The 141,526-nt window shown below is 36.3% G+C and overlaps 4 protein-coding genes and 2 non-coding genes across 6 annotated transcripts; 3 read left to right on the top strand and 3 right to left on the bottom strand.

The window, feature by feature from the left end:
* The first annotated feature begins 3,740 nt into the window (after positions 1 to 3,740).
* Positions 3,741 to 17,364, top strand: LOC129272990 (uncharacterized). Its single transcript, XM_064107887.1, has 10 exons — positions 3,741 to 3,846; positions 6,420 to 6,703; positions 8,353 to 8,584; positions 9,293 to 9,423; positions 10,009 to 10,319; positions 12,588 to 12,701; positions 14,464 to 14,779; positions 15,473 to 15,701; positions 16,094 to 16,245; positions 16,740 to 17,364. Exons 1-10 carry the CDS (start codon positions 3,786 to 3,788, stop codon positions 17,043 to 17,045), a joined length of 2,136 nt encoding a protein of 711 aa, XP_063963957.1. The 5' UTR covers positions 3,741 to 3,785; the 3' UTR covers positions 17,046 to 17,364.
* A 5,464-nt stretch (positions 17,365 to 22,828) lies between these two features.
* Positions 22,829 to 22,916, bottom strand: TRNAY-GUA (transfer RNA tyrosine (anticodon GUA)). Its single transcript is given in 2 exon segments — positions 22,829 to 22,864; positions 22,880 to 22,916. It is a non-coding gene; the product is annotated as a tRNA-Tyr (tRNA).
* Positions 22,917 to 24,160: 1,244 nt separating this feature from the next.
* TRNAY-GUA (transfer RNA tyrosine (anticodon GUA)) lies at positions 24,161 to 24,249 on the bottom strand. The gene is given in 2 exon segments: positions 24,161 to 24,196; positions 24,213 to 24,249. It is a non-coding gene; the product is annotated as a tRNA-Tyr (tRNA).
* A 3,326-nt stretch (positions 24,250 to 27,575) lies between these two features.
* On the top strand, positions 27,576 to 34,522 carry LOC129273616 (homeobox protein unc-4 homolog). The gene is made up of 4 exons (XM_054910680.2): positions 27,576 to 28,796; positions 29,714 to 29,900; positions 30,454 to 30,590; positions 31,542 to 34,522. The coding sequence occupies exons 1-4, from the start codon at positions 28,077 to 28,079 to the stop codon at positions 32,310 to 32,312; spliced, it is 1,815 nt and encodes a 604-aa protein (XP_054766655.2). The 5' UTR covers positions 27,576 to 28,076; the 3' UTR covers positions 32,313 to 34,522.
* A 9,829-nt stretch (positions 34,523 to 44,351) lies between these two features.
* On the top strand, positions 44,352 to 56,749 carry LOC129272989 (transmembrane protein 127-like). The gene is made up of 5 exons (XM_054910059.2): positions 44,352 to 44,544; positions 47,492 to 47,762; positions 48,962 to 49,132; positions 49,875 to 55,857; positions 55,966 to 56,749. The coding sequence occupies exons 2-4, from the start codon at positions 47,492 to 47,494 to the stop codon at positions 50,186 to 50,188; spliced, it is 756 nt and encodes a 251-aa protein (XP_054766034.1). The 5' UTR covers positions 44,352 to 44,544; the 3' UTR covers positions 50,189 to 55,857; positions 55,966 to 56,749.
* Positions 56,750 to 60,296: 3,547 nt separating this feature from the next.
* On the bottom strand, positions 60,297 to 111,428 carry LOC129272485 (LIM domain-binding protein 2-like). Its single transcript, XM_064107886.1, has 11 exons — positions 111,391 to 111,428; positions 110,793 to 110,868; positions 97,798 to 97,900; positions 92,278 to 92,450; positions 88,375 to 88,497; positions 85,191 to 85,268; positions 84,175 to 84,298; positions 76,564 to 76,718; positions 69,042 to 69,137; positions 67,554 to 67,583; positions 60,297 to 61,467 (listed from the first exon to the last, which is right to left on the bottom strand). Exons 1-11 carry the CDS (start codon positions 111,426 to 111,428, stop codon positions 61,174 to 61,176), a joined length of 1,290 nt encoding a protein of 429 aa, XP_063963956.1. The 3' UTR covers positions 60,297 to 61,173.
* Positions 111,429 to 141,526: the final 30,098 nt, after the last annotated feature.

The following is a 141,526-nucleotide window of genomic DNA, read 5'->3' as shown; positions in this document are numbered from 1 at the left end:
CCCCCCACTATTTGTGGTATAAAAAAAAAAGAATGGCATAGGTGTTGACAATTTCTTGTTTGGTATCATCATCTGATAAAGCTTATCCTTCTCAGCATAAGAAACACCTCCTGATGCTTTTCCCATCAGGCTAGATCTAGGTTCACGGTACGAAAGGAGTAACAACCAACAAAAAATAACATGAAGGAGAGGAACGATTCCTTCAGGGGCATAAAATTATTCTACCAGTTTGATGGGAGGCCATTGTTCGATTGGTCTATACTAGCAAAATAATGGTCTAATTCTCACTTGGTCTAATATAAATTTGGTCTAATTGCCGTTTGGTCCATCCGCCACTTAGTCTCTCATATTTCCTTAGGCCCGCATTCTGAACTCAGGTTTAAATAAAACCCTGGTTTGAAGTTGTAGTTTAACTATATGGAGAGCCAATTGGGGCACAACTCCCTATAACGAAACACATCAATTTTAATGACTCATTTGACATTCAAATTGTTCATAATTTTCTGGGAATGATAACTGAAGTATCTTTCTTCATTATGAAAGCAAAATAGTAACCATAAGAGACCTACAATATAAACGTAATTTTTTAATGTTTGGCTCCCCATAATTTAGCACAGAGTTAGACCGTGGTCTAAGTTAAACCCGACTTCAAATTACGGGCACTATAGGATCTAACTGAAAATCGGTCTATTACCAAAGTGGTCCAATTTCTGCCTCGCCTAATTATTATTTTGGCGAAAATTCAGTTCATAAGCAGAACATCTTATCACATAGACTAAGTGGCTTTAGCCCGGGCTTTGGACCAATTAGTGTATATTAAATGGAATGGGTAATGTCTAAATGGATTGTTGCAAAAATGAATGAAGAGATAGATAGCCATTAGATGGTTAGTAGACGAATATGATGTAGATAAACTAGGAGTATACCATGTTGGGTGGCACCAACCTGAAAGTATAAGGGAAGTATTTAGAGTGATTACCAAATGGTAGGTGGTACAAGACTTTCCCCTAGAATGTTGCCTGAGAGAATGTAATGAATTCGACCAAGGGATTAAATCTAATTGCTAATATTTCTCTCAGTGGGTATAGACGTGACACGTAAGTGTCAAGACCATTATAAAGGCAAGTGTACGCTCGAACGGAATGAGAAGTATATGAGCATACTAACATTCGTAAATATTACTAATTCACATCATCTAGTGGCGCCAACTAGATTTATTTTATTTAGTGATAGCGCCCTCGTGGCTTCTGGCGGGCAGGTCTCACGAGCGTAAAACGTTTCCCATAGACTCGTGTGTTAAAGCGGCACTTTTCAAAAAAAAATCTTTAAAAAAATAAGCATATGGGCCGCCAACTAATTGCCCTCTTAGGATGTGTATATTTTATTGTTACTCATTGTTTTCCTATATGTGAACAACCAAATAGGGGAAAGGCGCTCGTCTCCTCTTAATGGTGCTACCCCGTTCTTCCCCCAACATGAAAGTCACCGGTTAATGGCAAATTCGTCTAATGCCAACTCTTCCACTCACCACGTGGTCTATCCTTCATGTATAATGCCATTTCGTCCATCAACATTTCGTCTAACAACTATTTGGTCCAATAACCATTTGGTCCAATAATCACTTCATCTAATCACCGGTTCGTCTATGACCATTTTGTCTTATTTCGCCCAATTAACACTTAGCCAAATTAGACCAATGGTATATGGATTAAATGGCTATTGGACTAACTGTTTATTAGACGAAATGGTGGGTGGACGAAATGGTAACTAGACCCTGTGGATAGTGTAAGAACTGATGGTAGACCAAATTATACTAAACGAGTTGGTAATTGGACGAGTTTGCATTAGACTAATCATTGAAAATACACCAAATCATCTAAACCACCAAAACTACCAGCCAACATCACTACCATTAGGCCTACCATCACACCAACTTTATCACCATCATCGCCATCAACCGTCATCATCGCCATCATCATACCCAGCACCGTCACCATCGTCGTCATTAACATCATTATTATCATCATCATCCTATTCATCATCACCATCATCATCATCATCAACATCACCATCATCATCATCATCATCAACACCATCATCATCATCATCATCACTACCACCATCGTCATCATCATCATCATCACCACTATCATCATCATCATCACCATCATCATCATCATCATCATCATCACCACCACCACCACAATCACCATCATCATCATCACCATCATCATCATCCATCATCATCATCATTTCTAAGAAAAAAAAAACAGATAGCCATAGCAGTTCCAAAATGCATTCCTGTTCTCGGAATGAGGACACGACATTTGCTCGGGCGACAATTGCTCCGGGTTTTTATTTCGTCTAAGATATAGGGTTAGGGTTGCAATAGGGTTTTATTTTGGTTCCATGGCATTTGATCCGACGACAGTTATTTCGATGGAAAATCTAAAACATAAGTAAACCCTTATCATTATCTTTGCATGACTGTGAACCCCAAAAATCTATTACATTCCTCATTCTAACCCTATGTCCTCTAAGATATTAAAGGGATGGTCCAGGCTGGAAAGATTTAAATCTCAATAAATAGATTAAACTTCACAGAGATCAAAATCGGATAACAAATAACAAAGTTATTGAATTTCAAAGATTTGCATTATTCCGGTGAAACAGTATTAGGCACGTCTTTATGAATATTCATTAGGTGGGCTGATGATACTTGTTCTTTTGTATTTTATTATATGAAATTAGGTTTATTCAAAAAAAAATTACCAAGAACTAAAACAATTGGATTGACATCTGATTATGTGCATTTTAATTTAGTTATTTATTGCCGCAACTTATTTCATCATAATGAAGACACATCATTTACACATGCATGACAAAATTGTGATTTCATGTAATGACATAAGAAAAAAGGAAAGTGGGGATGTGACATCAGTCCATCTAATGAATATTCATGACGATGTGTATATAACTGTTTTCACAAAATATTGATCAACTTAAAAATTCAATAACTTTGTTAATTGTTATCTGAATTTGATGAAATTGTCAGCATTTTGCTCTGTGGATTTTACTCTATTTATTTAGATATAAATATTATCAGCCCGGACCATCCCTTTAAGACAAGTCAAATATCGCTGGAGCATAATCGTGTCACCTTTATTTTAGGTATATGTTTGGGAAATCTATAGGGTTGAGGTTGGTCTTCAGTTAGAGTGTGGAATTTACAGTTGAGAAATTTTCGCCGGAGCAAATGTCATGGAACCAGTTGCAATTTAGATCCTTTTAAACCATTTGACCTGAGTGGATTTATCACATCAGTCAATAACTCGTCAGGATTTCGATTACCAATCTTTCTGTGATGTTGTTATGGTTACACCATTTGGGCACCACTGGGAGAGAGGGCGCTCTCATTGTTATTCTTTGTTTTTTCAAGTGATTGCCACAAGCTTTGGAGAAAACTAACAGGAATGTGGACTTTGCAATTTTTTCCGATCGTTTTGTGGATAAATTATCCTCACGCATTTATGATTTGATAATTTTCCCCCAATCATGCCAATAAGAAAATGCTCAAGACAGCGATATGTTATCTTTACCTACTACACTTTGCTCTGTTTAGTCTATCAAGTGGTCTCCTCGAAGATAAATTGTTTGCGATAAACGTGCTGATCCTACACTTCAAGAAGGACTATAATCTTTAATAAACAGCAATTAGGTGATTAGAAAACTAGGATGTCAAAAGATAGTTTGCATAATAAGTCAAAAATCAAGTCAAACGCACAATGAAGGTCTCCACATCAATACCTGTTTTCGTCGCTTTCCTGTGCTCTGTGTTCGGAACAGGTAACATTATTTTGAAATTATTTTGAATGACATGTTAGAAAATATCATGTCCTATCAATTTTGATGCGTCGTGGTGAAATGGGGCTGACTGTTATTTTGTAGCCAGAGGGACGTTTGTTCGAATCTCATCGTGGTATGGCGTCCTTTTACAAGGCGTCAACATCGGTGACGCCAAGACGTGCTGACCAGACAAATTTTATATTCGGATAGGCGAGATATGTTAAGGCTAATATTGCAAAGATCATTATGTAAAAGAAAACTGACCTTAGATTCATGTTGAATTTGGAATTGTTCATATAGATAAGTTCTATGTTTAATACTTGCCAACACCGATAAATGAAAAGGGGTTAGACTAACAGGATCGGAGCAACGTCTGGCAGCAAAATGGTTAAAACCGGGAAAGGCTGTATAATAATGAGATTTAGACCTAAAACGGGATATTCTATTCCCTTTTTGCAATCACTATCACTATACGAATTTGGGGGCTTCCCAAATTTGTCACGACCAAGAAAAAAAAAGAGAAAAGGAAAGCAAATGAAAGAGATGATAAGGGTAAAATATAATATCATTTTACGAATGTTATGTCAAAATCTATCACAAAATTGATTTTTTTTAATAAAAATGTCGATTTCTTTTGCTTGCTCACAATTTTTTAGAAATTAGGCCCAATACGCCATGTCTGGCCCCCTCAAACAATTTTTTTGGGGCTCATTACGCTACTGATCACGATTGTGACCAAAGCTACTTGTATTTTGTGCAAATTCTTACCTGAATATTATTCAAACAGGGAAAAAATGTTCATATTTGTTTATATTGTTCATATTCGAACCAAAAACCTTGCAATTGTATGCGCAAGGATTATTAGTTACTCGGGCCTTTGTCAATTATGTTAGATAGCTTTTCGATAAACCAACAATGTATCTATTTCAGAAATTCATTATTTTGACATTCCAGATTTTTTTTTCTTGCAATTTAGTTGCTCCCATCCATTCATCGTTTTAAAAGTGCAATGAATATGTACAGCAACTATACTTCTTTTTAGCACGATGCATGTTTTGCCTTTGTATTCATTAGCGAGTTTTCGCTAGTAAAATGAAAGACGGGGACAGATTCTACAAGAGAAAAAATTCAACTATCTAGAATGAAATGTACATCTTACAGGTCTTGATAGCATGATAAGGTAGCTTTCGTAACGTCATGCCGTCCATTTTTTTTAATATTGTACGGATTCTTTAAAAAAACGATAGTTTCTATGGAAGTGACAAGTAAAATCGGTATGCAGTCAAAACGCGGTAGAGTTGGCAATCTTCGTTATTCTCTATTCATGTCAAAGGTATGGTGCTAAATAACCACTTGAAATTATTATTATTGTATCATCTTCTTCATCAATTTCAATTTATTTGGGGATAGGCAATTTTTACAACAGCCTCCTTTTAAAAGTGTGGGACAAATTTACCTTTTCTAGGTTATTAATTATTTCAGGTCATGAGATTTTGATAGGGTAAGATCTGTGCCCAATACGAAATAGAGGAAGTGACTCGATTTTTTTCTGTCATACATGCAGGCTTAAACTAGATCACCCTACCATAAATAAATTTGAAAAAAGAAGTCCAAGTATTTTACGAACTTTGCCATTTATATATAAATATAGCTGATATCTTTTTTTGTAAATACACTCTGAGTATGTTTACTTTATTATCAGACACCAAGTAGTATTTGTGTCTTGTGATAATTAGCGTCGTTTATCGACGGTAATTGTCCTCATTGTGTTTGATATTGTTGACATTAATCAATGTTAATCTGAAAGTAGTAGTAGTAGTAGTAGTAGTAGTAGCAGCAGCAGCAGTAGTAGCGTAACGAACTTTATAGTATTGGCAACACCTTATGTCATTTGAGGGTTTAAGAGAAAGAACAGTAAAATATAGGTGTATATAGATTGAAAGTAAGATTGATAGATAGATAAATAGATAGATAGATGGATAGATAGATAGATAGATAGAACGAAAGAAATAAGAAAGATAGATAGATAGATAGGTAGGTAGATATATACATACATAGGTTGATAGTTAGATATTGATAGAGACAATATTGAAACAATTGCTCTGCTATAAAGCTAGATTCGTTTATTACTGTATGTACATTAATTATGTTCACGGTCGAGCACATCAATGTAATCTGTGTCGTTATGCGACGATCGTTGGATCTGACATATTCACTCATGTCCGATCAAGATATTTTCCAGCCCGGTCGGTTGGGTAATCGGGGTCAATCTACTTTGATCGGCGTCAGTTTTGGCTTCATTAATTGTCATCGTTCTGGTTACCAGCTAAAATATTTAAATTGAACCGGTCCAAAGTATCGAGTAGAGAACAAGTATGCTATCGATTATCCCAATCACGGTATAACCCCGATCACCTTGCCGAGATATAGCCAAAGATCGAAATCTTTTGATCAGCCATGATCGTGCCGAAATATCTGCAATTTATAGAATTTTTGTCAACGATTAAGAATTTGTATTGAAACAAATTCGAATTCTGATTTATCAAAATTTTTCATCATTTAAACCCAAACAGGCAAGGCGGAGACAATATGCTACGAAGGCGTTGGCTGTTTTGATGATGCTGGGTGCCATGGCAACACTTTCCCGCCAGAATCCCCAAACTTCATCAATACGCGCTTCTATCTGTACACACGTCGAAACTGGAACACTGCCCAGGAGCTGATTCTGAACGACACCGACACCCTTCGGGCGTCTAACTTTGACCCGAAACTGCCGACCAAGTTTTCTATCCATGGCTGGAACTCAAATGGGTTCACTGGCGGAGAGAGGGATCGCAAAGATGCGTTCCTTGAAAATGTAAGAAAGGACGGGTATATATAATTTTTCGTATGTGAGAGCGTGCGAGGAAGAGTTTGCGTGCGTCGGTGTGAGAGTGGGCGTGTGTGTGTTCACGCGCTAGGGTGTGTTTTAACTTGACCACCACTAGCGCGACATTTATGATAAATTTTATGATAATCATAATCTTCATAATCGACTTCACCATAAACCCCGTGCACCATCTTTGCTTCACCACTACAACCAAAATAAGGGTAGTATTACATGAGTATTTGTGTTTGTTATCTGTTTTCTTAATTTTGATTGACTGAGAAGCACTATGGTTACTATGGTTACTGTCGAATGAAGTAGACTCCATATATTTGACACGATAGATCATGAAGTCCTCAAGAGATTGCATGTAGACTTTAGGGTTGATGCCACTGCCTTATCATGGCTCTGGTCGTATCTTCCCTGCAGACGGCAAATGGTGAACATCAATGGGACATTGTTAGAGGAGGCTCTCTTGAAGTACGGTGTTCCGCAAGATTCCGTCCTCGGGCCGATACTCTTCACTCTGTACACTGCATCTCTTGGGGATATTGCTCGTCATCATTTCATTTCTATGCGGATGATACGCAATGACCTTCGACCCAAAAGTGAGATATGATGATGATGATATTGATGCTATTTCCAGCCTTACTACCTGCCTGGCAGAAATCCGGCAATGGATGATAATGAATTTTGTAAAGATGAATGATGACAAGACTGAATATTTAGTATTTTCTTTACCACATATGCGAAACAAGATTGTCCCACAACTTCAGATTGGCAGTTTGTCTGTCCCTCCTTCATAGAATGCTCGTAATCTGGGTGTCTTCTTCGACCATGCAGTGTATGAAGATGGAGAAGCATAATTTCCAAGGTATGCCAAGCGACCTACAACCAGCTACGAAATATATCGGCTGTAAGATCGCTACTGCAGCAGAAAGCCTAATTCATTCCTTAATCGCCTCTAGGATTGACATCTGTAACAGTCTGCTGGCTGTTCCTCCTACTATGCTGAACGGACTCCAGGTCGTGCAGAATGCTGCTGCTGCTGCTCGCCTGCTTACTGGTACAAAGAAATATGACCATATCCCCCCTGTTCTCACGGAGTTGCACTGGCTACCAATAAAGTACAGGATCGAATTCAAAATCCTTCTCCTGATTTTGAAGTCTGTCCATGGTTTAGTTCCAGGTTATATGACTTTCCTAATAGAACAACGCCGTCTACGTCCTGGCTTGCACCCATCTGGTGCTGGTGTCACTCTTCATGTACCCATCACACTCCTTAAGGGATATGGAGACCGTGCCTTTTCAACTATTGCTCTACGCCTCTGGAACTCCCTCTCTTCTTCAATCTGTGAAATGAACAACATTGAACTCTTCAAATCGTCTCTCAAAACTCACTTATTTCAGCAGATGTGTTGTAATTAGCTTAATTGGATGAGCCTGCGCCTATGAATGTTTTAACAGAAATATGGCGCAATATAAATACTGTGGATTATCATCATCACCGTCTTCATTACTTTGTTATGATGATGGTGACAGGTCCTTTTATGAAGTGCCCCCCACCCCCCCCCCCCCCCCCCCGCGGTGATCACAGTTATAACTACAACTAATATACAATATTATTTATTTTCACTCAGGCCAACGTCAATGTCATCACCGTTGACTGGCGGAAGGGAGCAAGTGGGATCCTTTACCCCAAACAGCACCAGAACACTCGGGTAGTGGGGCGGGTGATTGCCCAGTTTGCTCGTTTCTTGAACCTCGAGACAGGGATGTTCTACAAGGATGTCCATTTGGTGGGCCATAGCCTTGGAGCCCACACCGCTGGCTATGCTGGTGCATATCAGCCAGGTTTTGGCAGAATAACAGGTTAGACATGTTTTAAGGAAAGTCATTTAGGTGTTTCTTTATAAGCTCTGCCATGTCTACGTAAGATTTCGCATGACTTTACACGCGGCTGGAACATGTTGTTATGTGCCTAGTCAGCTACATAGCCGTATATCTTTTAGCATACAAGGGATATTAGACGTGGAGAATTCGGTCGTTACTTACAAACAGCACTTTGAAACAGCACCCGGTCCTTAAATATGATAAAGGCATCACGACAAATATTGTTGAATCCCACCTGTAAAGAGATAAAGGTGAACAGACTATACCAGCTTCCCTTGATGGCAGGAAATACAATCGGCCATATGGTTTTCAGTTATGACAGGGGGATCCGAGTAGACAGCTCACGTAATTCAACAATGTACGCCTGTGTAAATTTGTTGGTGACAAAGTAGTAAAATTGTAAGGTTCGACAGTACAACATTTTTTATAAAAGAAAAACAAAATAAGTAAGGTTTTCGTATTATTTGCTTAAACACGCATTAAGATTTATAAGTCATTCTGGAAGAAATTCCATTACATTTTGTTTAATCGTTAATGGGGGTACACACGAATTCGTTGCATTTAAAGCTGAGGGTAGGTTTTAATGGAAGTCATATTTACCTTATTTGCCACATGATGACAGGGGATGGGTAACAATGAGTAACCGTTTCTTTCTCTGTCTTTCAATCACAATTCCTTTTTGTCAAGGTTCTGATCCGGCAGGACCATGGTTTCGTGAGGACGAGCCGGAATGTCGTCTTGATCGAAGCGACGCCCTCTTCGTTGATGTTATTCATGGCGACGGCAATGACAACATCGGTCTCGGGACATCACTTCCGGTGAGCAAACCTTCGTACCGCGACGCAGAACGGATTAAAAAACAGTAAATGTATTGAAAAAGCCCGTCAATTGACAAAGAACAACTGGGAGGTCTTTGTCGAAAATTGGTTCACCGGAACAGCAGTTTCGTCCTAAGCTTCCGAGCGAACCAAAAATTGCAGACATGTCATTTGTCTAGATTCCAGGCCGAAACTGGTGTTTTGATTCACCAAATTTTCAACAAAGTCTTCTTGATTGCTCTTTGTCATGACGGGCATTCGACAAAACATGTTTTATGTTCTCGAATCCGTTCTGCATCGCTGTGCTAAAACCTTAGGTGGAAAGTTGAACAGGCAATAGGATATACATGACAAAAGGTTATACGACCTAAAATTCAAATGGCTTGCATTTCATACCTGGGTGAATGCCTTTCCGCACACATTTTGATCAAGAGCAGAGCAATCTATGAAATACGTGAATTAATAAAAATTTTGATGGATATCAAATCTTCCAAATGAGTATATTATTGTAGCCGCAGGTTTCCCAAAGTGTTCATAAATGGAGCCAAATTGATTTTTTTTTTCAATTTAATGTAAAAAATGCAGATGGGCCATCAAGATTTCTACCCCAACGGTGGCCGTCACCAACCTGCCTGTGATTACGGTAGCGACATTGCTGGGTGCAGCCACGCCTACTCATCCCGCTACTTTGCCGAAAGCCTCCGATCGACCACCTGCACGTTCAAGGCATACCCGTGCAGAAGCTGGGCGGAGTATATGGCTGGAAGATGCAGGAGTTGCGGAATTCAAAATCAAGGTTGCTCGGAAATGGGTTACCATGCGATAGACCACCGGGAGCTAGAAGGACTTTTCTTTCTTGATACTAACCCTGAATCCCCTTACTGTATCCCCGACCCATGGGACTAATGACTAGCATGGTGCTTAGACTCGCTTGAAAGGTATCGAACTTTAGACTATGCATGGAATATACCAGTTCTAGTAGGATCAAGGAACATACTGGTCAAATAGAAATATGTACAGTTATGTTATATGAAACACACTTTTGTAAATAAAATGTCAAAGACTTTATACAATTTAAACCATATATAGGCCTATATGATACCGGTATTGTAAAGTAGGGGCTGCATCTCTCTAAACCAACTAATACCTTAATAAACTTTCTACAATATTTGCGACATGAACAAAATGTAAATGGATTGCAATGAATTTAGATTGTATACATTATACATCTAGGAAATAAACAGACAGTATTATACAATTATCGTTTAGAAAAAAAAACATTGTTTGTATTTTACTGTACATGACTGTGTATGAAAATGAAAGCAGAGCAATTGAGAATTTTTGATCATGTTACAAGTGCGAGAATTTTTATATATATATTTCAAGTATGAATTTCATTACAAAGCCTTCATCATTAATTGTTATTATCTTGTAGAAAAGTCCATTGGAAGAAGAACAGAGATAATATACATGAAGATAATGATTATAATTGAGAAGATGATGAAGACGATAATGATAAAGATGATGATGGTGATGATGATGATGATGATGGTGATTATGATGATGATGATGGTGATTATGATGATGATGATGGTGATGACGACGACGATGATGATGATGATGATGATGGTGGTGGTGGTGTTGGTGTTGTTGTTGGTGGTGGAGTTGATGACGATAATGATGATGGTGGTGGTGGTGGTGGTGGTAATAATAATTGATGATGGTGGTGTTGGTGATTGATGGTGGTGGTCAGGATGATGATAACGATGGTGCTGGTAGTGGTGGTGACCCCGACGAAGCAAATATAATTGGTGAGGTCGAAAATCTGTTTATCTGACAGTCAACTGGTCAATCGGATCGGGTTCGCCCTAGTCACTAAAATGTCTATACATGTATGGTCTAGTGGTTACGACACCATCGTTCTAAGCTGGGGTCGGGTTCGACTCCCGGCAGACACATTTTGTTCGGCCTTGCCAAATTTTCAAAACGGTGGATTGCTCTGGGGGCAGTGGCGTACCTAGGATTTTCCACAGGGGGGGGGGGGCAAAACCGTCCGCCAAAAAATTTGACAAAAAAAAAAAAGGTCTTCAATCACAAATGAAGGATTTCGTACCAGAAAAAAATTTGACAAGCAAAAAAAAAAAAAAAAAAAAAGAGCTTCAAGCTCGTCAGGGGGGCAATAAAGGTCTTCAAGCACGTCAGGGGGGCAAAAAAGGTCTTTCAAGCTCGTCAGAGGGGGCAGGGATACGTCCTTTGCATGGGTTGTGGTTCGTCGGGGGGGGCAGACTTCCCCCTCTGCCCCCCCCCCCCCCGTAGGTACGCTAGTGTCTGGGGGACTTTAATTTGAGCTACGCCTACCATTCTTCTCTCTCTCTCTCTTAGACACCCTCGAACACCCCGAAGCACCTTGTACATGTATTCTGTGGAACAAGTGCTTCCTACATCCAATCAATTCATGTAACAGAGGATGTATGTATGAACACTTTTAGATGAAAATCTACACTGCAAAGATTTCAAGGAATGTACACAACATCACTTTGTTATGTCATTTCCATCCGAGTTGGCTGAAAGGAGGTATTATCATTCCTACTCCCTAAAACATAATAGTTGTTCATATTTCATATTTGCAGACAAATTGTGACTCTTAGTACATGCATCAATACAGTAGAAAAAATGCGTACTTTTATATAAGAGTATGTATTTTTTCAATTGTATTGATGCGACCATGTGCGTCATTAAAGAAGAAAAAATCAAATTCAAGTTATCAAAAGCCAGAAAACCCACTCAAAATCGTAGTTTGCTCGTGCAAATTAAAATTTGGTAGCACCACGTACTTTCATTGTACTTACTCAGCCGTCCATGAATTATGAACGTTGAGATGGAATTCAAATGAAATAGGGCAAGCATATCGTTTCTCATGAGGCAAAATTATGATCATAATGGCAAAAAATTACACTGAATTATAGGGTTCTCTTTTTTCTAGGACGCTCTGTAGAGTGCAGTATACGACTCACTGTGTATCAAATAATGCTACAAGCATGCAAGCAACAGTCCAATCCTTATCTCATCAATACACCTGTGTCTATCGAATAATTCACATACCATCATTGGTCCTTGAAATGGCTGTTTAAATTTTATCTTATTTCATTTTAATCCATTTACAGAATACACATTTGGGATACTAGCATATACACATCTTTATCATTCAAGTTGATATCTGGTTATGGAGTCCCTCTTTGCCACCGCCCTGTTCTTGCTTACTACTGCGTCAGTACAAGGTAAGTAACTTAAACTTTCAATATACTCTTTATTGTTGCACTGTCAGATATGGCTGGTTGTCATACATTATCTGCCTGGTTTTGCCATTTCTACTAGACCTTAAAAGGCAAGTTCACTTCAACAAAAGGTTGATTTGAATAAAAAAGAGACAAATCCAGCTAGCATAACACAGAAAATTTCATCAAAATCGGATGTATTTTGGCATTTATGGCATTTTAGATTTCGCTTAATTAAAAAAATAGTTATATGCACATCCTGGTCGGTATGCAAATGAGGGAACTGATGATGTCATCCACTCACTATTTCTTTTGTATTTCACTATATGAAATATGAAATATTCTAAATTTCTCCTCATTGCCCTAGCTGTAAAACAAAGTTTTATTTCTTCCTTAAATGTGGAAGTACCATTGTTTTAACATCTAGTTCAGTCAAATTGGACCTTATTGTCAAATCTGTACAAAAAAAGAATTATTGTACAATTCAAGCAATCAAAAACAAAGAAATAGTGAGTGGGGGACATCATCGACTCTTTCATTTGCATGTTGCTGAGTTGTGCAGATAACTGTTTTGTATAATAAGCATAATTTCAATATGTCAATAACTTTCTTATTTTACATCCGACTTTGATGACATTTTCAGCATTATGCTCATTTTATTTTTCTCTATTGATTCAAATCAACTTTTTTCTAGGGTGGACTTGACCTTTAATATGTCCGTCTTCAATATTGGAAACGATCACATGTACATGATTGATTAACTGTCAGTTTTGAAATAGGGTGCTTCGAAATTTTCTATCTAATATGAGGCATCGTATTAAAACTGTCTTTCTAATACGGAAAGCAAAGTTTACAAAATGATCGTGTTAATCATCATAAATATACAAAATAATCAAATGCTTCCGTAATAACAACACTTTACATTTAAAGCCAAAACATTACTTAAAAACAATTTTCTCGTGAGCTATTTCATGATTAAAACATATTTTCATCGTTTTTATCATGACATGCGTAAAATACGTATTACTAAACGAAGAAGACGGCTTTAATTTCCAGTTGTTGTTGGTCCTAGATATGAGCATATTGGCAACAGCTAAACGACTAAGAAGTATTATTTCCAAATTCCGATGCAGTAATATTAAGGTATCAATAGTACGGATGACCGCAAAGACAATGTATAGCTGCTAGAACAATTTTCACTTTACTGTGTGGATGCAGTCACCCAAGCATTTTCTTTTTAAAAAATAACCAATGCACAAAATACACAGGCAGAGAAATAGCAAAAAATTTCACAAAAAAAAATCAAATTGCTTCTTAGGCCAGTGGTAAATATCAATCAATTGGTTCCATAACATTTTCTCCAGCGACAATTGCTCCGCTCTAAATTTCGCACACTAATCGAATGAATAACTTCAACCAAGCATGGGTTTAACAATATATACTACCGTAAACCTAACATGAACCCTGTGTGTGTGTACAGTATAGCAAGACCTTATGAATTACTTAATGAGTAAAAGAGTTTTTACTAGTATAGATCAATTTCACTAAAGATAAAGTTTTTACTCTTTGATGTTCCAACTAGTTGTCAACCTCACAAACGGAACCTGCTACAAACTATATAACCACTCGTTTCCCTTTTAATAACGTAATAGCTTTTGTCGGTATGGACTATGGCAAGAAGATGGACGAAGATAATTCATTTTTAGTTTGAAGTTACGCTTTCCAGTAGCGTTCATTTCGAATTCACGAGAAAATTCTTCTGTAGAATTAATAAAATGTCCTCTCCCTTGAACGCAGTCAACTCCGAAGAAGTATGCTTTGAAGACGTCGGATGCTTCACCAGCGATGGCTGCCATGAATTCGGCTTCCCGCCTCGTTCGCCGGAACTAATCAACACTCGATTTTTCCTCTATACGAGGAAAAATAAGTTGGAGCCTCAGGAGATTAAACGAGGTGACATTGCAGGTCTGCGGGCATCAAACTTCGATGCGAGAAGAAAGACGAAGATATCTGTGCATGGGTACACCGCGAACGCCTTCAGGGTTCTCGAACAGGATCAGAAGGATGCACTTCTTGAAATAGTGAGTAATTCTTTACTTCGGTTTTTAGCTGAATATGACCACTCTCTGTGTCTCTTTTGTCTTTTGTTTGCAATGGCTGCATCAAATCAGGCGTCCACAAGGGCTATGCAGGACGACGGTGCAGAATGCACAATTTGTATTCCGCGTCCCTTCCGCAACTTGTCCGGACATCCGTTAAGGAGTCCACACTGTCAATGACTGTGTCTTGGTTATTCCTAAAAACCTGGCGTTCGGGAAGGCCATTTTTCCGTGTCCAAATTTTTGGTATCGAATAAAATTTCGACGCGGAAATCGACTCCCTGTCTGAAAATGAAATACGTAAAAGAAAATCTGCGGACAATCCGCCGACATTCCTTGGAAAGTGTTGTGAGTTGCCGCCTCTAATCCGGATAGCGCCGAAATGACACAATTTGCTTCCGCAACCCTTCCATGCCTTCCAAGTCATGTCCGTATTTTAGTGGACGTCTGCCTTTAAGCACCTATTGCCAATGACGGTATGTGCGATTTTAAGATATTTCCTAAAAAACTGTTCCCCTATCGGACGGGAAGAGAAAGGTACAACGGACGTACGGTCATGCACATCGCATCTTTTCAAAAGCTATTAACCTCTCTCTCACTTCATTCTCCCTCTGATTGTGTCTTCATCCCTGTCTTCTTCATATACAGTATCTTTGCTTTTCTCCTCTGACTTAGTATGATTTGAATGTGATCCTAGTCGACTGGAGTGACGGAGCTCAGGGTTCTTACCGAGAGTGCCATCAGAACACCCGGGTTGTCGGCCGAGAGATCGGACTACTGGCCCGTTTTCTTAACCTCGAGACTGGCATGTATTACAACGATCTTCACCTAATAGGCATGAGTCTTGGTGCCCATGTCATGGGTTATGCCGGTGAATTTCTACGAGGAATTGCACGCATCACAGGTAAATAGTGATAAATAGAGAACCGCGAGCGATTTTTCTATACAAGAAAAAAGGATGTGAGAAAAAACAGAACAGTGGAAGACAAACGAAAAAAAAGTAAATAAAGAAAAACATTTACGTGATTTAAACAGAGTTTTGCCTTGTTATGTTAAATATTGTCGAAATGGAACTATTGAGGAATGTCATGTTAAATTCCGGTTCCCAAGCAGCCCTTTTCGCAGAGGGCCATCTACTTGTTGAGCCCCTAATCTCATAGCACCTTTAGTTCTTAGGGGGTATTGTTAAAGAATTTTAATGCCTTAAAAAAAATAGCAAATTTCCTTAATTCGGACGTAACTGAGGCACTCTTTCTATCCGATATTTTAAAGACTAAATTTATGTTTATGAAACAGGCTTAGATCCGGCAGGTCCTTATTTCCGTGACGAACGTTTCGATGTCCGTAACAACGGGCCCGAATGCCGCCTTGATCCCACTGACGCCTTATTTGTTGACGTCATACATACCGATGCGAATGACGGGACAGGTCTCGGTCAGATGATGCAAGTAATAATCCTCTTTTCTGCTAGTCTTGTTCAAAATATCAGGTTCTCACGCCCTTTCTAAATTAAGAAAAAATATCAATTTTCAAATTCGTATTCATTCATATCAGGCAGGAAAATGTAACACAAGATTATCACATAATTACTTTCGACAGTAAGGATACAAGTGTCAAATAGTGTCGACAGAATATATATATATATATATGTATTTTTAAGGACTAATAAAGAAGGTCTCAGGGATGACGATGACATAGTCGCATATAGCGTGTTTCTTCAGCCAAACCTAAATTTATCTTAGACGAAGCCACTTTGATCTTAATTGTCAACCTGAAAGAAGGATTCTCATTAAATCTGGTGATGAACCTTTTCTACCTTACTAGCAATTAATTTTTTCAAAAATTTCAACTTCAAAATCAGACGATCGTGAAAACAATCTTGACTTTTCATGATCGATGTAAACAAAAGCAAAATACACAATCTATCATCTTTTATTTCCAGCTCGGGCATCAAGATTTCTACCCTAACGGTGGGCGTCGTCAACCGGGGTGCAGGGACGTCGATTTCTGGTCGGGTTGCAGTCACCTCCGCGCTCTCAACTTATTTGCAGACACCGTGCGGTCACTCTCCTGCGAGTTTACCGCGGTACCATGCGATAGTTGGGCGCGGTATCAAGCCGGCACCTGCCGCGGCGAATGCGGACCGGGTGGTTGCGCTATCATGGGTTACCGCGCCGACCTGAATACCGCGGTTACTGGAAAGTTTTATCTGGAGACCAACAAAGAGACACCGTATTGCATTGCTTAAATTAAGGGTGGAGAATCGTTTTTGGCAAGTTTGGAGACACATCAACGTACTTACATGAACTGTCAGCAATGAAAAGTGCAGTTTTGTTGATGATTAAAATATTAGCATAAGTTTTGGAGAGAAAAATCCAATTCGACAATATGAGTACAATCTAACCTATATCCCTGTTGGCAAGATACTTTTAACAGATATATATTGAGAGTGTGGTACGAGGCCTACTGTTCAAAAATTGAAGTAATCTGATAATCCCCTACCTTTGACATATGCTTATTTCATTTTATTAAATGCATTTTCATTAAGGGCTTTGTATCATTAGCCCGTATTCTGAAGTCAGGTTTAACTTAGACCACGGGCTAACTCTGTACTAAAATAATGGGAAGCCAAGAAATGAAAAAATAAGTTTATATTTTATATTTCTTATGTTTATTATTTTGTTTCCTTTTGCTTTCATAAAGTAGAAAATACTTCAGTTATCATTCCCAGACAATTATGAACGATTTGGGTGTCATGTGAGTTAATAAATTGAATGTTTACTGTTAAGGATTCGTGCCCCAATTGGCTCTCCATACTTAAACCACAACTTTTAATCAGGGTTTAATTTAAACCCGTCTTCAGAATACGGGCCATGGTATCGGGGGAGGGGGAAAAGGGTACGTGCCTCGGGTGTCACTTTCCGGTGACGTAAAAGGCAATAAGAAAAAATATATTTTAAATTTCCAATTCAAACTGTTTTGTGTCAATTTTCAAAAGTTATAGGCCCTATAATAACAATAAAATTTGCAAGTGAAATTTACAGAGAAATATAAATTGAGGTAGGTACAATATATAATATTTTCCATAAGTAAAACAAAATATTTTTATAAAAGTAAATTATCATAAAATTAAGGGAAGAGAAAGAGGGGTTTAAGAACATTCTTGACGTAAATAAGCAACCAGTGACAAAATGTTGGACAGGTTAAATTTCAGCCGTAGCTGGAGAGTGCCCATTGGCCCCGGGCGCAGTTTATCCTATGTGAAATAATCAATGAGCCGTCATGGTCATTGAAATTCATTTTTTATGTTATTATGAAATAGTATATCATCGTTTAAAATAGTTGAAGATCAAGACATATCAATATAACAATAAAATGTGGATTTATGTATCATGATCGGTTTCTCTTTGCTTCATGTCTATTCAACACCTGGCGATTATGGCGTGCAAGTGCTATCGTGTACAAATTGGTTTGTTTTGGCCACGCTCTGGTCAAAAAGATGTTTGGATGGTGACGTAAAAGGTCAATACCCGGCCAGACATACATAGTTATCATATCGGCTTGATACATTTGGTTTTTTGTTGTTGTTACATTGGATCGAATTGGGGTCGCACACACCCACACTCACACTCTTTTCAAATACGACCCCCCCCCCCCCCTGGGAAGTTTGATTTTTTTTTTTTTGTTGTTGAGCAAGAACTGAATTTTGGCCTAAGACGAATATCAACTGTGTCAACGACCACGCCACCCCCCCCCCCTCCCCACTGGTCCATCAATTCAATTCAATTCAATCTTTATTTCGCAAAATATGATAAAAATACAAAGAAACATCAAATAATGTGATTAGATGATAAAATAAATTGCGTGGCTTTCCATGAAGGTTATAAGAAACCTGTAAGGCTGGATCGCCAAAACATAGTAAAACGACAACAATATTGAAAAAAAAAACAGAATGTCATATCATTATAGTAAATACAAGCAGAGCATATAATCACAAAATGAGAAATATACAAGGAGTAGAGATTTGGTGTCCATAAAAAGGGAGAAGAGAGAGAGATCAAAAAAAAAAAAAGACAAAGGGGTGGGGCACGAGAGAAGGAGTGTGTTTGCGAGTTGATGGTGTTCGTGTTTGCGTGTGTGTGAGAGACACACAGACAAACAGACAGAGAGCATTGGATAGAGAGAGAGAGAGAAGGGGGGAGACAGAAAGACAATTATCATAATCTCTCCTTCATTTTCATTGCACACCACTAGTGTAATGAGCCAAAAATGTTGAGGGAGCCATACATTTCGGCATTAGGGAAGAAATCAATACAAATTTTTTAACTTTTTGGTAGATTTTGATATGATATTTGGAGAATAATGACACATTTCATCCCCTTTCCTTTTCTTTTATTCCCCCTTTTTCTTTGTAGTAATTTTCTCGGGGGCCCCCTAAGGCCCACCTCCATCTGTACGGCAGTGTTGCACGCGGCGAGTAATGTTTTAACACCGGATGTGACGTGATATATAACGGTGCATGAACTAACCTTAAACTATGCAAAGAAACGTCCTATCAACACATCATAAAGCGCGATAAACACATAAAAAGGCATTTATCAGTGTTTCTCCCCAGCATCAACATCACATCCCTGTATACAAAACAAACAAGTATAAATAGGAAGATTTTAGGAAATCCTTAGTATATTTAAAACAAAAATAATCCCCCATGCGAAGGTGAGAAAAAGAAGGTGATCCTGAACAAAAAAAGACAGCAAATGCTCCCAAAATGCCCCCCCCCCCCTTCCCACCTTCGTTGGAACCCTTCCCTCAATATGTCGAGCATGTCCAAATTCCTCATGAGAGAGACTGAAATCTCAGTCTTCTGTTCAATGTACATATCAGCGGGAAGACGATTTTTTTTTCTTCAAATAAAGATTGAATAGTCTTTGAGATTAATTTAACTGGACTTGGGACACAGTCTTTATTGGTAGAGCGGAGTCTTGCAAGGTTTTTTTAGTTTGTAAATAAGAATTTATAATCTTCATGACTAATTTATGATGGATGAGTTTATGAAATATCGAACAACGAAGAATGATTTATTGGCTTCAGTCAAATTATTTAATAAGGTTTGACGTTTTTTGGCAATAGTGTTTTATTATGTGCACCAGTGTTGTAGTGCCTTGATGCTCGGCCTTGGCCTTAAGGCGCCTTAAGGCCTACTTTTTCAAAGCCTTGGCCTTGAGAGGGCCTTGGCCTTGGCCTTGAGGATTTTGAGCCTTGAAATTTCAAGGCATTTTCAAGGCATTTTCAAGGCTTTTTCAAGGCATTTTGTTTTTTGTACTTTCATTTGTTTTTAAATAATTAAGTAATTATAAATGTTACTATGTTATTAGTAATTGTTCTGTATATTCAATGGCACTACTTCCAGTCAGCAGTAGTAAGTGTACTAGCAGTGCCATAAATTGTGATTATCACCATCATCAAGAATTATCATCATATTCATGTATGTGACAAAGAAAACAGTAATGATGAAAAATAGCATTATTTATTGGTAACGTGTTGTAATCATGACTAATGATGATAATGATGGTAATAATCATTATGATAAAGATTACAGTGATTTGATGACAGGAATAATTCTGACAGATCTGACAGCTAATTTTGACAACGATTTTTCATAAAGAATAATAACAAGGACTTTCATTGTATTATTTCCTTTGGCCAAGAAGAATGTTTTAAGTATTAATGATATTCTGAAAAGATTTGGTAAACTTGAACACAATCTTCAATTTTATCATATCCAAATGGGTTATGTCAATGGCATGATGAACCAAAAGTTTTGAGGGGCCAAGCATGGCATATATATAGAGCAAAATTTCTGCCAAAAAAAGTTGAAAGCAATTGAAGTGAGCGAGCAAAATTTTTCACCCTCTTACTATAAGAAAAGCTAATTTTTGTGATAGATTGTGACAATATATGTTAAGAAAATAATATCACATTTACTCCTTCAATCCATATTTTATTGTTCGAAATAGACACCAGAAATGAAATACTCCTAAAATTTGTTTTGCCCAATTGATCGTGGGCCTGGCAGCCGCTGTGCAGCGCCAGATCGACGAGGCTCTATCCCTTTAATTATTGAACGCCAAACAGGGTAGCAGCAACTCCCATCTTTAAACGTCTTTTGGTCTGACGCGGCCGGGGTTTGAACCCCCGACCTCCCGGTTGTGAGACGGACGCTCTACCAACTGAGCCAACACACCAGTTACCTTTCCTTTTTTCCTTTTCTAAGTTTATTCTTGGTGGTGGAACTTCTCTCTCTTTTTTGAGGGGGGAGAGGGGGTTCTGATATTTGTAAAGAGGTGAGAAAGAGGGAATATAACTTTATTTTGTTAGTATTCTTTATTCCGGTTTTTGAGGTAAAATAAGTGTAGAAGATACAAGAAATGAAAATTGAAATTTAAAAGGGTTGTGAGCAGGAAAAAGACATGAAAATGGACACGAATCCTAAAAGTGAGTCATTTTCAGGTCAGCATTTGAAAATTTCAACTTGTGCTCTCTTGCCCCCCCCCCCCGAAAAAATCCTTGTAGGAAAAAATGCCCCTTTTCCAAAATCGAAAATGCTCTTTTTTTCCAAATGAAATGTGCCCTTTTAAAATAAAATACCTCTTTTTTTTTATAGTAAATTAGGTTCGAAAATCGCAAAATTTTGGATCGCGCTTGCATCATTTATTGTTTAGTACAGTATTAATCCTGTTCATGGTTACAAAAATGTTTAGAATTTTCAGGTAAGAATATCACAAATATTTGGTTCGCGTTCTGCACTTGCATCAATTATTGTTAGGTACATGTAAGGTACTCAATATGTTCCTGTTTACAAAAAATTTTTTAGAATGTCCAATTTTCAGGTTGGAATATCACAAATTTTTGAGCTCGCGCTCTGCGCTCGCATGATTTGATCGGTGAGTTATGTATCATATTTATGAGTCACTAAACATGCTAAATGCAGTCCTTAACAGCTTACTTTGCAGACCTGTCAGTATATTAAAAATTTCAGCTCGCGCTTAATTCTTTATAGTTAGATGCACATCTTTTTCATGAGTACAAAAACAGCCCGGAATATTTAATTCTTATGTCACAATGTCAAAAAGTTTTTGCTTATGATTCGCGCTGGCAACATCTCGCAATGATGTCCTTTTAAAAGTGATTAGCCCTGTAATTGACCAAACATCAAGTTTTTCAACTTCAAATTGATTTTTTTTTTAACCACTAAATCAAAATATCTGTCTTATCAATGAGAAATCACTAAAAAGGCTTTGGTCAACTTAATTTCCACAAAATACACAACTACTTCACGTAGTTGATAATCTCATTTTGAAAACATCTGTTTGCACCAAATGCCAATTTTGACATATAAGTACCCTTTTTGGTTTAGACCCCCCCCCCCCAAATAAAATACGTTCTTCCGCCCCTGTCCCAGGGAGTGGAGAAAGACATACGTTGAGAACGGGCACGCCAGGATCAGATGACCGTGGTAATAATAATTATTGCAATGTAAATCACATAAAAAATAATAAATTATAATAATAATTTAATAATAACATAATAATAATAATTATATGTACAAAGGTAACTATATTATTATTTTAAAATAATGTCTAAATCTACCATGAAATTATTTTTGTTTTTCATGTACAAAAGTCAAAATTTTTGCTCGCTCAGTTCGCTCGCTCTCACCTATTTAAGTTTGAAATGCCTTGGCCTTGAGGTTTTCAGGCCTTGGCCTTGGCCTTGGGTTTCCATGCCTTGGCCTCAGCCTTGGGTATTGAAGCCTTGGCCTTGGGTATTAAAGCCTTGGCCTTGGCCTTGGAGGTTTATGCCTTGACTACAACACTGATGTGCACATGTCCTTTTAAAATGATTTTGGATACCCTTTTCTTTACATATTTTATATTAATATTCTGCAGAATAACAGCAATCCACCAAATCAATTTAATCGTTCAATCAATTTAAAAAATGTTTTCAAATTTCCACCAAAAAAGGGAAACATCCGTCGAGCCGGATTCGAACCAGCGACCTAAGGATGCCAGTGCTTTCCCCCTACAGTCCTCCGCTCTACCAACTGAGCTATCGACGGTGTCACGATCACCTCCATTAAAGCAAGGTAAATAATATGAATCTTTCACAGCCACACCAACATAATCTACTCTAGACCGATCATAGCTATCGAATGACATATCACTCCTGTAGTCGGTTTGGAGTAGGCTTCGTTGGTGTAACGTTGTGGAGCGTTGTGGCCCAGTGGATTAGTCTTTGGACTTTGAAACAGAGGGTCGTGGGTTCGAATCCCAGCCATGGCGTAATTTCCTTCAGCAAGAAACTGATCCACAGTGTGCTGCACTCAACCCAGGTGAGGTAAATGGGGTACCGGTAGGAAGTAATTCCTTAAAAAGCTGTGTGCGCTATGAACGCCTAGCTTAGCCGGGTAATATATACTGTTGGGCAACATACGGTCCACACAACAATTGGTTAAAACTTTATCCAATTCTGGGTAGTTTTACACCAATACTGTGTAGTTTTCACCCAAAGCACACATTATTGGTGTAAAACTACCCAGAATTGGATAAAGTTTTAACCAATTGTTGTGTGGACCGTATGTTGCCCAACATTTTTAAGAGTGTAGGAGCGCCTTGAGCACCTAACAAGGTGGATATGTGCGCAATATAAATACCCTATATTATTTATTATTATTAACTGTAGCACGAGAACTTATTGAGACAATTGCCATGATTGCGAGAATACGTCACAAGACTATATGCCTCTTTCATAAAAAGGAAATATCCTGTTCCATGCAATTTCCATTGCGAACGTCTCTTTAAAAAAAATATATATATCTTATTTTCCATAATTAGCCAGTGTCCCTACATAAAACATATCAATCATTTATGAGAGATGGCAACTTACAAATGAATATGAAGGCATTAAATAAGTAGGGAAGAAAGATTTTGAACAATATTTTTTTTTTAAAGTTGCATATTGAGTGAGACAGACGGAAAACAATAAACGTATCATAAAAATGTGAGATCGGGGGGGGGGGTATTTCCAGGTGTACAAGAGTATGAGAAGAGAGGGGGTCAGTCAGTTACTCTGCCTTGCACATTTCGATTTTTATAATGCTACTGTTTGGGGCGGGGTTCTCATACATCGATCTTTCATCCAGTTCCAGTCCCATTCTCGAACAGTTCATTTTGTTACTTATTTCCCCCTCTCTTTTAATGTCTTAAGATCTTGTGTTTTGATCATGCAAAGCACTTGTAAATATTGTAATCCCTGATGATTTGGATAAATTTTTGATAAATAGATTTTTAAAAAAGAATGCAATACGCCGAGCCGGATTTGAACCAGCGACCTAAGGATGTCAGCCCCGATACCTCTACAGTCCTCCGCTCTACCAACTGAGCTATCGGCGGGAAGACGATTTCCGAGGGATTAAAAATGTCTCTTAAATTACTAGTAATGTTGAATCCACACAATATTCATCTCCACTGGACCATTAGCAAATAAATATCGAAAAGACTATACATTGACCCGCCTTCAGAGCTCTGTAACTTTTAGCGGCCATAACTATGATAACTATGAGCTTCCAAAGCAGAACAAATACACGTTCAATGGGTTATAAAGAAGCCACATTTTTGTCGCCATGTCAGTGCCTTGGTTTTCTTTTTTTTTTACATACTTGGTGTGGCGCTACATGGGGCAGGGCAATCCCCTATGTTTTTTTTTTCAAGTAGTGATGAAAAAGGGAAAAGGTGATAAAAAGATAAAGAAAATGAAAGGGGGTAGGAAAGGTGTGCATAAAAAGACAGGTTTGTGGTCCTGTAGTTCAATAATACCCCTGTAATTGGTACTGAACTATTGTGACGCCAAGTTTACGTTTACCAAACGCTCTTGATTATTATTAATATTATTACTCGTTTGGCGTCACATGTGCCTGCATGGGAGGCGAAAAGCGAACTGAATCACTCTGACCCGCAGGTCTCTCCTCCCGATATAACTGATTGGGGGGATGCAGGTGGACCACTACACCGGGGTTTCCTACTCCTCTTATACGAATATAGAGTATGTATGTATGTAACATATTGGGATGAGGCTCATTGAGAAAGAGATAGAATATATGTCTCATTTACTGTCTGTCATCGTAATAGTCTGCATTAATTCTTTTACAGACCACATCTGACGAAGTCTAAAGCTGAGAATGGTTCACTGTGTCCACTTTGTGTTGACCCTTTATATATGCGTTTATATTATCATTAATATAACATTTTGTGCATGGTGCTTGCTGTAATCTCACAACGCTGAATGGAGTTTTAATACCATTGTTTTTGCAGTGCATATCCCCCGACAGTACCAATGTCAGTCCATGGATACATAACGATAATGAAAAGTTTAAAAATCTTTGTTCTCCAATATCATATACTTGAGCGGACAGGAATAAGCCGGGGAATGGGCGGTCTGTTACGTAATTACATGAATGTATGCAAATATGTATGCTTTAAACTAACACTGTATATTAGGAGTTGGCACATTAAAACTATTGAGTAAACACTGTAATCCCGTGCTTTGGGGGACTTTGAATAAATCCATCGTGAGAATTGAAAAGAGTATAAAAACAGTGGTATAGTCTGAGCCTCTGAGGGGGGTATGATTGTTCCCATAGTGCATTTTTAATGAAATAAGTTATCTTTGACTCAGGCCTATAAGGTATTTTGTGGTAAGCACTCCCCCCCCCCCCGGATCTGAAATGAACAAATAATGTAAGAAAACACGATATAATTAAACAAGATTTCAAAGGAAACACCTTGAAATTATTGCCATGAATTGATTTGAATTTTGAAATAAAGTTGTGTTATGTGTGTTAATAATGGGCATATACGATCACCTCTCACGATCGATTCGTGTTAATTTTTTTAACTCAGTATTAAGGCACATCCCTGATCGAAAATTGATACAAGTACTTCTAAATAGATTATTATTGCAATAAACTGGACATCAATAATTTTGCAGTGTTGAACTTGTATATTACCCAAATTGACCAAACAATACTAATAGATACTGACGCAAATTTCAAATTTATTTATTTCCAAACTGTTTATCAAAACGGGCACTCATCCCCTGGAAAACAGTGAAACTTCCATGTTAATTCGATGAAAGCTAACAAAGTTATTGATTTGTCAATATTTCTATTATTTTGTTGAAGTTATCATGTTTATGGATTCATGCTGCTGTTAACGTGTAAACGTGTATCGTGTTAATATTGGAAATAAAGTTCACATTGAAATCGCTGTTTAAATTTTTTTACAATGCTGTTTCCTATATGAACCTTACAGTATTTTGTTTAAAAGTTTAAACAAGCATGCTTAATTTATTGAAAATAAAGTATTAAAATTTAAAAATTAAACCATGGGAAATAAAATGACGTCGAGGAATCGTGCCCTAGCCGTAAATTCCAGTAAACCTTTGATTTTAAAAAGTCAATGTCTTGTAAAATGCTTTTAATTTCTTGTAGCCGAGAAAGTAGCTTCATGACAAGATACAAATTGAATTTATGTTTGACACAGCCTATTTTGTGAAAAACGACTATTCTTCAATCGATTTTAGGAATCCCCCCAATGTTTTTTCTTATTTTAATCTATTTCCTTTAGGTATACAGCAATATCTGAAATAAAATGTTCCCGTGTTTTTTTCTGATAGATATACGTCATGATACCTGTATTTGAAATTATCCACGATGTGTTTAAATCCTGACACGCAACAAGAGAACATTGATCGAATGCTACAGGGGGGGGGGGGGGCTGCAGTCACACCTGCGAAATCGTCTCCAGACCGACCAAAGATATTGCGTTATATCGAATGACACATCATCGATCGGTTTAGCGTCGGTTTCTTCGGTGTGACGTAAGCAAGACTATTTTCAGTGGCATGAATTAAAAAAAAAAGGACGTGGGATTATAACTCTTGCAGAAACCTTGAATTTATCTCAATAATGTTTGATTAATCCATAGTAAGGGAATCTCTATTGATTTTGGAATCTAGATTTGGAATTACACACTGCTAAGAAGAGAGATTACGTGAACGCCCCTAAAAGCTTTATGCAAGGGCCTTCTTTTATTGATTAGGGCATTATCACATGTGCTTTAAAAGCCTTCTGTTACCATGATCATTGTTACGCGCGAAAAGGGGTATAAAGTGTGAACTGACAGTTTTCGGTCTCCGTCGAATCAATGTGAAACTTTTATCCCGTTCACACACAAAATCATATCACACTTTAACAAAGCAATCGCTCCTTATGCATGCATCCATTCGTTATTGCCGGTATGAAGTTTGCTCAAAAGGACGTCTGTCTTAATTTATTTCTACACAGTGTAACATAATGATCAAATCATGTGAAAAGAAGGGGTCAAATAGTGCTTCTACAAGTCTATTAATTTAGTCCTTAGTTTTATATTTTTTCTTACAGAAATATCCCAATTAAGTTTCGGGACACTTAGGCAGCCTTCCTTCTCAAGGAGGTGCCCATGCACTAAAGATGTTTTGGAAGAGGATCTTGCCCATTCTTACATTAATATCATTAATGTATATGTTTTTCTTTTGTAACTTTTCATTGATATATAGTATATAAATTGGTAAATATGAATAATATATTTATCAATCATTATTATGAAATAACTATGTTGTATTTTGATCATTGATTCTTGCACATGGACGAAGTCACCGCTAAAGCACTGCTTTGAATTACTTGATGTGCTTGTGGGTCTGTTGATGTTAATACACATGTCTTGGAGTCTCGTGTAAAAGGGGATGAATTCCTGGATATGCGGATTAAAACGTTAAGAAGAGTTTACATAGCATGATGTCCGCGAAACTAATGAATAGAGCTATACAATTATGTTCACGGGTGGGACAATAGACCCAACTTGGAGATGATAATGGTTCCCTTCGTCAGAGGGGAACTCCTACTTCGCAAAAGGACTTGTTAGCATTCCTTCCGAAATCTTTGTCCGGTTAGTAACCTCGCCATACACCTGCCCAAAGAAGGTGAATGCATTAATTTTACAGGTTGCTCATATATGAAGTTCTTCTTTTTTGACGGTGTTTCTTTTCTTTATGACAAGCGTTTGTATGCTTTTGGGGTTATCTCTCGTCTTTACTTGATAACAAACCGCCCAACAGACTGTTTATGTATATACTTCCGTTCGTTAGGCTTATTAGTTTATGTACTGTTCAGGAATGATCGGAAATGCTTCTGGAAGATTATATCACATCTAATTCGACGACGGCTTCCATCGCAGATCAAGTTCAACAACACTTTTTGCCCAATTCCTACGGCTCGGTGCCTCTGCCTCCAACAGATAACACCATGGAATTATTAGGACCACCGCCAGTTACTCGACTTGTCCCAGACAACCTAGCTGCAGCGGCGAGGTTGCCGGCAAACTCGGCATCCCGCGTTGAAGCAATCAAGAACTTGCTCTGCTCCGAGTCTGATTCGGAGTTTAGTGCGCTCTCCGGTGACAACTCCAATCTTGCCAAGCAAAACCCCAGCCTCCCACCATCAGCATCAGGTGGACCTTTACTGTTTCCCGCCCAGCTGCAGGCATCCCTTTCCGCGATTCCCCCGCCGATCCCTCGGATGAGCTCCTATGCTGCTCCTACATCGATTGGTGACTACCGAACACCGCGCCATCCATACCATATTCCGCTCACCATCAAGATCCCGAACAAGATCAGATTGCCACCGCAGAAGGATGGTAAGAGGATAAACCAGCACACTTACAAGCCACATGCACCAGGAGATGGGCTGCTGAAGATCGACCGGAAACCAAACACGACTGCAGCTTCGATCCCCGGAGTCCCTGTGGCCTTGGTGATGACCGATAGATCATACCAGAGCACCATCATGACCGATCACGGGATTCTTAATATCATCAGCTCCAATGAACCTGGATCAAAGGTTCCTGTAAGTGCATCATTACCTACCCTATATCAATAGGCTAACATTCATAGGTCTAACGAAATAAAATAAAATAAAATAAAAGAAGTTATGGATGATAATTCATATAGAAGGAAAATGGAAGATTTGTTATTTAGAGCCGTGAATACAATTAGGGGCTGCGGAAACGGGGGAGGGGCTGGGTGGGCTTCAGCCCTCCCCCACACGTTTTATTTATTCCAAAAACCGTGTACAAAAAACATAAAAATGACCCTCTGATTGTGATTTTTTTGCATGGTCAGCCCACCCCTCCCACTTTCGGCTCAGCCCCCCCCCCCCCCGCACCCACTTTCAAAACCGTTCCGCTGCCCCTAAATACGCTTCCCACGTTGACGGTTGACATGCTATCGAAATAAAAGTTTCAATATTTTATAAAGTGTCATTCACAGTTTAAAGCGTTATTTGAACATTCAGAGTGTCATTCACATATTATTAAGGGTAGAGGGCAATGCCCTGTTGAAGCAAACAAAGTCTTGGGATCTTCTCGATGGAATAATTTCTGGAGAAGGTAATTGGGTGAAAGGATATCGAAGCAGGCCTTCATCATAATAGATAACAATTTTTGAAAAATTTATATTTGATTTAAACCTTTGTTGCATCACCAATAACAAAACATATTTGTTCATTCTCTCCCCTAGTATAGACCTCATCCCATGTAAATTAATATATGACAAAAAAGTATTGATATATAACAACTCATATAATATAACGTTTTCTGTGAAGTGTTTTTCTATAAATATATATACCTACACATTTTCATTAAAATAATAAATATTTTTTCTGGAATTGTTTATTGTTATTCATTTAAAAAGAAACAATGATATCAATGGATTTTTTAAAATGTATAAATCAATATATAAATGAGTATTATTTCTCTCACGCAGACCCCACCCCCATCATATCTCAGCGTCAATTCGAACTCGACAGGGTCATCGTCGTGTTCATTGGCACCAAGCCTAGCATCGACATCGTCCCTCGAAGATCAAGCCCAGGCTGCAATGGCGATGTCATCATTGACGCACTCGATGACGACCTCCAATGGCACCATTCCTAAAAGATCAAGATCGAGAGGTATGCACATTTGAATAAGATTTTTTTTTCAATTTATATTTTTTCCTTCAAGAATTTGTAGTTTACAGCTGGTTCGACTCCTCGCTATTATGACGTTTAAATTCATTATTATTGTAGGCCTGCCTATTATGCTTATTGTGATGCACTAAAAAACTTCTTTATTACCAAATCTATAAAACTGAGATATTTGGAAATCACTTATAATGACATGCAAAATGAAAATTTCCTCATGTTATATTTAACGTAATTTTGTGAACTGCCAAATCCAAACACTCTTTTTTATTTCATTGATGTGATTTATTCGAATATTTTCATAGACTATGCCTATGGGGGAGTGTATGGTCCCTATTACAGGATTACAAATGCTTTCAAAAAAAAGGTCAGCTTAAGGTAATCTTACCCCCCCCCCCTCCACTTCCCCCTCTCCAAAGCTATCAGAATATCCTGGCGCCGCGTGTGCTGTTATGATACACATGGGATTGTGCAGTTGATGCATTCGTTTTTAATAGATAGCGGAGTTATGTCATTCCATCGTTTTCATTATCCTGTACAGGTGGAGTTGGTAAAAAACGCACATCATTCACAAGGAATCAAATTTGCGCCATGGAGCAGAGGTTCGATCAACAGCGATACTTGACAAGTGTCGAGAGGAAAGAGTTTTCAAACTCGATTGGTCTCGATGATCATCATGTAAGCCTTTCAAACTGTTTCAGCTACTAGTATTTCCTATATCTAAAGCCCATCTCACACTATGCGATCAGATACGACGCGATTTTTTTTTAATAAATCGCATTTTGCATCAAATGTGAAAGTTCCAACAAGTAATATTATTTTATTTGAAGTTCGGCAAAATGTTAGGAATAATCGAATCATAATTTTACTTTGCGACAAGCCCTGTGGTCGGAGTAAAGTCCAAATCGGCTTCAAGTCGCAGCCGATGATGACGTCATTACGATTTGGAATTGAATTCGCTTTTTTCCTACAGGGAGGCTCGAACTGGAATGAATTTCGATTTCAGTAGTCCAACCACTATTCTGATCTCTTAAGACTTTATTGGTTGGAATGTTCATATCAAATGTTATTACAATTTCTTTGAAATTCTGATCGCAACGAATCGCATAGTGTGCGCTGGGATTTTAACCCAAATAAAATCGCTAAAGATACAAATCGCGATATATCAATTTGAAAAGATGATACTGTGAAAGATTGTGACTTAATCTAATGATTTAAGGGATATACTGGTAATTTCCCCAACAGCTTTGAAAAGATGATTTTTTAAATAAATGTTCATTTTCAATGTATGTATAATTCTAATCATAGAACAGTTGTATATGAATTATCCTGATCTAAACAGCTGTCAAAATTATGGGGGGGGGGTTTAGAGAGAGAGAGGGGGGGGGGAGAAATGATAAATGCGGAGGATTTTTTTGAAATATTTTTGTTGTTTACACTACATTCGAAAATAGCTACTTGGGTGTCTCATAATGATCGTTGAATATAATAATTACATTGAATGAATTGAGCCTCTTGGCCGATATGTGCTTGTATGTACTGTCTTTGCAGAAAGGTAGATGGATATATTTTCAAAAGAAACTTCAATAACAGAACCAAATAAATAGCTATGATGTTTTATCTTTACAGGTCAAAATATGGTTTCAAAACCGTCGTAGCAAGCTGAAAAAGCAAGCTGTTGTTAGCAGCAGCGATGCCACCGCACGATCACTGGTGAATATCCGAGCTAAACAACTTCCTGGGCAAAACATTCAGCCTTCTAAAACCATCACATATCACGTGACCAAATCAGAAAATACGTCATCTTATGCATCGTCCTGCCAGCTGACAAAACCCGCGCCAGGAGTGCATCCATCGCATCCCACTCCTGCCACCGTTTATCATCCGACCATGAATGGTTCGATTCCCGCAGGTATGGCGCCACCTAAGTCTGGATCGGGCATGTTGTATGCACCAATGAACCCAGTCATTTCATCAGTTACGAATTCATATTCGTCTTCGACGATCCCAGCTGGTGTGAACGTCTTCGGAGCCGGCGTGCAGGGTGTTTCTGCCGTTGGGGCGCCGCCGTTCGCTCATCCATACGCGCCCCAGCAGCCCGACTCGAAAGCAACTACCATGATGTCGTCTGCTTCCCAAGGTAATGTCCCGACAATGACAACCCAGATGAGTGCGACGCACGGGGTAACAGCGAATGGTGTTCCGTTTCAGCCGCCATATGGCTACGTCTACGATTACGGTGCCGATCAAGGAAACTCTTTTGTCACTCAGAGTTCAAGATCGTCGTCACCCTTCGAAAATTTCCCGTTTTCACCTGCAGGATTCCATTGCCATCCGGATGATGTCAGTGTCAATCCATTTAATCAGATGGCAATAGTGCCTCCGGTGAATATAATGTAATATTGACTTGCCAGTGGAATGTAATTTATATACAGTCTTTTATATTGATCAATTGAACAGATATGGAGCATGTGAAACTTTGCGAAGGATAATATTTCAAAATGTTTCGTCGGGATTTTTTCTTTCCTATCTAAATTTCTCTTTATTCTTCTTAATGATCTTTGTCTGTTTGATTTTTGGTCAAATTGAAAAGTTTATTTTGTTTTGAGCAGATAGTAAGTTCCTTTACAAATACTTATTTTAGCATAAGTTTCTTAATGTCTTTTTTTATTTCATTTGAAATAAATTACTTTTTACGAAAAAAAATATTCAAAATATAAAGATAGTGGCTGAAGGGACGGGTGAAATATTGCGAATACCTTGATCCTGTATACACGGAGTTTTGCAATCAATCGCAAAATGGCAGTGGCCAATTAGTATCATTGTTATATACACACTCATTATCCTTTTCCACCAATCAAAAGCATTATCCACGAAAACTTGCAATTGGTCGTAAATGCAAATGTTAATGGGTCTCGGATTCTTATTTGCTTAAAGGACAAGTCCACCCCAACAAAAAGTTGATTTGAATAAAAAGATAAAAATCCAACAAGCATAACACTGAAAATTTCATCAAAATCGGATGTAAAATAAGAAAGTTATGACATTTTAAAGTGTCTCTTAATTTCACAAAACAGTTATATGCACATCCTGACTAGTATGCAAATGAGGAGACTATGACGTCATCCACTCACTATTTCTTTTGTATTTTATTATATGAATATGAAATATTCTAATTTTCTCATTGTCAAGTGATACAACGATTAATTCCTCCCTGAACATGTGGAATTAGCATTGTTTAATACTATATGGTTCAGTCAAGTTGGTCCTTAATGTCAAATCTATAAAACATGAAATATTGTATAATTCAAACAATAAAAAACAAAAGAAATAGTGAGTGATGGACATCATCGACTGACTCACCTAGTTGTGTATATCACTGTTTTTTGAAAAATAAGTGAAAATTTAAAATGTCATAACTTATTTTTTTTCAGCACTACGCTTGTTTGATTTTTTTCTAACTATTCAAGTCAGCATTTTCCAGGGGTGGACTTGACCTTAAACCTACCAATATTCCTACCAAATCTAATGCAAGAGTCACTTCAACGAAACCGACTTGAAAGATATTAATGGTATGCCATTTGTAATATACATAATAGCAGTTGGGGATCCAGGTGGGGGACATCCAGCCCGTGTGCCCTCCCCCTCCCCTTGAGGGGCACATTTTAATTTTTGCTTGTCAAATTTTTCATGTAACAAAATAACTTCAATTCGGGAGTGAAAACATTTTTTTTTTTGCTTGTCAAATTTTTCCTGTATAAAAATGACCCCCCCCCCCACCCTTGGAAAATCCTGGATCCGCCCCTGTTCCCGATTTGGTTTCATTTGTGTGAAAGCTGGATGTTGAGTTTAGGAATACGCCTGCAAGTTAATGCATTTTAGAGTACTTACATGTAACTGCGACGTAATCATCTTTAACAAAAAAGAGCAAACAAATATTTATATTTTTGCGTTTCTGTATTTCATGATGGTTTTTCAGTATTAGATATATAAAATACTCCACATGCATGTACTTTGATACAAATCTGCGCATTGTGGCCAAAAGTATGACGACATGAATACCTAATTACCTCTAGCTGAAATCTGAGTAAAACTGCCTGGAAACAGGCCAATTTATTTCAATGGGCTAAGAGGGTATTTATGCTACAGTAAGCACTTCTGGGCGCTATGCAGATGGTGTGCCCGATGGTGTTACACATGCACTCACTATTTTGAGGTTTTTATTGTATTACACACGAAATATCAAATATTTGAATATTTAATGATGAGGAACCCTTCACTAAATTACAATTATGATAATGATTTTGCAACGATTGGAGTGAGAAAATGATATGTCAAATAATACAACACATTATTGATACTTGAATTGAATTTTAAAAAAATAAGCTAAATTGTAGTGATTGTGCATGTGACATCATCGTCTCTTACTTGCATACCCTGCCAATGATACACATCTCTACTTTTTTTCATAAGTGAAAGTTCAAAATGTAATAATTTTCAAATTTTTTATCCGCCTTTTAATAACATTTTACAGTGGTATACCTGTTGTTTTTCCGATTATATTTCTCTTAATTTTTGCCGGAGGTGACTTGCCATTAAAAGAAACATGATAAAAATAGATATGTAAAATTTTGATTTTTTTTTTTTCACCGTGTTGCAAATAGAGTCAACCCAATGCAGGCCCCTATTTCTAGACGATCGCCCCAACCATCCAATGAATTTCATTATTTCATGTAGAAATGCAATTCAAGAGTGCCGGGGACAGTCACTTCGGCGCGGAACGGAGTCTTAACAAGTCAACTATGTGTACTTCGATGTAGTTTTGGTCGGTCTGTGTCCCGTCATACAAAGAGTTATCGGATTAAACATAAACTATATGGAAATCCATCAATGTCATAATTTCTACTACAGGAAATTAGCACAATATCAATTGTAAATAAAAAGAAGCACACTGAATTTTAAAGAAAAAAATGAGTGTATACATCATAGCTGGAAAGTATTTTAAACAAACATGCATTTTATATGTTGACGTTGCTGGCTTTCCATAGTTTTGGTTGATCGGATCAATCGCAACTCTTTGTAAGACTTTTTTGTAAGACGGGGGCCTGGAATCGGTTTCGTTGGTGTGACTGTATCAATACGCCAGTGATTGGCAGTCGTGTCGGTTTCGAGGTGAACTTTGTATGAAGGTCAAGTTCACCCAGAAACATGTTGATTTGAATTGATAGAGAAAAATCAAAACAAGAATAAAGCTGAAAATTTCATCAATATCGGATGTCAAGTAAGTGAGAAAGTTATGACATTTTAAAGTATCACTTATTTTTTTCACAAAACAGTAATATGCACAACTCAGTGATATGCAAATGAGAGAGTTGATTATGTCCCTTGCTCACTATTTCTTTTGTTTTATTGTTTGAATTATACAATATATTTTTTTTACAGATTTGACAGTGAGGACCAACTTGACTGAACATTGAAATAATGGTAAATCCATATGTCAAGGAGGAATGCAACGTTTTTCCACATTACAATGAGGAGAATATTTCATGTAATAAAATACAAAAATTAGTGAGTGGGTGATGTCATCAGTCCCCTCAATTGCATATACCAACCAGGATGTGAATAAAACTGTTTTGTGAGAGTGAAATCATTAAGCTAAACTTCAAAATGTCATAACTATCTTAAGTTATTTTACATTCCGATTTTTATGAAATTTTCAGTGTTAAGCTTGTTGGATTTTCCTCTTATTCAAATCAACTTTTTGTTGGGGTGGACGTGTCCTTTAATTAAAACATGGCTTTTGTACTTCATACGATCTTTGCTCGAGACAGAAATTATGATACAAATATGGACGAACATAATATCTATACTATAGGATCTATAATAATTATTCTACATATTTGCAGCAAGACAAAAACGGGTCAGTGTATAATCAGATTGACAAACATTGATAAGCCATGAAACTCATCTTGTAGTATATTTTTGATACACAAATTCGCCGTTTATAATAAAACTGATATTGCCACATTAATCTGGTGTGTCATTTTGAATGTAAATCGATTGTTTTGTGGGTTTTTTGTGTGAACGGGAAGGCTATACAGTGCGTCCAAAAAAAAAACGAAACCCAGATTTATCGATGATTTATCATAACTTGATCACAAATACAATAGACAAATGACCTACCATTGTGAAGCTTAGAATCTCTTATTTCATCTGAAATTACTTAGATTATTTCTTATTCACGCCTGAGTGAGCAAAAACATTTTGAAGAGGGGATACCAAAAAGTCACTTGGCGGGCTGTATCTGGGTTTCAAAAAGGAAAACACATTTTAAAAAGTTCAATATCTGCTCTTTAATTTGATACCTCAATTACAGAAAATGATCAAGAAATAACAAAGTTCTGGTTATTTGAAATAAGGCTTGAATTTCAATAATTTCATTAATGAAGAGGTTTTCCGTTTTGTTGACGATCAGCCGTGCGATAGCTTCTGTGTGAAACCGGTGAAAACATGTTTATTTAATGAAATTATGGAAATACAAGCATTGTTTCGAGGGAACATAACTTTTTTACTTTTTGACAATTTTCTGTGATTAAGGTATCAAATAAAAGAGCAGATATTGAACTTTTTAGGCATGTGATTTTCTTTTTTAAATTCAGCATGTTCAGATACCCCGCCAAATTAGTTTTTGGTGTCCTTTTTTTTCAAATTGTTTTTGCTCACTCATGCGTGAATAAGGAATAATCTAAATAGTATCAGATCAAAGAGGAGATTCTAAGCTTTACATTGGTAGGTCATTTGTCTTTTGTATTTATGATTAAGTTATATAATCATCGCTAAATCTCGGTTTCGTTTGTTGTGGGACGCACTGTATACTGGAAGAGATGGCGCACTTTAAATCTAGCCGAGCATCACCTTTGGTTATCACATAATTTTTGCGCACGGGTATTGTTTTTTTTTTTTGGGGGGGGGGTGATTTTTAGCTAAGGGGTTCTGATCCAAATCCAGTTATATTTTGACCGACGAAAATAAGTAGAAAAAAAAGATGTAAAAAATGTGGATTAAATTGATGACTATCGCCATCAGAGATGGGTGACATATGGTTTGGTTATCACAGAATTTTCGCGAACGGGTACTGTTTGCTATTTCTACAACAAAGTTTTCGTCGGGGTGAACTTCCCCTTTAATGGCCAATAGGTCATGAGTAGAGGGTCAAATTCACTGGCGTTTGGGAATCAGTGCAAAATTTGAATTCCGATTAGCTATTCGCCGGGGCTATTCGAACATTCTCCTGCAAAAATGAGAAAGAAACCCCATAACCTCAATTAGGTCCCTAAAGCATAACAGCCACGTCGTCGTGGTGTATATATACCCCGGGGGGGGGGGGGGCACTTCCATGGCCGGACGAGTGGATACCATGCATGACCCCCCAAAAAACGTAAAATGATCTCTTTTTCAAGACAGGGCACGTCACGTACGTATCGTAATAAGGGTGTCTAAAACACTACACGAATGAAAAACGGGTAATATAATCGCTAGGAAAACTACGTGTTTACGGTCCAATTTGTAAGGGTATAAAAAGACTAAAATGCTTTATATATGGGTGTATTTTTATAGCGAGATATGTGGGGATGGTACTAAACCTAATAAAAGTGAAGGTAAAGCCGACGCAAGTGACATAACAATTAAAGATATCGTTGTTTAGGGAGTCAGGGAATAGGCCTATATACTTGTCAAGGGGTCAATGGCACGTACCGTTTTGTTTCCATTACTTGTTAAGGGTAGGGTTTCACACACCAATACTGACTTGTTAAGGGGTGCATTTTTAGAATATGGAAAATACTTGTTTAGGGTGCTTTTCGAAACCCCATGGTCACGCATAGTTTTCACTCGTCAATGGAAGTACCCACCCCCCGGGATAAAATAAATATACAGCCCATACAGCCTATGCTTGTGCGCAATTTGTCACTAACAAAGAGATGGTCATTCATCGGTTAGTTGACGAATTCACAAACATGTGACTGCCATTGTCCTCTGAATAACATTCTCTTATCAAATCTGTCTCCTTTGATTCAATGATGGTCACCGTCACGATATGTCATGAGTTGGAAGAAGTAATCTGTGATTATATTGATATTGCACAAATTCAATGCCCAGGGGCCCGTTGCAGAAAGAGTTGCAATCAATCGCAACTCTAAAAATCATGCGCAACTTGATTTTCAACCAATCAACAGCGCGCATTTGGGACTTGCGTTTGATTTTTTTGGCTTGCGTTTAAACGCAACTCTTTCTGCAACGGGCCCCTGAAGAGATTAAATCATGGAAAATCAATGTTCTGCTTTACATTCAGTGGGTGATCTTGGTTCGATTAAGTTTTATATGGGAAAATGCATGCATATTTCAAGATAGAGACTATATTGTGTTTCAGTGGCGTATAATGCACCGGATATTTTGAGGGGGCCAGATAGGGCATATTGGGCAGTTAGAAATAGTTGTGAGCGAGCGAAGTGATCAAGCTAAAATTCGATATATATATTTTTTTTAAATCAAATTGTGTGTTAGATTTTGACATTATATTAAAAAAGTAATATACATGTATTTTACAATTCTCTCTTTCCTTTCCTTTTCGTTTCTTCCTAATATTCCAGAGAAAAAAGCCATATAGCGTGAGAGATCTTGTATTTCTCAATGTTATTGAGGTTATGCATATTGTGTGTGAGGAAGTATGCTTCTCAAGTTTTGCTGCTCCTAATCTGAAGCAGGTTAATTGAAAGATTATTGAAATACATATTCTGAAACAGGGCGCCAACAAAAATCAAGACCAGGAAAATCGTTCCTTTGTTCGGATACGCCGTTGCATACGTTATTGACAAAACAATTATATGTTCTCATCATTAAAATTATATGTTCTCATCATTGGAAGAGAGGAGTCGGTTACTAATAAGCGAGAGAATGTTACTTGTGATGATCGATCGGTTAGGCCAATCCTACTCGAAATCTCGGACATTGTCAAAAACATCGACAACAGACTCAAGCGACTGGAAGCACAGAAAGACGTCCGTGACGCCTCAACCTCCACCATCGTTGTGGAAGACTGTCATAGCAGTCTTCACATGGACGATGCATTTGTACAACAGGCAACATCAGTCGAAGAAGAATCGAGCATCCTACAATCATCATCAAACATTCAACTTCCAACTGTGAATTCAAGAGAATTTGTATCCAACATTCCAACTAGCAATCGTTTCGAGATTCTTGGGGTGGAGGGCGAAGCGAATGGAGCAGAATCATCGGATTGCGTCAGTGAGTGGAGACGGGTCGGGGTCAACCAACGCCAGAGACGTAAGGAGCACGACGTGCTACTTTTAGGAGATTCGATGTTGAAGAACATTGATGGTCGTCGCCTGGCAAGCAAAATGAAAGTGAGATGTCGTTCCGTTCCCGGTGCCAGGTCCGAAGACATTCTGACATGTTTATCTAACGAGTGTGCCGACATCGTTCGAGGAGGTACCGTTATTGTGCATGTCGGTACAAACAACATCAAGGATGGTCCCAACTATCTACACAACAAGATCGTGGACGTAGGAAATATTGCTTCCAGAAAGGGGCTGAAGGTCATCCTATCTGGCATCATCCATAGACGATGGGAGTCGCGGTACCAAGAGAGGAGGATCGACTTCGTCAACTCCACCTTGAGGGATTCTGCGAGGCGAAACTCATGGGGGTTCGTCATCAATGACAACATCGGCGAGCAACACCTAGGTCGTGATGGGGTCCACCTTAACAAAATTGGCCAGGGTATCTTCGCAGCAAACATCCGCCGTGTCTTACCAAACCAGAAGCATCGACGTCCAAACTTCTTTGATGGAAGGTCCTATGCTGACGTAGCTGCTCCTACGACCAACTTACACGGAAATGTCAGAAGGCATGGTGAGACAACCAGATCGAGGACTTCGACAAGAGAGTGGCAGGACTATTTACTGTTAGTGAGATCATTACTTAATGGTTAAGTACATGTATCTCCATATATACCTATTTGATTGATGGAAGAATATGATACTATGATGGCAAAGATGGAAATGGGACATTTTGATTTATATAACAGATCAATTGACCTGGTGAGTTCTGTGTTTATGCACGACTTTACCTGCAAAACGATTTGTTATGAAAAAATAAACTTCAGAATGATATATCCCAAATTGTACTTTTATTATTTTCAAAACAAATGGATCCCTTCCATAAAATTAATGAATACGGAAGTGACCAAAATCATTGTTTTCCTTCTCTTATTATTGTCTGGTGATATTGAATCAAACCCAGGCCCAAAATTTAAGTTTCCATGTGGAAACTGTGAAAAACCAGTAAAATCAAATCAGTGCGGCCTTCTTTGTTCCACTTGTAAAAGATGGTATCATATTCACTGTCAAGAAATAAGCCTGGAAATATATTCAAATCTATATTTGAGCCCCGATGAGGAATGGTTTTGTTCAACCTGTTTTTTACCATCTTTCTGTGAATCTTTATTTGACGACTACAATAATACTATTGTAAACTGTGAGAAAGAAATTCGGGTACCCGAAAACATTCCAGAGCCAAATTTACAACAAAAAAACTCGAAGGATTCAAGTTTACTTTATCAAGATTTTGAAAACATATTTGCTGTAAAAGGCCTTCACTTTGTACATCTAAATGTTAGATCTATTCTACCAAAAATTTCAGAACTTCGAATTCTTTTATAGAGAAATAATCTTGCAGTCATTGCTTTCACAGAAACATGGCTAAATAACTCGGTGAACGATGAAGAAATCAATATAGATGGATACAAAGTAATACGCAATGATAGATTATCAGGCTCTGGGGGTGGTGTATGTTTTTATGTCCGAAATGATATTGCATTCAATATCATAGATGTTTTAAGTACAGGGGATTCTGAATCACTGTGGATTAATTTGCTTCTACCAAGATCAAAACCAATTATTGCTGGCGTCATTTATAGGCCTCCGAAAAGCAATCAATTTATTGAGAAGATGTCAAATATTCTCGATATATTAAAGAAAGATGATGAAATTATACTTTTAGGCGATATGAATGTTTGTCTTTTTCAGAAATCTCCACTGGCTAAAAAATATACTGACTTATTGAGTCTTCATGGATTTAGCCAACTCATCAAAGATGCAACCCGTGTCACTCACACATGTTCTTCTTTATTGGACCATGTGATTTGTAATAACGAACAAAAAATAAGTCAAAGTGGTGTTATTGATCTTGGTATAAGTGACCATTCTTTTACTTTCTGTACACGAAAGAAAATTAGGCTGGCTATAGGTGTTCACAGAACCACTGATATCAGATCGTTGAAAAAATATAGCGAAGAATCTTTCAATCTTAAACTGTCTGCCGTTGATTGGTCAGATTTAACCCAATGCACTGACGTAAATAAGGCTTGGTCAGTTTTTCAAAATACTTTTATTTCAACGTTGAATATGATAGCGCCTCAAAAACGGATTAGAATTAAACAGAGATCAGAAAACTGGATGACTAAAGATATTATTTCTCTTATTCGAGAAAGAAATGTGGCGTATAAAAAAATGAAGAAAAATCTAAGCGATCAGGATTATGACACGCTTTCCAAAAGATACAAGAAATTAAGAAATATGGTTCAAAGAGAGGTGAAAAAGGCCAAATTAGAATACCTACAAAATAAAATAGAAGAAAATAAAAATGATTCTAAAAGACTTTGGCAGAATCTAAAAAGTTTGGGATTAAAAAAGAAAAATGGAAAGGACCAAGAATTAGTCGTTTCAATTGACGGAGAATTATGTCATGATAAGATAACTATTTCCAATGAATTCAATTCCTATTTTACAAATGTCGCAGCTACGTTGGTAGATAAACTTCCATCTTGCAAAGACATTTTCAGTGCAGACAGTGAAAACATTCGTAAATTTTATGAAAAAAAGGGTATAAGCCAAGATAAATTTGAATTATTACCTGTTAGTGATCAATTCATTTTTAATGAGTTGCGTAAATTAAATGTATCAAAAAGCACTGGGTTAGATTTGATACCTGCTAAATTTCTAAAAGAAGGAGCAAAGAGTTTGTACAAACCATTAAATTTCTTAATAAATCTATCTATCTTTACTAGCACTTTCCCAGAGGATATGAAAATTGCAAAAGTAACTCCTATTCATAAGAAGAAAGATAAAACTGCTGTTGAAAACTATAGACCTATCAGTGTTTTAAGCATAGCATCCAAAATTCTAGAAAAGGCGGTATGTGTTCAGATCGAAAAATATTTTAAAGAAAATGATATGATTTACGAATATCAGTCAGGTTTTCGACATGACTATTCGACTGAGACATGCCTTATTCACTTGACTGATTATCTGAGAACAAATATGTCTAAGGGACAATTCGTTGGGATGGTACTCCTAGATCTTCAAAAAGCATTTGATACAGTTAATCACGGCATCTTATTGAAAAAATTACAAATAATGGGTTTTAACCAGGCTACTGTAGCATGGTTCAAATCCTACTTGTCGAATCGACATCAAGTAGTGGCTATTCGCGATATTTGTTCCAAAATTATGCCTATAACGTGTGGAGTTCCACAGGGAAGTATTTTAGGCCCAATCCTATTTTCAACTTATATCAATGACATGTCTATTTGTTTAAAAGCTGACTGTAAATTATTATTGTATGCAGATGATAGCGTACTACTTTGTTCAAATGCCAACCCAAAATTTGTTGAGGAAAAACTTAGCGAACAGCTGTCTACATGTGTCGATTGGATGACTGATAATAGATTATCGTTACACTTAGGCAAAACCGAAAGCATTCTGTTTTGTTCTAAAAGTAATCATAAAACTTCATTTGAATTTGAAGTATCATACAATAATAAGATAATTCATAGGAAAGAATCTGTAAAGTATTTAGGCATTGAGTTGACTAGCTCCCTTTCATTTTCATCTTTAGTAGAATCAATCGTAAAAAGGGCGAATGCCCGTTTGAAATTTTTGTACAGGTATCAAAGTTGTATGGATCAAAAAGCAAGGCGTATTCTCTGTTTTGCTCTTATTCAGAGTTTATTTGACTATGCCAACCCTGCTTGGTTTAGTGGCATAAGCGAACTCGATAAAAAGAAGTTGAAAATTATACAGAATAAAATGGTTAGATTCATTAGCTGTTCTGGTCCCAGAACCCATGTTGGCTACACCGAACTCTCTGGAGCAGGTTTTCTTGAAGTCAACAAAAGATCAAAACAGCTTATTTTGCACCACGTGCATAAAATCTATCACAATAGATCGAATCATTACATTGGATCAAACTTTAATCTAGTTACCGAAATACATAACTATAATACAAGAAACAGCCATTTCAATTTTTGCTTACCAGAAAGGGTAGGTAGTATTGGTAACTCATTTTATTACAATGCTATAAAACATTGGAATTCCCTTCCCAATGATATAAAGGAAATAGGAAACTTTTTGCATTTTAAGAGGAAATTGAAAGAATATCTTTCACTTGAGAGTCAAAAAGAAGATGCAAATGATATGTTGTACGGTTGATTTAGCCTGAATACTGACCTAGTTCTTTTCTCTTCTCTACTAGGTATTATTATGTATTTTACATAGTTTGATTGAAGCTTCGATATGTCCTTTCTTCTATTCTTTCTATTTCTTGTATTTCTTCCTATTCTCCTCTTCTTGTTGTTATTGTCGTCACGTTTATGCTGTTGTTCTTCTCCTTATTTATTTCCCTTCGTTATCAGTTTCTTCCGTCTCCTTCTACTCCTCGTCCCCTCTCTTCTTCTGTACCTCCTCTTCCTTCTCCTTCTTTTCTTCTTCTTCTTCGTCAGTTATATTCTTGTATATATCTTATTTATTGTCTATATATCTTATTTATTGGTAATAGTAAATTCTGATTTTTTTTCTTCATTTTTAATATGTAAATAGTATAATTTTAACATTTTATTATCTTAATTCTGTATATTGAGGACCCCACTGGAAATAAGCTTTCGAGCTTTCGTGGGTCATCCTGTGCAAGCCTGTTGTTTTAATGCTACTGTATATATGTTTTGGTGACTTGCCAAATAAAATCAATCAATCAATCAATCAATCAATAAGATGCATTTGTCAAAATGACGATGACTATCATGACATCATAAGGCTCGCCCATCTTTTCCATGTTCCCACTTGGTGACACTGGTTGTGTTGTTGTATTGTTGTTGTTGTTGATGATGATGACGATGATGAAGATGATGATGATGACGACGATGATGACGACGACGATGATGATGATGATGTTTAGGATGAGGATGATTTGTGAGATTATGGACCTGCAGTTTTTATGGTACAACCCGGGGTACAACTTAGATGAAATTTCTGTGAATAGAAAAAAAATAGTACCGGTATACTGCCATCTCTAGGCTGAAAAGGAAGATTATTGGGTTATAATTTGTGGTTTAGTTAGATAAACAACACAACGAGGAACTGACGGGAAAGTTGTTGATATTTCACATTTTGGACTACGATTTTTAAAGAATATGTTATTCAGAACTGTTCTGAAAACTTTGCAGAATTAGATGGGATAGTTGGATTTGTTTTAAACAAGTCTGATACAATTTGTAAAGGTAATTCAGATCGATTGTGATTATTGTATTGTGTTTATTCAATGTTTGAGTTTGACTGTCACAGTGTCAGTGTCACGCGCAGCATGCAAGCTGCGGGTACGTACCGCCCGGTATACGGTACGGTATCGGGTATGGCATAGGTTAGACAGCTGGCAGCCGTCTGTTTCGAGGAGTTTTTAAACATTTTTTTATTTTTTTTATTTCTCCTCATACACAGACGGCTCGCTATCGTGCAGCCACCATTAGGGGACTTACAATGCATAATCCCCCCGTCGGGGCTCTTCAATTTTTGTCTTTAGTTTAATGAATCAAACTTTTGAAAATTAACGCGACCGAAATGCAAATTAATATTCCCTCTTGGCATTAATTGCCAAAAAACGGGGAAAATCAAGTTAAAAGGAACAAAAGCAGTGACTTACCTCGGCTGTCGCACAACTTCACTGCACTGCCCTGTTTTATCCGAACTTAATACACATAAACATATGGCCATTGAGTCCCCTGTACAGATCGCGCTAGAACTTCGGTCTCTGTATTTGGTGAGTGAAGCCAACAGAGTTCAGCTGAACAACCAACATATAAACAGAGACCGAAGCTTTTGGTCTAGGCATAGCCATAGGTTAGTATACTAATACTAACCTCGCAGTACGTGTGAGTGGCATAGACCAAAAAAAAAGCTTCGGTCTCTGATATGTTGGTTGTTCCGCTGAACTCCGTTGGCTCCACTCATCAAAATACATAACCCAGGGAGCAGCGGGCCGGAGCCCAGGGGCTTACCGTGTATTTGACCATACTCACGGGACTAGCGTGATTTATGGTCTAAATATTTCTCCAAATGAATTGTGAAAACAGAAATTATGCACTTACCACGATAATATGGATGAAGGTCTAACGAGTGGCAGTTTCCTGACATCAAGGCACAGACTGGAACTTCAAAAAAACGAAAAGTTCTCTCCTTCTACCCCCGTCTCGATCGGCCATTTTTGTTATGATTGTTATGATGTAAATGTGAATGAACTTTGTGATTTTATTTTTTGTGATTTTATTTATTATTACGCCTAATGCGTATGAAGGTTAAAAAAATTGGTTAATAAAAGGAGAAAAATTGACGGTTTCTTACCAGACCAGACCAGACCTATCTCGTGTAGATCCCTCGATCCGTTTGTCAACAAAGCAAATACAATAGGTCTGACCCTGGCCTTGAACCACTTTGTTATGACGTAACGGTACCTTCGATTAGCGATGTTACAAAATGACGTTTTGAAGAACAATTTATAGATACAAATTATCATTTAACAAATACTAAAATTTAATACTTGATTATGAATAATTATTATTGTTCCTAAAAAACTTTTGATGGAGCATTTCTAAAAAAAAGTGGGATTTAATTATCAATTTGCCCAAACATGCAGGATAATTTTTTTTACTACAAGATTAATTTCACCATCTGCAGACAATGGTATTGCAAGTGGTTTTTCGGGAACTTGTTTACTTACAGGTATACCTTTCTCTATGCAATTGATTAAAAAAATGTGCTAGACGCTTTGGAGAGTACCAGAATCCTCACATTAGCAAATGATTTTTACTCCCCAAGGGTTGAGAATGAAGGATGCACTGAAGCTAGACCGAAAGCTTCAGTCTCTGTTTCTTTAGTTCTGCTGGACCACATTTTGCTTCACTGCACCGCCTCCTAAGACTGAAGCCATTCTTACACTCTGTACAGGGAACCTACATGTATACCCCCAAATTAATTACTTTTTACTGTAAACATTTTTCATGAAAATTTTGATATGGAATGAATGATTTAAATTTCAAAAATAATCAGAATCAAGTAATCAACACCTCGATACAATTTTATAGAAAAATAAAAATCTACAATGAAAACCCCTATATTTAAAGGGAATAATACGTGGAGCGTATGCTATCTATGGGAGGTACATGTAGTTCCCCTCACACTATGCACGAGATACATGTACTACTCTACATACATCTAGCAGCTGTCTGTGTACATGTAGGAGGAGTAACTCCCAAAAAAAAATGTTCAATCCTCTAAACAGACAGATGTCAGCTGTATACACTGAAGCAAGCAAGTTTTGACTACTGACTGGCTAGGCCTAATTTAGACTATTAAAAGGCATATTATCATCTATTTCATGGGTAATGTGAGACCATTCGGATATAAATCGCCCAGAGTTAATAACTTGTAGCAGATGTTATGTAATGTGACTGAAAAATTATGTCATTGTCTTAATACTTTCCCTGGCCTGACAGTACTGTAGCCTTAGGATAAGCTGCAGGCTTGGCCATGTAATGTACATGTACATGTACATCTAGTTTGCTTTCCACCAAAGATGTTTTCTCTTACAGGTATTTCCAATGCTTTTCACAAAGTCTGGCAAATGGAAATATAATCCATGAAAGCTGAAGCCCATATGACTTTAAAAGGAGATCAGAGGACAGTTTCATGAAAATTGTCATTTGTTAACACTGAGAAGTTGTCTTTATCTAACATTTACCATAGTAACAGTCAGAAGCCAGAGCTTCTGGGCCTATCAAATCGAAGAATTTTACTGAAATTGTCAGCACTGACAATTAAGTTGCTGACAATTTTCATAAAATGCCCCCATATCCATTTTAGAAAACAACTAAAACCTGATACTCCATTTCACACAAGATAGTGAAAATTGGAAAAAGATCATACGTTGTAGCTTGTAATAATGACAGTAAAAATAATAGAACTCCAGAACTTTAGAAAAGAGCTTGCTTTCAAGATGTTGCCAAGTTGTAGCAGAATTTAAGTGCTATCATTGATCACAATAGCAATTTATCAAAAACTAGTTATGCATCCAACTTCAAATTTCTTTAACAATTCCATGATACCACACAATTCATCTCAATTTTAGACATCATCATTATCATAACTAATTTGTGTCTTTTGGGATCCCTGCAGATGCCGTCTTCAGGCCGTACGTCAGGGAGCTCGTCCCGCAGGAGTCGATCGAATCACAGCCATCATCACCACCGCCACAGGAGAAGACATCGGCTGAGACCGAAGCAGACGGAACGGAACCTGGTTGCCTCTATACTCGGGATGGTTGTCATAGCTGTTCTTATCTCGGCCCTAGCAGACAGAAAGTGGTTCAGACTGCATGGCGGGAAGTGCAAACAGGAGTATCTGGGTGCCTACCAATTCCTCACACCAAATATCGAAAATATGGCATGTGAGTATAGCTTACCAGTGCACATCATTGATTGTTTTTATTGTAAAGGCCTGTTAGATATACACATTCCTGTAGACTTCTTGCATGGGAGGAAGTGAGACCCCTGTCATTTTTCAAGAGAAGTCAACCAGCTGAAATTGGGGGAAGTGCATTTGTGGGATTGATGGTGTTCTAATACATTGACATTCATGAACAAGGTTTATGTTGTCCCAAGTCACATAGTCTTGTGTGTGGACGGGCCTGGGCCCCGTCTTACAAAGAGTTACGAATGATCCAATCTCTCGTAACTCTATGGAAATCCATCAGTGTCATAATTTTTTCTACATAAAATTTTCAAAATGTCCTTTGTAAACAAAGGCAAACACACCAAATTGTCAAGAAAATAATGAATTTATGTAATTTACGTCATATCTAGGAAACATTTTGAACAAACATGCATTTTAGATTTTGACGTTGCTGGCCGTCCACAGTTGTGATTTATCGGATCAATCGCAACTCTTTGGGCCCTGGGGGCCGTTTCATAAAGCTGTTCTTAAGTTAAGAGCGACTTTAAGAACGACTGGTGAACCCTTTTACGCGCTAAACAATCGCCAATTCAATACCATTTACCACAAGATGGGATCACCAGTCGTTCTTAAAGTCGCTCTTAACTTACGAACAGCTTTATGAAACACCCACCTGGAGTGAATGCCTGTAGCATAGCTTTTATTGTATGATGATATCTCCTTACAGCATCACAATATAATTTTGCAATTAAAGCTTTACCAGTCATATGAGAGATGATGGGGTTTGTGTTCTATGTAGGCACTGTGTCACCAAGTCTGGTGTAAAAAAAAAACTTATCGACAACTCAATGGTACATGTATGTTGACTTGCAATCAGAAGCGCATTTGATTGTAGGGTACTCAATTGCCTTTGTATGATACTGACTTGATTGTATGTTATTTTGTTTAGTATGATTTTAACTCTTAACAGCCTACATGTACCATTACTGTTTTACAAGTTCAGCTAAATCAATCATGAGAGGTTCCTGTTCCTAATCTCATTGTGCCACCAATTATGTATGCAGTCAACACGAAACTGTGTTAATACTATGTTAGCAATTTGTTATGCCATAAAAAACACACTCGATTGTATGATAGTCAATCTCCCTTGATTGTATGATACTGATTTCGTTAATCTTTATCATCTCTGTACAGCATACCAGTACTGTTTTACAAGTAAAGCGATACCAATCATGAGAGCGGTGATAGGGTTCCTGTTCCTGGGCATCGTGTCGTCTCTTGTTGCATTCTTCCTAGACACCTTGGGACCTATGCAGACACCATTAAAGCTCTGTAGAAGATTCGCTATCTCATCCATTGTAACAGGTAGACTAATGAATTCTGGGTGATTCCTTAAACATAATGAAGCTTTTTGAAAATCAACCACCAATTTTCTCCATTTATACTTCACTTCACAACCAGGAATTAAAATTTTAGAGCCTTACTGGAAAATAGAGAAAGTCTTTCAGGAAGGTCCACATGAAGGGGGCAAATATACATATAGTATCAAATTGCCCAGGACTCTTCAATTCTCATAAGCTTTGTTAAATGTACCATCTAAATTCAGTATTTTTGCTAAGTTGGTGTTGAATAAGCAAAGATTACTCTTGTTATGCTTGTGGGACAAACTATCACTTCCAAGGCAATCTTCTTGGTGCATGAGTGAGGAAATTAGGAAGTGTGATTGAAGAATTTGGCCGATTTCCTTTGATCAGTTGCTCTTAGCCACCTAAAGGTAGGCATCTCTGCATTTATTAACCTGTACTGACCGCACAGAAACGTTGTTAGCACTAACAATACGCCAACAGAGGCCCTGTTACAACCGGTAATGTGGCAACGATGCCTAATATTACAACAACGCATTACTGACACATTGAAATCAATGTTTTGACTTCACAATCCGAAAGATGTGACTGGGCTTTACTCTGATAGCGCACTATTAGGCTAGCAACGTTTCTGTGCGGCCGGCACAGGTGGTTAGATAAAAAAGTTCATGAGTTATCTTACCATGTGAGTTGCCAGTATTTTTTGTTCACCCTCTCATTCATGGATTCTGTTCTCTTTTCAGTCCTCTTCTGTGTCGCCATCAATGGCTTCTGCTATTGGGTGTCAACGTGCATCGAAGAAGAGCTCAAAGCCTACAAACTGGTCTCGACCAGCAAAGTCTACGTCACGTTCGAGATGGGCTACTACTTGGTTGTCGTCTCGGGGGCACTCTCCGTCGTCATATCAGCCACCAATCTTCTCAGGCGGTACCCGCTTTACGACGAGCCCCAGAGGAGAGAGAGGTTGGTGGAAGACTGGGACGAGCTGCTGGAGCAAGAGCTGCCAGGTTTTCCTCCCAACGCAGCCCTCACCGCCCCTCCTGCGTACACCCCTTAACAGCAGGTGTCATCGCCGCCATCCAAACGACTAGGATGGTTTTTGTTTGTAACATCTTGATGAAAGCAATATTGAGAGGTTCAAAATACAGGTGATATTATGGAAGGCCCTGTCTTACAAATTAATGTGATTGAATTTATTCTCTCAACTATGGAAAGCCATCAGCACCATAATTCTTTGTCTATAACTGTATGCACTTTGTCAATAAGGAGGATCACACTGATGGACCAATACAATGACCACACTCATGAAAGTATTTGTCATATTTAGAGGTCATGATATAAAATGGCATGTATATTTTCTAGATCATGGTGTCATTGGCTTTCCATAGTTAAGATTGATTGGATCAATCGTACTGAATTGTAAGACGGGGTCCTGGGGGGAGCATTTCATCAACCTTTTTTGTCCGACACGTTCTGATTGGCTGAGAAGCATTGTTCCTATGGTAACTGTGGGATAAAACGTCTGATGACTCCTTTCATGAACAGCTGACCTGTTATTAATTATTCTGAAGTTGTTCCATTGCCATAATTAACCAGACCACCGTATTCATTTGAATGTTACAAGGGAAAGAAATCCAAAATGAAATTGTTAACAAAATCAAGCCCACTGTACCTTATTCCATCTGACTGCATACAAATATACTGTATACAAGATTTTTCTGTTGATGTCCTCCATCTCACACACTCATGGCTTTATTTCTGAACTTTGTTGGATAAAAACTTACTTTTATTACCCAAGATGCGCATTTAGCAAATTCCTCTATCTGTTCATGAGCATTTGAAATAAGATAGTACAGTGTACATTTAGTTCAATATTAGCCAAAAGTGGGTTTTGATAAGATACATAATATTGCTGTTCACATATGAAAAATAATTATGGGATTTCTAGAAGTACAGCTTCAACAACTATGACTCGAGTGTCGCTGAGGCATGTAATGTCCTATTTGCATTTTAACCATGCAGCAATACTGCCGACTGCCGAGTAATGATACATAAAACACATTCAAATGAGTCTTCTCAGAAGAAATGGATAAATGTAAATGGCTATATTATACTATACATTAATCCATTCTCCCATGATGCAATATGCATGTACTTTTGGTGCTGCATGGGTACAAGGATGAACATTGTTCAGATATGATGCAAAAAAGTTCAGCAACATTTTAATCTCACCTGCATAGCAGAGTGAGACTATAGGCACCGCTTTTCCTGTCTGATTTTTCTTTATCTGTTTAAATCATATCATTTTCAGCCCAGAGCATCCCTTTAAAGGCATTGGCTAGCTTTGTGAAGAGCCGATTTAACAAATTCTCAAACCAAGATGAAACACGAGTACATGTATTAAAACTACTCGGGAAACAACCATTTTTTAGGATGAAAAGCTATATATAATTACAAAGCAAACCACAATTTTATAATTTTACATCTTCAGGTCATTAATAGGACACGTATAGTGTATGTGATGAACTTAAGATAGTGTTTCTGGTCACTTTATATTTTACTTTTTAAAACACTAAATGATTTTGGGATACGATTTTTTTTTTCTGAGCTTCATTTTTGTAACATATTAGATACATTAGGTGAAAAGTGGGACCTTGTAGCTCAGATTTCTAACAGTCAAATCAATGTAAGCCTATGCCTTTAGGATGTGAGACAAATTGCACCATTTATGATGATAAATGCACAATGTAAGCTGCTCATTGCAAAAATAGTCAACATTTTCTTGGAAAATGGAGTTCATTATGATTGTCATCAGAATGAATTCACTATGATGTCATCACAATGAAGTCATCATGATGTCATCACAATGAAGTCATCATGTCATCACAATGAAAGTCATGATGTTATCACAATGAAGTCATGATGTCATCACAATGAAGGTATTACAATATCATGACTCATTTAGGTTTCATAATGATTCTGTGATATATGATTTTAACGTTATGTTTTGTAGTGAGTTTATATGCAAGTATGGACTTACATTTTTTGCTACATGTGTAATATTTTTTAATTTGCATCAACCTTTAAAAAGTATAAGTCCAGTATCTCGTCACGTTGCTACAAAAACTTGTTTGTGCAACCCGTTTTTTTCTTGGGGGGGGTTTGTTTTGGGTTTTTGGGGGGCGTGTCACATCCCATTTACTATGTACAAGAAAATGTTGTTGAGCTGAGTTGCGTCATGTCTGAATAGGCCGTTTAAATGTAAATTAAAATGTTTATCATGGGAGATGATATACATCGCACCATGGATAAATGGCTTTGTTACAGTACTAAATTTTTAATATGGTGGCATGTATATGAAGTTAATTTGTGTTAAGATTTCTTGTTGTCTATCAGCTTATAAAATAAGCATGTGACTTTTGTATGACACTATAAATCTTTTCTCAGTGATCTCTGTACTGGTAGAATTATAGAATGTAGAGTGCCAGGTATTTGATTGTAAGAAAGTATCAATTCAGGCATATATGTCTGATGTTGATTTTTATTGCATTTCACCATTGGATGATACATGTACATGTAGGTATTTCGCCATAATACATGTAGGTGTGATATAGTATACGTTTATATATACTTAGGAAGTGTTGTTGCAAACTTGCAATAATTGTATCTGTTTATTTTCTGTGATTTAGTTAATTATTTTTATTCTTTTCATAATTCTGAAATTACTTTTTGGTAGATTTTTACAAAATATTTGTAGATTCAGGGTGGAACAGTGAAAAAAGAAGAGCTGTGAGAATATACAATTGACAGAGATGTTATTGTTGCTGGTTTTCTTCAACTCGTCTTCATTTAGCTTTCCCACTTAAAAGTCATAATTATATGCTCTATAGGAGAGGGTTATATTTGTTTATAGAACTTTGTGATAGCTGTTTGAAATCTGATGCTATGACAAAATTTTGGTATGCATGTAGATAACATAAAATAATAAATAAGTGCACTTTATTGACCATCTAAGATTGCTTTTTCCTCAATTAAATGTCGTAGCATTGAAGAGTTTTGATCATTTCTATTCAATTTTTAATTAGTTTAGAGCCATATGTCTGGCAGAGTATGATAATAGGATAGCATTTCCTTCATGTAGGCATCAAATTAACCAATCAGCATGCTTACATTGTAGTATTCAAATGGATATTTTGTTGGCATTTTCAATAACTAATAATCTGCTTTACATAATGTGATTTGAATAAATCACAATATAAAGTTTTATTTAAACAATTCATTAAATTCTCACTCAACCGCACCATTAAATTACGCTGTTATGCAGTAATAATTTTTTTGGGGGGAGGATAAAAAAATAGCCAAATTATTTGTGAATAATAATACATGTTTGCTGAATGTGATCTTACTAGATTTTTATTTTTGTTGAGTTTGAAATGAAAATAATAATGATAATATAGGATTTATAAACCGCATGTATCCACCTTGTTAGGTGCACAAGGCGCTCCTACTATATTACCCCGGCTATAAAGCTAGTCTACCGATTCCGGTAGCCATCTTTTCCCATTAAATATACATGTATGTTTGGGAATGGGAACACCCCTTTTTTACATCCTGATAAAGATTACTGTAGCTTTTTCTCATTTATTTCTTCAGGTTATGTATATATTCATTTTTATAAAGTATGTTTACAACTCACAAAGAGAGTAATATATAGTGTATCTGGGCCAGTTGCACAAAACTTGATAATTACGTGTACCGGTAGGTGATAACTTTCCATGAAATCCTTGATTCTGATTAAATTGTTTAGCACGGAGTGTTTCACATTAACATCATTACAAGAGAATGTAGGTCTAGCTATTTGCATCCTGACCATTAGTACTGTTATGAAAATGCATACTCTGAAATTATGACTCAACAGCCAATTAAATCAAGGTTTCCATGGAAATGTTTATAAGGTATGTTTCATAAAAATTCAAAATAATGTAGTTAGTGCATGGTTTTATTTTTTTTTCAATGAAAGAAAATTAGATGTATCAGTTATAAATGTGGGTTTTTTTAAAGACCTTTGCAAGAATGCTTTGAATACAAGAAACTAGAGGGGCAGGTCAATGTATGTAACAATGATTTGCTCCTTTGTCTAATAAGAATTTTCTAGCATCTTGAATGCAACTTTCATTTTAAAAAACGTCAAAGTTATTATATGAATTTGTGTTCCAAAGAAACAAGTCTTTGAATGCTTTATGAATAATATATATTGTATCATACTTATGTTGTAAATAATTATGAAAAAGAGATGTTTATATGTATAACTTGTAAACTTGTGTCATATTTTTTTCTCTAGGTTTTATTAGATGGAATTAGCTATTCTGGATGAGATAATCAGTTTACATTCAAGCTGGTATTTGATTTTCCAAGTCAGAACTATTTTAGTGAGATAAATATTCAGTGGCCCTGGTATGGCCAGTTTGGACTGGAGATATCTCTAGAGACTTTAATGGTGCCAGAATGTTCTGTGGACCCCGTAACATAAAGCTTAGCAATTGATTGTGGGGCAGATTTATATGATTGATTGCATTGATTATTGTGTATGATCATTCATAAAACTCGGTCCCACGATCAAGCACTAGGCTTTGTTACAATGGCCTGGTTCAGACAAAGCTTGGGAGTGAAGAACTGTTGTGGGTAAACGATGGCTTGACCCTCAACTCGTCTGAGAATGTTCCGCTGGCACTGCTGCTGCAATAATATACAGCATCTTTTTCTAATGTATTCCAAACGGTCGTCCCAGATGTTTCTATGGCTTGAGACTGATTCTGTGACCGAGCTATCTTTCAGAGAGCCATCACAGGGACGCAGCAACTGAAAAAAAGTCTTAATAAGAGCTACGATCTGGCCACGGGTAGAACAATCATTTCGGTAAATGTTACTTTCTATCTTGTGCTGAAACATGCACACAAGGTTCTGTCTGAAATTATCTATGAAAGTCTTCAATGAGATAAATATTTTCAAAGTCTGTATATTCTTTGTAGTACCTCTTTTCTTTTTGTTGGCAAAGGTGATTCTTTCATGTGTCATGAAGTTTTACACATGTACGTCTAATTATTGACTTTAATTCAATACATTAGAGCACGAGACCTTACATCCTCGGTTGCAATTTAATCATGACCTGCACAGTGTCTACAGGAAGTATTTGTACTATGCTGGAAATAGAAAATTCCAACCAAGCTGGCTATTATAAAATCTGATTAATTATATATCTGAAACAGACGAGGACACCGTTCTCATTATACTTTCTAAAACTGATTTACTGGAAACCAGTTTGGAAGATTGCTTTACTAGCGTTCCCATTTGATCACCTGAAAGTGGTTTTCTAAATCACTTCACGTAAAGCGATCTTGTTGCTATGGGAACACTCTCAGTGGGGCGTCATGTTTCGCGCGAAATGTGCGAGGATTGCTTCCCAAAGAATGGTTATGTCCGCCTGTTAAAACCAGTTTAATGATCTTCATAACTTCATAAGTACATTGCGATCTTCAGAACTACATTGAGAGGTGGTTTTCTGAACCGGTTTGGGAGATCGCTTCCAAGACCACTTCGAGCGTTCTTATTTCACGTTTAAATAGTTACTAGTTTCCAGTAAACTAGTTTTAGGACGGTAGTAAGAACGGTGTCAAGTATAGCTTTTTGTTTTCACCTAGTCATGCGTGAATGATTATGAATCATAAGATTTGATAATGTTATACCTTAATGAACCTGACATTTCTTTGGTTCTTAGTATGTCAATCTGTAGTTCTCTTTTTGCAATGATTTTTGGTAGAAAGAATGTCTGGCTACATGACTTCTTATGAGTATAACTAACAATACTATCAAATGAAAGTGTAGTGACCAAACTAATTTCTTTTGATTTTACAGTTTGATTTGTTACTTTTCTACCACCATATAACCATTTCGGGCGAGGTGAAATTACGTCACAGACCACAAACCACATTACTTTTTTGTTCACATGGGTCTGGTATCATTCCACCTTCTGATTGTTGTTGAAAATATATTATACTTGTGAATATGTTGTTAGTTGACATATATGTGTACATATGTATGAGTGTATATTCATAATCTTTAATATGTTTTCAACAATATAGCAATTTTTTATTATGAATATGATAGAAAAAGGGGAGGACTATTTTTCTTCGGTGGAATGATACCAGACCCATGTGACCAAAAAAGTAATGTGCTTTCTCGATCTGTGACGTAATTTCACCACACCCGAAATAATATGGTGGTAAAAAAGTAACAAATCAAACTGTAAAATAAAAGAAATTAGTTTGGTCACAATGAAAGCATTTAATTAGAAGTCATGAAATGCTTCAATGATCAGCCTGAAAATATACATCATTGCTTAAATAATACAGTTATTCATGCACGACTAAAAGGTAAAAAATTAAGGTTATACTTCTGTCATAATGTGCAATTTATTAGATTTTATTATTGCCAGTTTCTAATATTGTAATCCCTATTGTATGAAAGCTGCAATGGGAAGCAACAAATTTATGAATACATGTAAATATTATTTGTCTCATTTTATATTTAACCAGTTATTAAATACATGAATTATCATAGATTTACTTGTTCACAGCCCTTGTTGTTTTCTGAATGAGGTTTTAATATCATAGGTATGGTCATTAATTGTAGGAAAAACATAAAAACAGGAATTATTTGTTTGTAAACTGTTTCATTTTAGAAAGCTGTATTTTTTTCATATGAAAGCATTATGCAGCGATGCCAATACCATTAACAAGAATTTCAATATTTTAGGGATGCAGAAAAGGATTTTGAGTGTTAAGATGTTTTCAAGAAACATGAGTATAATACAGATATGGGGGGGGGATAAAATACTGCCAAAAAGGGGAAGAGTTTGGCATCTCTGATTAAAGAAAAACACTCTACTGCAATCAGATGTTGTATATCCAAGTCCAAATTTATTATTGATATGAAATACTGAAATCAATTCTCTTTTTAAACACTGCAGCAGAGAATAAAGTTTAATGATACTAAAGGGGTCCTGACTGCCTCAAACGACCGTCCAGTCTTTGTACAAACTTGTATGCTGTCCATATGTACATACGTAAATCCTGTAGTCAACACACGACATCCAACTCAATTACATCTCACACATGATTCTATTCGGATTGTCCTTCAAGAAAAAATCTGTCGTGATTTTGAGTGGACAATTAGCTTTACCCATAGAGCTACGTAGTAGTCTGTTTACACTCTTAAATGGTAAAGCAATTCTTTGCAAACAAAATAAGCAAATTTGAATTTTTCAAATAATTCATTGTTTTCGAAGTGTTGCCAAGTAATACCTCGGTCACATTTGCTCTACGGCGGCCGTGCGGCGAGTCGAAAACAGCCGTTTTTTTTTTCATTTTTATTCAAACCACCCATAGGTAGCTGGTTCAAAAATGTTCAAACGGTTGTTTTCGACTAGCCGTACGGCCGCCGAAGAGCAAATGTGACTGAGGTAAAAGGGAGTGTCACCATTAGTTTAAACCTTGAGTTCAGAATTCGGGCCCATGCGTACAGTGGGCTTTCTACATGTCATCATGCCTGAGTGCAAGATGGCAAGAGAATCTTAATTTGTCAACGGTTTTCTATAGGTAAAGCTTCAGCCCTTCCCCTGCATATACAGTAACATCTCACACACACTTTCTCCCAAGATTCTTATCAATTCTATAAAGACTTAAAATATTAGGGATCATCTCATAAAAGGTGGGGAAGGGGGAGTAGATGAGTTAAATTGAAATGAGCTGCAAATGTAAATGCTAAATAAAGTTTTTGAATAGGCCTAAAATTCTGGTCGGGGTTAGATGCTTTTGGAAGAGTGGCGAAAAGATATTTTTATTTAAATTTACAAGAGCCCATCCCTTCCACTTGAAGCACGGGTTGTTTCCCCAGGTTAAATCCCAGCAAGTCATCTTCATGAACATTTATGAATAGACCACTGAGTTTAACAATCTTAAACTTACCTATATGGGAAAAAAACAAAATAATAATAATAATAATGATTGAGCACATTTCATGTAAGATGAAGACAAAACTAGAGGGTATATCACAAAGAGAGAAGTGTGACTTAACTCATGGGGAAGTCCAGGGCCCCGTCTTACAAAGAGTTACGATTGATCCAATCAATCGTAACTCTATGGAAATCCATTAGTGTCATAATTTTTTCTGCAGGAAATTTGCAAAATGTCCTATGTAAACAAAGGAGAACACACCAAATTGTCAAGAAATCAATTAATTTGTAGATATGCATTCATATCTAGAAACAATTTTGAACAAACATGCATTTTATATGTTGACTTTGCTGGCTTTCCATAGTTGCAATTGATCGATTCAATCGCAACTCTTTGTAAGATGGGCCCTGATCTGCAGGCAAAGATCATAATTGGCACTTTATTCGACAAGACTTACTCGATTTCCTCTATTGAGAGGCTACAATATACAATACCCACTGACCTCCTGTAGTCTGCCATTTCAAACCACTATAGGATTTTTCAAGACAACTGGGCAAGAGCCAATGTGCATATACATGTATATTGGCAAAGCACATTCTAACGGATAACTACAAGGTAGTAGTATGTCCTTTGCAATTTGACCAACACGATTGACAAAGTAGCTGAAAGGGAAGTTAAGTCCATTTTAAGTCACACTTACTTTTTGTGAAACACCTTCAACGGAAATCATGATCATAGTACAGTCCTTACAAAAGCAATGATCAAGAAAAAATATGACATTGATAACTAATCATAAGAGTGATGACAGCTGATACAGTGTGTTCATTACCATTAATGACTCCATATTAATAAAAATAAAATAAGATTTAAAAAGCACACAATAACTGAAACGGTTATACAACATGAATATCTTTAAATAATGAGGAAAAAAAAACATGAAAAACAGACGATTCCTGATTCAGTTTTCACACTTGACATTCACCGATTTTCCTTTTCTCAAACGACACAATATCTCTCTCAATATATCTCTTCACCATCCTATATTCTATAGAAAATCCTATAAAGACTTGGAAAGACCCACCATGATCCACCAATAGCAGGACCATATCCGTATTTCATCTCAACAAAAATAAACTCCTACTCAAAAAAAAAATTACGCCTCTCTATACATTAACAGGCAGTGCACCATATTTAACGTAAAATGCACAATACACAAAAAAACATTTGTATACCTAAACACAAGAAAAAAAACCCCACATATCTCATATGTACAAATACAGTGATTTGAGTTACAATAAATATCAATGATGTATCTTTGAAAATATTACAACGTGTGAGATGGGATGGGGGGATGAACGCACAAATTGGAGTTACACTAAAATTATAGTGCTGCTTTTGTTTTAAAGATACAGTATTTGCAACAAAATAATGTAATCCTTCACTGAAGGAGATTGAATTGTTCTCCCCACCCCCCCCCCTCCTTCCCTATTAAGTGTTGGATAACACCTTCATTAGTGTTTTCAACGCCAAAACAATACCACTCTCTTGTTCTTTATTCATATTTGGCAAAGGAATTTAAGCTTCTGAAAAAAAAAATTGATAAACAGGAATAGAAAATGGTCGGTAACCTACATGGAGGCCAAGTCTATACCGTTTCATAAAGAGTGACTGTTACATCTATGGTAACTTTGCCATTATTGTGACTACCATGGAAACATTTATTGAGATTGGCTGCTGAGCCTAGCCGTATGCAGCAGGTGTAAGGGGGACAGTTCCCCTCCCCCCTCCCCGCCAAAAAGTTTGAAAACTTACATTTTTCTTTGCTGAAAACTGTCACGAAACTCACAAAATATGTGCAAGAAATCCTTCATTTCCACTTAAGAAATTACAAAAGCCCCCCCCCCTAACAAGCTTGGTCTCTTTGCTCCCCCGCTTCACGTTCCTTCAAAAGTTTGTATGCGTCTTGCCCCTCAACCATGTAGTTGCAGTGATGGCAAAGATAGAATAGTTGTCACTCATTATGAAACAGGTCCCTAAATGATTAAATAAATAAGTAAATTTGACAAGAAACAGTTATCCGTATTTTAGGATCAAATTATTCAACTAGGCCAGGGTGAGTTTTACAGAAATAAAAACTTTTTTTTGGTTAAAAATGGTTCAGACATAATTCATACTTTCTACGATAAGATGAACTTGACAAGGACAAATGAAGTTCATCTTCTTATTGATGACCAAGCAAACTAGAGAGGGTGGGGGAGGAGAGAGCGTAAATGAAATAGTGACATAAATAATCTACTGATGTCACAAGTGAAAGCTAAAGAATCATACTAATAGGTGAAGATAATAATGGCATACCCCTTATAATGCCTAAAATGACATTGTGGGGACACCAAGTCTCGGCTTCCGTCATTCTTTTGTAATTTGTCATATGTACAATATACAAAACTATGAAACACGTTAAACATAGAATGCTACAGCAGTGGTATTCATGATCTCGGGATGATGAAGCATGGAAACTAAGTATAGTTTATTCTATCCTAACACACCTATATGCATACCTATAAATCGAATGGTAGTAGCTACTGTGAATACGATATATAACTGTCCTGATGATTCTGTAAAGGTTTTTTTGTGGTTTTAGTACTTCTGAATACCTCTAGTCTCACAGGTGGTGCACAATATTGAGAAAGACTCGCCTTTCTTTCCCAAACGTAGTGTGGTCAGTTAACTCAATTTGGACAATAACTCAATCTTTGAAATAATATGACTAGCGCAATAACCATATAATACCACTGCTGTAAACATAGTCATGTATATACAACAAAACAGAGTAAAAAAAAAAAGTGGCCATCAAAAAAATTCCCCCAACTGGATATAAATACAAAACTCGAGGGTAAAGTTAGTCCACTGGAAAAAAATATAGTCATTCCAGTTTGTCGTCACAAAATTCATTCCTATGGCAATGAGCAAGACAACTGCTTTTGTCAGTTTGTGTTTTTTTTTCCTGTGGAGCAATGCTGGTGGCGTCCTTTCAGTTCTGTGATGCAGCTACTTGTTTCTCGTCTTGTGGAGGGTTGGTACCAGGTGGGGGCTTGGTGTCCGTTGAATTCCACGACCCTTGGCCAGGACCCGACGATGAATTGTTGGTCTTTGGACCGCCTGGACCGGGACCGGTGCCCCCCGATTCACCCCCTGCAAAGTCCTCGTCGTTGTCCATGCCGTTGTTTGCGTCGGCTTGCTGGTTTTCTAGTCTCGTGATCAGCCGCTCGTCCTCGTCGCCAAACTCACCGCCCATAAGCGATGGTTCTCCAACTACCATAACATCCTATATACAATCAGAAAAAAAATTAAACAATTCATCCATAAAAGCTGTTGAGAAAACACTTAAAAATCATTACTATTAACAGTAGAAATGAAATTGAACTATATTTGATCATTGATGGGAGAATTTGTTCCAAGAGTGAAGAGATGTTCTTAGAGAAAGTTGTGACAAGCTTGAAATCGTTGCAAGTCGATTTTTAGTCCCCCAAATCAATCATTATTCAATTGATAACAAATTTTGATTAATTTCTGGTAAGCTCCTGTCAGCAGAAGGTGTAAATTTGTTTTTTATAATTGTAGAAATTGATCAAATATGAGTTTATGTATATATATGAAATTAATATCTGCAATCGATTGCAAGAACTTTCTTGCAAATGATTACAATGTAACATACTATATCCCAAAATTCCCCATTACACATATATGTAACATGACAAAATATTAGTATGTGGAGTGGAAATTTTCCCAATATCCCACATATGTATATTCATGTTAGTAATTCTGAAAAGTACATTTTTCCAAATTTATATTGTGAACATTCAATGCCGCATGAAGGTTCGGATTAAGACTTCATTCACAATCTGTGCTCCAGACCACACGTAAATCTGATTATTAGTTACCAATTATTTCCCTCATTACAATAGTGTTACTGTTTCATTATCTACAAGGATATTGCCACACTGTGCCCCAATTTCAAAATAAGTTGTGATTGAACCAATCAATCTCAAATATGGAAAGCAAGGGACACCATTATCTAGAATACACAACAATGTCCATTCAAAGTTTTCTCTACATTTGATGAAAATTGGCTTGTTTCATTGTTTTCACTACCTAATCAGTGTGCTTCAGGTTAAGGTCATAGCTTAAATTCGGAATAAAATGTCTTAACAATTAATGAAGTGAATGGCTCATTTATTCCTGTTCACAGGCATAAAAGTGAATTTAATTCAGAACTGAAATGACGTCATAGCAAATATAAAATTAGTTACAAAAATCGGATTGTAGACCAATACCAAGGTGTGCAGTGGCCTTATGACCAGACAGTGTACAAACTAAGATGAAAATCAGGGCCCCGTCTTACAAAGAGTTACGATTGATCCTATCAACCTCAAGTATATGGAAATCCATCAATGTCATAATTCTTTCTTTAGGAAATTTGCACAATGTCGTTGTTAAAGGTATTATTTAACTTTGTGAGCAGTCGATTTAAAAAAATTCTCAAACCAAGATGAAACATGTGTACAAGTACATGTATTTAGAACTAAAAAACCCTGAAAACAACCATTATTGAGAATGAAAAGCTAAAAATACAAGGCAAACCCCGATTTTGTAATTAGGCGTCTTAAAGAAGCTTAAATAGAACACACAAGTGTATGGGATGAACTTAAGATGGTGTTTCCGGTCACTTTATATTTCACTTTTTGAAGCACTAAATAATGATTTTCGGACGCGATTTTTTTCTGGGCTTCATTTTTGTAACATATCACAGACACAGGTGACAAGTGTGACCTTCTAGCTCAGATTTTAAAAAAGTCAAATCAATGTTAGCCAATCACTTTAAACAAAGAGAAGCACACTGAATTTTAAAGAAAACTGTGAATGTTAAGTATGAATATACATCATATCTAGAAAACAGTCTGAACAAACATGCATTTTATATGTTGACTTTGCTTGCCTTCCATAGTTGCGATTGATCGGATCAATCACAAGTTTTTGTAAGACGGGGCCCCAGGACTTCAGCTTTCCAGAGTTTTAATTGATTGGATCAATTGCAGTTCACTGTGAGAGAGGGCCAAGGACACCATTGTAGAAGGAATTGTACTTAAAAACCTCCAGAATCCTACATGCCTTTTTCTGTTTAGGCGAAAATCAAGTTGTGTTTGATTTTCACTTGTTCGTTTCATTTGATTGCAATAATTTCTACAGCTGATACAAGATCCAGCTTGAGGAGTTGTAGAAAGACTTTGGGTCACTGCAAACTTAGTGCAAACATGATAAAAAAATCTTGTTTCTTAGAAAGCTGATTCATTATTGACCATAAGATGTTAATTCAATTCAACATTAAAGGATAAGTACACCCCAACAAAAATTTGATTTGAATAAAAAGGGAAAAATCCAACGAGCACAACACTGAAAATTTCATCAAAATCGGGTGTAACATTGTAAGAAAGTTATGCAATTTTCAAGTTTCGTTTAATTTCACAAAACTGTTATATGCACATCCTGGTCTGTATGCAAATTAGGGAGCTGATGACATCATCCACTCACTATTTCTTTTGTATTTCATTATATGAAATATTTCAATTATCTCCTCAATATCATGTGAAACAAATTTCCATGGAATACAATTATTTAAACATTTTGTGGTTCATTCAAGTTGGTCATTTCGTCGGCGGTCATCAGAACCGTCATATCAGTCAATTTTGGTTTTTAAAAAACGATTTTGAGATTTTTGCAGAAAATTTAAGTACAAGTCCTACTCTATTCATAATTAGATCTCTAGGCAGCAATTTATTTTATTTTCTGAGATATGAGAGGATTTTCACGGCAATGCCATACATTTTTTAAATAAAATTCGCAAATCCCATTGGAAACTTGTACTGTAACAGAGTGATACGACGTTTTGACTGACCACAATTTCAATGCGCGCTGTCATTCAAACTGTCGTATCGGCCATCTGCACTGCATTGACTTTGCACGTGAAAAGCGATACGTTTTGACTGACCGCGCGCATTGAAATCGCGGTCAGGGTTGTTGTATTCCCTATGGCATTTCTGTACAGGGGAAATCTATACCGCTCAAACCGAAATTACAAGCATGTAGCTCTTTTGCGATATTTTCTCTGATCCTTGCTTTTGTGTAAAAATAAGGATACCATTGTCAAGCATTTGTCTTGGTCTTTCCAAACATGCATTTTCTAGCAATGAATTTGTTGTAAGGCTGGGGAACTAAGTGTGAAAATTAAAGTAGACTTTGAAGTTGATTTTCTCTGAAATGGGTTTGCACCGTCGTATGTGTGATACGACGGTGCGGAAGACTGCCGACGATTTCTGCCAAATCTGTAAAAATTGAAATATATAATTCAAACAATAAAAAAAAAAAGAAATAGTGAGTGAGGAACATCATCCACTCTCTCATTTGCATAGCACCGAGTTGTGCATTTAAACTGTTTTGTGAAAAATAGGCGGAACTTCAAAATGTCATAACTTTCTTATTTTACATCTGATTTTGATAAATTTTTCAGCGTTATACTTGTATGATTTTTTTCTTCTACATATTCAAGTCAGCATTTTTCTGGGGTGAACTTGACCTTTAAAGGATATTGTGGGATGAAATAGACAAAACAGAAAAAAAACAATGTTGATAAAATGAACAAATATTAATAAAGTGAAATAAAAGGAAAAATACTTAAAAAAGAAAAAAAAAGAATTAAAACAAGATAAGTAAATTACAAAATAATATGATAAGCATCAGTGAAAATTCAAATTTAAGACAAGGTATTCAATTTTGTGCATAGATGCTTCAAATGCTTTGCGTGATAAATTACCGACACATCTAATATTGCACAACAAACGAAAAACTTTTTGCATTTCCTATTCCTTTCTTTCTTCTTCTTTCTCAGTCCCATGTCTATTCTTCTCCTCTCTCACTCTCTCTCTCTCTCTCTCATTCACCTTTTCTAACAATTCCTTTAATATTCATATTACAATTATTTCCACCTTTTGTGGGAAAGTGTCTATGGCTCTCCTACACACCCACTTGAAAAAACCTTGGAGAAATTTCTTTGTGAAAATGGAATCGTTTTGATTTCATAATTTCCTACAAATCAATATCAAAACATTGTTTATGACAGCAGTAATGGAGGTATATCAGGCAAATTCTCTCATTTTCATCAGCAGTAATTTTGTCTCTATTTGATGAAGAGATCAATTTTACACGAGCCACAGTACACATGATATCTGCAATTATTCAGTTTCCATCAAAAGGCACGGACACCCATGAGTTGTAAGCTTCGAAACCTGGAGCAAAATATGTGCAAACTATTATACAGCTAGACGCCAACACAGCTGTACATGTACTAGCAAAAACTAATTTTCATGCAATTCCTTCCATCCCTCTTTCTTTCTTCAAACTGCCCATTGAAAAGAAAAAGATTATACATTACTGGAAGAAAAAGTTCACTCTTCAAGTAATAAAAAAAACACACAAAAAAAAGTCTGTCCAATTTACCAAAGAAAATGATTAATGAAATACTACTGCAATTACTTCAAATGTTACCACTCTACAAATTCATTTCATATTTAAAAAGGAGCATTAAATATTAACACTTTTAACGATAAAGTTAGGACATTTAGTATAGATTTAATGCGTTTTATAACAGACAAGCCTTTAATATATGACGTTTATTTTGTTATTGTTTTATAATACGGAATGCATGTTTATAGCTTTTAGTTTAGTAGTTTTAGTAGTTGCTCATGGCTTGAACAAAGATTTGCTAGGTATTAATTGTAATCGGTAATGTAGTAATCTCTTTTATATTCCCTGTAATTGCACAGCAAAGTTTGTTTAGTGTGTTAAAAGTGTGGATATTTTTGTTGGCAAATATACATGTTTTTAGATATTAAACCACCGTATTAGACAGCAAAATGGCTGAATACATTCAAATGTATTGTGATTAAAAGACAATTGGATAAATATGTACAGAAATGTATTAGATAAAAAGAAGAGTAGAAAATAAGCATTGTTAGAAAAAGAATAATTTGAGAATCGACAAGGACTACTTATGGCAGATTTATAAATGGATACAGTGATGTCAAAAGAAAAAGATTCAGCTGACTGCATTAAAAGCATTATATTTATATATATATCTCAAGACTGTATTTAAATCTTATAATTGTATTGCTTACTTGAAGAAAATAATGGGATGGCCAACAATTTCAACAGCATGAGTTTATCAAGATAGAACATTATCAAAACAGAAGCAGAAATACAAGTGTATAGAACAGGAAAGAATATCCCCAAAGAAATAGCATTTCATTCATTCCATGTTATCTACATGTACCCAAAAATGTACTTGACATAATAATTATGATGGATTAATAAATTTGGGGAGCTGGACGTGTACTTAATTCAGCATTGTTCAAAAATGTATCCCCCAATTATATTGAATTATTATTTTTAAATAGATCTGAATATTAACCTATTTGTTTATCAAAATATGTAAAAATAACTGTCTCAGAACAAAAAAAAAAGAGTAAATTTTAAATTAGAAAAGGTGAGATTACAAACTTCAAACTAAATATTCCTACCAAAAATAATAAATATATAATGAAATTGACAATTAAAAATAAAGATGAAATGATTAAAAGAAACTTGTTCATCATGAACCTATTATCTTTTGCATTAATCTGTGATCTCATTCATTACATTATTATACAATAAAACACAGATTTTCATATTTTCCCTTGATGCCATTTCATTGAAACTATATTACGGTGATTGTGCACTGTGAACAAATGTAAAATAAAATCAGTAGTTGTGCCAACACATCATTTAACTTGCTCCTCAATTTTTGTACAAATAAAAAGTGCAAAACATGCAACCAACATATAAACAAAATACCACGAATATGAACGAAGGCGGTGCTGTAAACAAGTGAACAAATGTTAGACTGTGGCTGTGTACTAACTTTCAGTGCTGTGTGAGTGAAAAAAAAAGCCCAAAACCAATAAGTAACAGATAAACAAGTTGAATTTTAAAAAAATAAAAGAAAAAATTTCAGAAGAACTAGTAAATAGAGAGGTGCAGTAAAACAAGAAGCAAATTATATCCCCTCGATGGAAGGGGGAGAAATGAGCCCCAAAGAATTGTCTTGAAATTAAATTCAAAAGCAGCAAAACAGTTGTGAAATATCCAAGGAACAGGCAGAAATTTAATAAATAAAAATATGGCTTTCAAACCTACACACAGACAAAAAAAAAATCATTTTACGGGCTTGGTTAATTTTGCATGAATTGCACATTTCCACAATGAATAAAAAAAAGTTTGAAAAATCCAAAACAAATGCATAGTGCGTGTGACACAAGGTACCTGTATGTTAAGATGACCGCTAGTATCATACTTTAGGGGAATGCATTGCCATGGAAACAAAAACAGGAGATAAAACGTCAAGCTTCAAGTCAAGGTCTCGTGATAAATGACATACTCGTTCATGAACTCAAACATTACAAAAACTATGAACTGAACATTAATCTTATGGAAACAATCACATTATAATTTTCATGACAGATTTGTATTAGTCATTACCCATGCGTTATCTTTTCGAAAATTCATCTCTAAACGTACATATTTGTTGGCACAAGTATCTTGGGAACAAGTTAAATGATGTGAGACTGGGATGCTTTTACCAAAATATTTAAAGGCATGTTTCATCAATATTTATGCACATGAAATTTGGATTACATAATAAATGGATTATATTATTCAGTGAACTAGTTACTTCCTAAATTAATCAATACTTTTCAGGGAGGGAGTTTCTATTGTTATTCTTAATACCCAAAGCAATCATATGATCCAAACGTAGTAAGGTGTTTATATATTATTTCTTGTAAAATGATGAAATAGACTGATAATGGAGTTTAGTGACACCTGACCCCTAGTTTTTTAATGAATGGTGCTGGTATCAAGGGCGTTAGTTCCCTGATCGCCTGAAATCTCACAACTGTTTGAAGAATTTTACAGGGGACAGGAGGGTTAATCAAGAAAACTACATGTAGTTTTGAGTATGCAAAGAGATTTAGGAAAAGATAAGTATACCAAGGTGACCAATTTAGTCTGCTAGTAGAAAAGAAAGAACTGTAAGACAAACAATATGAGCAAACTCCGACCATAACATATCAAGTGGACTCTTCTTTCCTTTTACTAAAAATATATTGAAATATGAAATTAACACCTCCCCTTCTGAAAATAAAAATAAACAGGGGGAAATATCATAGAAACTTGGTCTGGAATCAATATGACCAATAACCTTTCTCTATTTTTTATATGTTTTGCTCGAAGTAAAATCTCCATTTGTTCACAAATTACATGCAATAAAAAAAAAATAGTTATCTCATTTCATCCAATCCCTTCTTTGTGATGTATTTTAATCTAATTCAATATTTCATGAAGTGGCACAAGAACTTTTTTTTCAAAATGCAAACATTGCGGAAATGGAATATCCTGTAAAAAGAGGTGTTTTAAGAATAAAGAAATAAAGTAAAAGAAGAACAATCTATGTACATCTAGGAGTGCAAGAAAGTTAAAAATGTTGAATGGCCAATACTTTAACATTTATATTTATATGGACTGTCCTTCAAAACATAAATTTGCCCATCTTTTTCAAATAAAGTAAATAAAAACAAATAAAAGTGACAAAATTCATTCATTCCCATCTCACATAACGATTGCATTAATTAGTACAAATTACGCAATATCAGACAGTGCAGAGTGGGTTTCATTGCTGGGATTGTTGGGGTAATAGGAAGAGTCCACTTGAGTGTTACGGGGTGTTGGGAAGCATCGGTTTGTGATAATCACCTCTGAAATAGAATCATGTATCCAGGGAGGGATGGGTACCGGCTGAGGGGTGCCGGACCGGCTCCGTTTCTTACTCCTCCCACCTGGACCATTTCTCTAAAGAAGATTAGAGCATAAACATTGTCAACAAATAGGCTGAAATTAAGCTTCTCTACCCACTCAGTCGAGAGCATTTATGAAAACTCATATTAAAAAAAAACAATGTATTATACAAATTAATTATATACATATTGTCAAATGATAGGTTACATGTAATTCGGCTTCTGTACTCATTCAGTTACTAAGAAAACTCATAAGCTTTTGAAATACTGTAATATCAAAATTACATACCCCATGTCAGGATTAAAGAAAAAAGGAGTATTTTTGTATTTTGATTTTATATGCTAACTTGTAGTAAAACCTTGATTTTGATTGGCTGAGTGTCTCTGTTACCATGGTAATGGTCAGATAAAGCGAGACTTGTCTGATAAAACCTCTGACAAGTCCTTTCACAAAATGCTCCCCTGGATAACAATCACTAACATGAACCGATGAATCTGTGATTATCCTACGTAAAAGTCTGTGTGAAATGTGTGAGGGGAGGGGCATCATGAAAAACTTTATTGATATCTACACGATGCATGAAATTTATAATTGCTTAAAAATGACATTATATGATTTGCAAGGAAAATGTTTTCTCATAAACCAGGCTGTTAGAGAGTTGAGATATCAGAAAAAGCAGCATGCTTATTAGATGCATTCTACAAATAAAATGTAAAATCCTTCTAATTCGGGGGAGTGTTTCATCAACATTTTCATCCGACAAGTTGTCAGATCTGACATCTTTCTCTGATGTTGATTGGCTGAGAGGTACTGTTACTATGGTAACTGTCGGATAAAATGGGACTTGTCGGATAAAACGTCCGGCAAGTCCTTTCATGAAACGCCCCCCAGGTAAATCTAAGATCAAGTATAACAAAACTAGATTGGATTGGCTGGACATATGATTTTAAGCTTCCCAAATGCTGATTATTGTTATCACGATGATTAATGTATGTTCTACATAAACATAATGATATACTAAAGAGTGCCTAAACATAATGATATTTCCTCTACGTCCCTCCCTAACATACAGAGCCACTTACTTGCCCATGTTTTAGCAGGAATTACATTCGGTGTCTTTTTCACTATCAATTTCCCATTGGTTTTTTTTTTCTATGCTCAAATGAGAGGATTAGAAAAGCACAAAGTCAATGATTGGAATTTTTGCAGAATGTGAATGCCATAATTTGCTCTGTATTGAAGTAAATTACTGTTTTTAACCCATTCTGAAAAAATAACATATTTTGGGGATTGGCCATTAAGCCCGGGTGCAGAGACTGCCAAATTATTGTTTTTTCAATACATCACAAAAAATACATATAGCCACTTTCAATGCATCATATTCAACAGTTTAAATAATAAATAAACTCAATCACTCATATGTTTAAATTGGCAATGCAACAGAATCCTAAAAGTTGCTGCTTCCACTCATATTTGAACATTTTCTCAACTTGTAATATTCTCCATCAACATGTATATATTTCTAATAAAATACTTTTTAAAGGAAAACTGTAGCAATGAAGGAAAACTAGATGTCAATTTGAAGATAAAAAGACGATCCATATGGCAGTGACAGACTTTTTTTGTTACTATATATTTTACTATTGTTACTGCATGTTATTAATAACTGACCATACCTGGGCCCCATAACACAAAGATTAGCGATGAATAGGAAATATGAGAGAACACTTCTGATTGGTTCCTGGTCAGTATTATGCGCCAAATGTGTGTAATGTTGATCTTGATTGGTCAGTTCATTTAGCGATTGATCGCTAATCTTTGTGTTACAGAGCCCAGGTCATTTAAAAAAAATTGTATGACCTGTGTGTTTGAATTAAAAAGGCCAAATGTGCCATACACATTAACTTGAACACCCTTTCCTAAAGTTATCAAACCATATTACGAGTATAAATCCCGTTCAATTCAAAATCAATTCACTCCTAATAGGTCATTCAACATAAAGAATTACAAATATTTGGTTCATTAATCAATCACCTTTATATATAATACTGTATATGGTATTTTGACTTGTTAACCATAATGTGCAAATTTGTGTTGGGATATTATGCTTATTACAATTGTGGTAAATTTCAGTCAATTTAAGTAATGGAAAATGACATGGCGTATGCTGGAAAAAGTGAAGTAGTTAGACTTGTATCTTTCATGCTAAATGCAATATCCTATGCTAGTTTTGCATCTACATATTAAGCTGTTAACTTAATCATTAAAGGCAATTATTGATTTTAAAAATAAATCATTTATCTATGGTATATTAAGAATTCATTCCATGCTTAATCATACATGTAATTATCATTGCAGTTGCTTTAAAAATGCAGGTTTAAGTTGTAAGCAAGAACTGCGGTAGTACTAAAAAGTTAGTGAACCCCAACAAATGCATTCCTTCAGGCTGGGTGTTGAAGGTAGACAACAACACTACAATGTCTGGCAAGCACAGAGAAACAAACTTTATTGAATAAATATTTTATCACCTGACTTCACAATTAAACATCTTAAAGATGGCAAAACCTAAGCACTTTAAAATATATTCATTTTCTGGTGGGGTTCACTAACTTTTTAGCACCGCTGTATATCATTGGTAACATGCAATTCTTTCAAGCCTCGTTTTTAAAATATCATATAAATACTACATTTTTATCTTCTTTTCATTCTCCTTATTTTCTCTCCTAAAAAATCATTTTAAGGCATGTGAGAATACTATTCCTAGGCCTCCCTTAATCTTTTGAACACCACTGCTGAGCTATTGCCACATACAAATTGAATAAAACGTTTTCCACTATTTTTGACACATATTTTCAAATGAATATATTCCTTCGAGTTGAAGATGGAATGTTCCTGTTTATTCAACATTTAAAAAAAAATCATAACTGTTCAGATGCAAGTATTCCCAGACAATGACACTCATCAAACTTCGGCGTTCTTATGTAAATTAATTCAGCAGATAGAATGGAAGGCAACTAAAAATGATACAGACAAGGTGGTCAAATATTTGTTAATTGGTAAATGTAAATTGATGTGATATCTAAGCAGTTGTAAAGTTTGAATAAAAAGTTTGAATAAAAATATATACATCTATATTCAGAATCAAGGTTTTCTACCTTATAATTGTTGAAGTGGTTTTACCACTGAATTACATGTAATTGCAGTTCACTACCTGAGAACAGTGCAGAAATAAAATACTCAAGGTCGAGGGGGACCCTTACTATCACAAATATCCTCTGTAAACTTATATTGTGTCCCATTTCATAAGGTACTTTGGAATGTTAAGAAGAGAAAATATCCCCTCTGTTGAAAATAATGAAACTGTCCTATATACGGTCAATTCATGTACGTATGTTTGCAAGATTAAGTGGCTTAACCCTGCTGGGGGCAAACTTCTATTCATTTACCATTTTTATTAAAATTACTTCCACTTACTATCAGACTTTCACCCTTTTTTTTCTTATGACCAAAAGTGCTAATCAAATTTGTTAAGCAAAATTATTCACTGACCAGTCATATACATGGCTATGTGCCTTCATTAAAACGGGGGTTTCAAAATTTTAAAAGTTGTGAAGAATGGTATCAACAGTCTGGATATGTGAAAAGGGTATACATATATTACACAATCACAAAATGAGAAAACCTTGAGGCATTATCCCATGCTTGGTTAGAGTGGGGGGGGGGACATGACAAAATACTTGTTTGGTATAATCTGAGATCATGAATGTTTGTTAAGGGTCCCTTTTGAAAGCACATTGTACAAGCACAGAGTCTACCTTGTAATGACAACGCTGACCCCGCCCCCAACCCCCGGAATACATCCACTGCATCATTTTCTGCACCTGTCCATGAGGTTTTGTCCTAGTTTGTGAGTACTATAATTGTATGGATTCCCACGTTCTTTACATTTCCTTTCTCTCTTTTTTTTTTCATCATCAACAAAGTATTTGTCTCCTTTCCCTGCCCAGGCATATTTCAAAACTTAAGGTATGAACACGTGTTTAGAGTTGAATCCAGCAGATGCAGACCTGCCAACCTCTGGGAATGAAACACTGTATTCTGTGATTTAAAAAAAATGTATCTTTCCCAAAAAAGGTGTATTTCATAATAAAATGCTTGGCGCACTCGCTCATCGCGGCGCTCAAGCTGCATGCAAGCAAAATGCGCACTGCTCTTGCAGATGAAAAAAAAACATTGAAACATGTGTACATGTATATCTCACCCTGGTTTTTACAAAATGATTGGAAAAAAAACAATTTACCTGAAATTACATTGATCTAATAACCATATTTGTGTACGTTTTATGAAATAGAGACATGTAGAGATGATTTTTCTCAATAAATTACGATTTTGTAAAAAAAAAACGTACTAAATACGCCTAAAACATACTGGTTGGCAGGTCTGCAGATGGTCCTGTTATGTTTTTTAACCTTTAATAATTTCCACCAAACAAACAGGGCAATGAATGGCATTAACATTAAGTATCCCAAGTACAGCAATTCTTTGCTGACTTTTAAAATTTTTAGCCATTTTGTTTTAATTTGTCTGTGCAATATGTCTCATTTCGCACATTTTTATGACAAAATAGAAGATCCTTTCCCATAACACAATGTTTGGCATTTGTTTGTGACAATATTAAAGATAAATACCAGTTCTGGTAATGATCTCAAAATAAGTTCGAATGAGTTCCAATAAAATGACCACCAAAGTGTTTGTATGTATAAATTAAAATTATGTGCCAATTTGTTCTGGAAAAAAAAATGTGCAATTGCAGAGAAATTAGCAGAATTATCACAGGATTCCATAGAATGTCAGGTATTTTTCCATACAATATTAATACACTGCCCCACATATGACTTTTTGTGTTAGTGATCATCAGAATTATCGGTTTTAAGCTAAGATTTCATGACTTCACAAAGATAAGTTTATTTTAATGTACCAGATCTAGGTCTATCATTATATGGTGGTATTCAACCTTGAATTTATTGACTTTCTCATGAAATAATTGTTTGCTGTAACTACTTTCCTTTACCTTTAATATCTATGCTGGACACATAGCGCACATTCCTTATTGGATGCTATTTCTATACTACACTTCATGGGGGTCTGTTTATTGAGTTTTACACTTCCGATAACTAAATACATGATACAATTCAAAGATCAGACCCAATCCCTTCAAAAGACTGATATGCTCTACCATTCTTAACTCAATCGATCCATTTCCTTCTGACTAGGATATAATCGATTTGAGCAAGCTGACCATTTGGCCGCTTGTGGGTCCATAGCCTACCATACCGGTGTTGGAATCTAGTATTGGTAGCAAGGAAATTGTGTTGCTCCATACAATTTTTGAGGAGCATGCCATTCCTATTGGTTTTTGATGAAATAGTACAGTGAGCATCTTTGGGCCCAAGTTGTGGACTAAAATCCCAACCTATCATCACCAAATTATGTGCATGCAAAGAATATCTATAGCGGAAGCGAGTTCATCATAGAAATGAACAACATCCTCTTCAGAATACTCATTATGTGGGCAGTAACAGGAAACTATAGTAGCTGCTGGATTGCCTTTCAAAGTAATTTCAATTATATGATTTCCATGCTTTCGAATATTAAGACATGCTCTCAGAGCAGTGGTGAGAATAAGAAAACCAACACCACCAGAAGAAGCATTTATGGAGTTCTTCCAGGCAGAGCAAGTAATCAAAGTATACCCATTCGCAAATTTCTGTTGTCCAATTGGTTCAGAATGATCTATCCGATCCCCTTGGAGACAGATAACATCAATGCCTAAATACTGAGCTTCATGGGCTAGTTTAACCTTCTTGCCACTTGATATTAAAGATAATGTATTTAACTACTCACTATAGCAGGTTTCTTTCTTTTAATAAAAGGATCCACCTTGACTTTGTCACTTTAGTCAAGGTTGGTTCAACCCGGAGGCTTTAAGGTCAACCCGTCACTGACGTTAAAGTGTTCCAACATGGGCAAATCAAGGTTTGGATTAGAAGCAGGGGTTTGAACCCTGGTACTGTATTGTTGTGATTTCATTCTTGTCTTTGGCTAGTTTGAAGATTGGGTCGCCACTCCTAAGCTCCCATGCGACAGGTAGTACCGAGCTACATGTTATCTGTAGCAAGTCATTCCAAGATTGGGCAGAGATCTGCCCAAACGCATTTATGCACTGTATTAATCAACGCATGAAATCTGCATTAACCATGATTTCAAACCACCATTGCAATATATGGGTCCGAAACCCTGCAATCATGCAGAGAAATAACAGATATTAACAATTCATTGTAGTTGTTTGTAATGGATCACATGTTAAATTTCACAATGGATCATATGTTTCGTGTTACAGGCCCTATACTGCTGCAGTCAGCACCCGTATTTTAGACAACAGTGAAAACAAGGTAACTGAGCAGAGGGTGTAGCTTCAAAGCTGATTCATACCATTAGAAAGTGACTTTAAGATCAAATCCAAATTTTAAATCCAACCAATAATAATATAATATAATAATATACCTACAAAAATAGATCTACATAGCTTGAAAATTTGTGTCTATTAAAGTACTGCATATCTTTTGCCATGTGCAATTGTCTTTTTTGTTGTTGTATCATATGATGGGTTATATTGTATACTAAATGCAATGCAATGCAATGTATGTTCATTTTACTGTCAAAGCTTTTGGAATTCTGCTTTATGTCACGTTCTTATCTAAATAAGCCATTTTGAATATTACTGACACGCGATACAATGCCCAAATATGGTTACACATGTATAGACACTTTTTATTTTATCTTTGTATCAGGCGCACAGAATGTGTATGGAATTATATTGAGCGGCCCTGATATCATCCGGTCTATAATCCCTGGGATTTCCACAGGGAGACAAAACATGGATTCAATGTCAGCCTAATCCGTTAGACCGTTACAAATATAATCTTTTATAAAATACATTCGCCAGTAGCGATCCAGGCAGGCGCAAGGGGCACACGCCCCCTCAATATTTTGAGGATTGCCCATTGAACATGCATGACAATAGAGCTTAATCGAAGAAAATTGTCATTGCATCCCCTGTATTTTCAAACTTAACATCTACGCCACCTCCATTTCAAAGTACCAGTATGGTGACTCGTTATAAATTTTGTTAATTCCAAATTTAGAAAATACATCACTTTAAAGTACCATCTTACATGTTGTTTTACAGATTACAATCTTGCTTTTATAACATGTCTACATAAATAATTCCAGATCATCTCAAAACACTCTGCTACAATATTATCAACATTATGCAGAATCATTAAAAAAAATAAAATAACAGAAAATAAAAACAAAAGATACAAAATTACAGAGCAAAATGAACTGATGATGGAAAAAAGATATGGAATTGAAAACAGAACAAAACAGGATGGGATGTAGATATAAATGATATACAAACCGTTGGCATGCCATCAGAACTGAAGCTTCCGGGTGATTTTTTCTTACTGTTTCCCCCACCGACATTGTTCATACCCATATTGTTCCCTCCCGTTGTAGAGAGCGCTGACTGCGATGATTTCCTCTTGCGCCGCTTTTGCGTCGGCCTGTTGGTATCTGTAGTTGTTTCGTGAAAGGTAAGGAGAGGAGTGAGAATTGTTAGCGAGTGAGATTAGAAGAGCTGCAAGCTGAAGAATCCACACAAAACCCAGAACATAAGTCAATGACATTTTAACAAAATAACTCATGCTAAAATATAGTATCAGAGGTATCCGAGTTGATTCTCAGAAACTTTTGAAGGAGAATGAAACCCTTGAAACCAGTTTAACACATATAAGAGAGAGAAAAAATTATTTGAAGGCGTCGTGGTCTTGTGGTTAAGACTCCTGTCTTTCAATCTGAGGAACATGGGTTCGGTTCCAAGCCATGGCCTGTTTTCCTTCAGCAAAAAATTTACCCACATTGTGCTGTGCTCAATGGCAACTCAAGTGAGGTAAATGGGTACCCGGCAGAAAGTAATTCCTCAAAAAGCCGCGAGCACTGGAATCAGTACACTAGCTTCGCTGGGGTAAAACAGGAGTGCCTTGAGCAAAAACAACCGTGTTAGTGGAGTGGAAGCTAGCCAGCTGGCCAATATTTTCTATAGTGTGTCCTTCAAAGAACAAAGCTACCAAGAAGTTATAACCCTGGCCCTGCCATGTAGGATGAGCCGTATGAGCGCAAGTATGCAGGGCTAGCCGGTACGGGCACGGTAGTGCAGCCAGCTAGCTGCATGACCATCTATAGTAGACCGGCCAAAACGATTTTTTATACTTTGGACGGCAAAATTTGTTAATGATTGCTAATGCTTGGCATCCCAGCTAATAGTCTTGCAAAAATACCCCGGAATAGCGTACGGCCGGATGCCAAGCGCAATTTTGCGTGAAACTGTCATTTTTAGCGTAAAATCTGAAAGAATGTCGAAAATCACGCATTTTGATATTTTGACGGATTATTTTAATATTTTTGATTATCTTTGATATGAAATTATTTTTATTCAGAGTTTCAAATTATAAGTCTCATAAATATGCATTTCAAATTTGAATATTACACACACACATATGGCACAGGGAAACATAAAACCGCGATTTCCTCCAAATAAAAGTTTGTGAAAACTATCAATAGTTTAAAGTTTTTTACGCAACTTAAATTCTTCGATTTAAAAGCGTTTCTCAATCGAATGTATAGTAAATGTCCTAATGCCACAAAAATTAAAAGAATTTTCAAGAAAGATGGAATATATCTCATTTTATGTTATCCGAAAGGAGACAATGTGCATTTTACCAGGCGCGCATTTTGAAAGAAAAATTGAAAATACCGTACATTATGTACATAATTACATGTATAAGTACATACTAAAGCGAGTTTTTAATTACATGTATAAGTACATACTAAAGCGAGTTTTTAATTGAATAGCACAATTTGTCAATTCTTTGCATCCCAGCTCAAATTCTTGCGGAAATACTGAGGAATAACGTACGGGCGGATGCCAAGTGCACTTTTGCGTGAAAGTATCATTTTTTGCGTGAAATCTGAAAGAATGTCGAAAATCACGCATTTTGATATTTTGACGGATTATCATCATATTTTTGATTATCTTTGATATGGAATTATTTTTATTCAGAGTTTCAAATTATAAGTCTAGTAAATATGCATTTCAATTTGGAATATTACACACACATATATGGCAATATGAAATATAAAATCGTGATTTACTAAAAATAATAGTTTGTGAAAACTATCAATAGTATGATGTTTGTGTTCCGCATCTCAATTTCGTCAATTTTAGCGCTAACCGAATAAATACATAATAATTGTTGTCATGGCACATATAGTGAAAACAAATGTTGAAATAAGATGCAAGATATATCATTTTATGTTATATATGCGAAAGATAACAATGTACATTTATCGGATGCGCATTTCTGATAAAATACAAACAGCGCACAATATTACATCTATATTGCACATACTAATATTAATCAGTGCGATACTCGTCATGATAGTATATAGGATTATGTTTACTTTTGTAGAGTTCGATCTTTTTGCTATTTCTGCGAATTAATTGGTGCTGAACGTAAATCTACCTGTGGCGATATTCATAAATAGGTCTTATATTTAATTTGCCGTTACCATGGTAATATTAATTTTGTAGGAATATCTATATCCAAAATCATAGAAACAGTAGCGTACCTAGGATTTTCCACAGGGGGGGGGCAAACCGTCGGCCAAAAAATTTGACAAGCAAAAAAAAGTCTTCAAGCTCGACGGGGGGGGGGGGGGGGGGGGAGGCATGGATACGTCTTTTGCATGGGTTGGGACTCGTCAGGGGGGCAGACTGCCCCCTCTGCCCCCCCCCCCTTAGGTTACGCTAGTGCATAGAAAATAAACATGTATGAATAAAACGATCGAATTAGCATTTTTAAACTACTCTGTCAATCTACATTTTACTTCAATAATTGGATTATCAAAGTCTAAAAAAATATGGCCGTTGCCACGGCAATACCTATTTTTGTCTCGCCTGCATGCATAGCAGAGCAGGACTAAAGGAGCCAGGGGGGGGACAGGGGTACATCCCCTGCATGAGTTGTGACTCGTCGGGGGGACAGTCTGCCACCCCCCCCCCCCTTCACGCTAGTGGTATATTATCTTGAAAACGGGACACTTTCAGCTCCATGTAATCCTTTCGGACACTATACATGACCTTAGGCAGCGGTAGGGAGGGGGGGGGGGTCAGGGGGGGGGGAAGAGGCAGATGCGGCCAGAAATTTTGTAACTCGTTTTAAGTATGTACTTATTCATGTAATTATGCTAATAATTTACAGTATCTTCAATTTTACATTCAAAATGCCCCTCCCCCTCCCCGCTAAATTTTGCATGCCCCCTTTCGCAAAATATTTCTTCCATCTTACTTGAAAATTCTTTTAATATTTGTGACATTAGAAACGATCGATATTCAATAGATGAACCAATTTAAATCGAAGAAAATAACTTGTAAAAAAACTTAAAACTATTGATAGTGTTCACAAACTTCTATTTTGAGTAAATCACGATTTTTTATGTCATATTGCCATATATGTGTGTGTAATATTCCAAATTGAAATGCATATTTAGTAGATTTATAATTTGAAACTCTGAATAAAAATAATTCCATATCAAAGATAATCAAAAATATGATGATAATCCGTCAAAATATCAAAATGCGTGATTTTCGACATTCTTTCAGATTTCACGCAAAAAATGATACTTTCACGCAAAAGTGCACTTGGCATCCGCCCGTACGTTATTCCTCAGTATTTCCGCAAGAATTTGAGCTGGGATGCAAAGAATTGACAAATTGTGCTATTCAATTAAAAACTCGCTTTAGTATGTACTTATACATGTAATTATGTACATAATGTACGGTATTTTCAATTTTTCTTTCAAAATGCGCGCCTGGTAAAATGCACATTGTCTCCTTTCGGATAACATAAAATGAGATATATTCCATCTTACTTGAAAATTCTTTTAATTTTTGTGGCATTAGGACATTTACTATACATTCGATTGAGAAACGCTTTTAAATCGAAGAATTTAAGTTGCGTAAGAAACTTTAAACTATTGATAGTTTTCACAAACTTTTATTTGGAGGAAATCGCGGTTTTATGTTTCCCTGTGCCATATGTGTGTGTGTAATATTCAAATTTGAAATGCATATTTATGAGACTTATAATATGAAACTCTGAATAAAAATAATTGCATATCAAAGATAATCAAAAATATTAAAATAATCCGTCAAAATATCAAAATGCGTGATTTTTCGACATTCTTTCAGATTTTACGCTAAAAATGACAGTTTCACGCAAAATTGCGCTTGGCATCCGCCCGTACGTTATTCATCAGGACTTCCGCAAGACTTTCAGCTGGGATGCAAAGAATTGACAAATTGTGCTATCCAATTAAAAACTCGCTTTAGAATGCACTTATACATGTAATTAAAAGCTCGCTTTAGTATGTACTTATACATGTAATTATGTACATAATGTACGGTATTTTCAATTTTTCTTTCAAAATGCGCACCTGGTAAAATGCACATTGTCTCCTTTCGGATAACATAAAGTGAGATATCTTCCATCTTACTTGAAAATTCTTTTAATATTTGTGACATTAGGACATTTACTATACATTTGATGGATAAATGCAGTTAAATCGAAGAATTTAAGCTGCGTAAAAAAACTTCAAACTATTGATAGTTTTCACAAACTTTTATTTGGAGGAAATCGCGGTTTTATGTTTCCCTGTGCCATACGTGTGTGTGTAAGATTCAAATTTAAAATGCATATTTATGAGACTTATAATTTGAAACTCTGAATAAAAATAATTTCATATCAAAGATAATTAAAAATATGATGATAATCCGTCAAAATATCAAAATGCGTGATTTTCGACATTCTTTCAGTTTTTACGCTAAAAATGACACTTTCACGCAAAATTGCGCTTGGCATCCGGGCGTACACTATTCCTGGGTATTTTTGCAAGACTGTTAGCTGGGATGCCAAGCATTAACAAATTTTGCCGTCTAATCCTTATCTAGAGCACTTTTTGACTTTTGGCCGGTCTACTACTATGCATGCACCTGATCTGAGGTAAACCATCATAGAGTTGGACTCCGAAAATGAGTGAGTTGTTGATTCTCAGAGATTATGATGTATTCTTGCATATTTTAACCCAGATATATATTTCATCTACAGTGTACATACATGCTGTAGGCCTAGTTTCCTTTTGTGGTAGTGAGGGCCCATGTTGCGTGGAAGCTAAGATTGCCTTCTCTTCATTCGCCCGGCTAGGGACCACACGTGGGTGCGATGCTGAGCATTCACAGTTCCGTATACAAATATCACTGAACTGAAAATTTTCAGTTCAATGATATGAATTTGCAGCCATGCGCAATGCGTGGCGTTCGAGCCCGTTGATGTGACGAGCCGACCCTCGTGGCACATGTTCACAAGCAGAGGTTAGTTGGGTTTACCAGCACCCAAATAAAAGGTGACTAACCTCTGCTTGTGAAGATGTGCCACGAGGGTCGGCTCGTCACATCACCGGCCGAACGCCACGCCTGGCACATGGCTGCCAATTTGTATCACTGAAATGAAAATTTTCAGTTCAGTAATAAATAGGTATTAGTACTGTTAATGCTCAGCATCACGCCCACGCATGGTCCCTAGCCGGGCAAATTATGGAGAGAAGGCAAACTCAGCTTCCGCGCAGCGTGGGCCCTAACTACAACAAAAGCAAACTAGACCTACAGGATGTCTGTAGATGAAAACTATATCTGGGTTAACATATGCAAGAATACATCATAATCTCTGAGAATTGACAACTCACCCATTTACGGAGTCCGACTCCATGATGGTGGACATCAGATTGGGTGCATGCATAGATGATCATGCAGTTAGCTAGCTGCACTAGCGTGCATGTATCGGCTAGCCCTGCATACTTGCAGTGCGCGGCCTGCTCATCCTACATGGCAGGGCCAAGGTGATAACTTCTTGGTAGCTTTGTTCTTTGAAGGACACTATAGGAAAAATTGGCCAGCTGGCTAGCTTCCGCTCCACTTACACAGTCATTTAATTTTTGCCCACATGGCCTCCCATAGAAATTTACCCGAAACTTAAATTACAGAAATTATCAATTTCAAATCTCTCCTGCAAATTTTCTCTAATAATATTTTGACAGATTTGTCAAAAGTGTAATAAAGCACCATATCACTATATCTTGATGCATTTTATAAAGTTTGAAAACATCCAAAAACATGTTTTACCCTGTAAAAAGAGGATAGAATGGTGCACTGTTGACCTATATCCTGTTATCCCTTTTCATATGTAATCAAAAGATGGCGCTCTCACCAATGCTAATTTTACATAAAGGTGGAGGTGCCGTGACCGAATGGTCTAAGGCGCCTAGCTATACATGGAAAGTCCAGGGTTCGATCCCCACCCGCGGCATCTATGCCCGTGAGCAAGGCATTTAATCTACAATGCTCTTTAATCATGCTTTCAAATAAATGGAAATTCTATATGCATTATTGGTAACTAGGTTGTTGGAGGCTGATCCTGCATACATGCCTGCTGGAGTCTATGGAAATATGTGTGTTATGACATAAACGGCCAGTCTCCAGAGGGTTAAATAGAACTGCTACTGATTACTCATATGACTGTAGTGTATTCAATGATTATATCAGGATTAGACTGAGTGTGTTAGTAATCCATTTGAAAATATCTAAATTTTATCTTACTGATCATTTTTACATCACAATGGACAGAAATTCCACCTTTGAATATATTAGTATATTATACCCGTAGTAGATATTGTGGTTATTTTTCATCACAATGTATCACATAAACTAAACTATACAAAAATACAACTCTCAAAAATAAAGGAAAAAAGATTATAAGGAGGGATTAAACAAAGTGCAATATATTCAAGATAAACTAAAAACAAAATTTTATAAATGAAACACTCGGATTAGTCATAAGTATACAAGGAATTCTACAGTGTGGTGAGTGAGTTAGTTTCAATGCATGCATGGAGTATTGCCTGTTAAGAGACAGGAGTGCATTCACACATATTGAAAACACGTTTTTCTCACTCTGAACAGGCAATATCAATACAACATGTTACACAAAGAAATAATAACGGTATTTTAGCATCACCGCAGTAACCTGTCAAAATTGGAAGTTTCTCATTTTCGTTTTAACTGAAATCAACATGGTAATATCTGATTTTTTTGCATTGGGAAGTATTTCTTTTATAACTTTATTGTCATGGTCCGGCTTTAAAAAATTCAAGTTTTAGTTAACAAAGCGGGGATGATCTGATTCACTCCTTATCAAAAATTATTTGGAAGCATTTCTGACAAATTTCAAAAGCTCTCTGTCTTGAACCATGTAAAGATGACTCTTAGGGTGAATTACAAAAAAAAAATCATTTAATTATCATAAAGCATAAATGAGATGAAATACTCTATAGCTTATAAATTTTAAGATTTTTGGGGTGTACTTTAGCAAAAAGAAAAAATACATTTTTAAATGGCATATTCCTGCCTAAATTGTCATTATCAACCTCACTCATACAAGTTCAAATGTAGAAATAACAACTTTTCAAATCTCTTTAGGGGAAGACGGTTTAAACAAACATACAAATAACTGAGACAATTATGGAACACAATTTACTGAACTTCATCACTAAAAGAAAAAAAAATTGTTCGAATCGTAAAACAAAATAAATGAAATTAACAAAACCATGCAGTCTATGTTTGCAGTTTCAATCAGACCAAACAAAATAATAATCATCAAAAAAGGGCTGTGGCATACAGGGACATAGGTGCAAGGAAGGGGTAGGCATTCTCTAACCAAAGAGGGCTATCAAAAAAAAATGACTAAAGTAAATATTCCATGTTTCCTCCATGATTCAAATGTCACTTTTTTCATACGGATAACGACGGTTTTAAATTTGTTTTGTTCCATTTTGACAGGTTGCCACGAGGATACGTTACCGGGAGGTGTGACTATACGTTGCCATTTCTGGAACAGCGTGGCCTTGAGACAGTCTCGCGGGCTGAGGCTGTAGACCTTGTGTCGGGACATCAGCTCCTGCATCGGTTCCAGAATCACACACAGCTGCACAGGCGTGGCGGAAGGAGATGGTGCACATATGATTCGGGCAAGATGGGGGGTAGGGTGGAAGGAGAAAATAATTGTTGAATACTGATGTACACATAAATCTAGTTTAAAGTTAAATGGTCAGCTGATTTTGATTTCCGACTCATAAATAATTTCACTTTATCACACATGTACATTTGCTGTTTCTCTTTTTTGTACCAACAGTTTAAAAATTTTCATACGTACATATATACCCTGACATAGTCAAGAGTTTAACTAGTAATAAACTCTTCAGATTATGTCAATTTATTTACTTATCAACTTTCATTTAGTCATATATTTTCTATTTCTCTTTTTATACCTACAATTTGGAATTTCTTATATGTGTACCTTGATGTATTCATTTACTACTCATCAATTATTTCATAAATCTTCCATTACATTATATTTTGTTTTACCTTAGAATTTGGTGATTCGTTTATATACAGTTGTAGTATAGTACTTAATTCTTATAAAATGGAGATATGGACTGGCTATTAAGATCTATCATTTGACCATTCATTTATATTAACTAACAGGACAATTTGCTCATTATTCATACTAATGACTAATCTATCAACCGGTCTTGGTTTAGACATGACAATTTATCAAATATCAAGGATCCAAATCACTATCTTACAAAAAGAAATAAAACAAACATTTTGCTAGGAAATAAGAATAATAACAAACACTTGGTACCCTTCAGACAGTCCAAATGCCCTCAGCTATGACTCGGGCATGTAAGAACTGTTCCACAGGTACCTTGTAGTATAGTTCTTACCAATGCCCTCGATATGTATTAATTACTTATATATTTCATCAATTATTTCATTGATATGACATACGATTTTGTTATTTGTTTTTCACTTACCCTGAGGTAGTTTAGAGTACAGCTAGTGAGACCCTGTCGGGTGATGTTCTTGGAAAGCTGTTCCAACATCGTAGGGTCCTGTGAATGGTACTAAAAGGGTGTCAGCAAGGCAGGAAGCAAACCCATAATAGGGGGTGGGGCAGGGGCATATTCATCAGCATGGGGGGGGCAAAATCATGAAGGTGTTTAAATTCAATAGGGTGGGATGAAATAATTGTAGGAATTAATTTATTGGGGTGGAATAAAATGATTGTGGCAGCGATGGATTTAAGGAGTAGGGGGAATAATTGGGATGGACAATACAGACATGTATGGGTGAATTGATAGGAGGTTAGCAAATTCATTGGGGAGGGGTAAAATCATTATAGGACATTAAATGGGAGTGGTAAAATTGATATGTGGGGTAGGTAAATTCATTGTGTATACATGAAGTTGAACCCATAGGGGTAGGGGAATTATCAGGGTTGGGTAAACAATTAGTGTGGGGTAAATTCATTGGGGGCAGGGGTTGAATAATTGGGGTGGGGTGCATTCATTGCAGTGGAGGTAAAATCATCGAGGTGGGCGGAGTTATCGTTGAGATGGGGGTATATTCAATGAGGTTGGTGGCAAATTCATTAGGGTGGGATAAAACCATTGGTGAGTATACATAGAATATGAGGTACATGTAGAGTTGATTTAAAGCATATAGGGATTAAAAAGAGGGACAGGTGAATAGTAGAAAGATAGTGGGAGACAGGTAAGTGATAAAAGAGATGAAAGAAGGAACAGACATATAGAATGTGGGGTGGGATAGAGCGAGTATGAGAGAAAGTGATGTAGATAAAGATGAAAATAAGGAGACAAGAAAATACACAACAGAGAGAGGGAGAGGAGAGTTGGCGATTGATAGACGTGAAGAAGTAGGAATATAGAGTACAAAGAAGGAGATTAAGGGGATGGGTGGGGTGATGGGGTGATGGGAGGGGGGGGGGAATTTGGCAGGTCACAAAAACGAATGGCACCAATAATCACAAATCAATGTGAAATAATGAGAAAAGCATCAAGATGAAAGATACAAATAAACAAGCTTGAAAGATTGTGGCAAATGTTGGGCGAGAGCCAGACAGAAAGAGAAACAGCATGTCACATTGAAGGGCATATTTCATTATGCAGGGAAGAAGCGGCAAGGACGAGACATGGAGGAATATCAAATGTAACATAAGCATTATGTAGAGGTGTACATGTATAATGCAAAGACAAGTTGAGTGGATACAGATAATTAAGTAATTAAACAAGTCGAATCAAACGATGCAGAAACCGCAATGGTTGGGAAAGGTCAAAGGAACGTAGATGATTTGAGACGGAAGGAAAGGAAACCAGCATGTGGAAGTTGTAGAATTCAGAGACGGAAATATGCACGCAAAGGAAAATGATTTATGGTGCAGTTAAGAAGAAAGATGGCACGAAATATAAGCAAGAGAAAAAATAATCAAAAATTTGTTTCATGTCCCGAATTTTGGGAAAGTGAGTTGGTAAGAGAACATCAAACCAGGGATGAGGAAAAGACAGAATGGAAGGAGGGACAAGATATCGAGCAATTGAAACCACACAATATGAATAACGCCAAAATGATAAAAACAGGATAGATAGATAAATAGATAGATAGATAGATAGACAGATAGATAATGATCACCATCATGATACAAACAATTATCACATAAAGAATTAGAATTAATGACATTTAACAGGGCGCAATGAAAGCACATACCCCAATTCATAAAGACAGGAGGAAGAGCAATTTATTCATAAATTAATTTTTTTTTAATATGAAAAAAGGACATCATAGCAGGAAAAAAAGCCAGGCAATAGTTTAATCACCATAAGAAATTATAGATTTCAGATAAATGTTGAGAGGTAAATTGAAATGAGAAAAGTTTGTTGGGTGCAAAATAAGATGGAACGCCCATGCAGATGGTGGAAATGAAGAAAGAGAGATACAGATGGAAGATGATCATGCCTCCATATCAAAGGAAAATCAACTCCATGGATCAGTTCTATTTCAGTAACAAACTTTATAGGGGTAGTTGCAAGAAAACTTGCAATCAATTGCCAATTTGCGATCGACAGATCAATATTATCGGCAGTAAAAACCAATTCAAATCCCTGTAGCGAGAAGCAGACAGGCAATCGATTGGCATTTGCAATTACTTCAGAGACAAAGTCATCTTTTTTTTCTCCAATGTTTGGCTTGCAATTGATTGCAGGTTTGTTGAAACACCCCAGAAGAACAATATGACAATGGGAAATTTTGATCAGAGTAAATATGGTCTAATGATCTAACAAATCGAAAGGGGTCAAAGAAATGTATTGTGTAACTCATGGGGCATGTTTCATAGAAAGTTACACCTATGGTAACTTTGCCATGATTGCAACTAGTACCATGGTTTAACATGACTGAACAGCCAATCAAAATCAAGGTTTCAATGGTAGTTACAATAATAGCAAAGATACCATAGATGTAAGTTATGACAACAGAATGTCATTAATAAAATCAATCATTTCCATCTATGGACACCAGGGCCCCGTTGTACAAAGAGTTACGATTGATCCGATCAATCGTAACTATGGCAAGCCAGCAAAGTCAACATACAAAATGCATGTTTGTTCAAAAAAAAATCTAGATATGAATGCATATCCATGAATTCATTGATTTCTTGACAATTTGGGGGGTTCTCCTTTGATTACAAAGGACATTTTGCAAATTTCCTGTTGAAAAAATTATGACACTGATGGATTTCCATAGAGTTACGATTGATCGGATTGATCGTAACTCTTTGTACAACGGGGCCCAGGAGTGCATTGTTCTTTGTCTGTGAGCACATGACTTATTCCTTTGTCAACAAGGATAACAATGTTGGTCCAAAAACAAAATTACAAGCATGATTATTTGGGATAATCAGAGAATATTGTTAAAAATTACATAAAAGATAACGGCATCCAAGATGCCCTGTTTACTGAGTAAGAAGTATCTCTTCAGTGCTTTCATAACTATACAGTTATAATCTGTAAATCGCACATCGTATCGCATGCCTGGGCCATGTTTTAAACAGATCTGCCAAGTTAGACACAGTCAAACTTCTGAGGGTGCTGTTCACTTTTAGTACAATAATATCATCAGACTCAATGATGGGCCTGTTCATACCTGAATATTTATGACGCTTCTTGGAATGAGTTCTCTATGCTGCCGAATGTCGAAGTACCATGATCTGATCCGCATAAGATCGTCAAATGTGAACTCAACTACCAAACGGCCTTCTGTACAAACCTGTAATAAAGAAAGATTTTAACATATTCAATTTTTATGATTATTTATAGTTTGAAGCATTGATCATATCTTAAACAGTAACATGCACAACAAATCCTTACACTTAAACTTGTATTATTTGACTCCTTCATTTTATACACATGAGATCTAACCTATTTTGTTACGACATTGATATTTACATCATTTCACTATGGTAATTTTGTCTCTGAAATTGCTGGAAATTTTAATATCTTCAATGTCAGCCTATGACCTCTGTTTTTTCAAATAATCAAATATTCTGGCTACACAACATCCTAATGTACTAAGTACCACTTTTTACTTTGTAAATAAATTTCACACTACTCTTACAAACGATATTGAGCCTAATAACAGTAATTTTGTCATATCTAGCATTAATTTTAGCCATGAGTCAGTCACACAAAGGTTATCATACACATCATTATCCACAGTCAGACATTGTGTTTACAAGTTCATCACACATACATGATTTAACTAAATGTTTATGTTGGAACATTTCTCGGGACTATTGATGCCATAAACAACTCCAATCACAGTCTAAATGACTTCATATTTCCCCCCTCCCCAAAAAAAATCAATAAATTAATGCATATATCTTAAAAAAAAAAAAATCAAATATGATTTATCCTTATTCAAATGTCTATTTCTTTATTACTTGAGAATGTTAACAAAAACAAAAATTACCAAAATAAAACAAAAAACCCATTCTGCCAAAGAAGAGAAAATTAAATATCTGGCGCTTCATTCATCTTTATCTCTTCAGCCATCACAGCCAATTATTAGAGGAAATCTTGTCAGCATTTCCTCTCCCTCTCATGCTCTCTTTCTCTCTCAGTCTGCCCTATTCCTCCCATCTCTCACATCGATTCACACTCCGTTATCGTTTGCTGAAATCCATCCCTAGATTCCTGTCACGACGCTGGCCCTTCATATTTCAAACCATTTCCGCACCATACAGGATGTTTTAGCTTTGATTTAGACGTTGATAACACCCTCAAATTTCCTCCTTCTCCAAACTGCAGGTGCATTCAAGCTGTTTACTTCAGCTGGAATCACAAACATCAATCACAAATAAAAACACACATAACTATGATGCAGCAGTCACACGAACGAAACAAACTCCAAACCGACTGATGATCATGATCTGTCATGGAAATAACGAACAGGTAATATATTTGGTAGGTCTGGACCTCGTCTTACAAAGAGTTGCAATTGATCCGATCAAACTCAACTATGGAAAGCCAGCAACGCCTTCATCTAAAAATACATGTTTGTTAAAAAAAAATCTAGACATAATGCATTTGCATAAATTCATTGATTTCTTGACAATTTGGTGTGTTTGCATTTGCTTACAAAGGACATTTTGCAAATTTCCTGTAGAAAAAATCATAACACTGATGGATTTCCATTGAGTTACGATTGATTGGATCAATCGTAACTCTTTGTAAGACAGGGCCCAGGAATCTTTTTTGCCTGTGTGACTGTAATGCCAAACATCCCCCCCCCTTAAAACATGCTACTATGCACTATACTGCACATTTTGACCCCCAAGGGGCCAGTTCATAAATCTGTTTGTTTGTAAGTTATGTATGATCTTAGGCACGACAGGTAAACAGTTTTTTTTTTAAATGATATAACTAAATTTTAATTGGTATTGGTTAAACTCACAAGGGTCACCATTCGTGCATAAAGCTCTGTATAAATTTCTTTGTAAAGTTGTGTGAAAAGTTGTGCGTAAAATAAATAGTGTATATATTATATTACAAACAGCTATTTAAAAAACCAACCTGGGGGTATTCACATGTATAGCTCAACTTTATTGCATTTGCGATACGTGTCCAGACCAGAATGATCGAGTATTCTGCAGTATCCACGTTTCTGCACAATTGCATCATATAAAGGCATGATTATCAGCAATTCATGCTTGCAATATTGAGGAACGTTAATGTGACGACCACTGAAATATTGCTTAAATGCAACTGTACTTCATTCAAATCAAAATTCTTGAAAAAGCACAATTCTGGTATGGAATATAGCAGTGTGAACACAACCTTACATAAATGTAGGTTTCCTTTCACAGAATCTGATTTCACTCTCCTCGTTTGTTTTATTTCTTTATTTTTATTTTGATCTGTATTAGAACTTAGAAGTTATTCTATTTCAGATCTGTTTATGTCAGTCACTACTTCCGCAGATGGTTGAAGATTTGCTAGTAGGGTACTGAAATAATAGGATGAAATTTTTTTTTCTTTAAATTAGATAGGATTTTTTTCTGTAAAAATATGCTAGGTGGCTGTTCCATAAGCCTGTTTGCAAAATGACCCATGAGTTTAGACACAACTGGTCATCCTTTCTTAAGGAAAATGATATATCCCTATTAAGAACATGTTCGAGTCGTATGCAAAAAAGGTACACAACTTCCGAACAGCTAAATAAAACACCACCTTAGCCTACATACAGTACAAGTATACTCTTGGTTTTTCATACCCAGTATTTCTAGAACAGAAACAAAAATTGAATAGCACCAGTCATCAAACACATTTCTTCAGAAAAAATGACCCCCTCAGTACAATGAAAAAAAGAACTTTTTACAAACAGTTATATTATTCTGAATATCTATATTAAAATTGCTGGTTTTCTACGAGAAACCATAAGTCGCCATTTAACTGTCTGAAGGATATTTCATCTCATGTAATTCATACCACATGACCACAACCATTATCACTGAAAATATGGGAAATCATGATTTGGTTGATTCAAACTTATGGTTTCTCAGTTGATACTGTATACCACTTTCATGAATAAAATATTGACTTCATAAATCAAAGCCTTGAATTGCTTCAACATGTTCATGACTTGCAAGTGATTCTGATACTTTGTTTGAAGATTCATGTAAGTCAAAATGTACATGTTTGCCGCTAAAACCTGTCTGTTGTCTGCCCCTATGGTTGTTTGTCTTTCTATCAATCTTTCTATTTCTTTCTCTCTCACTCTTCTTCTCTCTCTCTCTCTTCTCTTCCCTCTCCTCTTTCACTTGCTCATTCTGACTCTTCCCTCTTCATCTGTTCTTTGTCTAGTTATTTCCTCCTGTCCATCTCTTTCAATATTTTTTTTTCAATTAAGAAATGAAACAATTTTTATAGATTGAATAATAGTCCTATAAACCCAGAATGTTAAAGTAAAGTGTTCATACTACTAAAAAGAAAGTCATTCCTAACTTTGGCATATCAGCTACCTCATCAAACACATACTCTTCAAGATTGTATGATTATATTTTTTAAATGATATTGGTGTTACTTCTATTATTATTGTCATGAGTAGTGTTACTATTGATTGTTCTTACTAAATTGGTACTGTTGATATTTTTACAGTATTATCATCAATACAATCATTAAAATTATTATTGTTGTTGTAGCTGCTGCTGTTGCTTCTTATTTCATTGTTATTATTATTTTTAGTCATCATTGTTACCATCTCATCATCCTCATTATCAATATATCATTATTGTTATTATTACTATTATCATAGTAATTATTATTATTATCATTAATAATATCATTATTATTATCGTTATTGTTATTTTTTTTATATTAGTATTATTATTATCATTATTATCACTATTATTATGATGATGATCATCATCATTATCATTTTCATCATCATCATCACCACCATCATAATCACCATCATTACTCTTGTTTATTATTATTAATGTGCATAAAAAAAGGCCACTGTGAAATATATTGCTAAGTGACCGTATACCTTTGTGAACATTGGTTTGCCGTGATGCGTGACCATCGTCGTCTGTTCGCAGTCTAACGTAATGGTCGTATTGTGGAATGACTCCTTGGGATGTTTAAGTAAATAGTAAAGGTCCGTCACACCGCCCTCAAATACCGTTCTAAAATAACGCGGAATAAGTGTCCGTCCAATAGCTGCAGAGGAAAAGAAACAGAAAAAAAATGTGAAATAACATGGAATAAGAAAAAAAAACCTTCCCTATCTTTTTTTTTTGCTCATCAACTTCTTTTTTTTCAAGAGAGAGACAGTGACTGCTTTTGAAGTGATAACTGATTAACCTTTTTAAAACACAATTTTATTAGAGAGAAATGGTGTCCAATATTGGAGGGCAACCTAAATGTATGTTTTAGCATTAAATGAAAATAGTGTAGTCTTTAATTGATTGATTAATTGATTGATTTTATTCGTCAAGAATATCACAGGAGATTACAATGAAATTGAGGAAATACCTTGACAGGATAGCCCATGAAAGCCGAAAGGCTTATTTCCAATGGGGTCCTATAGTTAGTATAAAACATTAACATATTGTAACAAAAAATATAAACTACGACAAGTACTGGAATATTGGGGAAAAAAAAGAAAAAAAAAAAAAAATACATACAAACATATCCATCAGTCATATAATTTGCAAACATCTGAAGCAAACAATAATCTTCCTAATATGTGAAACAAGATTATATTTTAACATACCCTAATGTATATTTTATCTACAATACTAGAAACCAACTGTACAAAATGTGTTATTTTACTGGTAATGCTGTTCTCGGGCAGCTTCAAGTTTTAAAGCTATTCTATACACTTGAAAGCAGTGAGAAACTAATCTCTGAAACCTATCCCCATTAACACACATTTGTTCAAGGTGTGATATGACATTTGGTCTTCAGCTTGCTCTTATTCTTATCCCTTTCCTGTTTACTACAAACCAATACTATTACAGGCTATCATACATTCTAACAAAACAGACTGTAAGGTCAGACCTGCCAACCTCTGGGAATGAAAAATTGTATTCTGTGTTAAAAAAAACTGTATTTTTCCCCCAAAATCTGTATTTCATGATAAAATGCATGGCGCGCTCGCTCATCGCGGCGCTCTAGCTGCATGCAAGCTAAAGTGCGCACTGCTCTTACAACATGTGTATATCTCACCCTGGTTTTAACAAGATGATTGAAAAAAAAAAACAAGTTACCTGACATTACATTGATCCAATAACCATATTTGTGTAAGTTTTATGAAATAGAGACATATAGAGATGATTTTTCTTAATAAATTACGATTTTGTATTTTAAAAAAAAATATACAAAATTGTATTTTTTAAAGAAAAAAACGTACAGTCGTATTTTGGTTGCAAAAATGTACTAAATACACCAAAAACGTATTGGTTGGCAGCTCTGTAAGGTTCACACAAAAAATAAGGGTCACCTGTCCAGGTCTTTATGCTTGATTGTGTATCATTCTGATTTTTTTTCATATCATGTATGTCTTCATAACTTTATAACTGATTTTTTTTTAAAGCCAGACAATTACAAAATGTAATCTGGTCAAATATTACATCATGCCTTCTCATAAGAAAGCAGATAGGTGTTTCATAAAGCTGTTCGTAACTTACGAGCGAATTTATGAATGACTGGTGATCCTTTCATATGGTAACTGGTAAATTTTCATTGATGTTGATTTAGCGACTAAGAAAGGATCATCGGTCGTTCATAAAGTCACTCCAAACTTACAAACAGCTTTATAAAACACCTACCTAATCTAAAGAGGGACTCCATTTCTATCTTTGACAAGAGTAACTCCATACAGAGAGTAGTGACATATTATAGCACAATAAATCTATTCAAGTAAGAGATTCTAATGCCATTATAGAGCTAAAGACAACAGGCTCCATGTCACACCTCATCCAATAATGGGACTTGCCATTAAAGGGGAAATTCACCACGACCATAAGTTGGTTGCAATAAAAGCAGAAAAAACAAATAAAAATTTCGGTGAAAGTTTGATGAATATCCATCAAAGAATATCAGAGTAATTAATTTTTAAAGTGTTTATTTCATGATGTCACACGTGAGCAGCTCCACCATTTGTTGTGTGATATAAATTCTCAAAAATTAAATTTTCTACAAAAAATTGTGGGTTGATTCTCCATCATACACATCATTCAAAACGCTCTTTTATATAAAGATAATCATTTTAATTCATCGTGTTCCTTTATAAAAAATTCAAATTGATTGAATTCATATTACATGATATGGGGAAGCTACTAAAAAATATCATCCCAAATTGAACATTTTAAACATTCATATCTATCTCATTAGCTGATGGATTTTCATTAAACTTTCACCAATGTCTTCTTCTATTATTATTATTATTATTTTCTTTTTTTCCCTTTTTTTTGTTGCTTTTATCAAAACCAACTTATCATCAGGATCAGGGTGACCTTCCCAATTAAAAGTTTTGCCAGTTTCATTGGCAATATGAGAAAGAGAGAAAGAGAAAGAACATGCAACATGAAGGGAAATGTTGGTAGACAATTGGGCTGTTAAAAGAGCAAGTGAAACTGAGCAAACAGGAAGAAAATTGTCAGACAAGTCAAACTTGATTCCCTTTCACAGATGGAATTGTAACTCGTTTTGAGTAATTCTTCTACACTTATCGATTTCCCAGACTTGGTACCGATAACAATCTCCCATTCTAGCACGCAACTTAGAACTGAAGAAAAACAAAAGATTTGACAATAAACATGGATAATCAAAGCAAATGCCGCTCCTATGAAAATACCCAGTATCAGTTTGAACAGTTTTATAAGATAAAAACCAATTGCAAATGCTAAAAGATTAAAAACAAATTTCTTTCTTTATCAATTTAGGATTAGGCCATTGTAAATCCATTAATAGGTTTTATTATCTATTTCATATCCATCGATAGAAAAATAAAATAAGCAAACCATGTGAAACAGATCCTCACATTGTCACATCCTTTCATTATTGCAATGTTAAATTAAGTTATGCATCATTTTCTCGTTTCTGAATTTCAACTAAATGTATTTCACATGGTTGTAATGTATTATGTGGATGAAAGAATGCATTGTTTTCTTGAAATCATCCCTTTTCTAAAATGGAAAAATCATTTCATAGAACCAGAAGTTCCGTAAAAGGTCATTCAAATCTGTATTCATTCCTAAAACTAATTTATAAGAAACTTTGAAGATTAAATTTAATAAGAAATCATTCGTAAAATTGCCCTCAAAGAAGAGTAGATGCAACAGCAATGTCGGAAAGTTTCTAAAAGAAAAAACAAGGAAAATAAACAATTAATAACTCAACTTGCCAGAACAAAAAGAAAGAAGTGTTTGAATAGAACTTGTATCCCTTAATGCAAATATTTATTAGAAAAACAAATCAGTTTATAATGCATGAAAGTAGAGGGTATTTCAATTTCTACTCTTCAATTAATGGATATGTTGCTACAAGATTTAAGAAAAGATTTCAATGAATAATGAATGAATTGAAATGATAATTGATTATTATATTTTGTAAATGAAGCTTTACTTCAAATCCTGGAATTACTGCCTACACAAGGCTTAGAAAAATAAAGAGGAATGACAAAAACGTTCTAAACAGAAAATGCAAATGATTGAAAATCCATTTTCATTTTAAAGCTACCATTAAGCTCTTCAACATGAGGGATTAGTGTTCAATAAATAATGTAAGTTGAGGACTTTTCCCATAAGTAACAATGATAATAATATAATACAATGTATTTCCTAGGTGCAAAATATGCTTGAATTATGTACTCAAGAAGTTGAGGGGGAGAAAAATTACATGGAGAGGAAATGTGATAAATAAATAATGACTGAAAAATACTGGGAGATGATTTTTTTTCTCAATAAAATTGATTCCATAGGTATGTATGTGTAAATGATTGGCCCAATGATTTCTTAGATTTTGGTACAGCAAGCAATTTAGAGTCAGAAGAAAATATGAAAGCTTGGGGGAGGGTCAAACGATGGCATTAAAAATGCAAGTGTTTGGACAGTTAAAATGATTTCAAAAGAATCAAGAGTGGCTTCAATACCACAATTCATATTTTCCTTTCCAATCGTTTAAAATGACATCAGTTACAGTTGAAATATGACCAATGTAGATTAACATTACATTCTTATTAAACCCTTTTTACAGCAGCTAATACCATTTATCAAAATTTTAAATGTGATTATCGGAAATGCAAGCAGATTTTAATAAAACATTAGGAAAGGATATGAGACTCTTCTCCATCAGGCACATTACATTATTAATAAGGTAATGTGTAAATTATGAAACCCCTAACAAGTGTATCACCATGGAGGCAGAATAGTGTTGACAAATATGAATGCCAGAATGTGGACATTTGTCTGTGCAGGCTATTTTTGTGTCAAATTATTATAATTTTTTTTTGCAGGATTTTCTGCATTTATTGGAATATATACAAAACAAATTTACAATGCTTGAGACATAATCATAATATAGCATAAAGTACATAACCAAGTGACAATTTTATATGTAGTGACTGGAGAAAGACATAAATACAATATATAAAAAATATATATAATAAGTAAAATGCAGAGGCAAACTATATTTGTGATCAAATCAATTATGAATTTCAAACGATGATTCTGATTGATGGATAATAGGTATGTTTTACAATAGTGATCTACAATGGTATTTGTTGTTTATTGATTGATTGCACTGCACTATTTTTTGGTAGAAGATCTGTGTTTTTTTCTTAACATTTTGCCTTTAATACTACACGCTTTTTTCATATCTGGCATAATTGCTTGGGCAGCAAAGCAACTGAAATTAAAGGAGTACTCCAGGCTGAAAATAATTTTTTGTAAAATAGAGTAATATTCACCTGGGAAAATGCTGAAAATATCATCAAAATATGGTGACAAATAAAATTATTGAAGATTTAAAGTTTAGCAAAATTTTGTGAAGTCAGTTATATGCACATCGTCATGAATATTCATTAGGTGGGCTGATGATGTCACATTCCCACTTTCCTTTTTCGTGTTATTACGTGAAATCTTAATTATTTGATATTTTCATACATGTATGTATGTATTATATATCTCCATCATAGTAAAATGAGTTACAGTATTGAATCAGTTGTAAATCATTTTCTTTCCATTCTTGGTGGACAAATTCAATTTTAAAAAAAACATTTCATGTAATAAAAAACATAAGTGGGGTATATACGACATCATCAGTTTGCTCATTGAATATTCATGACTTCATGCCTAGAACTGTTTTACTGTAAAAATGCAAATCTTTAAAATATTATAACTTTGTCATCTCTTGTCTGATTTTGATCAAATATTCAGCATTTTCTATGTCTGATTTTTCTTCATCTGTTCAAATCACACCATTTTCAGCCTAGAGTACTCCTCGAATGAGGGAAAAGGGTTTCTCAACTCTGGAGGACCATTTAGGGGATCTTTGTACTTACTATATCTCTTTGGACCATCTTCAAGGCAGAAGCAGAGGGTTAGAGTTGCATCGTCTTCAAAGAACTCTGTGGCAAAGGCATCCCACCAGAGATTATCACTTTCCTATATGTAGGAGGAGGGATAGGAAAGAAATATGGAAAAGGAAAGGGAGATGGAAAAGAAGAAAAGTAGAAGGAAGAGAGAGAGGGGGGCGAAAGAGAGAGGGTGAATGACAAAGAGGGAGAGAAGAATAAAGGAGAGGGGAAGAGCAAAATAAAACAGTGAGGGGATAGGATAAAACAGAGAGAGGGAAGGAAAGAAATTGGGGGAGGGAGAGAAAGAGAGGGGTGGATTAGGCATAAAAACACTATCAATCAATATATAAACTTTTGAAAATTAAAAATGTATACATTATCCATCATTGGACTCCAAGATGTCTTCACCTTTACAATCTTCTGCTGATTTCAGCAAATTGTTTTTCATGCATATCATTAAATGGAAAGGCTAGAAAAAAATCAATAACTACTTTTTGTATATTCGGCTCAATATCTTGCAACCCCATGCTTACCCCACCTAATGTAACTTAAATGTTACTTCCATAGAAAACTTGTATGTACTTTATATATATACATGTATATATATATATATATATATATATATATATACTGTATATATTTCATTTGTATATCTTAAGGTCAGAGTCATCAACATAAATATTATATGATCATCAAATTGAAACAAAAGTAATTCTAAACCAAACATTTATACTCCTGTGTGGTATCCAAAAATTATCGCATTCCCTTTTGACCCCTGTATCAATTTTATAACGCCTGAATATGTCCCTTTAACATGTTAGGAACATTATAAACCACTCATATTGAGCACAAATCATAAAGTTTATGACACCCGTGTCAACAGTAACCTGTGTACCAATGGGATAATTGAGGGTGGGTTCACACAAGAAAGAGTATGTTTATGACTGAACTTTGAAAATTTGTTGAGCATGTGGAAGCACCTCTTTAAAACCATGATATGCTTTTCCCACTGCATTTCCACATCCCCATACTATCCTTAACCTCGGACTATCCTTAAACCCCATTCTATCTTTTTTTTATTCACACTGTCTTTCTCAACCCCATACTATTTGCTTAGCCGGGGTTAACGCCTTAACCCCGGACTATCCCACAGCTCATGAATAATGATGATTTTGCCACACAAAGCGTGATTAATGTGCAATTTCGACTTCTGTGATTGGCTAATGCTTAGCCCCATAGCCTGGTTTCGTTTCACACTGCATCTCGTAGCACCACAATTGTGGTGCTAGCACTGCAATAAGCCGGCTAACCCTGCAATAAGCCGGCTAACCCTGATTTTTTTGCAGGGCCAGATAGTACCATACTATTTAACGTGCTAGCCCACTTTGCTAAAACGTAGTGTAAAACCGAAGTGGGCTAAGCTCAACCCCAGGAAATTGGTGGGGCTTAGACATCCCCCCTCCCCTTAGCCACACCAATTTCCAGCGATTGGAAAATATATGCAGTGTAGAAAGCATATATGAGTTTACCTATTAGATCAAGATTTGTTTCAGGGTTTGAGAAAAAAAAAACAAGAAGCAGGGGAGATTTGAAGCCAATCTTGAAATGTGACAGTGAGCAATTATTTTGAGGGAAAGTCTTTCAAATCAAGGTATCAACGTATGGAATCTCAACCAACTTTTAAAACTATTCGCATGTGACATCACATACTTCAAAGTTAAAAAAATCATTACTCTGCTTATTTTTGAACGTTTTTTTCTCCAAACTTTTCGCTTACTTCTTACATCGGGGAAACTATTGTATGTCCCGTGGAAACATCTCAAGTTAGTTTCATTCTGATTATTTTCTATATGTGTACAAGAAGTCTACAAGAAGATACAAAGTGCACCATAATCCCAGGGGAGTCGGCCACCAATTCATTGCTAATCTTTGCCCGCCATAAACAATTGCTTAGAAAAAGACCCGTATCTCGACTCTTAATGTCAATATAATTTGGGACAATGCCATCTCTGCAGAAAATGATTTGGAAATATGTGATCTGTGAAATTGGAAAATTTTCTGACCCACTTTTACATTTTTGTTCATAGGATCATTAGGTTTCTGTGTGGTCTGGTTGACAACTAGATCACAAAATGATTAGGAAGTAAATTCCAGCAACAACCTCTTTTATGATAATAAATCAATATTTGATGTTATAAATGACTATTCTCTGCTGAACATAAAAGATTTATTCCCACTTATATAACCAGAAGCAGACACCATACACTTTAATAGAAGCAAAGAGCATGGTAAAAATATCTTTAAATAAAAAGTTTAGAGCTTCATCGTTTCCTTTGTTATTATGAATACATATATTCCAATCATGCCAAAACAATCACAATCATAAGAAACTTCAACAAAATTTTTATCCTGATACATTCTCATTTCATGCCACCGCCATCCATCTGAAACGGCTTCAAAAACAATTTTCGACATTTAACTCTCACAAACAACTGTATCAAATATAACATTTTCTTGTCTTAATTCTCTCATCTAGACTCCATACGATCCTCCAATCATTTTCAATCCGACTGACGTCCCCAATCATACCTGTTGAAAAACGACGACAATCAAACTTTCTGTAGGCAGGTTCACACCAACCAGATTGGGTAAAAAATGGGATTTTTACATTGTAAATGCAAAGAAATTGCCACACTCAACCCAGGAGAGGGAATGTACATGGCAGAAATATATTCATTAAAATGTTATCAGCAGTAATGCAAAAGCTTCGGAAATAAGTGTGGAGTAACAGGGGTGTCATAAAAGAAAACATTATTATCATTGCAGCGGCACTCGAAAGCTCGTGAACTTGTAAGCTAGTGAACACTTTTTGCGAGAGTGATCACGAATTTCCTAGAAAGCTAGTGAACACTTTTTTGCGAGAGTGATCACGAATTTCCTTGTTGACCATAGTAGATTGCGAGACAAATGAATACCCTCTAGCAATTATTTCAGTCCGCAATAATGAACCTACATGTATTTAGTATTATTATCATTATACAATATCTGTAAATTAGTAGTATCATTTTCAAAATGACAAGAGTTTACAGGCATTTCTCCAATGTTGCAGGGATGTTTGTAAAGTGAATGAGAAATTACAAGAACCTTTACCCCATCAGGGGTCGGAGAATATTAAGGATATGCAGTCTTCTTTCAAGAAATGTGAATACCTAAATAGCTTGCTCATTTACTACAAAAACCGGTCATTGTATTTCAAAGGTATTTTGCCTGTTTGGGTGGGTGTGGAATCATTTTGAAATCCTTAAGGTTGTTACAAGAACAAGAGGTCCCGGCCAGAGTAACCAGACCTCGCTCAATTACCAGGACCAGTTATGGGGCTAATGGAGCCCTGATTGGGGTGAAGCACCGTCGAATTCCAAACGACTCTAATTACAGACAAAAAAACTTTGGATCAACCCAATCATATCTCCGAGACCCAAAGATCATTTCATTCTAATCACTCTGCATGAAGAAATAGGATCTAATTCTCATTGGGTAATCTTAGATGCTTGCATTTGTCCAGGGATGATGTGGTAGGAAAGTGGGTGATGAAAACATGTGGACATGCTCTGACTCTGAGCAGTTCATACCTTTTTTAATATGATCATCAAGAGGCCAAAATTATAGTTAGAGAAATTGTGCTTTCACATTTTCATTCTCCACCTTCTTCCCCCTTCCCCTTTCCCCATCCCTTTTCCAATCCCCTCTCCCTTCCTCCTTCCCGTACAGATCATCCCTCCCTTTCCCATTCCCATGAACTGACCACACAAACTTTCAGAACTAATATCAAACCACTAGTATTGCAAATAATGATTTATTCTATCAGTAGCTTAATACTGGGTGAACATTTTGATTAGGAAATGAAATTTCACTCAAATGCAAAAATATAAATTTATATAGATATATGTGGATTAAGAATGGCATGACAATATTTTGTTATCATATTCAATTCCCAAGTTTATGTCAAATTTGTTTTTATCTTCTATGATCATTCATCCATACTCAAACAATTTTCCTTTCTCTAGAAATGGGGCAAATGAAATGAGATATTCTCCAAAATAATGAGGCATTACTTTTAACTAGAATCCTATTAATCTGAAACAAAATCATCTGCAGTGAAAAGGGAAAAAAGATCCTACCCGTTCTCAGGCCAAATCTATCATTCAAAAAGCTGGTGAGTGACTGGCAGAGATTTGGAAAACTTTTTTTCCCCTCATTCTTCAGTCGGGGCTCAAAAGAGGAATATAATTGGCGACTCGTAGACTTCTCATAAGCTAAATTTTGCCTCAATCTTCCTGCTACATTTGAGTTATGGAACTGCATAATAACCGGTTCTCAGCCAAAAGTCGTAGCTTATTGTAAACAAGTTTCGTTGGGAGCATGAGGGCAAATATCTCATACAAGGATCTCCCAAATTGGGGTGATCTAACCCCTGGAATTCCAAAGGAAATCTGTCGCTTTTGGCAAATATAAATAAGGGGAAAAGACTGGATCATCAATAATACCCATCTCCATCAATCATATTTTTGTTCTCTGGGCTCCATTCAGTTTTTACCAATGACTTCAGGATAATGTATCTTTGTTTATGCCTATTCAATCATCTTTTCTTTTTTCTTGGTTGACAATGATATAACTTTAGAAGTAATATATGAAGACAAGATATAACTTTAGAAGTAATATATGAAGACAAGACAGCACTTTGTTCACTGATATATCTTCTATAAGACATCCACCTCCTTCTTCATATTTTGAGCCCCCCCCCCTTCCCCAAACTTCTGTTTTTCTTTTTTTTTCATACGCTAACTCCCAGTTATTGATAGGGAATAATCAAATCCATTAAAGTTGGAGTGTAGGCCTATGAAGTGCTAAAATTGGAGCTGAAATTAATTGTAGATTTGTTTTCTTGTTTATTTTCAAACATAATTAGCAGCATATCTACTTGCACTCACAATGTATATCAACAGCTTGAATAAACAATCAGCATATTCAAATTTGATGAATGTAATATTCAATGGGGCTTTCTATAATCCAGTCTTTAATAAGTCTGTGCATATGTATAACTAAAACAGTTTCATGAAAGACATCCCACCCCACCCCAACTCCTGCAAATTCATCAGTCAACTATTACCATTCATTTTTCATTTCTTCTATTTCATTTCATCACCAAATAATATCAACCACCTGTCAAGTAGATGAGGGGAGATAGTTGAATAAATCACAAACCCTATTATCAAATTTTATCTCATTAGTCTGGATATTGTTGTTTGACATTCTTCAGTTAACAGACCAGGATTTATGGCTCCCTTTTATAAAGAGATAGAATTACTCCCACAATCATTTCTTTTTTGCAAAAAAAAGTATTCAAACTACTGTTCATTTTTAAATCAATTTTAAATTTCATCATGACGTGCAAATCATTTGAGGCTAACTGATTAGAATTTACAACTCCCTTGATGCAAAGAGAGTAAACTTGCAAAATCATTATTCTTTAATTCATCAAATATTTCTCAACTCATTACCAAAGGACAATGAATAGTATACAGCAACCTTGGCCTTATTTTACTAGCTTTTAATTTCAAATATTGGCCGCATTAATATTTTCTTGCATTGCTACATCTTTCTTTTAGATATAAATACAGACTGATAGAAAATGTTTTTATGAGTTAAAAAATCTAAATACTGTATGCTTGTAAAAAAAAACAATTTTGAGGCTAAAAAATATTGGAAATTTGTGGATTTTAATTTCATTAAAATACATTGAATAAAAGATATTGATGCAGTAATAATGACCAAAATATTTTGCTCTCTTTCTTTTTGATGTGCCTCGCATGATTATCATGGTTCTGTAACAAAATTTACTGTACATGTATATTGGGCTGAAGTTTGCTGAACCATAAAATATGGACAATTTCCCTGAAAGGGTTTTGAATCTAAGACCTAGCTACATGTAAATGTACATGCATCGAGAAAGATAAGCTTTGATTATAAATGATAAAGTAAGAATGAACTTTAAAGTGAGAAGTTCTTAAATCATGAAGCAAATAAAAGTAATTCTGGAAACCAGATCAGGAGATGATGAAGAGAACCCCAGTGAAGCGATCTTAAAACTGGTTTCTGAAAATAAACCAGTTCAAGAAAGCAGATGAAACAGGAAAAAAATTCTGACAGGAACTCATACCAATTGGAACAAAAAAATTTGATGAATATACCCCCCATAAATATATACATAAATGAATGAATAAATATATATAAATGAACAAATAAAGATATAAACAAATACTGATTTAAAACTAGATCTACAACTATTGTTAGTTTCGATAAGCACTTATACATTATTTCTGCACAGGAATTAAAAAATGATAATTACAATACTTGATGGTGTCACTAAAACACGTCTAAACTAAAGGCATTTCAAAATCTCATCAATAATATTTAATGACAAATGAGCTATGATTTAAACAGTTTTTTAATTTGATGGTAACCTTCTCAATTGTTATTCTGAATAATAGTCCACATAAAACTGACAAAGAAATGATTTATCACACATAGAATGCAATGTTAGACTGCCATTATATTAATTTATCTCCATTGAATGTTTTTGTGATGTTCCATAAAGCACTCCTTTTTTACAATTTTCTTTTTTATGTTCCCTTTTTGCGGATATTTCTTACTCAAGCACAATAACACAAATGGAGAAAAATAGATCCCGGGGCAAACTGGCCCAATTTTTACAGCTTCGCATTTTTGAATGGCATGCAGTTCATAGGGTTCACACTGCCATAAGGCAGTATTCTAACTCCAAAGACAAGAAATAATTTTGTAGAAGGCAGGAGAAAATATTCAAGAAATAGACATATTTCACATTTCAGATTTTTTCTATTTTTGGTAATCTTCATCTGCTTGGAAAGCCAAATACTTTAGATACAGCTGATTGCAACTTACATGTATGTAGGTTTGGCATACACTTCTAGCCTGCACAGTATCAAAAAGTATCTGAAGTTTACGGTAGTCATTTTCTAAATTTGGATTCATACCATGTACATGTACACTACAAAAAACATGCTTAGTGTAAGATGTGACAAAAAACTGAGGTAATTTAAGAGTAGAATTTATCATATCCCTTGCTTAAGATTGTTGCATAAAATGTACACTAGGAGAAATCAAATAGTTGAATAGTTTTACTAGGACAAACATTTGCCATGAAATAGTTTGTTTTCTTTGTTGATGTCCATTTTTTCCATCGGAAAAACTGAGCTATATGTTTTTCCGACATCCCCCCCATACATGCACTATGCTCAACATGCGTACTGCAGCGCCTGGCAGCTCAAACCATTGTGCGCATCTCGTTGGGTGCATGCATCTAGCGCGGGGGGGGGGGGGAGGCTGCCTGCCAAGTGATCTGAACGGTACTACTGATGTTTGTAGTTTGTATTAATGTATTTGTATACTATTGTTTATCAAAATGAGTTAAGCCTACAAAAATTTAAATCAAAATTAAAAATTGAAAGTGAAAAATTAACAGAAATACTAGTACATTACTTGAACACAACATATGGTAGATCTATGTACACTGTAGAATGAAACCCTTTTTAAGCGTTCTACAATTTAGCAAAACACCACCTTGGCATAGAAGTATAAGCCATAACTTGTATTATCAACCGAAAATGAAAATGAAGATGTGGTAATTTGATACAGAGATTTTCAAGAAAATATCAATTACCCCAGCATTCCACTGCATTTGGAATGAATAGCATTCTTTATTGAGTCATCACACTGAAACATATGAAACCGATCTGATCTGTGCATTTCCAGGAATCGTCACACCCATGAAGTGTAAGGAATACCCAAACGGAGGTCAATGTCTTTCTTTGGCAATGTCAGTTTTCATTTTTAAAGGACAAGCTTTATTTTGGATGGGCTCATGGACATTCAATGAATTAACAGTGTTAACAATTAACACTGTTTACAATTAACACTGTTCAATTAACACCCATGTGTTTTAGTACATCTGTGGTTGTTCTAACTCTAGGGTGTAATTTCAACACCCCAGGATGTGGTCCTTCAGGACACCATCTGGTGTTGAATTTTACACCCCAGTTGTTAAGCAAAACAGAAATGTATGTTGTTAATTACCAAATAAGTAGTTGGTGCCTATAAAAGGCTACCAGTATATAAAACCCTGAGGGGGAAGGGGCACCTAGTCTTAATGTATGATACATGCCAGTATGTGCCGCGGTTGAGACCCCCATTTTCAGCCTAAATTTCCAATCCAGAGTATCACCAATTCAGAAAGCCATAGAAATTCCTATTTTTTCCATTCTGGAGAGCCTCAAATTTGTGATTTCTCGTTCCAGAGAGCGCCCATCCTAAACTACTCAGCCAGACAGAGTAGTGAGCTTGATCACCACAGAGCCCTATATGCCAGACCACCAAAGCTCCCCGCGCCCGCAGCTAGCCTGATATGAATCTAGCAAGACGCGTGCACATTTTTACATAGCCGCTACCAATTACGCCTACGATCAAATGTGTTCTGGAGAATCCCCTTTATTATGTGGTCAGTACCAGAGCATTGCATTTTTAGCAATCGTTGATCCAAGATCCGTTCCATAGACCCCCGCTTTAAGACCAAGATTTAGTTCCAGAGCCCCCGACCCCTGACTCTGTCGCGGCACAAAGGTATCATTTCATAATTCGAGTACCCCCCCCCCCCCCCGTATAAAACTTTAAAACTTGAAGTATCCACCAAAGTAGCCCGATGTGAGTAGCAAAAAAGCAACTATGTCTCCTCGCCCCCCTTATCTCTACCAAGGCCCTTTTTAAGAATTTTACTTCACTTTGTTTTCTGTGAAAAGTGTCTTAGGTTTTTTGTTTTTTTTTAACGTGGGGATAATCTACACTATATATTAACGAAAAGATTCATGAATGCTCCTCCCTCCCATTACAGATATAATGACATTACATCACAATCAGACATGAGCCCTGTATCTTGAATTTGTTATTCACCATGAAATAGCAGGGCCCGCTGAGAGAACAGTTTTCAGAACTGAAGTGGCTTCCCTAGGTTAATATACCTAATATTTTTATATTATTAATATTATTAAATAGGGGGGGGTGATAAGGTGATGATAGTCTCCGACAGAATGCTGTACAAAATTGAAAATTTGGGGGTAGGGGGAAATCCCCCCCCCCCCCCCCCCCCCCCGCAGTCTCCCTATGATCACCACCCATGATTGGTTTTGTATCATGATTGACTTTGGGGTGTTGCACTTGCAAGTGAATTAAGTCCCAAATTCAAGCCTTTAAACACAAATTTGTAGTTGATTTGCATTCAATTGAAACACCAAATTGCACTAGTGTTTGAAGGACTTACACTTGATTTGCAATTGAACGCAAGTTTCTTGCAATGCCCCATTTAGTGTTTCAAATTACATGGGGGTGTGATTCACTAAGAGTTAAAATTAAATTCAGGCCGGATTGTTATTCTTAAATCTAATTCTTAATACCAAATCTTTATTAATGTTTCTTTCATTTAACCTTTCTCTTTTTTTTTTACTTCAAGGTAGCATTTCATGAAAGGACTTGTTGGACGATTTCTATGACATTTACCATAGTAACACTGCTTCTCAATGAATAAAATTTAAGGAAAAATTGTCAAATTTGACAACTTGTCAGACATTGGTTGATTTTAAGTCCAGTGTTGGTGTTGGTGTTTGTGTTGGAAGCACATTTGGATTGTGTTCTTAGCTCCAAAATCTATTCTAAGTTAACAAAAATAATACAGATTACAATATTAAGGGCTCAACCTCTAGTGAGTGACTTTTCAGGACCCATTTCATTTTATGTTTGTTAGGTGCTCTACTCATGTAAAAACTGACCAAACACCAACGCCAAAAGGTCAACACTGAACTTGCAAATACCCAATAAATGTTGATGAAAAGCTCCCCATGACTGATTCCCCCTTTAATGTGGATAAGGGCTTCTGTGGTGGCAAAAAGGAAGCCTGAATCAATGAGAACATAGCCAACACTGGATGCGTTCAGGCAACTTTCTTAAAGGAGAATGAAACCCTTGACACCAGCTGAATCCATATCAAAGAGAAAAATCAAAGAAACATTTTGTTGAAAGTTTGAGGAAGATTGAATGAATAATAAGAAAGTTATGAGCATTTGAATATTGAGATCACTAATGCCATGTAGATCCTCCCGTTGGCAATGCGACCAAGATCTGTGATGTCACACACGTACAACTCCCTCATTACTTTAGTACTTATTTCACTTATATTCTCACTTTTATAGAGTCTATCACAAGGTGAGGTGTTCTCTTTATGAGAGGACAAGTACAGAGGTTTCACAACATTATATCATTGATGAATCGTTTGTCATATGATTAGAATGAGCAAAAAGAGATGTTTTGGGGTATATTTTCAGTGTCCAAAAGGGGAGAGTTGTTCATCTGTGACATCATAGATCTTGGTCGCATTGCCAATGGGAGGATCTCCATAGTATTAGTGATCTCGACATTCAAATGCTCATAACTCTTCTATTGCTAGTCCTATTTTACTCAAACTTTTGTTGATCTTATTCTTTGATTTTTCTGCTTTCACAAAAGCTAACTTGCTCCAAGAGTTTCATTCTCCTTTAAGCTTGCGTCACAAACATGAATCCGAATTAAAAGCCAATATATAAAACAGTGTTACGGTGGCATGACTGTATTCAAGCGATTTTTTTTTCAACTATGTTGATTTTCCCACAATTCCAGTCATGAAAGTAGCAAAGCTCATTGTGACATAAAGCACAGTAATAAATTCAAATGAATTCAATCTAATTTCATTGAATGCTATAGCTGTGGATGCACCTGTAACTGGTCACAAAATACCTCTCATGTGCATTAAAAAAAACTATTTCAATTTGTTCTATAATGTGCCCTACATAAATGTGTCCTATGGAAAGCAGCAGCATGACCCCAAAAAATTGAAATTAATGGCCTGCTTTTGGAAGCAGTTTGCCCCAGAATGTTATCATTGACTTCGAGTTAAAAAGAAAATTGTAATGTCTGTGGATTGACGATCGTATTCAAGTGATTTTAAGTGACTGTAATCACCTTATTTACATGACAATAAAAATGCATCTTTTTCATTGTTTTTACGAGGCATGCATCTTATCACTCACCTTGCCGTCAGTGCCATGTTTATCATGTTGGAATTCTACAAGAAGCATCTTTTATCACTACTCCTTTTAATTGATCACAGACAAAACAATGGAGAATGAACAAAAACTACTGCAAAAAGTGCATACATTATACATGTAGCGCCTTTATATCAGGAATGAGAGGCGTTATCATCTTTTACAGAGCCTTTATACCACATTCACCTTTTTTCTATAATAAATGCTAGGATTGAGAAAGAATAGGTGCAGGCTATGTTTTTATGTTTGCAAAAAACGTGTTAGAAAATGCTAGCTTGAACACCACCAATCAGAACACTGCCAACACTGTGAAGTGAACAGAATACAAACACGTAAGCAGGCGAACCCTTAGGCGCATAGTAATTTGATAACTTGCAATTTTTGTGAAATTATTCAAAGCAGGGCTGTATAGCACGGCTCTGTGGGCAGAGTAGAGCCCTACCTGTTGCATTTATAGGCCACTTGAAATGTGTCAGAGGTAAAGCTGCTGATATGTTTATGAAACTCAGTAGATGGTAAATTGCCAATTTGTCTATTGCCAATTCATCCATTTATCCCATGGTCAAGTTTTATTAAGTCTAATGCCATTCTGTCCAACATTTTGTCTAACAACCATTTGGTCCAATAATCACTTCATCTAATCACCAGTTTGTCTATGACCGTTTCGTCTTATTACCAGTTGGTCTAGTACCCATTTTCTTTTTATTCAATTCGCCCAATTAACACTTAGTCCATTTAGACCAAATGGTACATAGACTACATGGCTTTTGGACCAACTGGCTATTAGACAAAATGACCAATTTGACCAAATGGTATATAGACTGCATGGCTCTTGGACCAACTGGACCAACTGAGTGGACAAAATGGCAATTAAACTCCATGGATAGTGGACAAACTAATTGCAGACCAAATGAAAGTAGACGAGTTAGTAATTACACAAATTAGCATCAGACCACTTGACAATAAATCCAGTAGATATTTTCTTAATACATCCCCAAAGTGTTTTGACAGTGACTTAATTAAGCAAAGGAATGAACATTGCAAAAAAGAGCTCCTCCCACCTCTCCAACCTAAATTCTCAACAACCAATAATGACGGATAAGAGTACAGAATATGTTTTTAAAAATTGCATCTCCTGTCAGGGCTACTTATCTACTACCATGTTGTATTGAACTAAATAGTTCAAAATTTCCCCCGAGTTTTTTCTAAACGTTCAGGGGCTATATTTAACATTTGGGGGCAATTATCATCCACCCTCATGTTTGTTTTCTGCTGCTTCAGGTCATCTAATTTACATTACCATCTGGACACTTGTCTTCATTCATATTTTCTTGTAAGCATAATAAAAAAACTGTAGTATTTTCGTGATTTAAGATATGATGTGCCAAAGGTCACAGATGTAGAAATAACTGATTGTTTTACCAATATGTGAACTTTAATGTATTTTCATGTACCAGCCTGCATTGTATCTAACCTCTATTCTACTTTGAGATGATCACTCAGGCAAGGATTATTTTTATACCCTTCAACATTTTCAGACCCCATAAAATTCCAACTCTGGATCCACACCTGTCACTAGGAGCAAAGTGTACTCACTGAAAAAATCCTTCCCATGACTTTTCCTAGAGTAATGTGTCCTGACATATTTCATCCATTTGGTTGGTGTTGGGTGTTTTTTTTTTCATGAATCCCCCTGTATTGATCTAATTCTTTCCTGATAAATGCGTTTTCATGTACCATCCTATACCCTACTCTTACCTCTGTTCTCTGTTGTAACCTTTTGTTGAGATCATATATTCTGTAGTCAGGCTGGCTGATGAATGGCGTGTGCCTCCTGTATGGGAAGAGCGATGGAGAGGGGAAATCAGTATGAAAGATAGATTACTACATCGGTAGGTGGGAGACCATGCTTTATCTTTGATGAGCAAATAATGCTATATGATCGACTGGCAGAAGAAAGACAATCAGTATGTAATCAAGAACTCATTCATCATTCATGATCGCTGTCATAAATTATGATGAGTGTAACCACACGCAAAGCTGTACATCCTGATATCCTCATTACAACTCACCAATGAATTAAAAAAGTGACATCTGCATGCATTATAAACTCCCCAAAATTGCACCTAAGTGAAAATTTTGAACAGTCAGTCTTATAGCTATAAGAACTATGATGCTTGATTTCCACAGATTGACTTAAGGACAAATGAACAGTTGAAACAGGTAAATTATTTTGTTGTGGATTACTATTAAAGAGTGATTATAGATTTGTGATCCCACATGCCATCAATTCTGTGACTTCAGCATCTCTCTTCCTTCTTCTCCACTGCTATTCCTCTGCTCTTCCTCCTCCTACTCACCAAACTCCTCGCCCACATCCTCCTCTTCCTGCATCCTGCTCCTTCCTCCTCCCCCAAACCTCTACAATCTCCTCCTACCCCCTTCCACTTCTTACACTAACCCTTCCCTTGTTTCCCCTCCATCTCCTCCTCTTCCTCCTTCTCATCGCAACCTCCTCCTTCCATCATTCTCTTCATATCCTTCTGTATCCTTTCACATTGTTTCACTCCACATCCTCCTTCTCCTGCTGCTTCCTGCCCCTTCCCACACACCTCCTGGTGGGTGTTTCATAAAGCTGTTCGTAAGCGACTTTAAGAACGACTGGTGATCCTTTCTCATGGTAAATGGTGTATTCATTGGCAATGGTTTAGCATGCAAGAAAGGGTCACCAATCATTCTTAAAGTCGCTCTTAACTTACGAACAGCTTTATGAAACGGCCCCCAGCTCTCATCCTCTTCCTACAGTAATCTTGTTGCCCTCAAGATCCTCCTCCTTCTCCCCACCACCACCTACTCCTCCTCCCCTCATCCTCTTCCTACTCCTCCCATTCACCCCTCCTACTTCCTGCCCCTTTTTACCACCACGTCCTCTTTGAGGCCGTTCTCATTATGCTTTCTAAAACTAGTTTACTGGAAACCGATTCAGGAAACCACTTTGGAAGATCGCTTTGCTAGCGTTCCCACTTGATCACACGAAAGTGGTTTTCAAAATCACTTCACGTAAAGCGCTCTTGTTGCTATGGGAACGCTCTCAGTGGGATGACACGTTTCGCGCGAAATTCGAAACCGCAGCATGGGCATTCTACACCTGTCGTGTGGAGTAGCGCGCTCAAAATGTGCGAAGATCGCTTCCCGAAGAACGGTTGTGTCCTCACTTACGCTAAAACCAGTTTAACGAGGCAAAGCGATCTTGAAAACTACATCGCGAGGTGGTTTTCCAAACTGGTTTGGAAGATCGCTTCCAAGACCGCTTCGACCGTTCTCACTACGCGTTAAACTAGTTTCCACTAAACTAGTTTTAGGAACGTAGTGAGAACAGCCTCTTACTCTCTTACTCTCGTCCTCTTCTCTTCCTACTCTTCCAATGCCCCTGTTCTATCAATCCACCCCTTCCTCATGCTTGCTCCTTCTCCTAGCCAGTATCCTCCTCCTTCCCTAATCCCTTCCCTACTCTTTTCCCTCCTATTTTATTCCCCACCTGCCTCTTCCTTTTTTCTGCTCCTTTTCCCCCACCAAAACATGACCCCTTTCCCCCTTCTCCCCTTCTTATAAACACCAACATTCTATGTTGCCAATAAATAAAAGCAACAATTATCAGATAACCTTTTATCACATTCAAAATTAATTACTTCTTTCTAAATTTCTTCTCAAACCCACTTTTAACTGGAAATATTAACAAAACAGAAAGGAAACTGAGTACTCTCACAGTTTATCTCTTTACAAAATGCCAATATCTGGCTGTGCTCTTATCCAAATAATGTTAAATAATTCAATTTCTTGTGAGCATGAGAAAAAAATATGTTGATAAAATATTTGATATTGTTTCCATTAATCTTCGAAAAAAGGTCTCATTGCCATGGTATTTTTAACCTACTGGCCGAAATCAGAAATAAAAAGTAAATCGTTCAATTAGTTTCCATTTTCTTGAAACCATTGTAAAGTACACTGACTTAGGTAGGTCCTAGACGAGTCAAATTAAAATTTGTTAAATTCACATCACAGATTTGGACAAAGAAAACTAGACATGTCAAAACACCTATTGGAAAATTTCCTCCCATCCCAGTACAGGAATGCCAAGCATATACAGAACTAGCACAAAGATAGATATACATGTATATATATACACTGTATCTCTTTCTCTATCCGTAATATGTCTGCATAAATTTATGCGTAGGAGATGCGATGACCCCTACCTCGCTCTCGCACCGAATACAAGCTCTAGCCCTACGCTGGCTCTGCCATCAAGCTAAGCTGGACGTTACCCCCGCCCGTCCAACTTAAAGGGGCATGTACATCAGTAAAACAAAGTCACCCAAAATACAACAACATGACAGTGTGCCTGCGATGCATTTCTAAATTATGTTAATTGTATCTTTCTCTGAAGGCTTGCGCTCAGTCACTATGGTGAAAAAACAACTTCCCAAGCATTTTTAGTATTTTTACAATTTGCCTTACAAACTACCTCACTTTTATGATGAAAGTTCATCATACCAACCTCAGGTAATCAAGATTTTCATCCATATATGAAGAAAACTAAAGACATCTTTGTAGGCCCACACTTGTTTTTCAAAAACGAGATGACGGCTAAAATTCACAGCCTCAGATTTTTTAGGATTATCATTTTATTCATTTATTTTTATTCTTTATTTTATTTTTATTTTTTTACTTTTTGGGGTGGATCACCTCATATTCCATTGATTCTACATGTATGCACGAAAATGTAGCTAGAGTCTTTTTGCAGACATTTGTCATGCTCTACTTGACCATATTGAACGGTATTGAAAAATAATAGCTCCTCTATTAATTTATTTCATTTCAGTGTGTTTTATCAGTGGATGAATTATACAATTTGTAGTTTGTATCTATATTTTCCATTGAGATAACTTAATTTTCATCTTATCATTAACATGTAAGTAAAAATAATTTTGTTTGTTTATATTATTGAGCATTGCCTAGATAATGATTCATTATTATCTTATTTACAAGTATATATTAATGTTTATTGTTATAATCATGATTTTTGGTTTTATCACATCATAAATAAAAACAGCTTTCACTGAACCTTTGTACCTGAATAAATATATTTTCATAAATAAATCAATATATTACTTCTCAGTATACTACAAGAAAGTCTTTACTTCATTAAAATTACATTAAGAACTTTTTTTTAAGTAGAGACAGTGTTTTCTTGTATCCATGCTTCATATCCAGTGAAGCACTGCAAAACAAGATAGCAACTATGTAAAGCCTATGACTTCATTTCTTTCCTTGAAAGAATTCACAGGACTTCTCCTACTTTTATCCGAGACGGTTACAAAAAAAGTTGTCCTCATGTGAAGCTGAACTGCAGAGCTTCATTACATTGAATCTGGAAGTTTGCAACCAAGCTCTGCATTTCTACATCTAATTGAACCCTCGGCTGCCTAACAGACTACAGGCCTTTGTATGTCAAGAAACTACACAATAACCATGGCGATTGTTGCTAGGGCAACCTGGTCGTTTGCATGATAGGGTTGTTAGCAGGGCCAGGGCTGCCGTGGTTCAAATTTGCCAGCGACTGGCTCAGCAAAATAAGGCAAATTGAAGCAAGAGAGGAACAAATTGTGACTGTAGACTTTCAAATGAAAAAAAAGGGATAATGCTATCAGGATAGTATTAGCCTGGGGCACAAAACAAGGAAGGAAACATACATAGTACAACATGCATACAACACTATTAAGGGAGACAGTAAATAAAAGGTGAAAGCAATGGACTGAAAAAAAAGTTTCAAAAATGATTTAAAAACCATGATAAATACACTTTTTATGCTGGGTATATTCCTAAAAAATAAAGAAAGTTTTGCCAAGAGAAGTAAACTGACACAATGAACAGATCTACAATCCATTTTAATGTGTACAAATAGCCCCCCGGGGGGGACAATCAAATTGTATTTTGATGGGGGTGTGCCTCACGAAACCCTGAAATGGGGGTCTAAGGAACTGACCACAAGGGTAAAATATGGAGTCTTGGGAACTATATACCGGGCCTGGGCCGTGTGAAAAACAGGGTCTACAGAACAGGATTGCGTGGTGTGCAGTAGGTACGGTGCACGCTAGCGCTGTGCATGTATATGTGGGCGCTAGCCCTGCAATTTTGCAGGGCCAAATAATCCTGTACTCAAGGTTAGCCCACTTTTCAAACATGTTGTGAGAGATTAAGTGGGCTAAGCTTATACCCAGACTTTAGTTGGGGCTAACTTACCATTTAGCCCCAACCTTTTATAGTATGGGGTTACAGAAAATTTTGCTTATAAGAAAAGGGTAACATTGTAATGTACATTATCAAGATATCCATGATTCAAGTGACCTATTAGGATTCCATTTGATCATATCTTGGGCCACTGGCGGATCCAGGGGGGGGGGCAGCCGGCCCGTGCCCCCCCCCCCTTTTAATAGGCACAATTAAAATTTGTAATGTAAAAATTCTGTTCAAACAGAAGTGTGCCCCCCTCTCCCTTTTGAAAGTGAAGACCTTTTTTTTTTCTTTTTACATTTTTTCGTTGAATAAATACCCTTGATTTTTGGTTAAAACCCTTTTTGTTGCTTGTCAAAGTTTTTAGAGGACAAAATCCCCTTAATTTTGGGTTAAGACACTTTATCTTTTTTTTTTGCTTGTCAAATTTTCCTAAGGAAAATGTGCCCACCCTTTTGAAAAATCCTGGAGCCGCCCCTGCCTTGGGCCAATATGAACCAATTTATGTTAGGCTGTATGGAAGTTTTTTATCACGCTGTACTGAAATATGTTCACGAGAATGCAGAAATGCACACAAAAAATATGGCAATATCACACTTTGGCACTCTATAAAAGTTGAATCTGACACAATCAAAACATTTCTAGTTTAGAATTCGTTAAAAAATAACCCTTTAGCCAATGAAATTTTACTCAGTGTTTTGATAGTGCAGACTTTTGACTTGGGTACTTGCACACACTCCTTTTAAGCAAGTAGCCTAAATCACCTTAATGACGTAAAATCCACATTAGATCGTGAACATACAAATCTTTATAAGAATTATGGCCATAACTTATAAGCGAGTCACTACGAATTTTAGTATTGTTTCATGTGCTGGAACTATTGTTTGACTCATCTCTTTTGCACAACATTGTGTCTGGACAAGTAAAGACTACTCACTGATTAAAAGGGGAACATCAGACTTTGGGAATGGTATAAATAGGATACCATATTAAAGCCATTACAGTGTGTACATACTGTAAATACTGTAATATGCTGTGCAGATATATTTCTGATTTTTACCTCCATCACATACATGCATCCTGTCTGCATTCCACATCAATTTAAAGGGCCATATTACATAGTATCATAAGGGGGTCTAAACATCAGTAGCCCTATTAAAATTTTTACTTCACAGCTAAAAAATTAAAAATTAGGTCAAGGCCCCTTTTTTGTCATATTGAGGTAATAATATCCAAGTCCTTTGGACAGGGACGTCATATCACTCACAATGTCATATGCACTACAAAAGAACTTATCATTTGCCCATCAGGCAAATGTCAACATTAATATACATGTTATAAAAGGCATGAAAGAACCCAAGGCCAACAGGGCAACCATAACCTGTCTTTTTTTAAACTATTTTTGTTTATTAGGATATTGATTTTCTTGATTTTTTTGAATGTCACACATGTATATTTTGGAGGTGGGGTGAGGGAGGGGTTGGATTTAAATTTCAGCAAATTCTATCAGTCATACTAACTAGATCTGACTGTCTGGTATATGAGACTAACTTTTTTTTTTTTACTGTAGGGTCTAAACAAAGGACCTTGGCTTGTGCCTAGGCTGTAGGGCCACGCACCAGCGAATCAATATACTACCGCTTTAATGATGAACAAGAGAGAACGTGGTATAGAAGTTCTATGGAGTGTGTGTATTTACATACATACACACAGAATGCACTGTGGTGCCGCGGCTTCCAAATGAGCAAATGAGTGAGTGTGTATAAAGTAAGTGTGAGCGTGGTGTTTCGGTAGATTCACATGGCATATAATACTGGATGTTAGGAGCCTACTCCTGCCTGACTGGGTGTATGTGTTTACAAACACACACAACACCAGTTGAAGATCCAAAATTTATGTCAAGCTAGCTTCCAACTCTCCCGGCAGTACTACTTTATGCAAATTTGATCCTCATCACGCATACATCCCGCTCCAAGTTTCTCACCGGGATGTCCTAGTGTAATTAAACATCAATCCATTAGCACGGATTTGCATAAATACATTCATTGTGCAAAAAGAGAATTATGAAGAAATACCCAGATCATCTAAATTTTCTATTCAGTCCTGCTGGTATGCAACAACTTTATTTTTATGCTTTTACGCTCAACATCAAGTACATTCACAGATAACAATGATTTCCTTCTTTTGTTTGAATCATATATGTATCATTGCAAATAAGAGGTGCACAAACAATAATAATAATACGATTTATATAGCGTTCTTTTCCATTTTGATTAAATGCTCAAGGCGCTTAGAAGAGAGCAAAACATTAAAGTATTAAAGAGAACTAAGAGAAGTACAAGAAAGGGTAAATTACAAATGAGGATAAGTGTCTGTCTTCAAACCTAGTACCTGCTAGTGAGCAAATCCAACTTTAGGTTGCCCTTAATAAAGGATGTTGCAGAGTTTGAGTTCTGTTGTTTATTTTCTTTTCAACCCATTATGAAATTCACCAAATGAAGAAAAAAAATCAATATCTGCAAACTAGGACAAAATATATTGTGATGTACTGTATGTCATTTTTTCTGTAAAGCAAAGAGAAAAAACATCTACATGTACCTTGGAGAGGAAAAAATTGTATGGGGGGTATTCCCTCTTTTGCAACTTTACTGAGGCTCTGGGACCCCATGTGTGTGTGGGTTAATTTTCTGGTATAGGCCTAAAAAAAAATTGGGGGGGGGGTACAGTATATTCACAATTCTTTTTGACCTGTTACTTGTCTGGACAGCAGTGATTATTAGAATCCTATAGGAAACTTTTTTAAATAAAAAATACTACATGCAACTTTTATGTAGTGAAAATAATCTTGCTTGAAACTACTGCAACAGTGCTGTATGTATGTAATAGCAATATATGGATAGGGCCAACTTACATCATGTAGTGATGTACTGAAAAATTAAAGTTGTATCATGTTTAAACAGAATTGTATCAAATGCAAAAAAAAAATATATACATGTATACCTATATATAAATGCACCTGTATATGAGGACTGAGGATGGTGACAAACACAAAAACATGACATGTAAACTTAGTAGTAATTGACCAACATATAGGCCGATGGAGACAAATGTACTGTACGTATCCTACATTTGTACAATGTACAGTAATGCAATTCAAACACCATTTTTACTTGCATCAGTAGTCTCGACTCAAGGCTAGGGTTCATGTAGGTCACTTCTGATGGAGAAACTGTAGTGCCATGCAGGGAGGGGAAGAGATAGAGGTGGGGGTGGAGGGTGGGGGATGAATGTCACAAAGCAGTTCTAAACCTGTGGATTCTTTCTGTCTACAGTATGCATCCACTGTTCATTTGATATCGCCGGGATCTCCGTTTTGTACAAAAAGGCAGAAAATGCATGAACATTATATTCTGCATTTGCAGGCTGTACATGGTACATGTGTACTTACATTCAACGAGTACATGCGGGCAAAAAAAGATGAATATTTTTGTTTATTTTCATAAAATATGGTTAAAAGGTTTGAGGAAGTAACTATGAAAATTATCTTCACTTTGATCCATTCATTTGTGTTATTTATCCCCAATACCATTCGTATAGGAGTATTAAACAGATTAATTCATATTTTCCTGTATAAAGGTAATCTCATTGACTGTACATATATCTCTATTATTATTTATTTACTATTTTCCTTTATTCTATTATTCGTGGAGCGTTGTGGCCCAGTGGATTAGTCTTTGGACTTTGAAACAGAGGGTCGTGAGTTCGAATCCCAGCCATGGCGTAATTTCCTTCGGCAAGAAATTTATCCACATTGTGCTGCACTTGACCCAGGTGAGGTGAATGGGTACCCGGTAGGATTTATTCCTTGAATGCTTTTTTTAATAGCGCCTATATGGCCGCTCAGCTACAGCCGGGGTAATAGTAATATACCAAGTATATTTCAGCGCCTTGAGCACATAATCAATTATTGTGGATTTGGCGCTTTAGAAATACTCTATATTATTATTATTATTATTCATCTAGGTTTAATAACTGAATGAATTTCATTTTGTCTTCAGCATCTTCAGTGTCAGATTTCTTTATTAGTATCAAGTTATATCACAGTAATACTGATAGAGGCACTATGAGGAAGAGAAGAAGAAGAAGGAGAAGGAAAGATGATGATGAGGAGGAGAAGTAACACCATGAATTTAATACATGTATATCACATGCCCTTTTAAAATCATAAATATACATCACTACTGGGGGCCGTTTCATAAAGCTGTTTGTAAGTTAAGAGCGACTTTAAAGGAGAAAGAAACATTTGGAGCAAGTTAGCTTTTGTGAAAGCAGAAAAATCAAAGAATAAGATCAACAAAAGTTTGACTAAAATAGGACTAGCAATAGAAGAGTTATGAGCATTTGAATGTCGAGATCACTAATGCTATGGAGATCCTCCCATTGGCAATGCGACCAAGATCTATGATGTCACAGATGAACAACTCTCCCCTTTTGGACACTGAAAATATACCCCAAAACATCTCTTTTTGCTCATTCTAATCATATGACAAACGATTCATCAATGATATAATGTTGTGAAACCTCTGTACTTGTCCTCTCATAAATAGAACACCTCATCTTGTGATAGACTCTATAAAAGTGAGAATATAAGTGAAATAAGTACTAAAGTAATGAGGGAGTTGTACGTGTGTGACATCACAGATCTTGGTCGCATTGCCAATGGGAGGAACTACATGGCATTAGTGATCTCAATATTCAAATGCTCATAACTTTCTTATTATTCATTCAATCTTCCTCAAACTTTCAACAATATGTTTCTTTGATTTTTCTCTTTAATATGGATTCAGCTGGTTTCAAGGGTTTCATTCTCCTTTAAGAACAACTGGTGATCCTTTCTTACGCGCTAAACCATCGCAAATGAACATTTTGGTGTATACCATTTACCAAAAGAAAGGATCGCCAGTCGTCTTAAAGCTAAATGACAGTACTTGCAGTAAAATACTGATTTCGTACGAAAGTCTGTAAAACAAAGGTTAAGTATTACTATATCATCGTGGATCTAGATCTGGTACAGTTACATAAACTGAACTTTGTGAAATCATAATATCTAAGCAAAAAACGAACACACTGAAGATCGCCAACACAGATAGGCACACGTGGGACAGTGTATTATTATTGCTGGAATTAAGAGTACTTTTAAAGTTGAATTAAGAAGACGATTCCAAATATTGAGATATTTACATTAATAGCAACCTTACAACCCCCCAAACACTAATAGGTGATTCGACCCCCCATTTTCTTTTTTCAAAATAGTGAATTTGAACGATTTATCCCTACCCATTTTCCCTGAGTTCGCTCCTGCAATGCCTACCGAGACGGGTGTTCTTTGAGTGTGACGTCACCGGGGGGTAAAGCAGTGCCGTTTTGTGTACTATGCACGTACTCCTTCATATGGAATAACTGCAGTTGAAGTTGTATCTGCGAGCCATAGAACTTGCAGAGGAAATTATTAAAATATTTGTGGCCGTACTATTATTCCAAATATGTGAATTCCCTCAGAATGATACCATAGACCCTAAAGGAATAATTTCAAGGTGAATAATATGAAATTTGATCGAGATCTTCTCACCAGTCGATAACGTAGCAGACGTGTTATTATGACATATTTATCCGCGTGTGACGCGGCTCTTGCAAAAAAACACAGTTGGTTGCGGAATTGCTTTGTGCCGACCGGCCGCCCGCTCCGGCGCAGCTAGCTGTCGAGCGACCGTACCGTTCTTGTTGTCTTCAACCATAGAGATGTATACTAATTACTATATATATCTTTCTGTCTTCAACTCACTTGCGAATTGCGTTTGTATGTGTGACGGTGACCCCTAGCGTAATTAAATATAGAAAACAACTCAGAAGGCCGAGAAAGAATACTATACGTTTGGTTCAAGATTGTTCTGTGGAATGAGCTATGAGTGGAAATGATCCAGAGGATATAAAAGTGGAGTCAAAGACAAAAGAAAAGAAGAAAAAACGCCAGGGGATCGCTGCACGGCCATGAACTAAGTCGACATACCAGACCATAACAGTACACTCAATGCCTAGCTGGGTGTTGTGTGTACTAGTATTATGCGTTCAGCGCGCGCTGAGCTCGCCGCCGGAATTACTTTCCAGCTATTCACTTGATTGAACATCGTGATAAAATAAATGAGAAATAATGAAAATATCATTCAATAACTCACTGTTTGCTATCTTACATCATGATTGAAGAGTTCATGGTGGTTATTCATACTGTTTTTTATACAGGGAAAGTAAAGATTTGTACATATCAGTCATATTTGTTTGATTTGAGTTGCTTTGAAAAAAAATTGTAAAATATCTTTCTCTCTCTGCATAGCATTTCTGTATGACATTCAGGCACCTCTTATACTAAATTCCCCCCGGTGACGTCACACTCCGAGTGACTTTTCTGTACACTCGTCTCTCGGGCTCTGACAGGTGGCTAATTTCATAGACTTTCAAAGCAAAATATCGAGAAGGCAGAGGATTTTTGTGACATGCTATCTGTTTGAACAACTTATATATACTATATATTGTATGTAGAACCTATATTTATGGAAACTCACCCCCTTCTTAATTCAACTTTAAGCTCTTATTATAAATCTCCTTTTATCTCATTGACTACATTAAAGTGTACACAGATGCCAATGCAGTGTATCATGATACTGTACATGTACCAATGACAACAATCACAGTATTTTTTTTTCTCTCTCTGCTACAAATTAAGTGCGCTCACGATTCAATTATGACCAGTGGGCTATTAGACAAATGGAAATTTGTCACATGTGTGCTCAGGACCACCATTTTCCTCCTTGTTCTTCCTGACCTGTCATTGGCCATTTCCCCACGCGACCCTGATGCCAAGCCCCGCCCCTTTTCTCATGCTTGACTTCTTATCGTTTGTTGCCACACATTCTGGCCGATTTCCGTCTATCAGGGGTATCCTGTCAGCAGTACTGTGCTTTTAACACAATCATTGCCCATCTCTCACCAAAACTAAACTAACTTATCACGTTCATTCATAAAAAAGAACAAAAGGAGCTGACTGCAACATAAACATGAGAATGGATTCAAAGAGAAATTCCAAATGAATGGGAATGGTTAAAACAATATCATGCAAAATTGTTCTATTTCTTCTTTAAATTCTTCTGAACAATAGATTTCAATGTCTGTGGGGTTTTTTCAACAAAATTTTAACCTAAAATATATCATGGAATATCATGATACAAAATCATCAAATCCTTATCAGACTTAAGACATTAAAAAAATATATATTTGAGGGAAAGATCATTCGCTCTTAATGCATGTTCTGCATTGTGGAAAAGCCTTCCCAAAGACATCTTTAGCATTCTCAGTGATGAATGCTTTTATCAATTCTTCATCACTTTAATTATCATAAGAAACTCTAATTTCAAGTGACATGTCAGAAATGAAAAAAGATATACATATTTTATGGCATTTCACATGGAGGCATTTCATGTGGAGGCATCACTGTCTAGTGGTTCTGATTCTGAAAAACAGACAATTCTGGGTTTAAATCCCAGCCATGGCGTTAATACAGCAAGAAAAAAAATGTATCCACATCATGCTGCACCCAATCCAGGTGAGGAAAATGGGGACCTGGCAAAATAAATTACTTGAATTGATTTTAAGCGGCACTTTAAGCTTAAGCCCATGTAATGCACAGTACTTAGCTATTTCTTGAAAGATGGCACTGTACAAATGAAGACTTATTATCATTATTATTTTTTTCCTGTGAAACAACTGTCCACGATCTCATCGTGACTGACCATTGTGAATAATAGAAATGGCATATTACCATGTACATGTACACGTGCCTATAAATATGGGTGGTCTGTTGCCCTCAAACACACTCAAGAGCCTGCATTTTGCTTGGGGCTTTCAAAAACCCGTGAGCCTTGCTTCCTCTTTCTTCCATCTGCACTGCCATATCACCTGACAACAACGACACATTCAAGGGTCCAACACTACCCGTCTCACGGTATGTTTATCCTTCGTGGGGTGGGTCAGAAAATGCGATGAAAGTCATGATTGGTGTGAAAACTTGCTTGCTTCCATTTAACCCATTGGGAAATAGCTGAATATGCAATATTTCAGTTTAACATGCATTTACCATCTAGAGAGTCTTCAACAGGTTAAATTGATTCAAACTCTGACTTATTTATGATATACAAATAATGAATGTTTATGAGTACAATGGACAGAATACTTCATGAGGGGAAAGATGGAATGATTCATTAACAAGGCATACCCGGTAGCCATGTTGAATGGATCATGCATTTCATCTTTCACGGAATGAAGTATTCTGTTCATTGCACAAATGATAGAACATTCATTATTTGTTTTTATACATGAAACCTAAAAAGAGAATCCTTGTCATTTGACATTTATAAATTTGAATGAAAAAAAGCATTCAGTGTGCACGCGGTCTGTTGATTCTCGCAAACAAGCGCACTGTGTTTTTACGTGTAGCTCCAGTGGTCTCGGCGAGCGTGCAATGGACAAAATCGTATGGATCCAATATTGCATGGATGATGAAGTCAAATGTAAAATGGGAAGAGTGATTGACATCAAACGACAAATCAGACGACAAGGATCTATCCAGGGGCCCGTTGCAGAAAGAGTTGCAATCAATCGCAACTCTAAAAATCATGCGCAACTTGATTTTCAACCAATCAACAGTGCGCATTTGGGACTTGCGATTGATTTTTTGACTTGCGTTTAAACGCAACTCTTTCTGCAACGGACCCCAGGTGTCATATAATTTTACATTTAATAGTGTTTTACCTGATGCTTTACATTCAAATGGACTTACTATTAATGCACTCTTGCCTCGTAGTGGTAGACCAATACTATTTTGAGCCATGTTCGCAGTTCCAAGAACTGCAGTTTCATCTGGGTTGACGAAGACATTGGGCAGTTTGTCTGATTTCAAATTCTGTGTTGGCAAGCATGGATTGGGCTGCAAATTACATGTACACTACAGCTCAACTCTGAAAGTGGGTTTAAATACCGAACATGATTTCAATCATACTGCTGAACAGGCCTACAACATTGAACATGTAGCTTAACATCTAGTGCCACCAGTCCAAGCAATAGTATCTGTTCAGATTTGGTGCTGTGTATGGTGTTGGACCAACACCAACACCATGCAGCTTTAACACTTCACACAAAATCTTCCAAAGCATGCTTTCTATTAGTGTAACTTCTTGGCTGATACAACACAAGCAATTTCTATTAAACTTAAACATAACAATACTCCCATGAACTGCGTTTCTGATCTATGTGGACTCAAATCTCACATTCTGTTTTCAAAAAATAAGTATAAACGCACCCTCGGAACCAGAAACATGACTAACCAATTCCCTTCAACATTTCTCATTTCATTCCTACCGATGACGGGAAGGAAGATATTCGTCACAGCTAATGAATCTGTGTTTCCCTTTAAGACCCTTGTGAGCGCTGTTGCATCAATACTCCCAGAACAGGAGGATGCAAAGATTGCTTGTGATTTGCACTGATTACTGACGCTGCAGTTTTATTTCAATTCTTTAAAGTTGTTTAAGACTGAAGCCTATAGAATAAGAGTACTAGAATTGTAAACACAGCAAATTTCAAAAATGCAAGGGGGCAAAGAGCAATTGTACCTGAAACAAAACAATCCCCGTATATCCTTAGTTCAATACAAATGATATAAATTAAACAAATGGAAGAAATATAAAGTCCTTCAGACACAACTTGAAAGAGGAGATTTTCAGAAGCTTTACAAAATTACCATGATACATGTAGGTACATGTACATGTAATTTGTCTATAAATTATGATAAATCATCAATAATTCTCGGTTTCGTTTTCTCTGGGACTTGATAAAAGAAAAATGTAGCATTTACAGACAAACACTGATGTTGCCAATTTAAAAATAAGGTCAATCAATTTTCTTTTCTTTCTCTAGTATTATGATGATCCTAATCTCATACAAAAAATAATTTTCATGCAGTATATATGAGTCATACACATGTGTACACCTATGGTGTACACCCTCCCCCCCCCCCCCCTTGGGAAAACTCAATTACACACAGGGGCTATGAAATTCAGAAAATTCCCCTATGTACATGGGAAATTTGATCAAAGTGATGGCTAAAACACTAGCAGGCGGCTAACCTAAGAGATGGAGATTGAAACCGGCCTTTCCTTCACCGCACAATGACCCTAGCATGAACTGAACGTAATGAAGACGTTGGCTCATTACTCCTCTCGCTCGCTCTCTCTCTCCGCAATCTCAGTTCTTTCTTTTTTTTCCCTTTAGCAACCTGTTCAGCTACGGTGCTTACTTGTGAGAAGTGACATCACAAGAGATGGAAAATTCTTCTTTTACACATGTAGGTACATTGTAGAGAAGATGGTACACTGTATATTGGGACATATGTCTAAAAAACAAGAAATCATCAATACCGGTACTGAAAGTTGTCATCATTGAATTCAACGCAAAGGCAAAACCAAAGTATGGCTGAATTATTCAGATTACAATTTATCAGTATGAAAATTCCTCAAACTCGATGGCAAAATAGTAAAGTAATTCTGAAGTTGTGCATTAACAAGTAAAACAAAAAATTGGCATGAAAAAGAGAAGGAAAGCTGTCCCCCGTATTGAGGTGTCTATTTTTTCCACAATATCGTCTGTATAATAGTAATTTCTCCCTCAAATAAAAAGAAGTTATACATAAAGAATCAAACAATTTGAATTGTTGGAGCAGGAAGTAGAATGTTAGTTTATCACAAAGCAACTACTTGGCATACAGCCTCATCCCTTAAATAGTGCAAACTTCCAACCATGGTAACTTACATGTATTTTTCAACATTCTAAAGAATGCAATTTTTCTATTTTGTATATCATTTAGATTTTTTTATATTTATCAACTTGATTTGTACAGTACAGTAGGAAATGAAGCAATTTGCTACAATTGTATGCAAACAGCCTACAATCATAGACTGAGACTTGTGTATGGAAGGTCAAAGAATAAGTTGAGTTTGTGCTAGTCTCGACTCCAAACCCACTTGCTGATCAAAATTTCAAACATGGTCTGTGCCTGTGCATATTAGGGGGGGGGGAGAACCCCTTGCGAGTTGGTCGTACGTCAAGATGGAGGATAAATACTTACGGCACGTAACCATGATCGCGTCCGTCCATCGGTACCGGCATTCCCGGCGCTGGCATACCAAACGGGAACCTTGGTCTGTCCCCCGGTCCGTCCAGGGCTGGGCTTTGCTCCGGCGGGAACGCTGGCAGGACAAACTCTTCGTTTGGTGTTTTGGATTGCAGCCCAATCTTGGAGCCGTGCGTTGTCGTCGCCAGGTTAAGATGGAATGTTCTCTTGGTTTGGGGAAAAAGGGTGAGGTTGACGAATTATCTGTAGAAAAACACAATTAAAAATTCATTTATAAACAGCTTCAGGTCAAAGAAAAACTGCAATTTATACAATAAAGCATAACCTTAAAATAAGTAAAAGCAATTAATATCTACATGTATGCACTGAATAAATTGTCAATCCAATATTTTTAATTCTTGGAAAAATTTTGAATAAACATAAATACATAATTTCATATCATAAAATACAATTATATCATCAATTTTGCTCACTGAATATTCATGAAGACATGCATAGAACTGTTTCACTGAAATAATGTACAATTTTTAAATGTCATAACTTTGTTATTCCTTGTATGATTTTGATCAAATTTTCATTGTTTTTTTTGGGTCTGATTTATGGTTATCTGTTCATTTCAAACCATATTATTTTTAACCTGGAGTACCCCTTCAAGGTTTGAACTTTGAAATGAAATATTGGGGGAAAAAATAAATATTCAAGTATAGGGATACTATTGGCCATAAATTGGTCACACATATTTCTTTATATAGGGGTCTACAGTGTACCAGTCATTGGCCAGGGGACTGGTTATCAAGAGTAAGAAATATAACCAGAATGACATGGGCCTAATTCATAGAATGATAAAATGTAACACCTTGATCAAATTAATAGCATGAGAGTGAATAATATCAGTACATGAAATACAGTGATATTTAGTGTTTATGTAAATTTTAGAACTACTCTCAGTATAGTATTATAAATTAGCTTTATCACAAACCATGGTTTCCTTTATTTTAACAACATTCCTTTCTTTATACTCTTTTCACTCTTGTATCCCTTTGAAATGAAAATATGCCAAAAGGTAGTTTTGTAAGACAGACTTTAGAAGACAGTATGCCACATGGTTTCAGAAAACTAGCACAAAAATAGAAATTCTGAGAACTATATTTTGTAGAGCGGTATCTCGAACATAGTAATGAATGAGTTCCATCCTCTTGGATATACGTCACTTGTTGTTTACTTGTTTTGTTTTTTGTTTTGTTTATTAAACAGAATCAATTAAAATCATCGCCGATTCTGATATAAATTCACCAACTGTACTTTCAGCACCCTGGGATCGTTGCTAAAACAATGGCTCAACACCAGAGACTATACCCAAGTCTGAAGTGCTTTTCCCTCAGACCTTTATTACGATGATCACCCAACCAGTGCACTTTGAATTGATTTGGGAGAGGGAAATTTGCTTCAGGAGCTTTCTCTTTTCTCTATCCCATGTTACCCCAGTTCACACCAGATGAAATATACGCTGAAATTCGCAATGAAACGTCATACATGTTAACAAAACAAAGTAGATAAAGAGTGGGAAGAGATTGTGGAAGAGAAAGGTAGAGAGGAAAAACTTATCACTTTCTAGAGAAACATGAACAGTCCAACTACTTGGAAGTGTTTTGATGTAGCAGTTCTTGCCTATTATGATCAGAGGATTACATGTGTTCACATCCCAACTTTGGCTTTATAGGAATTTACCAGAATACATGTAGCAAGATAAATTTGAAACTTGGGCTGATGAAGACAGGGCCTTTCCAGATATTTCAAACCCCGAATTGCGACAATGGCCTGTTGCAGATGTACCATCATCAGTGGGGTCTTTTGGGGGTAATCTACATGTACATGTAACATCGATCAGTTCACACTCGGGATATAAGCCATAGAGCTACTTGGATTTGTAACTTAATAAAATTTTTACAAATCAACATCCTCATTAACAATGCATAACTCTCCATCATCTGTTTCACTTAACCCACACATAAATTTTAATAAAAAATTGTGCTACATGTAAGTCATTCAGACAGAAATGTATTTTATTAGTTAAATCCCTTCTTGTACATACATGTACCTGTACAGGTACATATATCTTTCAATGCAGCCAAACATTTATTCCTTAGTCTGAATTACCGCCGTCTGAATGCAGAGCTATAGGGTATGCATGCAGCCTGCAACAAAGCAGCAATGGTGACATTTCCAGGGGTTGCAGAAATATATTCATGCAGGCCTGTATTATATGAAAAGGACTCTGAATATATCGACATGAGTTGATGACACAAAATGGTGTTTAGGCAACAAAACGTTGTACCATATCTAAAACAAAAAGAGTTGAATATTAATTTAAGGAGGGTTTTAAAAAAAACATGGTTGCCTCAAAGCTACATATTTACAGGTATAAAGCAAGAATGCCTTCACTTTGACTTTTAATAGTGGGTGCATTTAGATAATAAATGATGGAATTTTGCCAGGACAGATGATTTCGTTAAAAAATCCAGAATTAGTGATTTCTCCCACAAAATGTGAAATAATGTACCAGGACTTTAATTCCAGTGAAAATCGGGTGTGTGTTGCATTTTCATAAAAGCATCTCCATAAATTATTTCTTAATACAAATACTCATTTTACACACTAGGTCTATGTCTGAAGGAAAAGCAAAATCATGTTGTTTATTCAATACATAATCAAAATTTGTACAACATGGTTGTACCATATCTTCCAAAGATATGAACTCATTAACATCTAAATGTAATGGTTATATTTTTTTTTTAAATGTGTGAAGTATGACTTCAAATTGCTCTTAAAAACAAAAAAGTATGATTTTGGTAATCAACACAATGGTGAGAATCATGTGGATGCATGCAATCATATTCATCTATAAAAGAGATACCAGTAATTTACAAGTTCAACCAATATCATGTCCATGTAGGCACTTTTTATAAAGCAAGTATTCACTATTATAAAAATCCATGCTTATTTGTTGGTCATACAGCAGGAGAAAGATTATGCATGGACATGTGGATATCTAATGCAGATGTGAACTGAATCTTGATTATCAAGACACAATTTAGAATTTATGCCGCACTTCCAGGCATGCATTTTCGACAAATGTGAACGGGTTCACACATTCATTATATTGTTCAAGACTCTGGGGACCTAATGCCTATCAAATCTGCAATGTAGTTGATTACATATGTAATGTAGCTTTAACTTTGCACAAATAGGGATTTATGTGGCTCTTGTTTCACTTTCCAGGGCTCTTCTGAGCAATTCAGGGGCAAAATCACCCAAACCTCTGTGTAATTTTTCCCCCTGATGTACATGTACATGTACTTTATGTAAATTCTGTCTTCCTGATTTGTCCATTATCTTTCAATTCATGTGACCACATTCAGCGCTATGTAGTGTAGTTTTTGTTCCATATTGAACATATCCTTTTTTAGCCTTGAGTCATCAATCTAAACAATGCGAGTGACCCCTTGGTCATCTACGTAAACCACTGATGCATTACACTGTACAGCGTGCATCCACCTCCCCACATTCAATTCAACACTCTAATATCATCACCGCTTCTCCACCATCACCACCACACTTGCGCATCATGGAAGTATGAGAAATGGGTTGAACACAGATTCTCATGCTTACATGTACATGGACCTACTACATGTAGGTTCATGCATGTACAGACAAGACAATAGATGATGATAAAATGGTTGGAAAAAGTATTACAATTGTATAATGTCTCCCTTTTGAGCAATTTTTACAAGGCTCATTCCCTATCATAATTATGAATTTTTATAGCTTCGAGAGAGAAAAAGTCCTACTAATCATCCAATTTTGGGTGGGCGTGCCTAAATTTTAGGGGCCCATGTAGATGACGCATCCTAATGTATGTGGCTGGGCAGTGGGCACGGCTTGATTGTCAAGCCCTGTATGGATATCTATCACTCAAATTTTGTCTGTTAAAATTTTCAAATAAACAGTATGCTTTTGAATATTACATGAACAACATGTTTTTCTTTCTCCTACCCCCCAACATGGATCAATAAGTAATGTGCATCAAGTCTGTCTGCCGTTCAAGCTACACTGTCGATCAGCAGAGTCAGCATGGGCCTATGAAAAATGTGCAGAGACGATTGTACATTGTAGCTACAGTATGTAGGCACTGTGCACTGATCTTGTATTGGAAACTTGGGTTGATGTGGATTTACAGTACATGTGCTGTACATTTTCATATTATTACCATGTTGAACATCAAATGTAAAGACTGATCACAGAATCACTAGGAGAATAAAAATGGCATTCACCAACAGGTTTCCTCAGGTAAACTGGGGATATATTCTCTTCCTACCCCTGGTCATTCCAAATGTTTTAAAACACATTGGGTGATTTCAAAGTACGGAGTTCGGTGTTGGTGTTGGTGTTGTGAGCGTAAAAAGGCCGCTGAACCGAGCTCCAACACCGAGCTGGGTTCTGAGGAACGATACCGATTGCGTAATCGATAGCACATGACGTCACGCCTCTGCGCTGCGCTGCTAAATCATCTCAACTTCATGCGACTTCTCAACTTCAAGTCTCGACAACGAAAATGAAATCGGAGAGAAATGCATTAAATTCTCATTGTACAGAATACCAATGCTTTAATTAATTCAAGAATTCGAAATAGTGAACATTATTCTTCATCAAAATATAGTAAGCTCAAATGAATTGTACTCATCTTAACTGTAAGAACTAATTTTATGGGGATGTTTCATCGTGTTTGCCGCCTGTTCACGAGCTTGAGATTGCCAACACCGACACCGGACTTGAAATCATGATTTTCCCAATCCCTGGGGGTTGGTGTTGATGAATGGGGAAATTGCACATACATGTAGATCGTCAACACCAGCCGCAGTGCTGGGTTCAGCAGACGACATTCAACACCAGCCTTCAACACGAACTGCCGGAAATACGTCATATTTTGCGAGGTCAATACCAACACCAGCCTGATTTGAAGTACAGTGTTGTGGCTGGTGTTGGTGCTGTCACAACACCAACACCAGATTTCAACACCGTACTTGAAATCACCCACTGAGCAACCAGACCTTTTGTGTAAATTTACATTTAACGGAGAATGAAACCCTTGAAACCAGCTGAATCCATATCAAAGAGAAAAATCAAAGAAACATATTGTTGAAAGTTTGAGGAAGATTGAATGAATAGTAAGAAAGTTATGAGCATTTGAATATTGAGATCACTAATGCCATGTAGATCCTCCCATTGGCAATGCGACCAAGATCTGTGATGTCACACACGTACAACTCCCTCATTACTTTAGTACTTATTTCACTTATATTCTCACTTTTATAGAGTCTATCACAAGGTGAGGTGTTCTCTTTATGAGAGGACAAGTACAGAGGTTTCACAACATTATATCATTAATGAATCGTTTGTCATATGATTGGAATGAGCAAAAAGAGATGTTTTGGGGTATATTTTCAGCATCCAAAAGGGGAGAGTTGTTCATCTGTGACATCATAGATCTTGGTCGCATTGCCAATGGGAGGATCTCCATAGCATTAGTGATCTTGACATTCAAATGCTCATAACTCTTCTATTGCTAGTCCTATTTTACTCAAACTTTTGTTGATCTTATTCTTTGATTTTTCTGCTTTCACAAAAGCTAACTTGCTCCAAGAGTTTCATTCTCAATATGAGCTACATGTAATTTGGACATTTTGTGATGGGGGGAGGGCTAAAATCTATTTGGGCCCACATTTCTTTTTTTTTCTCTTGGAAAACTCTAAATCTGTACATCTTCAGGTACAATACACATGCAGCAGCAGGCCTATTTTTTGCACTGATCAATAATCGAAAAATTGATTACTCATTTGCAGTGATAATTCACTTTTCTTGGATGCAGAATATGTAGAGTAATACATGTGCAAGAGATATACTTATGTACTAGTCTGTTACTCACCTTTGCAAAGTACAATATGATTGTCAAATCTTGTCCAACTCCAAATACATTTTTCTCCCCCAATTTTGGCAGTATCGCACAAATACTGTATGTAGTCTGTACTACATGTAGTCTCACTCTCCACTGTTATTTTTTAATCATACTTTATTTTGTTCAATCTTCCACAACAAAGTAAACATGACATTACGTGAGTATAATACCCAGGACTTGAAAGCAACTCTAAGACATACATGTACTGTACAACCATCAACCTCTGTAATTATAGGCAATACAACCATCAACCTCTGTAATTATAGGCAATGTCAAATTAACAATAACCCCCAATAGTATTTCCTACATTTTAAAAGGAACTTCCTCTTTGTAGTGACCTGAATTTTAATGCATGTTAAAAATAGTAACCAACTGAAAGCTTTCATAACAATATGTTTCAGTTTCATACTTCTTGTTTTGTGTTTAAAAGATCTACATGTAGAAGAGCAAATGTGTATTTACTGAGCAATTACATTTTTTAAAAATCATTTTGCATTAATACAGCATACATGTACATAGGAAAAAGTACTAATACTGTAATTGCAACAAAGTTTATCCTTGTATTAATTATCTTGTCTATCATATTTCCTAATCATAACAACAAACACACACTGTACATGTATACAAATATTATTTAAAAAAAACATTTACAAACAAATTAGTATCTGATCAGAATTCGTGTTGTAAAACCATAATCAATCCATTAAACATTTGTGCCAACCTTGCATTCAAGGATGAAATCCTACAAGAATCAGCCAAGGATCTTGTTCATGTAAACCCTGATCCTTTTCTTAAACTCACACAAGTCAATATACATGTACATAAAAAACACAAAATAAAATCATACATGTAGCTTCATTAGGACGCACTTCCTCTGCTTCCAAAACTTATGGTCAAGACTTGAGTCCAGTTTATAAGACCCATTTTACATCTGGAAAATTGCTGACTTGTGGCCGGCCTCAGTCTGGTTGCAACCTTGACGAGGTGGATTAGCTTCATGAATGGACCTGGTCAATATGAACCTGTTTACATGTACATCACAGCATTTAATAGGGCAATTCTCATTTGAAAGAGAAAGATCGTGATGATTTGACTCGCGAGCTCATCGTGATCTTTCCTCTTCTTGATTCACACTGGAGCAAAACATTGCAATCTTTCTGGACCCGTAAAAACATTGCGGTCTTTTGGACACGAGTGTGCTTGCGCAATGGATTAATTTACCCCCATCCAGCTTGCTTTGCCTATTTGCAAATTATAACAAAACTCACAAGTTTGGGATCATTGCATTCACATTAGTATCATCACAAGTAATTTACTCGCTATGATAGAAGAACCATAAGATGACTCGCGATGTTTCGTGCTGTCTTTATCGTGGAGGTTCGTGAAGGTTTTTCTGTTCTCATTTAGAAAAACCTGCACGAATCATCACAATGATTCACTGCCAGTGTGAATACCGGTAACCCTATATTCATTCCCCCCAATCGGTCAAAGGAATTTATGTCGATTCTGAAGTCAGTTTCAAATTCGTGACCACTTCATATATTAAGTATGAAGGCACAGACACTACATGTAATCTAAATTTTTATAAACTCAAGGACTGCAAAATGCAGACAATTTGTGTCAATAGTTTGGACAATAAATATGTAGTAGCTACAGTACACTTCATAATCCTAATTCTCCTCTTACTGAAATAACATTCACCCCAACTGGGGTCTGTGCTGCAAACTACTGCAATGTGCAAGTGGACAAAGACAGGTTTGAAGTAGGTTTGCATTTACATAGATCTACGAATCAGTGGCCAGTGGGCAGTGGCCTGCCCCGAGTCAAGCCCAAGCCTACCTCTGGAGGTGGTTTTGAGTAGGTTCACGAAAAGGGTGTCTATAAAAGTTGGTTGGACGTGTTTACATCTTTTTTCTATCCTACCCATGGCAGGCCCTGGGCCAGCAATTTTCTGTTGTAACAAGGGTCTTAGTTAACCCCAAACAAAAAGTTGAATTTGATAAAAATACAAAGCTCTAAAACAAGGATTATACTGAAAAGAACATGCAAAATTGCAAATCAAATTGCGAAATGAGAATATCATGGTATGTTGCACTCACTTCACTTGCACAAAAGAGTGATCCTTCAATAATGTAAAACTTACTTTGACCGAGTGGAGATCCTCTTTCAATGTCAAAAAACTTTGACATTGAATTTTTCATATTTCATATTGAATACAAAAATGTGTGACATCAGTTCCCTCCAGGATTTATGGACATTATGTAAGTGATATTTGAAGATACCATGTAATTTCTTACATTACTTTACAGCCAATCTATCTGGGCATTGTGGCATGCACCTGTAATCCGAGTACATTATGTAAGAAGCTAAATGAAGAAGATATAAATTGATGCAAAGGAGTGATCAAAGATTCGGGCCTAGGTCATGTCTTTCGGATGGTAACATCACAGGTCGGTCCCTGGGGTAAATAATCATTTGTGAATGATGTGTGGTCTGTAAAAACTCAATCACACACACACACAAAAACACAATTCTAATGGAAATTTTCAGTGCTAATTATCTCTATTAGTTCAAAGCAATTATTCATAGGTGGACTTGGCCTTTACCTGCAGTTTTCTACAAGATGTAACCTACATTTGTCCATGTGGCATGTGATGTTCAAATGTCCCTTTCAGCGATCAACTCATCTTAAACACAACTTTAAAAATTATAATTACCAGAACAGAACCAAATGACAAACACAAAACAATGGCTCAAGTGGGGAGAGAAATACAGTTTATATCCATGGTTACCAAAATGTGTTTTACGGCAGGTACATGTAGGCAAATATACATGTAAGGCCATTACACTTGATGATATCTGACACAACAAATGATGTTTACATACTGGTCACATCACTCCCTTGTGGAGCTCATCAATTTGTTCTACAGTCAGTAAATGATAGAACATCAGAAATTAAATTACCAGATATGAAAATCAAATAAAGGTTAACATGGCGCACTCCTTATTTGACAAACTTGAGGCCTGATGAATGTACTACCGGTAATTTAAGTGTCTTGCTGAAACATGCAATATTGGCTCAGATTTTTCAGTACTTCATGTAATTGAAAATTTCATACTTGTTACATAGGAATCGCAAATAATTTGTCAATTATAATCAATCATTATTCACATTACTTCACTTGATTTCCTGGCGCTGGCCTCTGCATTTCATTTTCTTGACTCTTGTTCAAGTTGTTCTGGTCGCCGATCGCGACGACAAAAGTCGCCCATTTTTTAGTCTGACGACTCATTGTTAATTTGGTTTGAAGTTGAAGCCGAGTCCTGGCCGAGTCAGTCCGAAGCTTGCATGCATTCAGCGCGATATAGCTCGAGAGTCAGCTGGCTCGCGATCGCTCGTGTACGTACGTACATGTACTGTAGCGCCGATGTAGAGCATGCGCTAAGAGGGCAAGAGAGGGGTTTCCCCAGCTAGCTCCTTCGTCAATTAGTAGCGCATGCGCACAGTAAAGTTTAGAAAGTAAGATGGCAGCCCCCATCGAACAGGACCGTTGGCGATAAATTGTCGGTAAATTGGCGCTGATTTGACATGTTTCCACTGTTTTTTTGACTGGTATGACATTTTGTATGAGAGATATTTGGCCGATAATTGCAATTTATCGAAAAATTATTGAAATTTACTGTAATATCGTTTTCATTTTCAAAACAACCACTTGCCCAATCGGGCAATTGACTTTGAGAAATGCTTGCCCGCACGTCATTTTCACTTGCCCCGGGCAAGCGGGCAAGTGGTTTTGTCACGCCCTGCCTAAATATATTTACCCATGACAAGAATTACTTACATTGTAAATCTATTTTCAATTTTAGATTGGCAGTCACGCAGGTTTGCCAATCACTACACAAGCTCTGCTTGAAATATGAAAAAATAAAATACAATTTACATGTACACTTTACAACTAGCTAACTGAATAAAGCACTGCCATTGTGACAAAAACAACAACTACATACATACATGTACATTTCTTGTCTTCGACTTTTAATAGGAGTTTGAAACAATGGTAGGCCTACAATGCAAAAAAGGGCAAAGTCAGCACGGAGATTCATTATTGACAAATCTTACATTGGCCACATCATACAGCACATGTATTCTTGTGTTTGATTCCTTTGTATTCAAAGAAGACGAATTACATGTAGCTCTGCCATAGTCACAGATTCTTACTAATTTGGTTAATGAGACATGAAGTAAAAGTCAATCTTGACAATCATAAAACTGCCTGTATGAACATTCATAACAGCCCAGGGGATATACTTGATACTAGGATGGTAATGCCAATTGCTATTTTCAAGGTTGAATACTGTGCTTGGGGTAGCCTCTTACAAACAAAGAAGAAAATTCTTCAAAACAGCATCCAGGCCTTGCATTGGACAGAATGGATCCATTCAATTTTTTTCATTGAAAAAAAGGGGTCGCAGAATCAAGATTTGATCAGATGGAACATGCTTCCAGATATTGTTATGAAGAAAAGATTTGACATAAATAATAACACAAAATTTTGTTTTACATCAGTTTTCTTTCAAAACGTTTCAGTAAAAAATTATGGATTGTCACACTATGTCCTTGACCTCTATCTATGGCTCTAACAAAAGTAACATTAGAGGAGTTCCATGACGCTGGCTGGAGTCATTCAGGGACTGATTGCATGAAAGGGTCTTTGCAAGAACTGTCTTTCGTATCGCCCATTTATTATTATGCGCCATGTGAGACGCATTTTCAATAAATTACCTGCAAACACATTTTATTCGACCAATTAACTAAGTTAGTAAGTAAACAACATCTTTGTTTATGAAATAAGATTAAGGTTTATCGTTAATCAGAACTGCAATGCATTATGGGATTGAAAAGGGGGCCGTTGCACACACGCACTAGCGGACAGTCCGCAGACCTAGCTAACGGCCTCCTTTGGCTTTGCAATCCCAGGCCATAATGCATTGCGATTCTGATTAGCGATATATAATATTGAATATGTGATATCTCATGAAATTTATTTAAAAGCCATTTAACAAATTTTATTTATTTATCGTAAACTGCAGAAATATCCAGCATACGCATATCATAAACTAAGATGGGCGACACGCCGACACAAGAGACAGACGTGACACTGACAGACCTGGCTTGGAAAGATCAGTCTGGACCTGTCCTGGCCTGGTCTATGCCTGGAGAGTTCATGAATTTTAATTAAACTCGAACTACACCACACCAGGCATGCACAATGACACTGCAGTCTGCACTGCAGTGTAGACTCCACAATTTTAAGACACAGGCAATGTAATGTAAATACAAAGTTTTTGGCTGTCGAATCGAGTACAGACGTGGCGAACGACCAACTCCAAACAAGCCGCAGGCTTCGGCCGGGTAGGCGAGTCAGCATCAAGCCGACTATACCGCGTACAACAGCAGCACGGACGTGACATGGGCCTGTGTCGAGCGGTGCCCTTCGCCTTCAGAAGCCGTGTACAAATTGCATGCAAAAATGCAGAGAGCGCATAGACTCACGAAAATGTACGGGCTCATTTGTAACGTATTTTCGACATCAATTCGGGAAAAATCGACACCAAAATGCAACTTACCAATAATAAGTGTCAATGTCAATGGATATACATTCCTCTCGCCTAAGAAAACAGTTCTGAAACTCGATAATCATGCTTGTTTCTCTCAAAAGAACACCACTGTTTTACAGGAGGACTCTACCCGAAGCCGACATAATTGCTTAGTTGCTTTCAAGTCGTATGTATTTATGGATCAGTAGTACTCGTACATACTGCAGCATCTTAAAGTATTTTTGAGTAACAAACAACTGGGTATAAAGACTAGTTAAAAATTTAAAGGGATAGTCGACGATTCGTATTTTTTCTCAGCCGAGTCTAAATCATGTTTTTTTTATCCGGGGTTTTGATATGTGCATTGTGCAATGTAACAATTTTATATATTTAGAGGAATTACCGCTGATCATCACATCGAACAAGCCCTAACGTTAAAATTCATGACAACAGTCTGTAAGTACAGGCGAAATTCAGCCCCCAAAATGTAAAATAGCCAAACTTATTGGTGACAGATCGATAGATTCAATGCAAAAGTAATTTTGATTAAGATAAAGCGAAATAATGAGGCCATGCACCAGCACCACCACAACCACCACCACTAAGATATTGGTACAGAACCAAAGGGCATGCAGAGATATGCCAGGGCGGGACTCGGTGGAGGGGGGAGGAGGGAGGCGGGGGGGGGGGGGAGGAAGTGATTCTCTTTGATACCTATATACACATATCAATAACCTTATTTTTGTTCTTTTGTACTAGGCTATTTCAGTCTGATGCAGTTATGCCTATAAAATATATATTTTAGTGCTACTTGGATTCCGCGCACAAACTCGCATACATTATTTTATGCAAAAAAAAAATCATGATTAATTTTTCGATCAATCAAAAGCAGAAACTTGTTGATACTGGGAAACAACAGAAAAAACATATAGCTCATTAAGTGCCATATTGTAACTAAATCCCAAAATAAAAAGAATTTGTTTCCTACATTGAGAAATCTAATTTTTCATATATTTTTTAGCAAAATCACTGACAATATTCGAGAAGTTAACAAAAAGCAATAATGGATAAACTTGACTAAAAATGAGTATTTAATGTTGTATAGACAGTTATAGTCTTGCTTATTTCACATATCCCAATCCATCTTTGTGTAAAATAATAATAACAATACTTTGATTACAGGGGCAGATATAGGATTTCGTTATGAACAACCCCACCCTCCCCCCCCCCCCCCTCCAAAAAAAAGAAAAAAATCTTTACTTCTAATCAATGATTATTTATGTCAGGAAAAAAATGAACAAAAAAAGGAGGTTTTCACTACAAAATGGAGGTCATTTTGTTCCAGGAAAAAGTTGACAAGCAAAAAAAAAACACAAAATAAGATTAAAATAAAAAAGGTCCTCACTTGCGTTTGCACGACATATTCCCCTAAAAAATATGTTTATGTCTCTCAAGGAGAGGGGGGGGGGGTTACTGGTCGGATGTGCCCCTAGCTGGATCCGTCACAGTTTGATTATTATTCCCCGCTGCTTTGAAATAAATTATTTTTAAATACTATATCACGGTTTCCGCTGTAAGATTCAGTCTAGAAAGTCCGTTTAGAATAAAACACAAAAAAGAATCAAGGAAAATGTATCCAAAAGATAGGCCTATGTCGTGAAACATACCCTTATTGGAGGCAGACAGACAGACAGACAGATAGATAGATAGATAGATAGATAGATAGATAGATAGATAGATATATAGATAGATAGATAGATAGATAGATAGATAGATAGATAGATAGATAGATAGATAGATAGATAGATAGATAGATAGATAGATAGATAGATAGATAGATAGATAGATGGATGGATGGATGGATGGATGGATGGATGGATGGATGGATGGATGGATGGATGGATGGATGGATGGATGGATGGATGGATGGATGGATGGATGGATGGATGGATGGATGGATGGATGGATGGATGGATGGATGGATATATATATAGATAGATAGATAGATTGGCTATTCTGTTGTCTGACTTGCATTATGGGGTGTGAATATGAACGGAACAAATAGAAATGAGCAAAAATTAACGTTTTTTAATATTAAAATCACTCAATGTCACAGAGTAAAGTATTATCTATCGTGATAGTACATTAAAGAATAGAAATGAAAGCGGGAACTGAGGTGAACTTATTCAGTAAAAGAAAAAGAATGGAGGGGCTTGCCAAAAATAAGCCATGCTAATTAGGGGAGGCAAGCCCCTGTAACTTAGTTTGAAAACGTACAAACAATTACAAGTTAGTATACAATTAAGGGTGACGGGAGACAATCTAAAATCACTATACAAAATATCAAAAAGTGACAATGAATGAGTGACAAAAATTTAAAGAAAATTGTGATAATATCAATAACATTGATTATAATGATAGGTATAGACTAACTAATTTTTTCTCATTTCCCTTGTTATTCAATGGTGATATTTCTTTTCTGTGCATGTCACCTATTTTTATGGGATTTCTAGAGATATATTCAATGACTAACGTTTATCAAAGAATATTTTGGTGGAATTTTTAGATAAATGTAAATATTCAGAACAATATACATCATAGCCATCTTTTGAAATCATTTGAAATTGCCTTGTGATAAATAAAAATATGAAGTACTTGTTATATTCATGTAAAATAACTGCAAAATGCAAATCATGAACCATGGTAAGAAAAACTTGACAATTTTCACTTGAAGTAAAACAATAACCTTTTCCCAAGTGCTATTTTTAGAGGTTAAAAAATATTTCAACCTAAGTCAGACGAACGAGCATGATGAGCTCACTGAATTTTATTTAAAAATAAATGTGTGTGCTTTGTCGTTATCTGGCAGTTACCATAGTAACAATCGGACACATGTCATAATGCAAAGACAGTCGTCAGATTATGACCTCCTGTCCTATATACGACAAGTTGTCCTATATACGACAAATATTGATGAAACACCTCCCAGAAAATTATAATGATTAAGATCTATTTGCGCCCCCGTCGTTTCGCTCTCTCGCACTTTAAAAATCAATGCATTTTTTTTACCTAACCAAAGGTTCAGTTCATTATTAATATGCTTTGAAAAAGGAGTGGCACTCTTAAAGGGTAGGTGTGTGATTTTTCAAGTAGTGATTAAAAAGGCGAACAAAAAAAAAAAAGAAAAGAAAAGATGAAGAAATGTAAGAAAAAGAGAGCTTGGTCGTATAAGTCCTTGTTGCCCCTGCATGTTACTCAATTTGAATGACGTACTTCATATTCAGGTTGGCTTCATAGAGATATATACTAATTAGATGTATACTAATTAGTATACATCTCTATGGTTGGCTTACC

This window comes from Lytechinus pictus, chromosome 12 (genome assembly GCF_037042905.1).
Source record: "Lytechinus pictus isolate F3 Inbred chromosome 12, Lp3.0, whole genome shotgun sequence".
Classification (NCBI taxonomy): Eukaryota; Metazoa; Echinodermata; class Echinoidea; order Temnopleuroida; family Toxopneustidae; genus Lytechinus; species Lytechinus pictus.
This window is presented reverse-complemented; position numbering and strand designations above follow the sequence as displayed.

What these genes read in the sequence shown, in the direction of transcription:
- LOC129272989 (XM_054910059.2), top strand. Translation starts at nt 47,492, where the DNA reads ATGCCGTCTTCAGGCCGTACGTCAGGGAGCTCGTCCCGCAGGAGTCGA. An exon ending in AAATATCGAAAATATGGCAT is followed by an intron (nt 47,763 to 48,961) that starts GTGAGTATAGCT and finishes ATCTCTGTACAG; the next exon opens with CATACCAGTACTGTTTTACA. An exon ending in TATCTCATCCATTGTAACAG is followed by an intron (nt 49,133 to 49,874) that starts GTAGACTAATGA and finishes TTCTCTTTTCAG; the next exon opens with TCCTCTTCTGTGTCGCCATC.
- LOC129272990 (XM_064107887.1), top strand. Translation starts at nt 3,786, where the DNA reads ATGAAGGTCTCCACATCAATACCTGTTTTCGTCGCTTTCCTGTGCTCT. An exon ending in GTGCTCTGTGTTCGGAACAG is followed by an intron (nt 3,847 to 6,419) that starts GTAACATTATTT and finishes AAACCCAAACAG; the next exon opens with GCAAGGCGGAGACAATATGC. An exon ending in CCTTACTGTATCCCCGACCC is followed by an intron (nt 10,320 to 12,587) that starts ATGGGACTAATG and finishes ATCCATTTACAG; the next exon opens with AATACACATTTGGGATACTA.
- LOC129273616 (XM_054910680.2), top strand. Translation starts at nt 28,077, where the DNA reads ATGCTTCTGGAAGATTATATCACATCTAATTCGACGACGGCTTCCATC. An exon ending in AACCTGGATCAAAGGTTCCT is followed by an intron (nt 28,797 to 29,713) that starts GTAAGTGCATCA and finishes TCTCTCACGCAG; the next exon opens with ACCCCACCCCCATCATATCT. An exon ending in TAAAAGATCAAGATCGAGAG is followed by an intron (nt 29,901 to 30,453) that starts GTATGCACATTT and finishes TATCCTGTACAG; the next exon opens with GTGGAGTTGGTAAAAAACGC.
- LOC129272485 (XM_064107886.1), bottom strand. Translation starts at nt 111,428, where the DNA reads ATGCAGGAAGAGGAGGATGTGGGCGAGGAGTTTGGTGA. An exon ending in GAAGCGTCATAAATATTCAG is followed by an intron (nt 85,269 to 88,374) that starts GTATGAACAGGC and finishes TACCATTCACAG; the next exon opens with GACCCTACGATGTTGGAACA. An exon ending in TACATGATTCTATTTCAGAG is followed by an intron (nt 67,584 to 69,041) that starts GTGATTATCACA and finishes ATTCCCCTAAAG; the next exon opens with TATGATACTAGCGGTCATCT.